General features: G+C 42.7%; 4 protein-coding genes across 6 annotated transcripts; 1 reads left to right on the top strand and 3 right to left on the bottom strand.

The window, feature by feature from the left end:
• Positions 1–55,730: 55,730 nt before the first annotated feature.
• On the bottom strand, positions 55,731–65,183 carry taf1b (TATA box binding protein (Tbp)-associated factor, RNA polymerase I, B). The gene is made up of 15 exons (XM_030722313.1): positions 65,054–65,183; positions 64,309–64,407; positions 62,149–62,233; positions 61,942–62,039; positions 61,775–61,867; positions 61,130–61,217; positions 60,849–61,008; positions 60,619–60,718; positions 60,369–60,516; positions 60,091–60,265; positions 59,968–60,002; positions 59,522–59,612; positions 59,135–59,205; positions 58,735–58,960; positions 55,731–56,890 (listed from the first exon to the last, which is right to left on the bottom strand). The coding sequence occupies exons 1-15, from the start codon at positions 65,069–65,071 to the stop codon at positions 56,641–56,643; spliced, it is 1,737 nt and encodes a 578-aa protein (XP_030578173.1). The 5' UTR covers positions 65,072–65,183; the 3' UTR covers positions 55,731–56,640.
• Positions 65,184–68,478: 3,295 nt separating this feature from the next.
• adam17b (ADAM metallopeptidase domain 17b) lies at positions 68,479–83,916 on the top strand. 3 transcript variants are annotated; one of them, XM_030722295.1, is made up of 18 exons: positions 68,479–68,819; positions 72,395–72,527; positions 72,616–72,749; positions 73,159–73,247; positions 73,329–73,509; positions 75,913–76,043; positions 76,133–76,219; positions 76,298–76,408; positions 78,084–78,225; positions 78,302–78,393; positions 78,582–78,731; positions 79,739–79,938; positions 80,013–80,116; positions 80,629–80,763; positions 81,116–81,246; positions 81,322–81,489; positions 81,588–81,644; positions 81,718–83,916. In XM_030722295.1, exons 1-18 carry the CDS (start codon positions 68,735–68,737, stop codon positions 82,090–82,092), a joined length of 2,505 nt encoding a protein of 834 aa, XP_030578155.1. In that variant the 5' UTR covers positions 68,479–68,734; the 3' UTR covers positions 82,093–83,916. The 3 variants fall into 3 exon arrangements, with proteins under 3 accessions (XP_030578155.1, XP_030578154.1, XP_030578156.1); XM_030722294.1 differs by having other exon boundaries at positions 78,081–78,225; positions 81,718–83,911; XM_030722296.1 differs by lacking the exon at positions 68,479–68,819 and adding an exon at positions 71,145–71,219 and having other exon boundaries at positions 78,081–78,225; positions 81,718–83,911.
• Positions 83,917–86,907: 2,991 nt separating this feature from the next.
• cpsf3 (cleavage and polyadenylation specific factor 3) lies at positions 86,908–95,338 on the bottom strand. Its single transcript, XM_030722306.1, has 18 exons — positions 95,156–95,338; positions 94,638–94,701; positions 94,455–94,552; positions 94,213–94,341; positions 93,737–93,914; positions 92,464–92,553; positions 91,773–91,923; positions 91,511–91,686; positions 91,231–91,389; positions 90,504–90,650; positions 90,026–90,178; positions 89,835–89,943; positions 89,615–89,713; positions 88,999–89,093; positions 88,447–88,534; positions 88,295–88,361; positions 87,953–88,049; positions 86,908–87,114 (listed from the first exon to the last, which is right to left on the bottom strand). Exons 1-18 carry the CDS (start codon positions 95,224–95,226, stop codon positions 87,025–87,027), a joined length of 2,061 nt encoding a protein of 686 aa, XP_030578166.1. The 5' UTR covers positions 95,227–95,338; the 3' UTR covers positions 86,908–87,024.
• A 2,074-nt stretch (positions 95,339–97,412) lies between these two features.
• asap2b (ArfGAP with SH3 domain, ankyrin repeat and PH domain 2b) lies at positions 97,413–117,862 on the bottom strand. Its single transcript, XM_030722290.1, has 28 exons — positions 117,449–117,862; positions 112,221–112,293; positions 110,655–110,809; positions 110,444–110,518; positions 109,191–109,240; positions 108,709–108,838; positions 108,092–108,177; positions 107,899–107,974; positions 107,702–107,788; positions 106,666–106,769; positions 106,294–106,363; positions 105,362–105,449; positions 105,225–105,273; positions 104,984–105,150; positions 103,700–103,833; positions 103,000–103,094; positions 102,726–102,915; positions 101,802–101,887; positions 101,575–101,690; positions 101,183–101,250; positions 100,994–101,101; positions 100,646–100,880; positions 100,408–100,506; positions 99,959–100,244; positions 99,818–99,876; positions 99,091–99,155; positions 98,814–98,933; positions 97,413–98,255 (listed from the first exon to the last, which is right to left on the bottom strand). Exons 1-28 carry the CDS (start codon positions 117,572–117,574, stop codon positions 98,181–98,183), a joined length of 3,072 nt encoding a protein of 1,023 aa, XP_030578150.1. The 5' UTR covers positions 117,575–117,862; the 3' UTR covers positions 97,413–98,180.
• Positions 117,863–122,471: the final 4,609 nt, after the last annotated feature.

Here is a 122,471-nt window from a genome sequence, read left to right on the forward strand (position 1 = left end):
AGCCATTGACCGTCCCACTTACTACCCGCCTGTACCCTGGAGAAGCCACTCCATGCATTTATGGACTCCCAAAGATCCACAAAGAAGGAGTCCCACTTCGACCCATTATCAGCAGTATAAACTCGGTCACCTACAACATTTCCAAACACCTCGCCACCATCTTATCACCGCTTGTTGGCATCACACCCCACCACATTGAAAACTCTACAGATTTTACTAACAAGGTCCAGAATCTTGTACTGGATCCAGATGAAACCATGGTGTCCTTTGATGTGGTTTCACTTTTCACTTGCATACCCACAACTGAGGCAGTGGAGACCGTCAGAAGACGACTACAGGAAGACGACTACAGGAAGACGATTCCTTACTGAACAGAACCAGCTTCACCCCAGATCAGATTTGTGCCCTTTTAGATCTCTGCCTTACCACAACATATTTTAAATACAATGATGGATTCTACAGACAGAAGCATGGATGTGCCATGGGCTCCCCAGTGTCTCCCATTGTAGCCAACCTTTACATGGAGGAAGTGGAAAGTAAAGCTCTTGGTTCTTTCAAAGGGAAGGCACCTAGCCACTGGTACAGATATGTAGATGACACCTGGGTCAAAATCAAAACCCGAGAAGTAGAAGCCTTCACTCGTCACATCAACTCAGTGGATAAATACATACGTTTTACCAGGGAGGACACCAGAGATAACAAGTTACCATTCCTGGACTGTGCGGTGCTTATCGAGGAAGATGGAAGCCTCAACATTGAAGTTTACCGGAAGCCCACACACACAGACCAGTATCTCCTCTTTGACTCCCACCACCCTCTGGAACACAAACTTGGGGTGATCAGGACCCTACAACACCGTGCGGAAAGTGTTCCCTCTAAGGCAGAAGGGAAGCATAAGGAACACACACACATTAAGAAAGCCCTCAAAACATGCGGTTACCCCAACTGGGCCTTCATCAAATCAGCTAAGATGCACAGGAATGAAGGCCAAACACAAACTACAGAGAATGGGAAGGACAAGAGGAACAACATTGTCATCCCATATGTGTCAGGCTTGTCAGAGAAACTCAGAAGAATTTTCTCCAAGCATGACATCTCAGTATACTTCAAACCAAGTCACACCCTAAGACAAAAACTGGTTCATCCCAAGGACAAACCCGCCAAACACAAGATCAGCGATGTAGTGTATGCTGTTCAGTGCAGTGAAGAGTGCTCGGACCTCTACATTGGTGAAACCAAACAGCCTCTTCACAAACGAATGGCACAACATAGAAGAGCCACCTCGACAGGACAAGATTCAGCAGTACATCTGCATCTGAAGGAAAAAGGGCACTCTTTTGAGGATGCCAATGTCCACATTTTGGACAGGGAAAACAGATGGTTTGAAAGAGGAGTGAAAGAAGCCATCTATGTCCACTGTGAACAACCATCATTGAACAGAGGAGGTGGATTACGTCACCAACTTTCCCCCGCTTACAGTGCTGTCCTGAGCTCCCTTCCCAGACGTCTCAACCCCCATTCACACCTTTGTTCCAGTGACCTCAATAGGCCACAGGAAACAATGGAGCGGAGTCCTAATTTGGTTTCAACTGAAACCACTGATTAAACATGACCCACGCCCCCTTCACACCTGGGCACATGTGTTCAAGCACATGATCAATAGAGGGTCATAACCACCTCCAGGGGACTACGCCCACAGGGGTTCAAATACCTGGGTCTCTCCACCATTTGGTTGAGAACTGAAGAAGCCTTTCGGATGAGAGGTGAAACGTCTTCAAGAAACAAAAAGAAGTCCAGTCGCCTTTTTCAAGCTCCAGAGACAGTGTGTTGGTAGAATTCTTCCTTTGTTGTGACACTTGTTAAAATTCTAAGACGTTTAGAATTGTCATTGTGTTAGTAGAATTTTTCCTTTGTTGTGAGAATTCTCAATGTGTTGATAGACTTTTTCCTTTGTTGTGACAATTCTTAATTTGATCTTTATTTAATACTAGCTTTGATATTATAACTCTCAGTGCACTGCTAGAATTAATACATTGTTCTTACAATTCTGATTATTATCTTTTAATACTTGCTTTGAGCTTAGAATTCTCAATGTGTTGGTAGAATTCTTCCTTTGTTGTGACAATTCTTAATTTCATCTTTCTTTAATACTAGCTTTGATTCAGGAGAAGAAGGCCATCACAGCCCTAAGCAAGGATCAAAACATCACCATACTGCCAGCCGACAAGGGGAGGTGCACGGTTGTGCTGAATTCATCGGATTACCACAACAAAATTACTACACTCCTCAGTGACAACAATACTTATGAGGTCTTGAGACGTGATCCCACAAGCAACTACAAGAAAAAAGTTGTTTGCTGCCTGCAACAACTTGAAAAGGAAAAAGCCATTGACCGTCCCACTTACTACCGCCTGTACCCTGGAGAAGCCACTCCATGCATTTATGGACTCCCAAAGATCCACAAAGAAGGAGTCCCACTTCGACCCATTATCAGCAGTATAAACTCGGTCACCTACAACATTTCCAAACACCTCGCCACCATCTTATCACCGCTTGTTGGCATCACACCCCACCACATTGAAAACTCTACAGATTTTACTAACAAGGTCCAGAATCTTGTACTGGATCCAGATGAAACCATGGTGTCCTTTGATGTGGTTTCACTTTTCACTTGCATACCCACAACTGAGGCAGTGGAGACCGTCAGAAGACGACTACAGGAAGACGATTCCTTACTGAACAGAACCAGCTTCACCCCAGATCAGATTTGTGCCCTTTTAGATCTCTGCCTTACCACAACATATTTTAAATACAATGATGGATTCTACAGACAGAAGCATGGATGTGCCATGGGCTCCCCAGTGTCTCCCATTGTAGCCAACCTTTACATGGAGGAAGTGGAAAGTAAAGCTCTTGGTTCTTTCAAAGGGAAGGCACCTAGCCACTGGTACAGATATGTAGATGACACCTGGGTCAAAATCAAAACCCGAGAAGTAGAAGCCTTCACTCGTCACATCAACTCAGTGGATAAATACATACGTTTTACCAGGGAGGACACCAGAGATAACAAGTTACCATTCCTGGACTGTGCAGTGCTTATCGAGGAAGATGGAAGCCTCAACATTGAAGTTTACCGGAAGCCCACACACACAGACCAGTATCTCCTCTTTGACTCCCACCACCCTCTGGAACACAAACTTGGGGTGATCAGGACCCTACAACACCGTGCGGAAAGTGTTCCCTCTAAGGCAGAAGGGAAGCATAAGGAACACACACACATTAAGAAAGCCCTCAAAACATGCGGTTACCCCAACTGGGCCTTCATCAAATCAGCTAAGATGCACAGGAATGAAGGCCAAACACAAACTACAGAGAATGGGAAGGACAAGAGGAACAACATTGTCATCCCATATGTGTCAGGCTTGTCAGAGAAACTCAGAAGAATTTTCTCCAAGCATGACATCTCAGTATACTTCAAACCAAGTCACACCCTAAGACAAAAACTGGTTCATCCCAAGGACAAACCCGCCAAACACAAGATCAGCGATGTAGAGTATGCTGTTCAGTGCAGTGAAGAATGCTCGGACCTCTACATTGGTGAAACCAAACAGCCTCTTCACAAACGAATGGCACAACATAGAAGAGCCACCTCGACAGGACAAGATTCAGCAGTACATCTGCATCTGAAGGAAAAAGGGCACTCTTTTGAGGATGCCAATGTCCACATTTTGGACAGGGAAAACAGATGGTTTGTAAGAGGAGTGAAAGAAGCCATCTATGTCCACTGTGAACAACCATCATTGAACAGAGGAGGTGGATTACGTCACCAACTTTCCCCCGCTTACAGTGCTGTCCTGAGCTCCCTTCCCAGACGTCTCAACCCCCATTCACACCTTTGTTCCAGTGACCTCAATAGGCCACAGGAAACAATGGAGCGGAGTCCTAATTTGGTTTCAACTGAAACCACTGATTAAACATGACCCACGCCCCCTTCACACCTGGGCACATGTGTTCAAGCACATGATCAATAGAGGGTCATAACCACCTCCAGGGGACTACGCCCACAGGGGTTCAAATACCTGGGTCTCTCCACCATTTGGTTGAGAACTGAAGAAGCCTTTCGGATGAGAGGTGAAACGTCTTCAAGAAACAAAAAGAAGTCCAGTCGCCTTTTTCAAGCTCCAGAGACAGTGTGTTGGTAGAATTCTTCCTTTGTTGTGACACTTGTTAAAATTCTAAGACGTTTAGAATTCTCAATGTGTTAGTAGAATTTTTCCTTTGTTGTGATAATTCTCAATGTGTTGATAGACTTTTTCCTTTGTTGTGACAATTCTTAATTTGATCTTTCTTTAATACTAGATTTGATATTAGAACTCTCAGTGCACTGCTAGAATTAATACATTGTTCTTACAATTCTGAATATTATCTTTTAATACTGGCTTTGAGCTTAGAATTCTCAGTGTGTTGGTAGAATTCTTCCTTTGTTGTGACAATTCTTAATTTCATCTTTCTTTAATACTAGCTTTGATTCAGGAGAAGAAGGCCATCACAGCCCTAAGCAAGGATCAAAACATCACCATACTGCCAGCCGACAAGGGGAGGTGCACGGTTGTGCTGAATTCATCGGATTACCACAACAAAATTACTACACTCCTCAGTGACAACAATACTTATGAGGTCTTGAGACGTGATCCCACAAGCAACTACAAGAAAAAAGTTGTTTGCTGCCTGCAACAACTTGAAAAGGAAAAAGCCATTGACCGTCCCACTTACTACCGCCTGTACCCTGGAGAAGCCACTCCATGCATTTATGGACTCCCAAAGATCCACAAAGAAGGAGTCCCACTTCGACCCATTATCAGCAGTATAAACTCGGTCACCTACAACATTTCCAAACACCTCGCCACCATCTTATCCCCGCTTGTTGGCATCACACCCCACCACATTGAAAACTCTACAGATTTTACTAACAAGGTCCAGAATCTTGTACTGGATCCAGATGAAACCATGGTGTCCTTTGATGTGGTTTCACTTTTCACTTGCATACCCACAACTGAGGCAGTGGAGACCGTCAGAAGACGACTACAGGAAGACGATTCCTTACTGAACAGAACCAGCTTCACCCCAGATCAGATTTGTGCCCTTTTAGATCTCTGCCTTACCACAACATATTTTAAATACAATGATGGATTCTACAGACAGAAGCATGGATGTGCCATGGGCTCCCCAGTGTCTCCCATTGTAGCCAACCTTTACATGGAGGAAGTGGAAAGTAAAGCTCTTGGTTCTTTCAAAGGGAAGGCACCTAGCCACTGGTACAGATATGTAGATGACACCTGGGTCAAAATCAAAACCCGAGAAGTAGAAGCCTTCACTCGTCACATCAACTCAGTGGATAAATACATACGTTTTACCAGGGAGGACACCAGAGATAACAAGTTACCATTCCTGGACTGTGCGGTGCTTATCGAGGAAGATGGAAGCCTCAACATTGAAGTTTACCGGAAGCCCACACACACAGACCAGTATCTCCTCTTTGACTCCCACCACCCTCTGGAACACAAACTTGGGGTGATCAGGACCCTACAACACCGTGCGGAAAGTGTTCCCTCTAAGGCAGAAGGGAAGCATAAGGAACACACACACATTAAGAAAGCCCTCAAAACATGCGGTTACCCCAACTGGGCCTTCATCAAATCAGCTAAGATGCACAGGAATGAAGGCCAAACACAAACTACAGAGAATGGGAAGGACAAGAGGAACAACATTGTCATCCCATATGTGTCAGGCTTGTCAGAGAAACTCAGAAGAATTTTCTCCAAGCATGACATCTCAGTATACTTCAAACCAAGTCACACCCTAAGACAAAAACTGGTTCATCCCAAGGACAAACCCGCCAAACACAAGATCAGCGATGTAGTGTATGCTGTTCAGTGCAGTGAAGAATGCTCGGACCTCTACATTGGTGAAACCAAACAGCCTCTTCACAAACGAATGGCACAACATAGAAGAGCCACCTCGACAGGACAAGATTCAGCAGTACATCTGCATCTGAAGGAAAAAGGGCACTCTTTTGAGGATGCCAATGTCCACATTTTGGACAGGGAAAACAGATGGTTTGAAAGAGGAGTGAAAGAAGCCATCTATGTCCACTGTGAAAAACCATCATTGAACAGAGGAGGTGGATTACGTCACCAACTTTCCCCCGCTTACAGTGCTGTCCTGAGCTCCCTTCCCAGACGTCTCAACCCCCATTCACACCTTTGTTCCAGTGACCTCAATAGGCCACAGGAAACAATGGAGCGGAGTCCTAATTTGGTTTCAACTGAAACCACTGATTAAACATGACCCACGCCCCCTTCACACCTGGGCACATGTGTTCAAGCACATGATCAATAGAGGGTCATAACCACCTCCAGGGGACTACGCCCACAGGGGTTCAAATACCTGGGTCTCTCCACCATTTGGTTGAGAACTGAAGAAGCCTTTCGGATGAGAGGTGAAACGTCTTCAAGAAACAAAAAGAAGTCCAGTCGCCTTTTTCAAGCTCCAGAGACAGTGTGTTGGTAGAATTCTTCCTTTGTTGTGACACTTGTTAAAATTCTAAGACGTTTAGAATTCTCAATGTGTTAGTAGAATTTTTCCTTTGTTGTGAGAATTCTCAATGTGTTGATAGACTTTTTCCTTTGTTGTGACAATTCTTAATTTGATCTTTCTTTAATACTAGTTTTGATATTAGAACTCTCAGTGCACTGCTAGAATTAATACATTGTTCTTACAATTCTGAATATAATCTTTTAATACTAGCTTTGAGCTTAGAATTCTGAATGTGTTGGTAGAATTCTTCCTTTGTTGTGACAATTCTTAATTTCATCTTTCTTTAATACTAGCTTTGATATTAGAATTCTCAGTGCACTGGTAGAATTAAGACATTGGTCTCACAATTCTGAATATGATCTTTGAATACTGGCTTTGAGCTTAGAATTCTCAGTGTGTTGGTAGAATTCTTCTTTTGTTGTGACAATTCTTAGAAGCTTAGAATTCTCAGTGTGTTGGTAGAATGCTTCCTTTGTTGTGACAATTCTTAGAATTCTTAGAAGCTTAGAATTCTCAGTGAGTTGGTAGAATTCTTCCTTTGTTGTGACAATTCTTAGAAGCTTAGAATTCTCAGTGAGTTGGTAGAATTCTTCCTTTGTTGTGACAATTCTTAGAAGCTTAGAATTCTCAATGTGTTGGTAGAATTCTTCCTGTGTTGTGATAATTCTTAGAATTCTTAGAAGGTTAGAATTCTCAATGTGTTTGTAAAATTCTTCCTTTGTTGTGACAATTCTTAGAAGCTTAGAATTCTCAGTGAGTTGGTAGAATTCTTCCTTTGTTGTGACAATTCTTAGAAGCTTAGAATTCTCAATGTGTTGGTAGAATTCTTCCTGTGTTGTGATAATTCTTAGAATTCTTAGAAGCTTAGAATTCTCAATGTGTTTGTAAAATTCTTCCATTGTTGTGACAATTCTTAGAATATTCTTAGAACCTTAGAATTCTCAATGTGTTGGTAGAATTCTTTCTTTGTTGTGAAAATTCTTAATTTGATCTTTCTTTAATACTAGCTTTGATATTAAAAGTCTCAGTGCACTGCTAGAATTAAGACATTGTTCTCACAATTCTGAATATGATCTTTGAATACTGGCTTTGAGTTTAGAATTCTCACTGTGTTGGTAGAATTCTTCCTTTGTTGTGACAATTGTTAAAATTCTAAGACGTTTAGAATTCTCATTGTGTTAGAATTTTTCCTTTGTTGTGAGAATTCTCAATGTGTTGATAGACTTTTTCCTTTGTTGTGACAATTCTTAATTTGATCTTTTTTTAATACTAGCTTTGATATTAGAACTCTCAGTGCACTGCTAGAATTAATACATTGTTCTCACAATTCTGAATGTAATCTTTAAATACTGGCTTTGAGCTTAGAATTCTCAATGTGTTGGTAGAATTCTTCCTTCCTGGGCTTGAATGGAGAGCCAGAGAGATTGCATTGGAAATACCCGCGCAGGATCTGAACAAAGATAACAGTATGGAAACCTTGTTTGTTTAACTGGATGCGGTATTTTTGAGAGAAGAAAAAGACCGAGCTTATGAAGCATACTCCCACTTTGACTCGATATCTAAAGACAGTACAATTGTCCATGGCGGACTTCATTATAGATTTTGAGCAACGTTACAATCGCATGAAGAAGTACAACATGGTGTTTCCTGACGCTGTGTTAGCGTTTAAACTTCTGGACGCAGCTTGTCTCGAGGAGAAAAGTAGGCAGCTTGCCCTGACGGCGTGTGCGGATTTGACATTTGCCTCCATGACGTCGGGATTGAAGCGGATTTTCGGGGGAAAAACTACTGGGGCAAGAAATGACACTGAAACTCAAGACACTGTTTATTTTTCAGAGCAAAAATCACAGGGCAAATTCAGAAGGAGCAACGGCTCTACACAGGGCGGACAGCAGCAGCCACAGCAGGGTACAAATCCCCTCGACAAATATGGTAAGCGAACAAAATGCGCCATTTGTCAGAGCACGTACCATTGGGCCAAAGACTGTCCGCATAGGAAGAATGAAGTAAAGCTGACACAAGATGCAAGTATGGAGGAGTGTAACATCACTTTGTTCACAAAGATAGAGACGGACTCTGAGATCTTCCTAACTGAGCACTGTAAACTGGTGGCGCTGTCACTTGGTGTTGGCTCTCACTGCGGTATTGTATCACTTCCTGTTCTTGTTTCGGAGCACAGTGTTTTGCTGTCTGTTAGCTGTTATATCTGTATAACTCGATTTATCTGAATAATAACATATTTTAGTGTAATCTTCACCTACTTTAAATAGCATACTCTTTGCTGAATCACCTGTATTCACATTACTCACTTTATTTGTTTTTAGAAATTCGCTAGCTTAGCTCAGCTAGTAGCTTAGCCCTTAGCCGACTCACTACCAGCATGGCTTCTTCTCCTGCACTTTCCTGCTCTGGCTGTCACATGTTTAGTTACTCCTCGGCCTCCTTTAGCAGTAACGGTACTTGTAATAAATGTAGTCTGTTTGTAGCTCTGGAGGCCAGGCTTTCTGAACTGGAGACTCGGCTCCGCACCCTGGAAAATCCTACATCTAGCCAGGCCCCTGTAGCGGGTGCGGCCCATGGTAGCTTAGCCGCCGTTAGCTCCCCCCAAGCAGATCCCGAGCAGCAGGGAAAACAGGCCAGCTGGGTGACGGTGAGGAGGAAGCGTAGTCCTAAGCAGAAGCCCCAGGTACACCACCAACCTGTTCACGTCTCTAACCGTTTTTCTCCACTCGGCGACACACCCGCCGAGGAACAAACTCTGGTTATTGGTGACTCTGTTTTGAGAAACGTGAAGCTAGAGACACCGGCGACCATAGTCAAATGTCTTCCAGGGGCCAGAGCAGGCGACATTCATGGAAATTTGAAACTGCTGGCTAAGGCTAATCGTAGATTTGGTAAGATCGTTATTCATGTCGGCAGTAATGACACCCGGTTACGCCAATCGGAGGTCACTAAAATTAATATTGACTCGGTGTGTAACTTTGCAAAAACGATGTCGGACTCTGTAGTTTTCTCTGGGCCCCTCCCCAATCAGACCAGGAGCGACATGTTTAGCCGCATGTTCTCCTTGAATCGCTGGCTGTCTGAGTGGTGTCCAAAAAATGACGTGGGCTTCTTAGATAATTGGCAAAGTTTCTGGGGAAAACCTGGTCTTGTTAGGAGAGACGGCATCCATCCCACTTTGGATGGAGCAGCTCTCATTTCTAGAAATCTGGCCAAATTTATTAACCCTCCTAAAAACTGACTACCCAGGGTTGAGACCAGGAAGCAGAGTTGCAGTCTTACACGCCTCTCTGCAGCTTCTCTCCTCCTGCCATCCCCCCAAAACCCCATCCCCATAGAGTCGGTGCCTGCTCCCAGACCACCAAACACCAAAGCTAAAATCAGCAAAAAGCTATTTAAGCATAAAAATTCAAAAACAATAAATAATAAAGCTTCATCAACTGCACCAAAAAATAAAACAATTAAATGTGGATTGTTAAACATTAGGTCTCTCTCTTCCAAGTCCCTATTAGTAAATGATTTAATAATTGATCAACGTATTGATTTATTCTGCCTTACAGAAACCTGGTTACAGCAGGATGAATATGTTAGTTTAAATGAATCAACACCTCCGAGTCACAGTAACTGTCAGAATGCTCGAAGCACAGGTCGAGGAGGAGGATTAGCTGCAATCTTCAATTCCAGCTTATTAATTAATCAAAGACCCAGACAAAGTTTTCATTCTTTTGAAAGCCTGACTCTTAGTCTTGTCCATCCTAATTGGGAAAATCAAAAAGCTGTTTTATTTGTTATTATCTATCGTCCACCTGGTCCTTACTCAGAGTTTCTGTCTGATTTCTCAGACTTTTTATCTGATTTAGTGCTCAGTTCAGATAAAATAATTATAGTGGGTGATTTTAACATCCATGTAGATGCTGAGATTGACAGCCTCAACACTGCATTTAATCTATTGTTAGATTCAATTGGCTTCTCTCAAAATGTAAAGGAGCCCACCCACCACTTTAATCATACTCTGGATCTTGTCCTAACATATGGCATAGAAACTGAAGACTTAACAGTATTCCCTGAAAGCCCCCTCCTGTCTGATCATTTCTTAGTAACATTTACATTTACTTTAATGGATTACACAGCAGTGGGGAATAAGTTTTATTACAGTAGAAGTCTTTCTGAAAGTGCTGTAACTAAGTTTAAGGATCTAATTCCTTCATTGTTATGCTCTTCAGTGCCATGTGCCAACACAGTACAGAGCAGCTACCTAAACTCTGCTCCCAGTGAGGTTGATTATCTCGTCAATAGTTTTACATCCTCACTGCGTATAACTTTGGATACTGTGGCTCCTCTGAAAAGGAAAGCTTCAAATCAGAAGTGCCTGACTCCGTGGTATAATTCACAAACGCACAGCTTAAAGCAGATAACCCGAAAGCTGGAGAGGGAATGGCGTCTCACTAAATTAGAAGATGCTCATTTAGCCTAGGAAAAAGAGTTTGTTGCTCTATAAAAAAGCCCTCCGTAAAGCTAGGACATCTTACTATTCATCATTAATTGAAGAAAATAAGAACAACCCCAGGTTTCTTTTCAGCACTGTAGCCAGGCTGACAAAGAGTCAGAGCTCTGTAGAGCCGAGTATTCCTTTCACTTTAACTAGTAGTGACTTCATGGATTTCTTTACAAATAAAATTTTAGACATTAGAGAAAAAATTATTCATAACCATCTCAAAGATTATTCTTCATGTTCGGCTGCTTTCAGCACTGCTGGTATTTGTTTAGACTCTTTGGCTCCAGTTGATCTTTCAGAGTTAACTTCAATAGTTACTTCCTCCAAACCAGCAACATGTTTGTTAGATCCCATTCCTACTAGACTGTTCAAAGAAGTCTTTCCAATTATTGATGCTTCAATCTTAAAAATGATCAATCAGTCTTTATTAGTTGGCTATGTACCACAGACCTTCAAGGTGGCTGTAATTAAACCTCTGCTTAAAAAGCCATCACTGACCCAGTTGTCTTAGCTAATTATAGGCCAATCTCCAACCTTCCTTTTCTCTCAAAGATTCTTGAAAGAGTAGTTGTAAAACAGCTAACTGATCATCTGCAGAGGAATGGTTTATTTGAAGAGTTTCAGTCCGGTTTCAGAATTCATCACAGTACAGAAACAGCATTAGTGAAGGTTACAAATGATCTTCTTAGAGCCTCTGACAGTGGACTCATCTCTGTTCTTGTCCTGTTGGACCTCAGTGCAGCTTTTGATACTGTTGACCATAACATTTTATTACAGAGATTAGAGCTTGCTATAGGTATTAAAGGTACTGCACTGCAGTGGTTTGAATCATATTTATCTCATAGACTCCAATTTGTTCATGTAAATGGGGAGTCTTCTTCACACACTAAGGTTAATTATGGAGTTCCACAGGGTTCTGTGCTAGGACCAATTTTATTTACATTATACATGCTTCCCTTAGGCAGTATTATTAGAAAGCACTGCATCAATTTTCATTGTTATGCAGATGATACTCAGCTTTACCTATCAGTGAAGCCAGATGACACACATCAATTAGTTAAACTGCAGGAATGTCTTAAAGATATTAAGGCCTGGATGACCTCTAATTTCCTGCTTCTAAATTCAGATAAAACTGAAATTCTTGTTCTCGGCCCCACAAATCTTAGAAACATGGTGTCTAACCAGATACTTACTCTGGATGGCATTACTTTGGCCTCCAGTAACACTGTGAGAAATCTTGGAGTCATTTTTGACCAGGATATGTCCTTCAATGCACATATTAAACAAATATGTAGGACCGCTTTTTTGCATTTGCGCAATATTTCTAAAATTAGAAACATCCTTTCTCAGAGTGATGCTGAAAAGCTCATTCATGCATTTATTACTTCTAGGCTGGATTATTGTAATTCATTATTATCAGGCTGTCCTAAAAGCTTCCTGAAAAGCCTTCAGCTGATCCAAAATGCTGCAGCTAGAGTACTGACAGGGACTAGAAAGAGAGAGCAGATTTCTCCCATATTGGCTTCTCTTCATTGGCTCCCTGTTAAATCTAGAATAGAATTTAAAATTCTTCTCCTCACATACAAGGTCTTGAATAATCAGGCACCATCTTATCTCAAAGACCTCATAGTACCATATCACCCCAATAGAGCACTTCGCTCTCAGACTGCTGGCTTACTTGTGGTTCCTAGGATACTTAAGAGTAGAATGGGAGGCAGAGCCTTCAGCTTTCAGGCACCTCTTCTGTGGAACCAGCTTCCAGCTTGGATTCGGGAGACAGACACCCTCTCTATTTTTAAGATTAGGCTTAAAACTTTCCTTTATGATGAAGCTTATAGTTAGGGCTGGATCAGGTGACCCTGAACCATCCCTTAGTTATGCTGCTATAGGCCTAGTCTGCTGGGGGGTTCACATAATGCACTGTTTCTCATTCACCTTATTTACTTTGTTTATACTCCACTCTGCATTTAATCATTAATTGATATTAATCTCTGGCTCTCTTCCACAGCATGTCTTTCTCTCCCCTCAGCCCAACCGGTCGCGGCAGATGACTGCCCCTCCCTGAGCCTGGTTCTGCTGGAGGTTTCTTCCTGTTAAAAGGGAGTTTTTCCTTTCCACTGTCGCCAAGTGCTGCTCATAGGGGGTCATTTTGACTGTTGGGTTTTCTCTGTATTATTGTAGGGTCTTTACCCACAATACAAAGCGCCTTGAGGCGACAGTTTGTTGTGATTTGGCGCTATATAAATAAAATTGAATTGAAATTGAATTGAATCACTGGGATCAGCGATCATTGATACTGCTTGCACACGTACTGTTTGTGGTGAAAAGTGACTGGACAGTTACATGAAAGACCTAAGCCAAAGCCAAATTAACAAACTGCTGCAGACAGAAGCTCCTAGCTGCAGACCTTTTAGATTTGGAGATGGTCAGGTGGTACACTATAACAGAAAAGTAAAACTTCCTGCCAAGATTGGGCAAACAAAGTGCCACATTGAAACTGAAGTGGTTTCAGCTAATATTCCCTTATTACTGAGCAAAAGGTCTCTAAAGATAGCAGAAACTGTTTTAGACATGAAGAATGACAGAGTTGTCATGTTCAAAAAACAAGTTCCACTTGAGCTCACTAGTTTGGGACACTATTGTGTGGATATTAGAGATGAAGATGCAAAAGTGGATGACAAAGAAAGTGAAATCCTTACTGTCACTGCAGAGATGTCTACAAAAGAGAAGCGTAAAGTTCTCCTGAAACTTCACAAGCAGTTTAGCCACGCCTCCGTAGACCGGCTGCAGCGACTCATTCATAGCTCTGGAAATACTGACAAAGACTGTCCAGTCCTCTTGCAGGAGATTATTCGTGACTGTGAGATATGTCAGAGGTACAGCAGGGCAAAGCCCAAACCTGCTGTTGGTTTGCCTCTGGCCTCAGAGTACAATGAGACGGTGTCAATGGATCTACACGAGTTGGAGGCTGGCATATGGTACCTGCACATCATCGACCATTTTACACGCTTCAGCGCTGGAAACATTGTGAGGACCAAGAAACCCTCCGAGATCGTCAACTCCTTCATTCACTCATGGATAAGTGTTCATGGTGCCCCCAAACGAATCTACACTGACAATGGTGGGGAATTCAACAATGAGGAAGTTAGAGACCTGGCAGAAAAATTCAACATTGAGACAAAGACTACAGCAGGCTACAGTCCCTGGAGCAATGGACTGTTAGAGAGACACAACATGACACTAACTGACATGCTCCTGAAGGTGAAAAAGGAAAATGGGTGTGGTTGGCAAACTGCTCTAGACTGGGCTCTTATGGCCAAAAACAGTATGGTCAATGTACATGGTTATAGTCCACATCAGCTTGTGTTTGGTCACAGTCCTAATCTACCTTCTGTTTTGGTTGATAAACCACCTGCTTTAGAGGATACTTCTATGAGCACTAGAGTAGGACAGCACCTAGCAGCATTACATGCGTCCAGAAGAGCTTTCACAGAGGTGGAATGCTCAAACAGAATAAGAAGAGCTTTGCGCAGGCAGCTAAGACCTACAGATGAAAAGTACGAGACGGGAGACAAGGTGTACTATAAGAGAGCAGATAGTACAGAGTGGAAGGGCCCTGGTGTAGTTATTGGTCAGGACGGAGTTGTGGTTTTTGTGAGACATGGTGGGATTCTTGTCCGAGTACATCAGTCCAGGCTAAACAAAATGAATACACAGGATGAGAATAAAACAGTCCTGCCCAGTGTTCCTGAAAAGGATGAAGTAAGTGAAAACATGGTTCACACTGAGGCGTCAGAGAGCTCAGATGATGAAATGAGTGTTAGTGGAGAACAACAAAATAATGGCAATACAAAAACAGAGGAGAGGAATGTCAGACAGACTAATGAGACACATACTGAAGAAGAGAGTAATACAACGAATACTCAGGGTCCTACAGAGGTCAGACTAAAAACAGGTGAAACAGTTACATTTACTATCAGAGATGATGGTACCAGACACACGGCCAGAGTTTTAGGCAGAGCAGGAAAAGCCAAGGGGCAATACAAAAACTGGTACAATGTACAGAGTCTTGAACCTGACGACAGTGAGGGACAAAAACGAGCGGTAGACATGTCACAGGTTGATGATCTTCACACTGTATCTGTAAATGCAGAAGCTGATGTACTCATTGCTAAAGACATTTCTTTTGATGCTGCTAAACAGCAAGAGATTGAGAGTTGGAAAAATAACAATGTTTATGAAGAGGTCATGGACAGAGGTCAAAAATGTATTTCAACTAGATGGGTCTGTACATTAAAAGAAACTACAGAAGGTATCATTCCTAAAGCCCGCCTTGTGGCGAGAGGTTTTGAAGAAATCAACATTACCGAGTTACAGAAAGACTCTCCCACATGTGCATCAGAGTCACTCAGGCTGCTGTTGGCAGTGATCTGTCAAAACAAGTGGAAAGTTCATTCTATGGATATTAAATCTGCCTTTTTACAAGGTATGGAACTCTCACGAGACATTTTCATTCGCCCCCCACCTGAGGTGGGCGCGGAGAATGTTGTGTGGAAGCTAAAGAAATGTGTATCCGGACTTGCAGATGCTTCCCTCTACTGGTACAACAGGGTCAAAGAACTCATGCTCAACACTGGTGGTAAAATGTCAAAAGTTGATCCTGCAGTGTTTTGCTGGCAGAATGAAGAGTCTGAGGTGACAGGAGTACTGGCGTGTCACGTAGATGATTTTCTTTGGGCGGGATCAAAGCACTTTGTAACTAATGTTCTCCTTGTACTTCAGTCTGCTTTTCATGTGGGCCGTGAAGAACATGAGAGTTTTTCTTATGTGGGAATGGACATTACTACTTTGGATGGTATAGTGCACGTGCATCAACACAGTTATATTGACAGCCTACAACCAGTTCATTTAAAAGCAGCACAGGCTGTGCAGAGAGATGCTCAATTAAATGAGACAGAGAGAGACCAGCTTAGGTCCAAAATAGGACAAATTTTGTGGGTTGCCAAACAGACGAGGCCAGATGTTATGTTTGACACTTGTAGCCTGGCATCTAACATTAAAAATGCCACTGTTCAGTCCATACATGAAGTAAACAAAGTGATTCGCAAACTTAAGTCAGAGACTGTCACGCTAAAGTTCCAACATTTGGGCAACAGTAGTGATTTGAGCTTAGTCGTGTTCAGTGATGCCTCTCTGAGTAATCTTCCAGATGGAGGTACACAGGGAGGGGCTTTATTTGCTCTCATTGGAAAGACAGGTAAAATTTCCCCTTTGTTTTGGCAGTCTAAAAAGATCATGCGTGTGGTAAGAAGTACACTCGCAGGAGAAACCCTTGCTATGTCAGATGGTATTGACAATGCGATATTCTTGGCCACGCTCTACTCTGAGCTCACCACTGGTAAAGCAGATCCCAACTCTATTCCGCTCATATGCGTTACAGATAACCATTCCTTGTAGGGCTGCATGATATTGGAAATTAGTGCGATATGCGATATTGAGGTCTAGTATTGCGATAACGATATTATCGCGATATTTTTTCTTTTTACCTAAAAATGCAATATACATGACCAATAAGAAAATAAAGAATCTATAAAATGTATATGGTAAATGGTAAATGGACTAGCTCTTATATAGCACTTTTCTACTCAGTCAGAGCACTCAAAGCGCTTACAAGCGCTTATACCAACAACAAATATGCATTTCAAATGTTGCATTTATTTAACATATAAACAAACATGTTCACATGTTTTGTTTTTTTCATGCAAAGCAATCACTTTCAAGTAAAAGTTGAACCAAACCTTAACCCACTTAGGGTTTGTACTTTGAAAAATAAAAAATTAAATCTCTAAACTTAAAGTGCCATTGAGAAGTATTTGTGCAACTACATTAAAAATGTCAACTTAAAAGTATTCAGGCCTTCACTGAGTGAAAATTACTTCAAACAACAAATAACAGGTTCAAACCTTAACAGTAAAAGTAAACTACTTCAAGTTTTTGTGCCAAGAACCTTAATCCATTTAGGGTTTGTGCTTTAAAAAAAATAAATAAATAAAATAAAAACTCTAAACTTAAATGTGCCATTGAGAAGTATTTGGAAGCTAGAGCTTTACAACAAAAAACTGAAAACAATCACTTGTTTTGTACCTGAAATATTAAAATCCGTTTATGTAAAATGTAAACTTAAAAGTATTCAGGCCTTCACTGAGTGAAAATTACTTCAAACAACAAATAACAGGTTCAAACCTTAACAGTAAAAGTAAACTACTTCAAGTTTTTGGCCAGGAAAACCAGCCTGTTGACATTGACAGGTTTTAAACAAGTGCGTTCACATGTGACAACATTACCCGATACACTAAAAAGTCTCTCTGAAGGTGAGCTACTTGCTGGTATACAGAGGTATTTTCGGGCCAATTTACTCAGCTGGGGGAAGTTCACCTGATGAACTTGCCACCAAGACAGAGGGTTAGCTTCACTGTCAATGGTGGGAGACACGAGGTAGCTGTTGAGTTCCACATCCACTGCATGTGATGATGATGTACTGGTTTTTGGAGCTGGGACACTCTTGAAAAAACTACCCAGGGATTTTTTGGACTGCTTTTGGATGTCTTCAGGTGGATCCACATTGTCATGCTGGCTTTGATCCTTAAAGATAAAAGTTTGAAATTATTAAATTGGAATATTATTAAATAATGTTTGAACAGATTACTGTGACACACTTTACCTTTGTTTCTTCAGCTTCTGAAATCACTCGGAGCTTGATTTCATGCAACTTTTCATTGCTGATGTAGTCTGCTTTAAACCGAGGATCCATAAGGCAGGCCATATCCAGCAATTCTTGGGTGGATGGATTGTCATATTTAGAGTTCAAATAGTCCAGTATCTTTTTCTTTATGGATTTAGTCAGATCACTGTCTTGTTCTTTTGCAGCGAGAATTGAGGTGTTGAAAATGTGAAGCACAGGTTTCACACATGAAATGCTCACATAGCTTTCACTTGAAAGGGCATCAGTGAAATCCTGTAGCGGCTGCAATGCCTGGTTTATGGATTCCAGAACATCTATGTCCTGCCAAGTTGGAACCAAATGTCTGGACTTCCTATCAGCTGACAGGACATCACTTAGGGCTCTTTGCTGCTCAAGAACTCTCTGAATCATCTGTTGTCTAGACCCCCATCTTGTGGGGCATTCGGTTATCAGCGCATGCTCTGGGAGGTTGTGTTCTCTTTGTGCTTTTGTCAGGGCAGTCTTCTCCTTCCAACTGTGGGAGAAGTGACCCACCAACCTCTTGCAAAGTCCAACAGCTCTTGTAATGTGATCATCACCTTTGACTGCATTTTCTGAAACAAATGACAGACAAAACAAGAAAAGCTTAATGCATTTTGTATAGACATCAATGCAACATTAATTCCAACTTGCAGTATATAAAAGATAAACATATTCATTTAAATGTTATAGTACATTAGGGCTATATGTCTTGAGAGTAATTTTTTATCTTTAACACTTACCAATTGCCAGATGCAGTCGATGGCCAAAGCACTGCACTCTGAACCAGTTGTTGACCTCAGCAGCCTTCACCACGTTCACTCCATTATCTGTTGTGATGGCCACTAGTTTGTGTTCGGGCAAGTTCCAGTTGTTCAAAACATCCCGCAGGGCAGCAGCAATGTTTTCACCAGTGTGTGTCTCGGGGAAGTATGCTACTTCTAGGCAGCGTGTAATGAGCTCAAATTTGCATGTCAAAAAGTGCACGGTAAAACTCATGTAAGGCTCAGTGGTTCGACTGGACCACAAGTCAGTAGTGCTAGCATAAAAATCCACTTCACTGAGCTCTGCCTTGACGGACTTCACACACTCGTCATACATCTCCGGAATAGCTACTTGGGAAAAATAAGTCCGAGATGGCACTTCGTATCTCTGGTCGAACTCTTTTGCCATCTCCAAAAATCCCTCTTTAGACACTGCATTAACAGAGAGTGTGCATTTTGCAATGTATCTTGTTATGGCTGCAGTTAAAGCTTTGTGTCGCTTCGAAGTTTTCTCATAAGGAGCGGCAGAAGCGAAACTATCATTTATATTAGTTTGTGAACTTGCCTTTCGTTTGCTTGACTTTACCGGAGTAGGCTGTGGGTTTTTAGATGTTAAATATACATTGTAAAGTTCCTTGTGGTTGTATTGAAGGTGGCTGTGGAGGTTTGTCGTGTTTCCCCTTGACGTAGCCACGATTTTTCGGCATGACTTGCAAAGAACTTGTGTCTGTGACTCGTCCTGTGTGGAAAAACCGAAGTAGTCCCAAATTCCGGAGGTGCAGTGTCTTTTAGGAACAAGTTGCTCTCTGTTTTCGTCTCGACTCGTCTCTTCAATTCCCGCCATGCTTGTTTTCCTTCTGTGTGTGTACGTGCTCCCTGCTCCGCTGAGAGCATGTGCTCGCGCTGGCCAATAGCGGAGCGGCACCTTCACATTTAAGGTCGCGCCGGATTGGTCAAAGTGCGGACATAAAGAAAGACATGATTTATACATTAAATAATTAGAAATTATCGCACATTTTTTAGATATGCCCTGACGATATTTTTTCGACATATCGTGCAGCCCTAATTCCTTGTTTGATGCACTTAGGTCTACAAAACAGGTCACTGAAAAGAGGCTCAGATTAGAAATCAGCAGCATCAAAGAACTCTTGCAAGCAAAAACAATCAAAGAGGTTTGCTGGTCAGAAGCTAAGTCACAGCTTGCTGACTGTTTGACGAAGAGAGGTGCTTCCCCACTTGTGCTTCTTAAGGCGCTGGATGAGGGTGTATGGGTACTGTGATGCTACATGCACAATGTAGTATGTACTTGGTTGCAGTTCGTGTTTACAATAATGTTAATCTGTTTATCAAAACAAACAAACAAAAAAATGTTACTGTGTTCAGATGCACTTTTGTCCTTGGTGACTGTTTTTAACCATCAAGGTGAACCTCTCATTTATTGTTTTCTATTTTTGTTTTAAAGAGAAAGGGAGATTGTTAACATCATTTGGGAGTTATTATGTTCTCGCGGGATTGTGTGGAGAGGGAGTCGCCCTGTTGTTTGGTGTGGGAAAAATGGCGGCACAAATAAATCTCTGTGAATATTAGACGTCGTGTTTTTGGAGTTTTCAACATCCACCTGCATGAGCACATGACATCAGAAGAGACACCACAACAGAGTGTTAGTGCTGCATAATTGATATTTTACAGGTGCATTAGTTGTTAAGATAGATTCCAGATGTCACACAGACCCTATTCACACAACATCTGAACAAAGAAGCAAAGTTCAGATTGTATTTACTTAATTAGGCAGTGTGCAGAGATGAGAAGGCTTGAATAAGATCAACAGCACTAAGCTGCAGGTTGCAGCACAACATAGTTATAATATTATTAAAGATGATTCATCTAAAAGAAACTGATGACATTTCAATGCCCCAGAGTTCATTCAGATCAACATCCAGATTCTCCTCCATTATTTAACTCTGGAAAATGACAGGATATATGTGTACAGACAGGAGCAGCAACAAGGAAGCAAAAACGAGATCATGGATGAGCTTAAGGTCAGGAAATATGAGGAGCTGCTGAATTTAAGTAAAATAAATAAATTTCATTTATGATCTTTTGCAGATCATACTTCAGTCTCAGCCTTCACAGATCAAACATGTCGTGTGATAAAGCATTCAGAAGATGGCCTGTCTCTCTCTCTCTCTCTTTCTCTCTGTCTCTCTCTCTATTTCTCTGTCTCTGTCTCTCTCTCTATCTCTCTCTCTCTCTCTCTCTCTCTCTATATATATATATATATATATATATATATATATATATTTTTTTTTTTTTTTTTTTTTTCAGATGTTCCAAGATTTGAATTTGAAGAATAGAAAGAATAGAAACAGGCTGCGCTAGCTTAAATTTACCTGCAGTCAGTGCTGGAAAGGGTCAGTAAAATCATCTGTATGCTTGGCCCAGCATAACATAAACTACCGAGACAGGTAACCAACCCACCTAAACTGTACTGGCGAAATAAATCCACAAGGGGCTTTTTAAACTTTTAAGCTCATGGCTTACATCTATGTTAGCTAATATGACGGTAGCTAATGTGCTATAAGCTAAGTCTGCTGCCACAATCTCACATTTCTGATTAAAATCAACAAATAAAGCAGTTATTTTAGTGATCTACCAGGACAATTTTACTGAACAGGTAACGCCATGAATTAAGCACGTTTAACAGAGTAGTTTACAGTTCTTACCGTAGAGAAGCGATGCCATCCACTCCCTGTCAGAGAACAGTCTGAAACTTTTGAAAATTAAAAAAAAAAAAAAGGGAGAAAACAGCGCGTTTGCTGAAGGGACTCTGCCGCTGTTTGGTTAGCTGCTGTCTGTGGGTAGCCGGGTACTGTCTAGACCAGGGGTGCCCACACTTTTTCAGCTTGCGAGCTACTTGAAAGATGACCAACCCAAAACGATCTACCCACAATAAAAATGCAAAACGCATATTTATTTTATATTATTTAAATTATTATTATTGCATATTTTGTGCTTTTAGGATAAAGTATATTGTAATTGAATTTAAATTTCATCTATAACACATATGAGTTTGTCTTGCATAACTGCATTAACCCACATTGCACAATTCAACTGTGTACATTCATTTTTGTTACCTTAGTCCACTGAGGAAAGTCAATGTCATAGTTTTTGTGGACAGTCCGAAAATGCTGCTCTACGTTTCCCTCCTTTGGAATAGCAATGGCGCTCTGACAGATGAGGCAAACGCACTTCAAATATGACATCGTGAGAAAAAAAAAATCCTCCTCCCATTCCATATGGAAGTGGTAAGTTTTGGGTTTCTTATTTGAACCGGCTACGGAACTCATTTTTATAGTCTTTCCTTTCTTCAGTTTTGTTTAAAACAAACTGGAGGCTAGCTTTGCGACACGGCAGCTTGTTAAAGTGGTTAAAGCAAATCTAGCATGGTTAAATGCACATGCGTAGGGTGCCGTGTGATCTATATTTTTTCCCCAACTTTACTGGGAGTTCCATGCGATCTACCTGCACTCCGCTTGCGATTGACCAGTAGATCATGATCGACGTATTGGCACCCCTGGTCTAGACGGACTTACTTGAGGAACAGCGTGGGACAGATCGCCTGACTTCATGGGGTCTACCCTTAAGTCTGTTGCTACAGTATCTGGGTATGAGCCAATAAAAAAATTATACTTTTGGAAAATGCCTGTGATTGGTTAAAGGATATTTTTAAGTGACGCCCATTTTGTTTTCTATAAAAAGGACCCATGCCTTTCTTTTTTAGGAGATTGAAGTGTGTGGTAAGTACTGTTTGTGTTCCTGTCATGAACAAAACTTTTTGTATGATTTTAATGTACTATTTGAGTGTTTAAAATGCAATTAAGTTGCCTTGTGCTTTGTTATTTCAAGAACATGGATAATTTGTCCCCCAGCAAATTTCCAACAACCAATGACCCTGAAGTCCAGGCTGTCAGGGACAAATTTCAACTGACCACTGTAAGTAATAACTGTACTGTTGTTTTTATTTGTACTGTAAATGTGTTTCTGTATTTTTGAAATTGTCATAGCTCAGAAGCTGTGATGCCTGTCAGCAGGGGCGAGGTTCACGAAGGGCTGGTGATCAGAATTTTGTTTTATCCAATTAAGCACAAGGCGGGCTGCTACCCTAGCTGCGCGGGCTGCTGTGTTTACTTGGGTAATCAGCTCTAATAGATAACTCTTAGGCCTCTTTCCCACCAACAGGGTTCCGGAGCCCGTGCCATAATTTGAACCATTAGGCGGGTTTTCCACCGCCGAAACACTCGGTGCTCAGCCGAAAAACGTGTTCAATTGCGGGGCGCAAGCTAGCTGGTCTGGAACCATGAACGTGTGCCGAAAGCGGCAGAGGGGCATGACTCATTGGGAATAGCACGGGTACTGGCACACGAAAGGGGTCCTCGACGGTGGGAAAGCAGCATGAGTGAATGACAGGAGCTGGCTCTTCACTGAGTGCAATTTTTTATGAGTAGGGGCTACAAGCACAACAGAGGTTTTTGATTCCCAAATATGTGGTTTGTTTTTTGTAAGCTGTTTGATAAAGTTTTGTTGACTGATTTTTATTTTTTGTTTTGTCATTACACGCACAAACACACACACAGTTGTTTTAATGCCGCTGAAAAACATAGTGGTTTGATAAAGTTGTCTTGCCCACTATCAGACCAACCATGATCGGATAAAACGCCTCCCCAAACCAAGCTACAGGACTGAATTTCAAACCCAGCCCGCCCCAGCCTGTCATTCATTTCAGTTATCATTTTCTTATTTGTCAACAATTTTGTTTTTGCAGTATGCATGTCTGGACCCAGACGTGACCAGGGAGGAGCTCTATAGAAAGTCCTGTGCCGTCCAGGCACAGGCTATCGAGCTCCTAATTCGCGACAGCAGGCTTAGGAGGGCAGTGGAGAGGAGGGCCTCCTTCCTAAAAGAAGAGCTGGAGAGAGAAAAAAAAAATGTAAAAAAGCCAAAGAAGAGCTTGAAGTGGTACAGGGAACAATGGCACTTTCTCGTGATGGTAAGTATTACTGCATATTTTGGTTGGCTGTGTAGATAGTAAAATAATGCACATTAGGTAAAAGGTCAGCGTGTCACTTTTTAATTCAGGCATATATAACAATATTGACTGGTTTTACAGGATATTTTTTCCTCATTGTCTATTTGTTCTGTAAAATGCATTGGTGCATCTGGGTGAATGTAAACAGAAAGTATAGCCATAGATTTCATAATACAAATATGGAGATTTTTCTGAAATTGGTTGTAATTTTTTTTTTTTTACAGGTTGAATATTTTAGTTTTCTGTAAATATTTGAGTAAATGGTGTGTTTTTACCATTGTACATAAAGGAGATTATTCATATGTTTTTCATACAGTTGATCTTAGATTTTAGGGGATTAGATCATTTGTGGCAATATGGTATCTTTAATTGCATCATCATTGAAAACTAAAGTCAGTATTTTTGTGTGTCAACAGATACCATTGAAGCAAGTACTCAAACTGAAGTACCTGAAGTGTAAGATTAAAAATAAAATGCATTTTCAAAATTTCAATCTTTGACTATCTGTTTTTCATATTGAGTGTATGTGTGCAATTGTTAAGTTGTTGGTAAGAAATTATTATTAAGAAAAAAACCCAGGAAGTTTCATTAGAGGCTGGCAGTATTTTGCAGATAAAAATGCTCAACTGTTATGAAGAAAAAATTGTTTTATAAGTTTGTAAAAGTCTTTAAAAATAAAGGGAGGTGGGCAAATAGAGTACAAAATAAGTGTCATGCCTAAAAAAATATCTAGAGCGGATGAAAAGTATGTGAAAGTCCCTTCCTTAAGAAAGAGGAAACAGCAGAGACCTGACACAGGGATGGCACAGAGATGCACCCGGACCTTCAGCTGATCCATCTACTGTTCACTGAATCCTTATATGAAATACTGTCAGTGGAACGGTGGCCATCAGGAAGCTATGCTTAATTAAGAGAAAGAACGACAAAAGTCTTAAATATGAAACATTTAAAAAATGTCTAAAATTTCCAGAAAGACTACACATATCACTGCATGAAAAGTGGGTTTTTCGACAGTTTCTTGTATGTAATATTGACGCGCGCCTTGAGCTTTAGGGCTCTCAGCAGGAGGCTTTGGCCAGAACAGTAAACTGTAGGGAAACTGCCGTGGACTCTTTGTGTCAGTGCTCCCTCAGCTCCCCCCTCTCCTCAGGTCTAGGGCAGGCTCTCATATGTAAAGGAGGTTTCTGTGAGTCATACAAATGCAAATCAAGTACTCACCAGTGGTCACCAATACACCAATAAGTTGTAACCAACATATTTTTATTTCTACAGTGAAACATTCAAACAAGACTAAACTCACAAGAAATCATTCTAATTTATAAATTTGAATTATCTAGTTGGAAATATATTTTTGGAAGTTTTCAGCTTTTGTCCCTTTTTCCAATAAGGCTGTGAGCTTCTGTCTGTGAGCTTCTGTCTGTGAGCTTCTGTCTGTGAGCTTCTGTCTGTGAGCCTTTGTCATGGAGTTTTTTGTGAACCCTAAACTTTAGTGGACTGAGGGAGATAAACAAAGGCTATATCTTGATTTTGGTGACACCACAAGCATTATTTTCATTGAAAAGCAAACTCAGTTTTCAGTCTAATTCACTGTAACTAAAAGTCTGTCACACCATCATCCTCTCCTGTGCAGTGGCTTCCCAGCTAGCATTGAACATTCAGACAACATCCCATGAACGCTGCTATAAACGTTCAGTGAATGTTCACATGCATTAATGACATTAAAGACTACCAAGGCAGATGGAATACGAAAATGTATAAACTTTTATTTTGCTATACATGGATGTACATAAGAGATATAAGCAAAACCTTCATGAGAAAAATGTAAACGTAAAAAGTAAATAAAAAAAAAAAAATAAGGAAAATTTTAATGCAACAGTCACCTTCTCAGTTGTCCTGCTTAAACAGACAGTTGATGTGTGAACAACACATCTTCCAGCTCATAGGGGGTCATTTTGACTGTTGGGTTTTCTCTGTATTATTGTAGGGTCTTTACCCACAATACAAAGCGCCTTGAGGGGACTGTTTGTTGTGATTTGCTGCTATATAAATAAAATTGAATTCACTTGAAATGAAATGAATTTAAATCCGTGTGGCAGCTTCCTCGCCTGTGATTGGACAATACAGATCACGTGCGGGATCACGCTGAAGGTCTGTAGGACCAATCAGTGCCTTCCTTCTCTTCCGTTCAAACTGAATGGCGGTTTTTGTCTATGCTGCTTTCCCGGTACGACAATGGAGGACGTCGTCTATATTTCAACACCCCAGAAGCTCCCGGTGAAAGCGGGCCTCTCTACCGGCCAGCCTCAACCAGCCCCGCTGCAGACGAGAAGACGCTGCTGGCTGCAGTGATGTGTTATCGACTCAGTTACTCAAGTTTGTACGAGCGCGACTGAAAGACAACATGGCTTCTATTGTGTAGAGACTCGATGCTCTAAACAAAGCCTCACCTACAGAAGGACTCGAGGAAAAGACGGCAGCACGATTCGAAAACTGCGGTAAGACTTGGTCGTTTCTAAAACAAAAATACTAAGAGTGGAGGAATGGTCACAGTAAGCTGACAGACGTATTGTGATTTGGTTTCTTATTTTTATTTCATCTTACAGGAAGCAGTTCGAGGCCTGCACAACTCTGAATCCAATAAAAGCCGGTATGATCCTCTGCAGAGGTAAGAATCAGAAACAAAGCAGCAGTATTCAATGTGTGGAGGAGAGAAGAACTTAAAATGTTTTTACTCTTATTTATTTTCACGTTTTTTTCCACAGACTGTTCGCCTCGCAACGCGAGTGGGTTTCTAATGCGTGGACAGTGATATAATTGTGTGTAAGTATCTTTTTTTGCCTGAATATTGTTTATGTATGCACTGTGTTTACACTGTGTTTATTTACAATGTACAAAAATGTTTTTCAGCTTCTTGAAAAACCTACAGACGGTTCGCTGCAGCTTCCGCTACAGTCAGCCTCACGGTCCGGAAAAGGCGGCAGCCATTAAAAACTCTGCCCGGTGTCGTGCAAGAAGGAAGCCGGTAAGACGTGTTGGATTGTTTTGTTGGTCCGCTGTATTTGTGTAGTTAGTTTGGAAATGCAGTTTTATTTTTGGAAAATATTACTTATTGTTTTTTTTAACTTTATATAAAATCTGGCTTCTTTTGAACAACCCAAAATGTCTATAAAAAGCAGTGGCGGCCGTGCATTTCACACCTAGGCCTTCAGTAGTGATCCGCCTGAATCACTCCGCCCTCAATAACTATTTTATGGCAATAAAAACATCTTTTTATGCAGAAATGCAGTAGAAAGAGCTGTTGCATCGCAGATTGAGAGCTCATGTAGCCAGAATAAAAGCATTTACCGAAGAAACAAACCCAAGGTGCACAAGTCTGCTTTTACTGCCGCTACAGCTGCGACACATATAAAAATGCATTGATAACAACCTCATAAAATTATTATTAAGAGAGAAACATTTTAGTCATCGTGACCCCGAAATGAAAGTTCCTGCTTGCCCCCCCCCCAAAAAAGCCAATCTAACAGTCTCTGTAAGATTTACCTATTATTCTTCACCTTTACGTCGTGGAGCTCCGCTTCCCTGCGCACTTGCTCGCTCAGCTGATCCGCTCTGGTGTCCCCGAATGTTTTGCTTGTAAGTGTCCGGCAGTGCTTTGGTGTCTCGTTGCTGCCTCGGTTAGGCAAGTCAAATTTACAAACCCAGTGTGGCTCCAAACACCATGTCGATCAGTGGCAAACAAGCACTCCCCGCAATACAATTTGCAGTGTTCCTCGGGGCCTGTGAGCCAGTGGTACCGCTCGTAATTAGTGGACTGAAAGTGGTGGACACATCCTTTTCCCGGTTGTGACAGGCTTGCTAGCTTTGGAGTTGCCCGACCTTTCTTAATGATGTCCAGCTTTTCTTGAAAAGTCCGTCTTGGATTTGACAATAAATCTGCAACTAAATCCATTTCTTCTCCTTCAGCCATTGTGGGTTGACAAAACAGCTATAAAATCAACACAACCATATTTTTGCTTGTGCAGCTGGCTACAGATGCAGCTTGCTAGCTCTGGCTAGTACACTGACTATCCAATCAAAGTGTATGAATATGCTGACGTTACCGTACGCCTGCTAGAGGGCCTCGGTGTTGCCAACTCATAATCTGATTGGTTGATCAAACTGTTTGATCGACACTTATTTTTGTACTACGGGGCCCACAGAACTGATTATGAAGGCCTCCAGGCAGATTTCTTTGACCCTGGCAACAAATGATGGCTGAAATGTGATTGGTTAAATGCTTTAATATGAAAATACACGTCTGGAAACAGCGCGACCACAGGAAAACCTGTGAAAGGAACCGTACAAACCATTTCGAATAATTTAACAAGTATTGATGGACAGGATATAATTAACATCAGTCTGTGATTCAGATATTTTTTAGGCCAGCAGAGAAGGCCTTGCAGGCCATGACGGCCCACCACTGCAGTGCAGGTGAAAATAATTAACATTGAATGTTTATAGTTTCAGCAGCTGTAACATTTTGGGACCTAAAGATAAAAAGTGTATAATCAGTTTAAAGGTGCCTCAAGGGTTAATGACCAAAATCACTGAAGTACTTTTATCAGTGTTAAATTTTTTCAAAGTACTTGTTCATTTGTCTTTTATTCACAGGATGCAGGAGTTGGTACTTTGTCACATAACCATTGTTTCTGATGACAAAGATGGGCTGATTAATTTTTTTTTTTGCATTCAGGGTCTTATCTGCTATGTGTGCATTCAAAGTCAAGAGACTCAAACTTTCAGTGTAGTTTCCTGATTTTTCACAATATTTCATATAGTTTCATAATGACTTAATGTGTGCTCTGTGTCAACAGCTGCTGGAGGCGAGGGCGAGTGACCTGGCAGTGAAGGAGGTTACCTTCTGGGACGGTGTCACCACTGACCTCATGTTGGATGAGGAGGATGGCGTCTCAGAGGGCGTGTCGGGCTGGATTAAGACCCCCAAGCTTCCCCAGCCAGGAGCTCAGTGACCTCTGAGCCAAACTGCAAGACAGACTAGAAGCTCACCCTAAATACAACACTGTGCACCATAAGTGTTTGTATGCTGGACCATGCTCTGAGAGAAAGCCACCACCACATGGCCCAGAAGTAGCAAAGCATTATATGTCATAATGTTTTTGTTTTCTTTATATATATAGATTATATGATGTGTGTGTGTGTGTGTGTGTGTGTGTGTGTGTGTGTGTGTGTGTGTGTGTGTGTGTGTGTGTATGCATATTGCTTTATAAATAAAACAAAAACAAATATTCAATATTGTTTCTCTTAATTGAATTCCTTTTAGTTGAGGTTATTAGCATGGCATGAATACAACATAACATACAAGGTATATCACAGAAATAATAATTAAAAATAATTTTTATTACTGGGTAATTATTTATTAGGGAGGGGCTTACCCAGGCCTGTCTTTATAAAGGCCAATGGGGGGACAGATCTACCAGCCAATCACATGTGAATACTGAATTGTGATGTCATTTTTATCATCCAATGACTGAGAAGCCACGTGGGTCTCTTGCCGCTGCTTCGGCTTGAGGCGCTGCTATTCATATGTAAAGTGGAGTCGTTAACACCTCGCGCCTGCCGGCTCCCCCCGTACCTCTCCCCCCCGCTGATTCTAGTGGTACGTAAACGACCATATCCGTCTCAGGCGAACGAATATGCGCTGCCCCGTATGCTGACGAAAGCTGACGATAACTAGGTGCGCCCGCGTCAGTATACGGGGACGGATATGCCTCTTTTTTCGTGCAGTGTATGCCTTTTCTTAAATAGAGTGTGTGAGACTAATTACAGTGTTAAATATGATGGATTGTACTGAAAGTCCCTTAGATGAAAAGGTTTAGGTAAGGATGTTTCAGTTTGTCAGATTTAAGATATTTGTTCAGTTTTAAATGCAGATTATTAAATATTACGTGAATATTAATATAATAAAATAACATTAATTAATATATCTGTCTCTGTGCTAGCCCTGAAACAGGCTAGCAATTTGTACAGGGTGGACCCTGCCTGTTGCGTCATGCCCTTTGACCCGTCTCTTTCCCTCATTACCCTGAATAGGAAAAGCAGAAGAGAATGGATGGATATTAACATTTAAACATTTTATTTATCATATATTTATTACTGATAAATAGTCATCAATCATACACATGTACTCACTTCTAATATACAACAACTTGTGATAAAAAAGAAAAAGAAGAGGGTAGAAGAAACAGAACAAAACAAAATTAAAAAAAGAAAAGGAATAAAAAGAAAAATAGTAAAAATAAATGATAAAAAATATGTGAAAATGAGGATTTTCTGATAAACACATTAAGTGTATTACTGACAGAATGTCTTAAGTGCCTTTTTGTTTTGTTCAAAGTCAGATTTAAAAATAAAGGAATGAGGTGTGCAACAGGCTGGTGACCTGTACAGGGTGTACCCTACGTCTTGCCCTATGTCAGCTGGGATAGGCTCCAGCTGCCATCATCACAATGGACATGTGTGGCAAATTTCATGAGTTTCTGACCTTTCCCGGGTTTTTTCAAGTACTTTGTGTTTCATGGCTAATCAGGAGATGATTGCCATCACTATGGCAATGTCTTTTTTTTTTTTTTTATCAGAGTGAGATACGGTGACAAAGTGTCTGCTTCCTTTAAAATGACATTAAAACGATAAAATTAACTTTTATAAACCGTAAAAGATTTTGCCTATGAATATTTTAGTCTAATTTACCTTTGTTCAATGCCAATTTTAAGTATTGAGAAATATATATTATATTTTTAAAACATGACATTTAAATCGGTTTCTGCTCTGTGCCAGTGTTTGCTGCCGTAGCTGGCAACATGTGATTGGTGGATTGGCGTCAGCCCATGCCCCTACACTTGTGATTGGTTCAATTGAAATTTTTGAACAGACATCCAATGTTATAAATATGGGTGTTGTCCTCCCGCTCCTTCCCTTTGCATTGCAAAGTTTCAGAGAGAGAGATTGTGCTCGTGCTTTTGCTCGTGTGCTTTTCCTCAGTATCTGCGACTTCGGAGTAGAGAGAGACTTTGGTGATGTTCAGACAGCGTCTGAGAGTGATTTTTTTACAGCTTGCAGCGCCTGACTTTGAGTAAGTTTGATCTTTTTATTTTTTTTCTATTGTTTAGTAATGGGTGAATCCAGGTCTGTGTTAGCAAAATGTATTTCAAGTTTTATTTTTCAAACAGCACTAAAAAATACAACTGAACGGAGGGAGCTATGCTTGTAATAGTGGCTTGTGAGAAACCCTGTGGTGCCTTTTTTCCCCTGCTAGTAGTAAAAACGTGTAGGGCTAGCTAGTTATAGCATGCTAATATCGCTAGTAGCATGTAGCAGGTGTGGTGTGTGTGTGTGTGTGTGTGTGTGTGTGTGTGTGTGTTTACAGTGGGGGACGCCAAAGCGATGCACGAAAATAATTTCTCTAGTCGACATTTTCTGTATTTAACAGAGGTGTAAATCATACATTAATTACAGAGGCATGGCGCTGATTAGGCGACCCTGCGCGCCTTTACACCCCCCCTCCCCAACACACACACACACACACACACACACAAACAAAAGGCGCTGCAGCGCGCCTTTTCGAGAACGCGGTTGATCGCGACTCTTTTCATTTGAATTGTGCTATCATTTGGTAGCTAAAGATAGAGGCGAAAAGCTCTCCGGGACAGAAAACGGAAGAGGGAGAAGAGTACAAATGTTGGGATGACAAAATCTTTTCAAAGTGGTTTAAATACAAAGAAATATGCAAGCCTGCATAATTCCTCGTTATTGATAAGTTTTAAAGTATTGTTCAAATCACTGATATACACACAGTCATTAGTTACAAGTTACCCAGTGTTTCAGTTGGCTTTTTTTCTTTTTTAACTATTTTTCTGCACTCCTACTGTTTCAGGGCTCATGCTCCCTGAGCACAGGCTGTCACAGACATGCTTGTTTAATATTTTTAATATTTTGTTTGTATGGATTTAGGCAGGTGTCAAAGGGTGTGTTAAAGGTCTGTCTGTCTTTCCATCTGGGTCTGTCTTGCTCCAGGGTTCGTACGGGTGCTGGAAATCCTTGAAAATGCTTGAATTTTAATGTTGTCCTTTCAAGGTTTGAAATGTGCTTGGATTTTGGATATGGTGCTTGAAAGTGCTTGAAAATGTAACTTTATTTCTTTCACAACAAATAACTCTGTTACTGAATAGGTGTCTTACGAGATGGATAAATAAAAATGAGTCGGAAAGTGTAAACTGAAAATTTCTCCGCCTCAGCCTGGCTTGCACATCTGCGCGTGACCTGTCAGTCTGTTTGTGACCCCGCCCCCCGAAGACGGGGGAGTTGAGTGTGCAAACATGCCGGGAGGTTGCCGTTTTAATGAGTCTTGGCTGGAAATTGACAAATACAAATTATGGCTAACAGAAGGACCACATCCACGAGTAGCCTCCTGCAAAATCTGCAAAAAGAATTTGCAACTTTTCACAATGGGGGAGTCTGCGCTGTCGAGTCACATGAAAGGTAAGTCCTAGTAGAATTTTCAAGTATGTACACGTTACACAGTAATGCTGATTCGTTTATGCCCGCTAGCTAGCGAACTCGTTGTGTGTGATGCACTGTGGCACCGCTAGTATAGCATGTTACTTGTGAGATGGTAATTTATGGGCTACTTGGTGAGCTTAGCCGACATTACTTAACAGTAACAGTAATGTTAGTTACAGTGATCCCTCGCTTATCACGGTTCCAGAGACCCCCACGATAGGTGAAAATCCGCGAAGTAGCGGTGTTATATTTAAGTTGTTAGAGACCAAAAAGAAGAATACTAGTATTACTTTATATTTTAATGCATTTTGAAATCTGCAGATTTTTTTTCAAGTATTAACTTGGTTCCTTAGGCAACACCTGGGGTTTTGCTACTGTAAATGGGTTGTGATAAGGAATACTATGGGCAATCTTTGTGCTAAGGAGGTTTTAACCTGTTAACTGGCAAGGGCCCGCCCTCGGGCCCTCTGTAGCGATTTCCGACTTTGAAGCCTCATAGCGTCACAGTAACGCTGCCGTTTGCCTTTACGATGCTTTTATATGACAGACTAGACCCTCAGAATTGGATTGACACCTCATTTGTCCAATCATGTTATGAAATGGGTTTTCCAGAGCCAATAATAACCAGACAGTGTCATGTGACTTTTCTGGACCTGCCCCCAAATCTTGTCCAATCGTTCTGATTGGTCGACTCTGACCCAAAATCCGAAACCACAGATGTATAGCCAATAAAATTCCTGACACGTGGGTATATGGCACTATGGGGTGGGTTTTCATATGAAACCATAAACTCCCTGCGTAACCAGTACGTCCTCCGTGCGTGAAACTGAGCAGGAAGTGAGAGTGTGTGTGCAGTCATGCGTAAACAGTGTTTACAAAGCTTTTTCTAGCCAACGGATTGTCGGAATGCATCAAAAACAGACTATATTTATTCAACGAAGTGACGAAATGACTCACGAGAGTGGATTATTGTTTATTAGAGGATTTAATCGCTGATTCGACCGGTTTTACGGAATCTCCCGAACGAACAGATGTACTTCAACGGCGAACCACGGTACGTGTTACGTTTTATTCTCAGCTCGTCGTCGTATTATATGCTGTTTAGATGTAATGAGGATGAGGAGGACAAAGGCTCAGAGCTTTTTTTGACCAGTTAAGTGTCTAAAGTTTTACAGAAAGCTTGATGCTTTGTGGTGGGCTTTGTGTACGTTTTGTTTGTGGAGGTGGGGGGGGCTGTAAGTTGTGTATCAGAGAAGGACTATTGGGAGGATTGTGGTTTTTTATTTTATGTGTATATGTAGTGTTTACATTTACTGTAACTTTTGATCAATACATAATTTATTTGTTTTGTGTGTGTGAAGGAATCACTGAAAATAGACTTGGGGGGGGGGGGGGGGGGGGTTGTGAATGAAGGCCTAACATTTTCCTTCTTTTACAAATTAGGGCAACCTCTGATTTAGGGGGTGGCTGTAGCTCAGTAGGTAGAGCAGGTCACCTACTGATCGGAAGGTCAGTGGTTCGATTCCTGGCTACTCCAGGCTACATGCCAATGTATCCTTGGGCAAGATACTTAACCACAAGTTGCTCTCCGACCGTTCCATCGGAGTGTGAATGTGTGTGGATGTTATATAATTAAAAAGCACTTAGCTTGGTTAACATGGAAGTGCTTGTGTGCATGGGTAAATGTAAAAAACGTGTTGTATAAGCGCTTTGAGTGCTCTGACTGAGTAGAAAAGCGCTATATAAGAACTAGTCCATTTACCATTTATATGTCTATAATTATAATTAATTTGTACTATCAGTAACTTTGTGTATATCAGAGGATTCCTCAGGGTAGTATCTTTGATTAGAGCCCTTATTGATGACTGTATGTTGAAGCATTGAGGAGTTACAGACATTTGAAGTTTGGATAACAAAGGCTGCTCACATGTGGCACTTGGCCATCTCCAAATGGCACAAGCAAGACCACACCTGAGATCAATACACAAAAACCTTTACAAAACAGTAGGTTTTCGTGCTATCTTGATAAAATTTGAAATACATGGTAAAAAGACTTGATTCTACAGCTTCATTATATTTTCCAATCCATACCTTCTACACTCAGTGTTTAATTAGATAAAAACTAACAGGAAAAATCCAGGCGAGGTAAAAATTGTCTAATTCTGTGTTCCAAACTTAATAGCTACATACTCATTACAGTTACAGCATTTTTGACTGCAGAAATGAAAAATATAGCTTGTCTTCTTTACAAAGAGATCAAGCTTTTGCATGTACTCCAAAGAGTTCAGGAACAGCAGCTGATTTAATTTGGGTATGCTTTTTCAGGCGTTTTTGGTGATCTTGGCGACGCCAGTTAAGATGTTAAACTCCTGTGTATTCAGTGGTTGAGTACAGGCCTATTTCTGCTAGCTACTCCCAAGCTTCTTGTTCATCTGATGTTTGACTTAAGCTGAGCAGCACAGTACTGACAGAAAACATAATAAATGTCTTTATCTAATAAAGGCTAGATAATACTTAAAGGCGATTTTCTTCTTGTTTTCACTTAAGTGTGTTATTAGGAGAAAGTAATGGTAATAAGGAGGGCTGATCCAAACGGACACAAAGAATGGTCACTTTAGGAGCTACTGATGCTCAAGTTCCTCGACATTTTCTCAAAACCTGTTTGTGGTGAGCATCTACATGTCAAACAACAGAAATGGCTTCAAGTTCACATTGAGGCCTGTGCGACTCAGTCAGCCACGAGCCAGGGATTGTTGCAATACAATGTGCAATGTATGCACTGCCCTCCACTCCAGTACACAAAAGTATATACATTTTCTCATATGAAGAATAAATTAAGGCCACTTGCTCATAAAGGAGGTGGACAGTACATTATAATTGTAAATAATATTACAGATAGATGAAATAAATAAATATAAGGTTGCTTGTGAATTGTCATTCTTCTGTGTTGAAGTGAGTTGTATGTAATGTAAATAATGTAAGTATGTAATTTGGTCAAAGTCTCTCCCAATTAGTGCTACTCTCCATGCCATGCCTGTACATCATGTTATTAGTAGAAAGAGATTCAACACTTTAAAGGTGATTATTTAGGACTTCAACAATAATACAGACAGCAAGATAGTTAAGCATCTTACTGATAGTTGTATTGAGAATGAACCTAACATTTCCCTCCTATTTTTGGTGCTCTATAGGAAAGAAGCATCAATATTTGATGAGAAGACTTATGAATCCAGGTCCTACAGTGGGGGATTTTTTCCAGTGGACAAACAACACCTCAAACAGCACAGCTATGTCCACATCAACACCCAACAGAGTGGAGAGTGACAGTGCTGTGGAAGCAGCCGGCGGAGTAGCAGCAGGAGTTGCCCCTCTACCACTCACAGAGTCCACTAATCCACATCAGACTACCACCAGGACCACAAGCACCATAACATCATTTGTTACCTCGAATTCAACATTAAAAGCAGAAATTTGCTGGGCAACAAAAGTTGTAACCAGCCACTATTCATACAAATCGTGTGAGAATGTAGGGGACGTTTTCAGAACCATGTTCTCTGACAGTGACATAGCAAAGCAGTTTACTGGAGGGGAGCGAAAAGTAGCGTATCTCACCACGTTTGGGATTGCTCCTCATTTTTCTTCCTTAATGAAAGCTAATGCCAAGAAAGAGTCTGAATATGTACTTCTTTTTGATGAAAGTCTGAATAGGCAAATGTCAGCTTGACATGCACATGAGATTCTGGAGTGATAACCAAGTAAACCTACGGTACCTGACATAATTTTTCATGGGCCACCACACTGCAGAACATATGTATGAGAAGATTGAAAAAGTGTGTTCTGATATAGGCTTCCAGAACTTGATTCAGCTGTCGATGGATGGCCCAAATGTGAATTGGAAGACCTTCTCACTGGCCCAGCAGAACATTGAACAACAAACAGGCAAAAAAAATGTTAAATATTGGAAGTTGTGGTTTGCATATACTACACAATGCCTTCAGGGCAGGGTGTGCATCCACAGACTGGGATCTGGGATCTCTGTCCAGCCTTAAATGGCTATTCAAGGATGTTCCAGCTCGTAGGGAAGACTATACGAAAGTGACTGGTTCCACATCCTTTCCACTTGATTTCTGTAATCATCGATGGCTAGAAAATATAGAAGTGGCTGAGCGTGCCCTTCAGATCTTGCCCTCTCTGCAAATGTACATCAGTGCTGCCAAAACTAAAACTGTAACAGAGCCAATTACAAAGTCTTTCAAAACTGCTCAAATGATTTTGCAAGATGAACTCTTCTCAGCAAAGCTCAACTTCTTTCTCATGGTGGCTAGGGAAATCACGCCATTTTTAAAGTTCTACCAGACTGACAAACCCATGCTGCCATTTATGTGCCGTGATCTCACACATACAATGAGAAGTTTAATGGAGAAGTTCATCAAGCCCAGTGTCATGAAGAATGCAACTACCCCTATAAAGCTTCTTCAAGTTGACTATGCTGATCCAGTCAACCACATGGATGTCACCAAACTAAGAGTTGGAGCCCTAGAGGAGCACATGAAGAAGAACTCAGAAGCTGAGAAGCCAAGGCTGGAATTCAGGCAGAACTGCAAGCTGTTTTTGCTGAAAATGGTCGCCAAGCTCTTTGAAAAGGCACCACTTAAGTATCGAGAAGCCTGTCAGTTTTGGATCCAAGGGTGCTCCTCGAGAGCAAAGATCTAAGTACCCGAAAACTCACCACTATTCTACGACTCCTTGTGGAAGCTGGCCGTATTGAAGAAAAATGCTGTGATGAAATTCTGAGGGAGTTTGGTCATTTTCATGACAACAGCATGATTTCGGCATCAGATTCTTTCAGGAACTTCAACCCACAAAGCGAAAGGTTGGATGAATTTTACCATGGACATTTATCCAACAAACCAGACTTTCACCACCTATGGAGGGTATTAAAACTCGTCTTAGTCCTCTCACATGGTCAAGCCTCTGTTGAAAGAGGTTTTCAGTTAACAAGGAGGTTATGGTTGAGAACCTTAAGGAGCATTCACTGATTGCTCAGCGGATCATTATTGACCATGTGAACCATATTGGAGGTTTGCTCAACATAGTGTACACAAAGGAGCTACTCCTGTCTGCAGCTGCTGCCAGGCAGAAGTATCACATCTATCGTGATGAACAAAAACGTCTAAAGCATGATGAACAAAAAGCACAGAAGAGGAAAGGACTCATGGATGAGATAACAGAGATGAAAGCCAAAAAGAAGAGAATGGAGGAGGATATGAGGGCTCTCCTAAAGTCTGCTGATCGGAATGCAGAAAAAGCTGAGTCGGAAGGAAAACTGTACTTCATCTCAAAATCCAATGGACTTCGAAGAGCTGCAAACAAAAAGGAAAAAGTCTGGAGGATTTGGAAAAACAGCTAACTGACAAACTCAAGGAACTGAAAGACACTTCTTAATAGGCCCCACCCTTTTTGGCTTTACTATGCAGTATTTTTTGTTGTCTGGTTCAGTTTTGTTTTTGAACATAAAGGGATAAATACCTCTGACAAGTTGATTTGTTCACATTTGCACATAATGTTCAGGTGAAATATGCATTTTGAGTTTATGCACTATATGTATGCAATAACTTTTTGCCTGTGCAGTATTTTGTTTTGTGGGGTTTTTTTGTTTACAGAAAGGAAAAAAGGACATTGAGATCAACCTAAGATTTAATTTGCACATGGTCTTACAGAGATAATGTGAAGTGAAATGTGTATTTTTGAGTTTATGCAATATATATATTCATATAAAGCTATTTTGTGCCCTACCAGGTTGCCCAGTATTTTTTGCACTATTGAGTCTTTAATTGCAGTCAAGTCAAGTTTATTTATATAGCACATTTAAAACAACAACGTTGACCAGAGTGCTGCACATTAAAGTGTATAACCCCAAGAACTCCACTTGGATCAGAAAGTCTGCACAAACACAACGTTAAAAGACAATAAATAAGCTAAAATAAATTTTAAAATGCCATAAAAAGCCATTGTCTTAAAGGAGGTAACACTGCAGCCAAATGCCAAGGAAAATAAATGTGTTTTTAGTAAAGATTTAAATGTATGTATCATCTGAGCTGTGCGTATATGGAGAAGTAGATTATTCCATAGTTTTCGTGCTGCTGCTGCAAAAGCTCGATCATCTCTCTGTTTCAGTGTAGTTTTAGGCCTCTTTAAGAGCAGCTGGTTAGAGGACCTCAAAGCTCTTCCAGGGGTGTGACTGTGAACAGCTAAGACAGATACAAAGGTGCCAGTTTAAGGCTTTAAAAGTAAGCAATAAAATCTTAAAATCGATTCTTAAATGGACAGGGAGCCAGGGAAGGGATGGCATGACCTGGGTAATGTGTTCATGCTTTTTTTTTTTTTTATACCAGTTAAAAGATGCGCTGCTGCATTCTGGACTACCTGTAGGTGGCACATAGTTGATTAATCTATGCCAAAGTACAGGGAATTACAGTAATCCAGGGGGAGAAGTGATAAAAGCATGAATAACTTTTTCCAGGTCCTGTTGCGGAAGATAAGATTTTACCTTAGCAATTACTCTGAGTTGATTAAAACAAATTTTAGTAACAGCACTTATTTGCTTATCCATTTTAAAACAGCTATCAAAAATAACACCCAGATTTTTTACAGCAGCATGACAGTGGAGAGCCAAATGACTCAGACTCTTATATTTCACATATTTATTTAAAGTGAAGTTATTTGTCAAGTGACTTATGGTGTAACACCATGTATTTAATGTGATGAAGAAATAGTGAAATAATTTTGAGTATGTTATATTTTTATAAATATATATCACAATGGTAATGTGCTGGAAAAACGTGAAAATTGGCCTTGAATGTGCTTGAAAAGTGCTTGAATAGGAACCTGGAAAAGGAGTATGAACCCTGTTGCTCGCTCTCTCCTTCTCAGACACATGCACAGTGTAATTGTATTTAATTTTTTGGCTGTACATTAATGGAATTATGCAGTGCTGTCAGTGTTTCTATTTAGCAATGCCCTGTTCAATGTTTTCCATCAAATACATATTTGAACAGAGGTGGATTTCTGCATTTTTTTTTTTTTTGTGCAAATTTCAGTTTCAGCTGCTGTGTAGTATTGTGTGTTTAACAGAAGATTCTGGAAACTCAGAGTTGTCACCTGACAGTTTCTCTTACCTGAGTTAGCTCTGACCAATTAATGTGTTAGAAATAGTGTTGGTTTATTATTGTTTGGTAAACTGATTTTGATGAAATATCACGTTTTAGCTTATCTTTTATTCATTTATCCTGACCTCTACACATGTCAGCCATTGTTAGTTAAAGGACCATTTTGTCACGATGAGGGGCTGTGTGTGGAGGGAAGGACCCAAGTGCAGGACATACGCAGACATAAAGTAAAACTTGTTTATTTGCCGGGATTCGAAAAATACAAAATACAAAAACCAGAAATCTCAACCAGGGCAAAAAACAAACGGAAGCCTGGGAGAAAACCCAAAACACACAGCTAGGGGGAGAACAATGACAACGACGCAACAACTAACAAAGGCAGACTAAGGGTTTAAATACACACAGGGGAATAAGGGCAAGTGGAAACAACAGGGGACGACAGGTGAACCAAATGAACCTAATAACAAAGGGGAAGCAAAACTAGATACAAAACACAGGGAACACGAGATTGTCAAAATAAAACAGGAAGTGACCTAACCAAAAACATGCTGACTTAACAGACTGACAAAGGGAGTGAGAACATGACCAACTAAACCAGACCTGGGACAAAGGAGAGACACTAAGAAACACAGAGAACTAAACCAAAGGGAACCTAAATACAAGAGGGTCATGACTTACACACACGGGAGTATAGGGAAAACCAGAACATGAAAAACCAAAACAGAAAACAAAGAAACTAAGATTCAAATACTAAACAATAACCAAAACTAGAAATAGAACAGAACTTCACAAATAGAAACCAAACCACTGGGCCACCAACCCAGGATCATGACACATTTAAAAGTGGGAAATCCAACAATTCTACCTGATATATTTTAGTTTCTGTATTTTATGGGAAACCTTACTTGGTTTGAGTGTGCCTTGCATCAGCACAGCCACCAGTACCATCTGACTAATGTTGTACTTGGTGGTACATACTACATTAATATCTATGCATGCATCCATATTTCTTTATACATTTCTTGTGGACATTTGAATGTAATTACAGGTTCATTTGGATACTCATTTCCAGTACGGTGGTTATCCGGAAATTCTCGATCAGTAATATAGTAATATGTATTAAATGAGTTTAGCTTTTATACTGCAGTCTTTAATCCTGCTCAGCAAAGTATAACATAATTTATTTCTCTACCTTTTTAATGTTCTGACAATAGTTTAATTGTGTGTTTGTCTTTCTGTTTGTGCTAAGAGAGCAAATCTTCAGATAGAAACAGCCTGCACCATCTTCAAGACTCCCCTTTGAGCTTCTTCTCCTAGGAGGTAGCAAGGTCAGTCTTTGTAGCATTCATAAATGAAAATGTTTCAGAATAATTTTTATATGAAAAATGTATCCTTGTGGGTTACTGCTATTGGGTTTTGCCAAATTGAATGCTTGTGTTTTTAATTTTAAAGTAGATGATGTAGTAGGCTTGAATTATTGGAATATGTCAGAGTTTGGAGCATCATTTTGAACCAGATTTCTGTCTGAGGCACCACCCGCTCCAACCCCGCCCACGGTGTCTCAGAAGAACCCGCCTGTCAGAAGGGTTGCACCAAAGCTGGTTGTGACAGGCCCCGATCCTCTGCCACGGCCACACCCTTCTGAGTGGACGGTTGTCAGAAGGGTGTGGGCAAAAACAGCTGAAGAATGCTCTGATAAAAGGATTCAGGGTTTCTGGTCTCAGAAAAACGCACATAACGAACAACCGCAGGTTGGGATCGTGTTCTTTTTGTGACTAAACCACATCTATTGTTCAACTGAATCGGCTTACATGATTTTTCATTTTTACTCAAAACACGATACTCTGATGCAAATGTGGCCAAACACATATCATCAAAAACACTATTTGGCCTGTTCTTGTACCAATCTACAATACCAGTCATCCACATATCCTCTGCTGCAAAATCCTCTGAAGTTGCCTTTTGTTTTAACACTTTTAAAGGCAAACTCATTTTAACTACATTGTCCCCTGTTGGCACAAACACAACCTTTCTAGAACATTCTTTCAAATGCATGTTTGTTAACCTGTACACAGCTTCCTGGGAAGAAACATCTCTGTTATGGAGGTAAACACTACCTAGTGATTTTAATGCCTCCCTGGCACTAACATTGCCGTCTTTATATGCCTCCCTCTGGGCATTACTTAACAACAATCCCATCTCTTTCTCAGATTTAGATAAATAAGAAATTATGTAAACACAACACGCATAAGCATCTATGACAAATTGGACTTCTAAGTTTGCATTGTAACATTTCAACAATGGCTTGCTGTATTGATTGATCCAAACCTCATTAACCTGCCTTTTCAACACAACATGTGTATTCCGACTAAAACGTGTATATGCTTCTTCAAAAGTGGACTGACTTATACCCAAGCTATGAAACAAATGCTCCACACTGTCAAAGCTCCTGCTCTCAACTGAAAGAGCCTCTTTAATGGATGTTAAAATATCACATGCCTGCTCTCTTTTCATTCTATTAGCTTTATCCTGAGCCTTACTCACACATTCACACTGTTGTAAATTAGCATTTGTATCATCTACCTGACCCTTGCACAGTTTACAAACTTGATCACTTTTCCTATGACATATAAATGTTCTCGCAGATGCAGGCCTGGGGAAATTAAAATGACAAACTGTGTTCTTCTTTTTACAAGTTTTGGAATGCCGCTTTGAATGCTGCTGTACAGATGTTACAGTCTCCAATAAAGCCTGATCTGAAGGTACATACTTATCAATAAACTGAATTACCTCTTCATCTGTATTTTTATCAATTTGTGGAGCATTCTCAATCCAAAATAGACAATGCACATGAGGTGAACCGCGCTGCTGAAACTCCACCCTGTAAAAGTAATCCTTAATTTTACCAATTGGGTGCAATGAAGACATCAGTACCTCCCTCAAAAAGCAATGCCACCTAAAGTCAAACATTCTCGCTGCAGTTACAGGATTGTGACGCAGCAAGTCACACCTGTCTGCCCACTCTAACTGCTCAACAGTTTCTGTTCTACCTTCCTGCTTCAAAATGCTATAAAGAAGATTAGTCCATCTCATATCAGCAGATGAAAATGAACAAAACCAGGTAGGGATACCGAGCTGACGAACACAAGCTAAGAGGTCACGCTGTGCTGCTGAAGCCTCCTAACTATGAAACATTTGAGCAGTTTTACAGTAACAGTTTTGTGAGATTTAGTGATGGGTGTCAGCATTCAATTAAGTCAGTTGTTGATGTGAATGAGACACAGCTTTCAGTTTTTTATCAGATTCGGCAGTGGTGTTTGGACAAGGTAATGGGAAAAAACCCAGATCCATTGCATGTATTTATTACAGGTGGTGCAGGAACAGGAAAAAGTCATTTAGTGAAAGCAATTCAGTATGAAGCAGTACGGTTATTGTCACCAATGTGTCACCATCCTGATATTATTTGTGTCTTATTAACTGCACCCACTGGCATTGCTGCATACAATTTACACGCATCAACAATCCACAACACATTTAGTATCGGGAAAGATGTGCGCTTGCCATACACGACTTTGGGAGAAGAAAAGTTGAATTGTTTGCGCACTAAATATTGTGATCTGCAGATCTTGATAATTGATGAAATCTCAATGGTAGATCAGAATTTAATGGCACATATTCACAGTAGACTAAGGCAAATTAAACATACTGGAGACTTTTCTCCTTTTGGAAATGTGAGTGTTATTGCTGTTGGAGACTTTTTTCAGTTGCCTCCAGTTAAAGGGAAGCCCCTTTATGCTGATGATGTTGGTATGAACTTGTGGTCTAGTCTATTTTCTGTTGTGGAGCTTCAGAAAATAGTGAGGCAGAGTGATGTGGAGTTTGCAGAATTATTGAACAGGATAAGAACGCATGTTAAAGGGGCTCCAATGTTAGAAACTGATATTGAAATGTTGAAACATTGTGAAACTGAAGTCAGCTCAGCTTTACACATATTCCCAACAAACAAACAAGTAAATGAGCATAATGTGCAGCAGTTGTTTAAGACATGTTCTGATTATGTTGAAATATTTGCTCAGGATTTTGTCAATAGTAAGAAATCAGGGAACCTGGTGCGAAAAACCGGTCATCATGAAAGAACATATAATACGTATTTAGATGAGAAGCTGCTCTTGGGGAAAGATGCCCGTGTAATGCTTTGTAAAAATGTGGATGTAATGGACAGTCTTGTTAATGGTGTGTGTGGTACTGTTACACATATAGTTTATTCTAGCAAAGATGAGAAGTTTCCTCAAATGGTATATGTAAAATTTGATGACAGATAGGTGCACAAAGGAGGAGAAACTGTGCGTATTCCCCAGCAGTTGCAGTAGGTTCTACAGGTATTGCACCAGAAGAGGAAAAGGTTACTAAAAAGGGTGGAATGTGGAGGCAATTTCCACTAAAACTTGCGTTGGCTTGTACAGTACATAAAGTACAAGGACTCACTGTTGATCAAGCTGTAGTGTGTCTTAAAAAAGTGTTTGCACCAGGACAGGCATATGTTGCGTTAACTCGTGTTAGAAGTTTGTCAGATTTGATCCTTCAGGACTTTGGTGAGAAGGCTGTATACTGTAAAGATGGTGTTCAGAATGCAGTACAAAGAATGCCCCCATTTTTGCGAGAAAATATGACTAACAGAAATATCCATTATTTCCGAGTTGTGTTAATCAATGTGCAGAATTTAAGCTTACATGTATCTGATTTGGCACTCTGCACACAGTATTTGCAGCCTAACTGTATTGCTGTTACAGAGACATGGATGTCTGTAGCTTCTTCATTAGAAACTGTAAAAATTGATGGTTATAGTTTTCAACATAATCCAAGAAGTATATCTTACAGTAGTGGTAATCCAGCGTTAGTAGAAATACAAAACCAACAGCATGGTGGAGTTGGCATGTATACTGTAGACAGTTTAACAGCCGAATTTATACATGCACCAGATGTCAATTTAGAATGTTTGGTTTGCAAATTTTCTGCACATAATATGCTAATAGCAGTTATTTATCGTCCACCGTCTTACACCATGGCTCTGTTTAAAAGTAACCTAGGAAAGTTACTTGATTGGCTTGATAAAGAAAGTGAGACAGTAGTTGTAATGGGAGATTTCAATGATAATATTCTGAAATCTTCAAGCATTTGCAAATTTGTAACAGACAAAGGATTCATTCAACATGTTAGACAGCCTACAACAGAGAAAGGCACATTAATAGATCATGTGTATGTTAAAACAATTCAATTCAATTCAATTTTTTTTTTTTATATAGCGCCAAATCACAAAACAAAACAACACATTATGATGTAGAAGCAACAGTTTTCCCAACATATTTTAGTGACCATGAGGGCATTGTTTGTTCGTTTATGTCTAGGACTCCTAGTGAAGTGATGTAGAGTTTAATTGTATTAGTTGATGGTTGTATTACTTTATTGTTGCATGTAGTGGAATAGTTACCAAACCCACAGGTATCATGTTTTTGAGATCAGAGTTTTTGTTTGTTTTTGGTATGTTCTTTATGTTGGTTTTTCAAGCAGCATAAAATGTTTAGCAAAATAGTCCATAAATTACAGGTTTTGAAAAGTTTAATAAACAGAAAATTATTATGTTAGACTGATTAAGCAAATAAACTGCATAAAAGCCATTTTGGTATTAAAATGGTTTCTTTTCCTGCATTTGCAACTACAATTATACATGAAGTTTTTATTAACATGGACATAGTCACCATGAACCATTAATTTGTGAATTTGAAAATTAACCTAGCCACCATGTGCACAGAAGGGTCATTATTACAGAGTCACCATATATCACACAGTGGCCTAGAGGCTCTCTCTTTTATGCCATCTGTGCATCCATATGTACAAAGTTAATCAGTCTGATTACCCCTCAGATGTACAAATTGTTTAAAATGATGTAAATTACAAATTTTTGATAAATAAAATGCAGAATGAGGGTATATAGAACAGTCACGCTCACATAGTGTTGCTAATGCAGGTTTTGCTTTATCCATTTAGCCTTAAAAAGCAAAAGGCACTGGTAATGGTACTCCTGGTTTACCGGGATGAGGTTCAATTCCCTGCGGTGTCCTTGCTTTCTGGCTTTAATAAATACAAACATGCCACACAGCAGGAACTCTCAATTTTTACACTACTGGAACATTGTCTGAAAGTCATCCTGATTCACATTTGAGGTGGATGTTGTAAACCAGGGCTTTTCAACTCCAGGCCTCAAGAGCCAGTGTCCTACAGGTTTTAGATGTGTCCCTGATCCAACACACCTGAATCAAATGGCTGAATTACCTCCTCAGTATGCAGTCAAGTTCTCCAGAGTCCCGTTAATGACGTCTATGTTTGACTCAGGTGTGTTGAAGCAGAGACACATCTAAAACCTGCAGGACAGGGGCTCTCCAGGCCTAGAATTGAAGAGCCCTGTTGTAAACCATCTAGGAGCAGTGTTTGTCTTCTCCTATTCCCACAAGGTGGTGCTGTAACTCAATGAATACTGACATGCACTTGTTTTTAGGCTAGTAATCTCATAGATCTGAAGTTTGTCAGTGGTGGAATTCCTTGTAGAAGGTGTGTTAAAACTATTTTGCACCCTCCATGTACAGCACTGATGAAATATCTAAATTCTTTCCAGTTGTATCATGTGTAAAAGCCTGAATGGTGTTTATTGTTGCAGAAATGAACTACTCACTTCCTCTGCCTAGTAGGTACATCCGGAGAATGGCTGCTTATGTTATGGTCAGAGGTGGGAAGTACCAGAGTACAAATACTTTGTAAGTGTGCTTAAGTAGCATTTCCAGGTATCTATATTTATTTTCCTGACGTTTTTCTTTTACTCCCTGTATTTTAACACAAATATTTGTACTTTCTTTTCTTTACAAAACAGACTCATTACTTTAGGTTTAAGAAGGATGTTTTTATTTCCAGACACCTTCAGACATCAAGCCAATCAGGGTAAAACAGAGGAATAATAACCCATAAAAAGAAATCGTATCGCTGTAGCCTGCAGTACCTGGGCTTATTGCATACAAATATATGAAATAGACAAAAACATATATGTCTTGGCTTTGTGACAGGCTGGGGTCTACCCTGCCTCTTACTCTGACAGCTGGGATAGGCTCCAGCCCCCTCGTGATGCTGAAGAGGATGGATGGATGTACTCAGTCTGGCCTACTGTAACCACTGAGTGCAAATGTCCATAACTTGTGGGCGTGGTACTTCAGCATCTAGCTAATGCTACTAAAGAGCAGTGAGTAAACACACAAACAGTGTGCAGTCTGCCACACAGTGACTCTGTATGTCAAAGATAGAGGTGCTGCGTTTCCTAGAATGAGAGAAATCTTCACTCAGATGGACAAAGATGTAAGAAAGAGGAGAAGAAAAGAAGTCAGTGACAAAGGGTTTTTTTTTTCCCATTTAGTGAAACATCCTGCAAAACAAATTGAATAACATAAATTCAGGATATTAGAGCAGCAGTAAAGGTCATCTGATCAGAGCCTGGACTCAAAGAAAAGCTGGTGTCAATCACAATAGAAATTATTGTCTTAATATTGTGTTAGATGTTCAGAAGTGAAGTCACATGAACTCCAAAGGCACCTCTTTCTCATCATGTTCCGGTTCATATTTCCTATAAAAGACAGCTCAAGGGACTGCTCCACTGAGCCATTTTGCACCATGACTCACTAAATGTAAAGGCTCCCATTCATGCAAATAAATGTTTCATTATTTTTTATTCTGAGTGCGGTGTGTGTTCCTGGACTTTGATAATTTTTCTAACATCTGCTCAAATCTTTATGAGCTGTTAGTTAAAATACAAGAACAAAAAATGTTGAAAATGCATCCAAAACTCAATTGTAAAACTGTAAATAGCTGACCTGTTTTTGGTATGCTTCTCACGATGTTACATAATTGTGAACATTTTCAGATACACAGATGAAACATAGTCTTTGCTGGGGTTTTTTTAGTGTTTGAATTTTAAGTATCCCTATTGAGACAATTCACCATATTTATTGATCCTGTCGATAAAACCCCAAAGTTAAAACTGAGTTATGTAGCTTTTGAGCTTTACAAATGTTTCAAAAAGCACTTCTGTTATGGTAAATCTGCATGACACAAGGGTGTGTTGTTAAAGGATAACTGACAATTTTCATAATTAATCATCATCAAGGTCTGATGATTTTTTTGGTCACAATGGCTTTTATTGACTGTTTAGAGTGACAGGAAAGTGGGAAGAGGACACGCAAGAGCGGCAGATCAGGACTCAAACCTGCGCTGCCTTCTTCTTGCCTTGTGGCATACATGATCACCTACCACTCTACCACTGAACCACCCCAGCACCTAAAATCTGATATTTTTTCAGACCACTTTTGAGGTGAATACAGTAAAACATGTCTGAGCAGTACATCAAACATGTAAAATGTAATATATTTTATGTTTCCAGTTAAAAGTAGGTGGACCTCCAACAAACTCTGTCTGTTGTGTCACTTGGTTACCAAATATCCCCCATACTCACTAGGTGGCATTGATAAGTGCCCACTAATTACGTCTTAATGATGTATGTAGTGTCTGCCTCATCAATGAGTTTAACACTCATTGGATGATGATTATAAGTCTACTGGTGATTTCCTGTCACCACTAGGAGGCGTTATGAGTGTGATACAAAGCTGGTAGTTAGGTGTGCCCTGACTCACTCACCCTCCCATTAAGCCCGTGAAGTTTGGGACAGATTGGACAATATATGTTAGAGATGTGACAATTTTGTGTTCTGTGGCATATGATTATAATCCCAAACAGCAACACCATTGGAGATTCTATGAAACCTTGAATAACTTTTGATGGGCTTCTTATGTAGATGATCTGGAGCCCTTTTGTTGTCACTGGATAAAATGCTATAGGAGAAGATGATTCAAACAGCAGGCATGAAAAAGGTGGAAAATGCTGCAAAAACAACACCTTAATTTGAAAATGTCTGGCTTCCTGTAGGGTTTTGGGTATGGGTCCAAGAGACTTTTTTGTACATCTTAGGACGTTAGATCAGCATGCACGATTTCAGATACACAGAGCAAGCACAGCCCAGGGCCTGATGTTTCTAATCTTTCTGAGCTTGAAATTGAAAAAACTCCAAATTCAGAGGGTTGCCACAGCAACACTGTTCAATATTCTACAAAACCATGAATAGCTTTTGATGGGCTACTTGTGTAGATAATCTGGAGCCAATTTGGTGTCAGTGGGTGAAATGCCCTAGGACGAGTTGATTCAAATAGCAGGCGTGGAAATCGCAAAAATTGACACCTTCAATTTAAAATGGCCAACTTCCTGTAGGGTTTGGGGTATGGGTCCAAGAGACTTCTTTGTACGTCTTACGATCTTACATGAGCCTCTACAATTTCAGAAATGTAGATAAAATGTAGCTCCGGGGCTATTCAAAAAACATGCTATTTTTTGATATTTCCAGGTGCCACTAGGTGGCGCTCTAATATTTATGGACTTTATGCATATCAATGTGTTCAGGGCAGGATGCTTATCACATGACTGAAGTTTGAGCCAGATTGGGCTAGATGGCTTTGAGTTACAGCCACTTATGTGTTCATGGCAAATCATTGAACTTTGCCGTCCCACCAGGGTCACGCCATTTGAAAACAGACTAAGTCCAACTTCTTAAGGCTTTCCAGGTGAAATTTGAGATGGTTCTGCTAAACCACCTTGGAGCTGGACCTCCAAGTGTAAAATATGACATTTCCTGTCCCCACTAGGTGGCGCTGCAACTGTTATTAAATATAGTCATATGTATGGGTTCAGGGGCGGATTCTCATCCTACTGAAGAAGTTTGATGCACATTGGATCATGCAGGTATGAATGAGAGCCAATCAAAATTTCATGGCAGGGGGGGCGCTGGTGAGCAAGATATGGTTTAAGACGCCTTTTCTAGGGCTCCTGCAAAACCCACAATATTTACATAAAAAACAGCATTAACTAAATCAAAACCAGGCGATAAACTGAAGAAGATACCATAAGGATACAAACAACTGGACAAATTGAAGAAAAACCAACTCGAATGGCAGAAAAACTACAAAAGTATAAGTACGGAAGCGACGCTAACGCTGCGCGGCCTGCTAGGAGTATGAGACAGCGGGCAACAGGCGACTTGGATCCACCGATATCTACTGGGACTGAAGCGCCAAACATGAGTATTGAAGAAATGAAAGCAGACATTTTATCCTCATTGAGAGGAGAAGTCGCCAAAGTGATAAGAGACGAACTCAAAGGTGCACTAGCGGAAGACTTTCAAGCTCTCAGATCTGAGCTACAGGCGGTACGCTCCGAAATTGCCAATAGTACGAAGGCTATACGAGCTGAGGTGGATACTATAAAAGCGGACATCCTAGACGTAAAGGGTGGTCTATCATTGTGGTCAGACGAGGTCACCTCACTACAGTCTACTGTAATAAGCCTGCAAAAAGAAATGTCAGCGCTCAAAGACAAATGTGAAGACATGGAGGGGAGAATGAGAAGGTCCAATATCCGCATCGCGGGCATTGAAGAGCACCCGGGCTCAAGCTCACCACAAGCTGTTGCAAAAGTCATCAGAGAAGTCCTACAGATGGACCGAGACATAAAAGTGGATCGCTCACACCGTACACTCACCATGAGAAGGCCGAGGGACCGGGAGACACCACGAGTTATAGTCGCTAAATTACACTATGAGGGGGACGCGGCGGAGATCCTGAGGAGGGCCCGAGAGAGAGCTCCGCTGACTTACAACGGGCACCGCGTCGCCTTCTTTCCCGACTACACGGCCAGTGTGGCCAAAGCAAGAGCCACTTTCACGGAGGTACGTAAGATGCTACGGAGCCGTAAAGGGATCCGCTACGGCCTCCTATACCCGGCCAGACTGCGAATTACATACCAGAATGAAGAAAAAGAGTTCCTCGACCCCAAAAAGGCCATGGAATACGTCCAGAACATTATTGTACCAACAGAAACGAACGAATAAAGGTACTGACCGCTAATATTAACATAATAATATCAGGAATTATCCCACTGTGTTAGCTAAGTCACACACAGCTCTCCTAGCAATTTTTCTGTTAAGATAAACCTATAGCCTGGAACAATATGTGCAAATATGCTGTTTTATTTTAGATTTTCTCTTCCCCTTGTATGGGGAGGTTGCAGGAGCCCGAACAGTACATTTTGAAGTCTACTTACATTGTTTACATTACATGTTATTGTTTCTCTCTCCTTCTCTCTTCTCTACACATATCTAAGCGCACCTTCTGTGCAGTCTCACTCCACCTTGGCTGTGCACTTTAACTGCTTATTTTAGCAGCTAGGGACCATGTCCCAACTACTTAAGCTTAGTGTTCACATGTTCTGTGTTCTTTTGGTTCTGACCCCACTGTCCCCCGGGGATCCTACGCGAACCATGTTTACAAGGTTCCTGTCTCTCTGTTACTATTTTGCATTAACACCTGTTTATATTTATCCTGCTGAGACTAAAAATGTTTGTTATAGTCAGCGAAATCTTGTTTTACTCCTCTCTGGTTGGTTCTGTCTATATTGTATAGCCATACTTCCTCAATACCACACAGATAACCCAGCGTCATGCACAAGGGGCCTACTATCATCCATGATATATTCTGATATGTCAAAACGTAACTCATATAGAGATAATGGGTGACCCACTGAAAATTGTAACTTATAATGTAAAAGGGCTCCACAACCCAGTCAAAAAGAAGAAAATATTGAATCAATTAAGGCAAATTAATTGTCATATAGCATTTCTGCAAGAAACCCATTTATCTGACACAGAACATGAAAAACTAAAAAAATCCTGGGCAGATAAATTTTCTACTCATCCCACCAGTCAGGGAAAAAGAAGGGTGTTGCCATACTCATGCACAAGCAGATAAACTTTACACAAACGTTGCTTCACAGAGATACAGAGGGGAGATACATACTAGTTAACGGAACAATTGATGGTATAGAAGTGTCATTTGTTAATGTGTATGCACCCAACATAGATGCTCCTGGATTTATTAAGTCGCTGTTTAACGTAATATTAAAATACAGCACCGGACTGTTGCTGCTGGGTGGGGATCTCAATTGTGTGTTGTCACAGATGATGGACCGACTGCCTGCGCCAAAAACTCCACTTTCTAGAATGAGTAAGATGCTCAAATGCCAAGCCATAGAGACAGGACTTGTAGATATATGGAGAAGTAAGTTTCCCAGAACAAAAGACTTTACTTTCTATTCAAGCAGGCATGGATCGTATTCAAGGATTGACTATTTCTTTACGCCAAAGCCAGAGCTACATAGAATAATAGATATAGAGATATTATCTATTACTATTTCTGACCATGCACCTGTGTTATTAAAATGGGACATAGGACATAGGCCAACAACTAAACAATGGAGGCTCAATACATCGCTGCTCAATGACGAAGCTTTCACTGCAATGGTTACAGAAGAGTTAAAGACATACTTGGAAACTAATATATCTGCAGAAACAACACCGTTGATAATATGGGATTGTGCTAAAGCATTTCTTCGGGGTCGCATTATTTCTTTCACATCGATGAGGAAAAAACAGAGGCATGCTAAACAACGAGACTTAGAGGACAAAATTAAAGAATTAGAATTTACACATAAACAACACCCTTCAGCCAACATCATGAAGGACTTAAATGCAACTCGCAGACAATTAAACAGTCTACTGTCAGATAAAGTGGAGGGCAACCTGAGATTCACTAAACAAAAATATTATGAATATGGCCAGAAGGCTAGCAGACTACTAGCATTTAGACTGAGAAAACAACAATCCTCTAACATTATTCATAAAATAAGATTCCAAGAAACTATTGCAACAAACCTGACAAAATAGCAGAATCCTTTGCAAATTTTTACAAATTACTATATAAGAACACTGATACTTGCCGTGACGACCAAGAACTTACAGAATTTTAAACAATATAAAGCTGAGCCAATTGACAGAAGCAGCAGCTCTAAAGTTAGACCAACCGATTGAGGAGTGGGAAGTCAAGCAGGTAATTAAATCACTTAAGAATAATAAAAGCCCAGGCCCAGATGGCTATGTCAATGAATTTTATAAAACTTTTATGGACCTTTTAGCTCCCCTACTATTAAAAGCATATCATCATGCTCTAGAATCCAAAACTATGGCACCATCTTGGTCTGAAGCCACCATAGTAGTAATTCATAAAGAGGGTAAGGACCCCACTGACTGCCAGTCCTATAGACCCATATCATTGCTGAATACAGATCTACGCATACTTACATCAATCCTAGCAACACGACTTAACAAATTTATCACCCAAATCATACACCCTGATCAGACGGGATTTATCACAGGGAGATATTATGCTGATAACCTAAGACGCTTACTAAATATAATAAATGTTCAAAAAGAAAGAAAGATTGAATCAGCAATCATATCCTTAGATGCCCAAAAGGCGTTTGACAGAGTGTCCTGGAAATATCTATTTCATACACTGAAACGCCTTGGATTTGGCCCACACTTTGTTGACTGGGTACAAACACTTTACTCTTCTCCACAGGCAGCGGTCAAGGTGAACGGCTATAGGTCTGACAGATTTCCATTAGAACGGGGGTGCAGACAGGGGTGCTCACTTTCACCCCTTCTGTTTGCCATTAGTATTGAACCATTCGCCCAACTCATCAGAGACGATGTTAATATTAAAGGTACAGTAATAAATAAGGAAGTACACAAAATCTCATTATATGCTGATGATATACTACTGTATTTAACAGAACCTCCATCAACAATTCCCCATTTAAAAGAAATCATTTCACAGTATGGATTCTACTCAGGCTACAAGGTAAATATAGAAAAAACAGAAGCTATGGATGTAAACTGCACAATTTCAGATACCACAAAATCACAGAGTGGATTTAAGTGGCCCAAGGATGGTATCAGATATCTGGGTATACATATACCTCCATCTTTATATGACCTCTATGAGACAAATTATGGCAAATTACTCCGAGTCATTAAAAAAGATCTGGAGCAATGGGCTACACTCCCTCTCTCTCTAGTAGGCCGTGCCGAAAGCATCCGTATGAATGTCTTACCAAGATTGCTTTATTTATTTCAGATGTTGCCAGTGGAAATTCCCAAATCTACCTTTGATAACTTAGACAAAATGATGTCTGCATTCATCTGGCAAAAAAAACGCCCTAGAATTAGACTAAAAACCTTGCAGTTATCTAAATCCAATGCGGGCCTTAAACTCCCAAATTTAAAATATTATTACTGGGCCGCACAACTTAAACCCCTATTAATTCAATTCAATTCAATTCAATTTTATTTATATAGCGCCAAATCACAACAAACTGTCGCCTCAAGGCACTTTGTATTGTGGGTAAAGACCCTACAATAATACAGAGAAAACCCAACAGTCAAAACGACCCCCTATGAGCAAGCACTTGGCGACAGTGGAAAGGAAAAACTCCCTTTTAACAGGAAGAAACCTCCAGCAGAACCAGGCTCAGGGAGGGGCAGTCATCTGCCGCGACCGGTTGGGCTGAGGGGAGAGAAAGACATGCTGTGGAAGAGAGCCAGAGATTAATATCAATTAATGATTAAATGCAGTGGAGTATAAACAAAGTAAATAAGGTGAATGAGAAACAGTGCATTATGTGAACCCCCCAGCAGACTAGGCCTATAGCAGCATAACTAAGGGATGGTTCAGGGTCACCTGATCCAGCCCTAACTATAAGCTTTATCATAAAGGAAAGTTTTAAGCCTAATCTTAAAAATAGAGAGGGTGTCTGTCTCCCGAATCCAAGCTGGAAGCTGGTTCCACAGAAGAGGCGCCTGAAAGCTGAAGGCTCTGCCTCCCATTCTACTCTTAAATATCCTAGGAACCACAAGTAAGCCAGCAGTCTGAGAGAGAAGTGCTCTGTTGGGGTGATATGGTACTATGAGGTCTTTGAGATAAGATGGTGCCTGATTATTCAAGACCTTGTATGTGAGGAGAAGAATTTTAAATTCTATTCTAGATTTAACAGGGAGCCAATGAAGAGAAGCCAATATGGGAGAAATCTGCTCTCTCTTTCTAGTCCCTGTCAGTACTCTAGCTGCAGCATTTTGGATCAGCTGAAGGCTATTCAGCTATTCTGTATCCATTAGTATGGATACAGAATAGTACAGACACGCGATGGCTTGAAATAGAGGAAAGTATGTGCTCAGAGCCTCTGCAAATATTACCCTTCTCAGATGTCCCTGCAAAAGAAATGTCAATCTGGACAAAAAACACTCTAAAACTTTGGAACAAAATACAGTTGGTTTTTAAGTTACCAAAACAGATTTCACTTTTAACAAATATAGGATTTATGAAGACTTTTATACCAAATAAATTAGACACTGGGTTCAGAAACTGGTCCAACTATGGACTATCTCATATTCATCAATTAATTGAAGAGGGAAATTTTAAAACCTTTGAGCAGGTGAAGAGTGAATTTGACCTCCCTAAGACAGACTTCTATAGATATTTACAACTTAGAACCTTTGTGACAACGCACAAAAATTGGACTAAATTCCATGGACCTGCACCTATAGAAAACTATTTAATGGACATACAAAGGGGAAAGGGAAACCATAAAGTAATTAGCAAACTGTATGATGTATTCCTGTCTATGAACATGCATGACTCCATAAACATAAAGCAGAAATGGGAGACTGAAATGAAGGAGACAATAGCAGAGGACACATGGGAGGAAATCTGTACGGGAGCACATTTGACCACAAACTCTAATACATGGAGAGAATTCAAATGGAAAGTAATAATCAGATTCTTCAGAACACCAGCAATAACTGGTAAAATGGGTCCAACACAACCCAGCTCATGCTGGAGAAATTGTGGGACACAGAGTGCTAACCATACTCATATCTTCTGGTCTTGTCCTAAATTAAGTTTATTCTGGGAGGAGATATTTGATGCTCTTAAAGCAATTTTTAGAAGAGATGTTCCAAAAAAACCCCTAGTGGCAATATTGGGAGAAATACCTGAGGGAATGAATAGGAAGGCTGACAGATATCTTCTAAATATATTGCTCACAGCAGCATTGAAATGCATAACCATTAGATGGCTAAAACCAGAGCCCCCCACATATAACATATGGATCCAAAAAGTTTGGGATATTTATTTAATGGAGGAAATCACATATTCTCTAAGGCTTCAAAAAACAAATTTTAATACACGGTGGAGCCCTGTCATGCCCCTACTAATACAGTAATATACCCAGAGGCCTGCCCCTTGCATGCACTGTACACTTTTGGAAAATACCATTGAGAACAAGAATGCATGACCCAACCTACCCCAGAGGAATTCAAAAAATTATCTTTTACTGTTGTTTTGTTTCTTCCTGCTCTGCTTTGTTTTTTATCTCTCGTCACTTTACCTTTATTATTGTATTGTGTTCATTGCCATAATCTTTGACAACTCTATTGTTACCTTGCCTTCCCTCGCCAATTTCTAACGTGGAATGTTTGCAACTGCAAGAGAAGAATGAAGCTATGGAACAATGTCATTATTTGTGGCTAAAAATAAATAAAAATTAAGTTTAAAAAAAAAAAAAAAATTTCATGGCAAATGATCAAAATTCAGGGGGGCATAATGACCCCGCCCCCTTGGCAAAAACTCACCATTTTTTAGATTTAGATTCCCCTGGGGGTGTAGATTAAACAAGCCAAATATGACCTTGATAACATCTAAAACCTCTGAGTTATTAGAAAAAGTCTGAGGTTTGCAAATTGCCAAATTTGCATAATGAATTCAAAATGGCGGACTTCCTGTTGGGTTTAGGGCATGGCTCCAAGAGGATTTTTTTTGTGCGTCCGGATATGATACATATTTGTATGAAGTTTCATACATATAAGTATAATACAGCGGTGGGGCTCCAGCCATTTTGGATGGCCCTTGCCGGAAACCATTAAAATACTTAAAATTTCACGCACACCTGATGCGCATGCCAAATTTCATTAGTTTTTGAATATGATAAAGCCCCCAAAAAGGCAATTCATTGCGGAAAAGAATAATAAAAAACGAAGCAATTACAATAGGGCCTTCGCACGTTTCTTGCTCGGGCCCTAAAAACACTAATAAGGCAGCAACAGCCAAAATGTCCCACAGCTACATCAAGATTTTTCCTCCAGATTCTCCACTTCTCTGCCCTGTCCTGGGTGAAGCTCTGCTCCCAGCCATGGTCCTCTTGCTCTTCCTTAAGCACAGTTTGGTGCCAAAGATCCTTCTCTCCACACTCAGCACCTCCTCGTACAGGTCGGAGGGCTTCACGTCGAGCATGAAGGAGAAGAGCTGCAGCAGCCAGACGAAGGAGCGTGGCAGCATCACCTCCACCTCTGAATAATGGCTGGCTCTGCACCTGCAGAGGAGGAGAAGTCAGGATTAGGATTTCAGTTTTTAAATTTGTCCTGGGAACAGTTTACCTTTGGAAAATTCAGTGTTACATCCTGTTAGATCTTTTTCCCTCCTGGTTCCACGTTCACAGGTTTGAGGTCACCAAGGAAATCTTATTCAGCAAATTTAATCAAATAAAATCAAAACATCAACAAGCTAAGAAGCAACGATTCTGTCGGTGCAGTGATGAAATCCAGCTGTTTGATCTGCAGACAGCTTCAGCTTGGACTGGTTTGAGGGGTCACTCCTTGTAAAGCATCCTTCATCACACACAGAGCACCGACTCAGTGCTCCATCTCACATTTTCACTTCACTTTGTTCATCGTCCTGTTGGAGCAAACTGGCTCCAGTCAGTGAGTACGTCATGGAGCTCTATGCCAAAGACCTCATCCAGTCCAAATGTCCCACCAAAGAACCCCAAACCATCACATTTCTCCACCATGCTGACAGGTAGCTTCCTCCATCTCCTCACTTGTTCTCAGAGGTTCTTCCTGACACCTCAGACCTTGATCCCTTTGTTAAGACGTCGCTGTCTGCAGTCCTTCTGTCACCACCCCAGTCTCAGGTATGGATTATTCTGGAGATGGTTAAAGCCTTAAGATGCCCCAAACAAAGAGCATTTCTCTTAAACTGATCAGAACATACCTGAAGTGAAGCTCTCGTGCGAAGGTTTGTACTAGGGCTGCAACGATTCCTCGAGTAACTTGATTATAAAAAAATCCTCAACGCAAATTTGTTGCTTTGATGCTTCATTTAAATTCTGCAGCTCAGGTGTGTCCAGGTAAGCCGAGCATTTCACCCACATTAGCAGCATTAAAGTTCTGAACAGATCGTCATCCCCCCCAATCACCCATCACCTGTTTGGTACAGAGGGGCGCCGTCAAAATAATTTTATGCTTTAATCGCTGATTAGCGACTAAAAATAGACCTGCAGTACAAACGTATTTAGGAGGGCGCGAGTGAATAAAAAAAAGCATTACAGCATTAAGCAGCCCCCCGTTTTCCAACAAAAACACTGATAACACAGCAGCAGCTGGTTTTACGTGCAGTCTGTCTGCACATGCGCAACAAGCCTAAAGAGGCGGAGCCGTTACTGAGACGGTGAGCTCAGGTGGAGCGAAAGCAGCTCTGTTTATTCCTGTAACCACCTTAAAACCTTTACTTTGAAACAGCTGGAGGTCCTTCAACAACCACCTGATCAGTAAGTGAAGAAAAGAGAACTTTGTAGCTGCTCCATCCACCCTGTTTGTTTCACACAGAGAAACATCTGCAGAAGTTAAAATATGCTGATGAACTGTTAAAATGAAAAATAATTTCTTATCCGATTACTAGATTAATCGATGGAATAATCGATAGACTACTCAAATACTAAAAAAAAAAAAATTGTTGCAGCCCTAGAGTGTACTACTCCCTTACTCCTCCACAATTATTCTTCTGGCCTGAAAAAGTGAAATATTTTACTGGATTAGTTCATAAGCGAGTCTGTGTCAGACTGATGTTCATGTTTTTCTCCTCTGTGAAAAGAGCAGTACACGTCAGTGTGAGATCCTCGGCTTTCTTTGCTTCAGTCATTTTCACACTGACTGTTTGAGGGAATTTTAACAGCATGAAAGTGTGTGACTGAACACTGAATTCACCGATGAGTAATTTAAACCGTTTCTGATCATTTCAATGTTTTCTTTTGAATTTAAAACATCAGCGACACATTCAGGCCGCGTCAAAGTGTGCCGGGCCTTCGCTCATTTCATCCACATGTGAGATCAGCCTCTTCACATCATAACCTGACACTGAAAGCTGCGACCGACTCACCGGCGGCAGTGTCTGAGCGCTGGGTGCCAGCACCTGCCATTCAAAGGAGTCAGCAAGTCGTCTTTCAGGGTCAGGACCCCGTCCAGCTTCATGTGGTGCAGATGGGGGCCGTCTGATCCCTCCTTGTCCCCCCAACAGAAACTGAAGCTCGATGGTCCCACTTCCTGGATGCCTGCCGGACAGGAAGTCAATTTCGCGAAACACAGGTGGACCTGCTCTGCGATTCCTGCACAATCAGAAAGAAAATGTCACGTCAGGATAGCTCCCACACGCTCCGGTTTCTTTCTTCTGAAGTACTTCATTTATTCCAACTTAAAAGGACAGGAAGCAGCACGGAGAAATGAATAACCTGGAAGTGACAGCTTACTTTCACAATAAGAAAGATCATTTAATTTCTTACTTTTCTTTTTAATCACCAAATATTTGTTTCTCCCGGTCAGGAAAATGGGTTTCTTTGCCTTCCACTGCCGCCTGGTGATGAAACATATCAGTGATAAAAACACTGAAACATAACCAGGTGCAGACAGACACCTTTGACCTTCAGCCTCCCTGCTGATTTAATCAGCGAGATCAGAGAAAGAAGTGGTCACAAATCACAAAGAAAAACAGGAGCAGCGATTCAGCAGCTTCAAATGTCTTCATGCTGCAGCTGCCAGAGAGTCAGAAACAAACAACTTACAGACTTCCTGTCTGCACAGACGCTGAAGACGGCACGCTTTAAATCAGGACTAAAACCCGATTCTACACAAAGATCACCTGACCTTAGGACGAGTCACTGATGTGTTACCTGGCGGTGTCCTGGTTTCTCCTCTGCTGAGCTCGAATCAGAGCAGCCTGCATCAGCTTGTACCATCTCCTCAGGTTAAACATGTCACCTGCTGAGCAGCAGAAACAAACAGTAAGCTGAGGCCACGCCCACAAGGGGTCAGAGTTCAAAAGAGCAGAACAGTTCTGAGAGCAGACAGGCTGTCATCTGTATACAGTCTTCTCAAAGATGCAGACAAACAGTTACTCATTGATTTTTGATTATGTAATCAAACAGCTAGTCTCATCTTCTAATCTCTGAGCAGACACCCCCGCCAGCTAACGTCCACCAATCAGTGACATCACCAAATGACAAAGGATCAGCTGACGGGTCTTCACATCAGGTCAGTCAGCTAACTTGACTTTAGTGAAGCCAAAGCGGAGACCAACACGCAACCATTTAAAGAAAGATCTGAACTGAACACTGACCTGAGCTGCTCTGCTGAACATCATTGGACAGATCCCTGAAAGACACAAACCAGCCTGAGTCACATGGAGCAGCACGCAGGGAGCCCCCCAGGAGACCATCTCACGGCGTGGAGGTGTACCTACCACTCTGTGTGGTCATCCAGGCCGAAGAACAGCTTCATGGTGATGATGATGAGGGCGGCTGCTTGCAAGTCATACTGCGGCAGAGCAGGGTGCGAATGCGGGTCAAACGTGTGGAGCGTTTCGTCTGCCATACCAGTGAGTTCCATCAGCCTGCAGACCCAGGGGTGGAGCTCATCTGACAGGACAAAGGTAAGCACAGGTAGACCTGGTTAGCATTTGCATGTAAAGGGTCTCCTGCAGTGGTCAATACCAGCGGACCACGACAGTGGTTCTGTTACCGGGCAGGTTGGCGTCGGTCAGGTACCGCAGGGTGAGCAGCGCCGGGTGCAGCAGAGTCTGCGGGCCAATTGGAGGAAAAGCAGGAAGCTGCAGGAACTGAACAAGAGTCTCGGTCTCCTTGCGAAGGGACCGATGAGACGGGACCGTCTACGGAAACCAGGTGAGAGCGAAGTCAGGAAGTCAGACAGGTAATAAACAAGACAGCAGCTAGAGGGATGCAGGCCGGCCCTGGACCTGCAGGTTTCTGACCTCGCTTCTGAAGAGGACGGCATCTCTCCCCGAGACCTTTATCTCTTCAGGAAGCTGTTCATGGGCATTCACGTACGGGACGTGACCCTCGTTCACCAGCCTGAGAAACAACACAACCACAACTTCAAGGACTTTCTAGACTTGATCCCACTGTAACATTGTACTTGAGCTGGGTGGTACAGACACTATATTTTTTTAATATATATTTCATATTCCTGTCCAGGTGTTACCTGAGCAGGTCGCTGAGTGTCAGCGCCTCACGGCTCCACACCAGAGCCAGGTAGATCAGAGCCAGCATCTTCTTCATGTTCAGCAGACTCTGGCTCCGCCTCTTCCTGGCCGACAGATAGGTGGAGGCTTCTGAGGAGCCTGATAAATCCCCGGAGCTCTCTGAGGGTTAAAAGAGTCGTTCAGGAAACCACGTCCGTCATTCATCACATGATCATTACTGTCTTACTAAACAGGTGTTTTTATAGGCACCGACTGTCACACCAAGGCCTCGCCGCCGTACCTGCGTTTGAGTTGGCGGTGCTCGGCGGGTTTGACTCGCCATCTGTGAACGACTCGACGGCACCCTCTGAGTCTGAGTCCACGGCTCCCTGAGGAGAGAGGAGACACGGCAGAGAGACAGGAGAAATCTGAAACCTTTAAACTGTTTCCTAACACTAAAAGATTGGTTTAGGTTAAAATACATAAAACTAATTAAAAATTAAATTAAAACATAAAATAAACTCAGTAAAACAGGAAAAAGTAAATTAAAAAAAAACTCAAAATTAATAAAATGTATAAAAATTATTAGAAAATACAATAAAATGCAAAATTGTTTGAAATACAAAAGAAAATAAAATTTATGAAGCAATTAAAAATGTAAAAACAAAATAAAATGATTAAATAGAAAAACAGTCCAATATAAAAGAAAATGAAACACAAGTTAAAAAGTTATATTTTAATTATTTATTTCCCAGAGGCGAGTTTAATATCAAAACAGGAACCAAAAATAGAAAAGAGAAAAATATCAAATGTACTAAAACGTATGAATTGAACACTATGAAATAAAAAATACATGGAATAAAAATCTGAAATGGAAAATGGTAAAAAGTAAAGAAAAAGCAGTTTTTAAGGGAGGGACCTCCACCGCAGCCTCGTGGTTACTCACCACTCTGAGCCTGTAGCTCATCACGGGGTCATGGGTGTACGCCTGGCGGCTCCTTTGCAGGTAACGCCTCCACAGCAGACTCAGCACGTCATCCTGAAACAGGGAAACCAGTGAGGCCTCTGATTGGACGCTCTGCGTGCGTGCAGGTTAACAGAGAGGAGGCGGACCTTAAAGTGAGGACGGACTCCTAGCCTGAGGAGAGCGTCGGCCTGGTTCTTCAGGATGAACTGGAACCCCTCGCAGATCATCCACACATGACCGCGCTCTGAGAAACAGCAGAAACCTCAGTTTAACAGGATGTGACATAGACGGCGCTCCAGCTTCACGTCATCCTTTTATTTTGGCGTCTAAAGAGGCGTTCCTCAGACACTGACCGGACTTCTTGGTTCGGAGTCCTCTGATGCTTGACACCCTGCTGGACACCCGCAAGAAGGACATGTCCACCACCTCCCTGGTCCTCTGAGGACATAGCCACATGTTAGACAAGAGGGAAAATGACAGGAGAACAACGATGTGTCGCTCACCGTTCCTCCTCCTCCTCCTCCTCGCTGCCACACGGTCGCCACACGGTCACGGAGCAGCATCCTAACGCCCGCTTATGAGTCTAATGCTCTCACTGAAGCTCTTTTGCATGTAAATATTGAACTCCAAACCCTAAACTTTGAACCCTCTCGGGTATAATCAACAGTTTTTCACTACTTTTGATTTTATCTTCATATTTCACCTTAAACACCGTTTGCCTTGTCTGGTGTCATTCTCTTCAGCACAACCTCACAGGTGTGAGTATAAAGTTATTTTTACATTTTGATATACAGTAATCCCTCGCTACTTCCCTTTTCGTGGCCTCGCAGGTTTTCAATCAATATTAGTGTAAAATATTTATTGCGGTATTTTCGCTGTTTCGCAGGTATTTGCGGTACTCGTTCTTCACATGCGTAGTACGTGTTGTACAGTAATGTATATATTTGGTGTATAAATGTGTGGGGAGGGTTTATAAAAACTTAAAATAGTGTATAACAACTAAAATAATGTATAAGTATTAAAATAAATATAGTGTCCTTACTTTGTGGATTTTCACTTATCGCAGGTGGTCCTGGAACGTAACACCCGCGATAAGTGAGGGATTACTGTACTGCATTAACACACTGGACCTGAAATCCCACAAAAACGTAAAATCTGAGTAGAAAAAAAAAGGTTGATTTTTTTTTTTTTACTGTGAAAAATCACAAATATGTTTAACAAACTATTTTTAAAACTTGAACTACAAACATAAGTTGTAATTTTCAAAAAATTATGCACATACTTAGCAAACAACCAATAGGGAAGAGGATGTCATGATATTTTTTGTGTGTTTTTTTTGCTCCTGCTACTGAAAATCCAGTTTTTACTGTTTTCTCCTGCACGAAATGCCAGGATAATATGTAGGCAAAGGCATGACGTAGATCAGTGGTTCCCAAAGTCAAGAAACCAGAAGATTCCACCCCTCCAACACACACACACACACACACACACACACACACACACACACACACACACACACACACACACACACACACACACACACACACACACACACACCTGTTAGTGCTGGCCTGTGAAAGTGACGCCTTTCTTTACTCTCATCAAAGTTCAAGAGAAAGTGATGCATTTCCTTGAAATGTGGCTCCAACTTCAGATCCAGTCACTGACTTCTTGTCCCTCCCCCATTCTGATAACAGCCTCAAACTCTCACAACCTGTGTGGCAAAAAAGCAACACTGTCCCCTGCTGACACCCAGCAGTACTGCACCTGCTCGGCATTGTGCTTTAAATGGGTTCAAGTTTTCAGACTGGCGCGATGATGTCATCGATCTGTGACAGTCACTCTGTGATTTTTATCTCGCTTAATTCACTGATGCACTGAATTAATCAGATTATTACAGGTTTGCTGCTGCGTGTTAACTGCACACACACAAGCTCACACCTACCCTTCTATTTGCTTTGATGTGTGTGTGTGTGTCGCAGCTACTCTGATCCATCTTAGGGCTCCTGCACACTTCGCCGTGGTCATGCGCACAGCCTACAGACAGCTTTGCAGGTGTTTCAGATTTGCACAGCATCGTTATGTGCTGCTGGGTTTTTGGAAGACGGCACGCAGCAAAGTGAAGCACGCTTGTGTAGTCGTATACCTGCACAAACAGACAAATCATGTACTGTAAACCAGCGATGAGGACACAGGTGGTGCCTTTCTGACTGCGTTATGTGAACGTCGGTGCTTGCACAGATGTTTCACAGCTGAAAATCACAGACAGGCTTCTGCTGTTTTATGTTAGCCCTGTTGCGTTGGTTTGTGTAGGCACTTTCCTACATAGAGACCACACAAATGTGCTCCACTTTCACTTCAGCTCTTTGTGTGTTAGAACACTGCTGTCTCTTAGGTCAGATGGAGGAGCAGGAGCCCACAGATGGTCCGACCACATACAGGCATCTGATCAGCCCCTTTACGGGCTGATCAGATGATGATGATGATGATGATGATGATGATGATGATCTTACCTCAATCACATTGTGGCAGGCCCTGCAGTAGAAGCGACCCTCATCTGAAATCCCCCAGTCCACCGCTGAACACTGAGCACAGGGCACCGTGTACTCAGCCTGAACACACACACACACACACACACACACACACACACACGTATTAATGTTCAGGTGTTTGTTTAAAATATTTCACTGAAAAAAAAGAATTTAAAAAGGTCCTGAACAGCAGGTGGATGTTTTGGTCTCCACGTGTTTATTAAGTTTATAACAAACAGACATGACGTCACCCTTAACAGCCAGCTCTCTAACAGCCTGTCAGAGCTTTTTATGGGAAATAAAAATAAACCTCCAGCTTCCACACTGAGCCAGAACACTCCAAACCGCATTAGGGAAGAAGCTATACATTTGTCACAAATTACTCCTAAGTATCGCTTTAACTTAAAGGCTGTTTTGAAACTGAGTAATTCGGCCGCTCAGCAACTTCCATTTGAAGTAAACCCCGTGCTAACGGATTTTAAATGAAGGGAACAGTTATTAAATATGTGCCGATGGCGCAATTAGCTGCTGCAGAGCCACATAAACCTGCTGAAACGTCTGAAGTTGAAGTTGGAGACTCAGTTTATTGGGAATCATCAGAAAACTCGAAAATTGTGAGCGGACCTGGTGTTTGCGCCTGAACAAGCTAACACCAGCGCTCGCTGTTAGCAGCGTAAAATGAGCCAAAGCCTTCCTGACAGCACCGGAAACGCGAAGCGGGACTCACCGTGTATTCGTCATCCATTCCGCAGCTTTAAAAATCTGCAGCTTGAAAGTGAAACTTTGGATTTTATCTGCTAACCCTTGTTAGCCCGGTTCACATGGCTGCTGTTTCTTCTTCCTGCTCAGTCCTAGCAGACTGAAGACCTCTCTGCTGCCACCACAGGCCGGAATATGAACTGCACCAGCACTCAGCAGCTTACCAACAATCAAACATCTTTGTAATTTAAGAAATTAATTTTTAAAAAATCACTTGATAAATATGACACTTATTGTTACTTCTCCTGAATTATTATCATTTTATTTTTTGTTGCTTTGTGTTCGTAAATCCTCTTCCTCCCCTTTCTCCGGATGGTGATGATGATGATGATGATAAAGAGTTCCTGATGTTCCTTCATTTTTTTCCCCAACTTTATTTATCAAAGTGGACTGTTTACAGAGGAAAATCAACATATAATAATTAGGGATGCACCGATCCGATATTCAGTATCGGTATCGGTCCGATCCAGGCCTAAATTACTGGATCAGATATCGGAAAGAAATAAAAAATGCAATCCGATCCGGTCCGACCCACATTAGCTGGATTGCAGTTCTCCGTCTTCTTCTTCTTGTGGGTTTGCGGTTGACCAAACCAGCTTAAAGCTGCATTACCGCCATCTACCGGAATGTAGTGGGATCAGGAAACAACCCCCTCAGTTCTCCGTCGCGACAGATTCCCTTTGACACTGATCGCTGACACGTTTTTCCGCCTCCACCGTGCTCTGCGTGTTTGTGCGTTGTGCTCGCTGTGCTGAGAACTTCAGCTGTTATTTTTTTCTCTGCTTCAGCTCCCGGACATACTGATAGCGAGCTAGTGATTGTCCGGTACCGGAAGGACCCCTTCCCCGTCAAAATATTTTTTATACTTTAATCCCTGATTAGTGACTAAATATAGACCTGCAGTAGAAACGTATTTAGGAGAATGCTTGTGAATATAAAGCATTACAAGATTGCGCTCACTTAGCCCCCTGTTTTTCAACATAAACACAGATGACGCAACAGCAGCAGTCAGCTGATTTACTGCAGTCTGTCTGCACAAAGAGGCGGAGCCGGTGAGCTCAGATGGAGCGGAAGAAAGTTTTCTCCCTGTAACCTCAACTAAACCTTTACTGGGAAACAGCTGGAGGTCCTTCATCAACCAGCTGATCAGTAAGTGAAGAAAAGAGAACTTTGCAGCTGCTCCATCCACCCTGTTTGTTTCACACAGGGAAAAAGTGCAGTACAGAAGTTAAAATATGAAGATGAACTGTTAATGTGAAAAAAGTATTTCTTATCCAGTTACTCGGGTAATTGGTGGTATAATTGATTGAATACTTGATTACTAAATTAAGCGATAGTTGCAGCCCTACTGAAATTTGCAACATGCCATAAGCCAATGCATCACCTTCGCATATAGGAACAACAGGATTCAGGTGATAGAGCGATTGTTGTAAGTAAGTAAAGTTTATTTATTTAGTGTTTTTCACAGACAGAAAGTCACAAAGTGCTGTACAATAATTAAAACACAATATAAAAAAACCCAAAAAAACCAGATAAAACACCGTGTTAAAAACATATTAACATTACCATATTAAAAGTCAACAGAAAGTCTGGTTAAACAGAAAGGTTTTCAACTATTTTTTAAGACTCCACAGAGTCGGCTAAAAGGAGCTGGAGTGGTAAACAGTTCCAGAGCTTTGGCACCACTGCCTGAAAAGCTCTGCCCCTCCCTGGTTCTTAGTCTCGTACGTGGGATAACTAAAAGAGTTTGATTTTGTTGTGTGTGAGACTGTTGACGTATGTAAAATGTATCCAGGTATTTGAAATCAATTTTTTTTTTGTTTTTTTTAAAAAAAGATCGGATTTGTATCGGTATCGGCAGATAAAATATCGGTAAAATATATCGTGCCATCCCTAATAATAATTCTGTATATAATGGTTAATAATAAACAGCCAAAAGCAATAAATGTATTAGCTAAGGGAAAGAGAAGGCAATGCTACGGGGATTAGGGGTTATAAGAATACAGTCAAAGCAGAACATTTCTCATTGGTTTTAAGTGTCTTTAAATGTCCGAATTTATTGTTTGACCTCATTATGAAAAGCAGTAAAGCATGGTTTCCTTCCAGAGTATTTGCTAGAACGACTGTGATGTTTTGACATTAATAGAAAATTTATCGAGTAGACAGAATTGGTTTTTGTATTTGTGCTTTTCAAAGAGGCCAAACGACACATTCTTCATGTTTGTATTAAAGCGGATTTGATGAGGTCAGAGGTTATAAATAGATGCCAGATGTCGCTATGATTCTCTTACACAAGCCGGACCACACACATACGCACGCGCACTGATTGATTGATTGGTTGATTGACTGATGTCACTGATCGTCCTCCGGCTGATGACCTGGTATCAATCACTGTCACGCGGGTTTTGTTCCGCGAGTTTCGCGAACTCGCAGTGTGTTTGACTCGCGGGCTGGTTAAGCTCGCGACAATACAAGCACAAACGGAAAACGGGTTTTCAAAATAAAGCTTTGGGATTAACGGGAGATTAAAATCACTTTCTTTGTAAATCATTTTTAATAGAATAGAATAGAATGCCTTTATTGTCATTATACAGGATGTACAATGAGAATGGAGGGCCACTCTTGTTCAGTGCCATGCAATAGAAAGTCAAACTTTCTAAAATATAAAATATAAAACTTCTAAAAATATACAGAAAATAAAACAGCATGCATAAAATATACAGAAAACAAAATGTATAAAAAATACAGAAAATGAGAATGTATAAAAAATATATACGTTGTAACAAATAAAATAAGTCAACAGAAGCTTTAATTATTCCATTATTAATAAAAGTACACAAGGACCACAAAACACAAAGTTAACACGTTAAAAAATTAACAATACTCTTTGATTGTTTGTGTTATTTATTTACGTTAAACTGAATTTTTACATTGAAATACAGATATTTATTTCATAAATAAATATTTTTAATTCCTGTAATTATTTCACTTGAGGATGGGAGAGAGCATGTAAACAGCAGAACATTCATGTTTAATTTGAGATTTACTTGTGATTTTAAAAACGTTTGATATGTATACACTCCTATGTATATGTATGTATACATGTTTATTTTTTATAATTGTATTTATCATTTATTTATCAATTTAATATTTTATTATATTTATTGCTTTAAAATAAGCTTTGATAGTTCTTATTTTACTTACAAAGTCATGATTACAGCCCTACACCTTCAGTTTATGTAACCTTTTATTCTCATCAAATTTTGCTGAGTTATTGGTTATTAATTGTCGAGCGTTTTTTTTTTCTCTCTCAGTATTGATTATTGATCAAATTTTAATTTTTATCCATAAAGTCCCAAGCTTTTACTATGAAGGCCTTTGGGCCTACTTCCGCCCTACCTCCTCGGCTCTCGGTAGCTTCACTCCCCGCTCTCGGTCTTCCTGGTTCGGCGGAGTGGGGGCGTTTTTTTTATGTCCGTTTCTAAACACAACAAAGAGTCGCGCGGAGGGGGATTTATTGAGGTCAGTCCGGAGATGAGCTTTAGAGCCGAGGTTCGGGCCTGAGTCGCGGGGGGAGACTTAAATCTGCTGCTCAGAGGCTGAAGCGAGCGGCGGAAGGTCTTCATTCAGTCTGTCCTCCGGGCTCAACATGCGGCTGCTTTTCACCTTTTTAGCTTCTTTCATCGCTCTAACAGGGGCCGCTGCCCCCCCGGACACGACGGGGCAGGACTTCAGTAAGTGTTTAAAGCTAATTTTATCATAAATGTCTTTCTCTGTGAGAGCTGCTGGGACGAGCCGAGGACCGCTGGAAAAGTTCATGTTTCAAGCAGATCTACGGAAGACCATTCATGCCAAACAATAAAAGTTAAAAATCATTGAAAAATCACAAATATTAAAACAAACATCTGAGTCAGGGTTAACAGTTAATCATTACGGCAATTTACTAAATTAAAATTAAGTCAAAGGAGATTAAATGTCAAAACTTTGACCACGAAAATGTAATTATAAGATAATAAATCACACTGCTGGTTAATGTGTTGCTCTTTACTGAATGATGAACTCAGGGTTTAAAAATCTCATGTTTTACTTTAGGGCAGCCTGACTGTGGCAGAAATCACCACAATGATCAGGATCGTTTAACCTTTAAAAATGCTGTGGATTTAATAAAGTTAAAGAGGATGAAACACTGCACGCAAGGAGGCTTGTTTACCCCACAGAGCTCTGCTCTAAAACCCATCACAGACTAACTCTGAGGCTTATGACGGAGTATTAGGGCCACATTTAGAAAAAAAAAAATCATGCATTTTGCGAATAAAAATTTCGAGAAAAAAGCCGAAATAGTATTGTGAGAATAAAGTCAAAATACTATTACGAGAAAAAAGTCAGTCATTTCGAGTCAAATAACAGCCACGGCTGCTATACCCTCTACAAAATGCCTTGAGTAGATGAAACAACTTGATCAGCTGTCTTAGGGGCTCTACACACGGGGAGCAACATCGCTCCCTCTCCATTCATGGAACTTCTGCAAAGCGATTGTGGCCTCATCACACAAGTTCCATAGGAAATGAATGGAGAGGGAGCGATGTCACTCCCCGTGTGGCGAGCGCCTTATTGTGACTTGTGATTCTGCAAATCCCCTCTGTACTGCATGAAGGTGCAATCACTGAAGTCCTTGCATCTGACCATTGCCAGTTTGTGTGGTTTTCCTTCTGAGCAGATGCAGCTTTCTGCACGTCTCATTACCATCCTCATAGTTATCACTACATTGTGTTTGTGTACTAAAAGATAAATAAATTCCTTGTTATAAACCGGATTCCAAAAAAGTTGGGACACTAAACAAATTGTGAATAAAAACTGAATGCAATGATGTGGAGGTGCCAACATCTAATATTTTATTCAGAATAGAACACAAATCACAGATCAAAAGTTTAAACAGAGAATGTATCATTTTAAGGGAAAAATATGTTGTTTCAAAATTACATGGCATCAACAAATCCCAAAAAAGTTGGGACAAGGCCATTTTTACCACCCCCCCCCCCCCCCCCCCCTTCTTCTTACAACACTCAGCAGACGTCTGGGGACAGAGGAGACCAGTTTCTCAAGTTTAGAAATAGGAATGCTCTCCCATTCATGTCTAATACTCTTTCATAGAGGCTAGATATAGGATGTAAGAGTTTAAAGTTCTTAGCACATGTGTTGCGCCATCTTGTGGCAGAATGTGACATCACTTGGCTGGTTGGTTAGTTGGTTGCTTGCCGCTTACAGAGTCACATTAGCTTATGTTAGCTAACCAGTGACAGAGCGGATATCATAAACATACGTAGATGCTGCATTGAGCGGGTTGGCCCATTGCTATGATATGTCAGTCCGTCCACCATATTGGATGTGATCTGCGCTATAAACTAATCCAAGTGAATGGGCTGAACTTCATGAAGTGGCTTTCTACAGAGTTCCCAGAGTTAATGCATCTCAGTCACACATGCGCTCCTGACAGGCACCAAAATAACGTAGCTTTCTCTGATCATTATAAATATTAAATACTCCCTCTTTGTTAGGGTGCAGCGTCAAACCAGCGTATGTATTTCTAATGTTTTAATGAGTGTTTGCAGCTGCCGATGTTTGTAACACTGTTACTGTGATGATAAATGTCTACAGTAACAGATCCTGACATGCAGATATAACATCTGCAGGTTTATGGATTTTAAAAAGTTTTTATATTCAGGGATATTATCAATTTAAATATGATCAAAATAAGACACTGCGATACACACTGATACACACTGATCATTTTCTGTTAGCAGTGAAACTAAAATTATAGATAGTATACTTTTATTGCATACAATAAAATTTATGGTTAAAGTAAAACAGAAAAGGGCTATTTGCAATTTTTGTAAAGTGCTTTATAAATTAAATGTATTATTATTATTATTATTATTATTATAGAAAAAGAAGCACAAATGGAAAAATAGAGTGATGAGCAGACAGCAGCAAAGAGAAGGTCTGGAAGATCAGTCAGTCTGTTTGTGTGGCAGCAAATCAGCAGAGAGATCAGGGACACGTACATGTCTGTGGTCGATAGCTCAGAGGAAACAGCACCCTGAGGAAGCACCATGTGCTGCCCCCTGGCTGCAGCAGTGAGTATACGTTAAACCAGGACATCCTGCCCTCTTTCACACCTGTTAGCAGGATGTTCGGGTTTGTGGAGCTTGTTAGAGCTCTGTGCTGTAAATGTCCACTTTAAAAAAGAAGAAATACACTTATTGTTTTAGTTTGAATGATTTCCTTGAATTTTAATCGTAATTCAGCTTAAAAATAAACAGTGACTGTGAGGAGAAGTGGAAGGAGTGAAGTTTGACTTCTAGAGAAGTAAAGGGATGGCAAAACCAGATAATTAATTTGTGATTAATCATTAAAAGCCAAAATTAAAATGTGATTCATGGTAGAAATTTATTACTGGGTCCAAATCATAACTTTTTAATCATTAGTTAAAGAAAGGAAGTGGATTTTTTTTGTTTTTAAAAGAAGAAAGAAGTTGATTTACAGAGACAGGAAAAACGGAAGGCTATACCTGCCAGCTCTTCCTTTTTTAACCTTCAGTCTTATTTTCATGTCAGAATAATGGTCAGGAAAAATATGTAATAATGATAAATAAATGATGTTTGGATGACATCATATCTCAGTCATTGCTTTCTTACCATGACATCACTGTTTGACAGGAAATGAGACAATAAAACATCCAAATGTTGAGTCCTAAAGTTTAATGTAGACTTCGTTATTTTATTGTTGCAAACTTTTTCTTTTTGGTGACAGAAAAACGTGTTTTATTATAAAGTCTGTGGTGTTTTCTGTGTTTATTAGTAACTGGTGTATTAAGTTTGGTCACATATAGGTGGCTGTAGCTCAGTAGGTAGAGCAGGTCACTTACTGATCGGAAGGTCAGCGGTTCGAATCCTGGCTACTCCAGGCTACATGCCAATGTATCCTTGGGCAAGATACTTAACCCTAAGTTGCTCTCCGACCGTTCTGTCGGAGTATGAATGCGTGTGAATGCTAGTTAATTAAAAAAGCACTTAGCTTAATTAATGATGGAAGTGCTTGTATGAATGGGAGTGCATGGGTGAATGCAAAAAGGTTGTATAAGCGCTTTGAGTGCTCTGATTGAGTAGAAAAGCGCTATATAAGAACTAGACCATTTACCATATAGTTTTAATGTTAAAATTGGGGCATGTTTTGGTGGGCGGTGGCAGAGCCATGGTTTTATTGCAGAGGATTTTATTTTAGATGCTAACTCTGCAGCGTCTCTCTGCAGCGTCTCTCAGGTCGATGCTGGAGGACTTCGACGTGCTGTCTCTCTCCAGCCTGCAGACGCACTCCGTCCGCCGCCGTGACATCCAGACGCAGACGCACGTGGAGAAATTGGTCAGCTTCAGCGCCCTGCAGAGGTCAGATGCTGCCGTCGGTGCAGATCAGTGTCATTTTTGAATCTTTGACCCCAGAAATCTGAACGCGTCCTCCTCCTGATGTGTGCAGGCACTTCAGACTCTACCTGAGGACCAATGACGGGCTCTTCACCAATGACTTCAGAGCCGTGGTCATCGGTGAGGACGGCCAAGAACAGAACTACCCGGTCAACATGCACAACTACTTCACCGGACACGTCATCGGTAAACTCAGAGAGATTTAAGGGGTCTTTATTGGGATTTTAGAGGTTCTCAGGGGGATTTCAGAGATCTTCATAGAGGTTCACAGGGACTTTGTAGAGGTTTTTGGAGTCCTTGTTGGGATTTTACTGACACAAAGGGGTTTGGAAATCCCCGCAGAGATTTAAGAGTTCCATTTGGAGGTTCCCTGTAAAACTTGCCGGGCACTTTAAGAGGTCTTTTTGAGGTTTCTTGTAGACGTTGGGCTGGGCCCAGAATATTTCACAGACACATATCAGTGCATCACAGCTAATTTGAAGGTGTATCTTAAACAGTCAGATGTTGCCAGTCCCAGCCCTGCAGAAAATGTGTGGTGAACTGACCAGGACAGTTTGGGGAACAGCAGATCGGTAACTGTGTTTTTGTCTTCTAGGAGAAGAAAACTCTCGTGTTCAGGCTCATATCGATGACCACGAGTTCTCCGCTCACATCCTGACCGATGAGGCTGAGTATAGCATCGAGGTGAGCATCTGAAAGTTTGTGGAACAAAGTAACGACCTGCTGTTGTGAACATCAGTTTAAATGTTCCTCTCCTCTGTTCAGCCACTGTGGAGGTTCACGGCGGCGCCCTCCGACGGTCGCCTCCTGATCTATCGCTCAGAGGACATCCGCAACATCAGCCGGCTGCAGCAGCCTTCTGTCTGCGGCTACGTGACCTCTGACCCCAACGACCTCCTCCCTGACAGTGTAAGAGCAGCCATTGTGGACGAAGAGGAGGAAGAAGGTGAGAATCAAGCATCAGTTAGCCCCTCACATCAGCACTTCACTGTGACTGTTTCCTCTTTGAGTGCAAAGCTCTCACTGACCTACAGCGACCACACCCCGAGCAACAGGAACTGCGATAACCTCAGAGACGCGAGAACTTCCTGTCGCCTCACAGCACGAATGCTCCTGTGAGGCGCTCCCACTGAAGCAGCTTCATCTGAGCACAGGGCAGAGCTAAGGAGGAGCTCTTCATGTGAAACTAAAATCAAACACCAGGGATGAAAACGAGCTGAACAAAGAGCTCTCCGTTATTAAAAATAAGTTTTTAATTATTAAAAAAAATCTGATTTTGTGTGGAAAACAAACTTTAAATCTTCAAAGGCTTTTAATGTGAAAAAGGAGTTTTCTAGAGTTGAAACAGCTAAGAAAAAACTGCTTTCACTGAAGAAAACTCGATTAGTAAAAGAATTGTTTGCTTTAAGGCTCTGAAGGCCTAAAAAAGGAGCTTTGATCTGTTTTAGGAGTGTTAAAATGAACTCCTGATGAGTGCAGAGAACATTTTTACTGAGGAGACAAAACACTGTTCAATGTAAAAAATTTAGTTTCATAAGTTAAAAGCTTTCAAAGTGGGAAAAAGAGGTTTGAAATGAATTTCTGATGTTAAAAATCAAGTTTTGATTAATAAAAAATAACATTGTCCAGCAGTAGTGTAAATGTTTAAAGGAGCATTCAGTATAAAGAACAAAAAGCATTTGAATAATAAGAAAATGCCAGTTATAATGGGTTTGGATTAGGGATGTTCCCGGCGACTAATTTATTTGTCGACTAAACAATTAGACTAACCGAGTAGTCTAAAACTAAGAAACACTCAGATATGAAATTAAATGTTATGCCTGTTTAATGGACAATGTCATAAACTGTCTAAAGAAGTACTTGTAACCATTAATTGCATTCTTTAATAATGAATCACACTTTAAATGCTGCTTAATGAACTGTGCGGCACTGAACATTGTGCGTTATGAACACTGCACGTTACACTCCGAACAACACAGAAAAAAATGAAAATCAGTTTGTTAAATATATGAAATCGCATTACTGCAAATGATGTTCAGGCATCACTGAATATGAGAAAATAATCTGAAAAACAAATAAATTGTCCCAGTGTTTTACCTGCGGTGCCGACAGAAGCAAAGACTGCTGGGACTTTTTCCCTCCTGGCTCCTCCCTCTTTGTGATCAGTTTGTTTCTCACTTTGTTCATTCCTTCACGTTCAGCAGTCGTCCTCCAGGAATTTGTGAGTCCTTATGTTGATGCTTTGATTATTATTCCTGATTGTTATTCTCTCACTGGTAAAGTCAAACTGCGCTGGAGTACCCAGACGTTCACAGGAGGACTCAGCAGTGCTGAACAGGCCAATCAGAATCATGTGGACCCGACGTGTATTTCTCAGAGCTGCAGGTCAGGTTAGGTTACTGTGTAGGTTCAGAGCGGTCTCCATAGCCACCTTATATCTGCTGGGTTTATCAAGATGACACTTAATTGCAAAAGTGCTCCGAGGTTTTCGGAGGTGTCCGTTCCCGCTGCTCTAACAGCGAACGGCTGATCTTTGGTTTGTCTCAGTGTTTCATTTGTTCCTGATCAAATCGGTTTGGCTGAGATTAAAGTTAAGCTTCATAACAGGATAGTTTTATTAGAGAGCTGTCAGTATATTTGGAAATAAATCATTCGCTCATCTTCATTCTTGATATTGAAATGTGCTGTGCTTGTTTTAACAGCTTAAATAAACCACATAAAGGGAGCAAACATTCAGGCTTCAGCTTTTCCATAGCTGTCACACTGTCATGGTTGCTAGGCGACAGGAGCTACACTGATGTAATTTAGACACACACACACACATACAGACACACACACAGACACACACGCGCTACCAGCTAAAAATGCTTGAGCGGAAAAAGTGATGTCATTCCAGAAGGCTTTAAATAAACGAAGGTCATTTTATCTTTTAGTTGGTTTTAGTTTGTAAACACAGTTTCAGTTAGTTTTCGTTTTTTCCTTCTATTTACTGTTGTTATTTATTTCAGTTAATGAAAATGTTTCTTAAATTTCAGTTTTCTTTATTTCGTTCGCTTCCATTAACGATAATAACCTTGGTAAAAACACATGATGAACTATGTTAAACCATGAACGATGTGGTGGATGTTGAATGGTGTGAAAATGAATTTTATTGTGAAAAGTTCGTAATTGGGATGAGGTGAATGAGCTCAGTGAGACTTCCTGCCGCGGCGTGACTGTAAAAATGGAGTTAAAGGAGTTTTGGCGGAGGAGCTGGCGATCTCCGTCAGAGGGAGACCGACAGTGACCTCAGCGCCCTGACCTCCCTCGGGGAGGCGCGTCTGACGCGTTTCTGTCGTTTCCCGCTCAGATTCCGCGTTCAGAGGGAAACGTCACGTCCCCGACCACAGGAAGAACACCTGTCCTCTGCTGCTGGTGGCCGACCATCGTTTCTTCAAGCACATGGGCCGCGGAGAGGAGAGCACTACCCTCAACTACCTGGTCAGTCTGTGCACCTTTCCCTCCATCACCTCCACCTGCTCCATCCAATCACCCTAATACCACCCCCCCTCCCCCCGACTGCGTTTCAGATCGAGTTGATCGACCGCGTCGACGACATCTACAGAAACACATCGTGGGATGAAGACTTCAGCGGGTACGGCGTTCAGATCCAGCAGGTGAGCGCGCTCTGTTCCACTTCCTGTTTGTGTTTAATCTCGTAAGCTGAGATTCTAATGTGATGTTCCTGCTGTTAGATCATCATCGAGAAGAATCCGACATCTGTAGAGCCTGGAAAAACTCACTTCAACATGAAGGGAAGTCCGGTGAAGGGCAGAGACGTGTGGGACGTCAAGAGGCTGCTGGAGGTAACAGACAGGAAGCTGGCGCTGTCACGCCGGCCGCTGGTGGTGTTGATTTTAGTGGGTGTTTGAGTTTTGTCTGATTCATCTGCTCAAAGGTCTGTAAACACGTCAGCAGCTAATGTCAGTGTGAGAAAAGAGAAAAAGACCGACTGTGGCGTCAGAGGGAAGAACATGCCACGATGTTGAAATGGAGACAAAAAGAACAAAAAGAGAAGTAAATGCTTAAAAAACTAAACTTAGTAAGGTATTAGAAATCACATTTTATGTTTAAAAATGTTTATTCAGCATTAGAAGACGAGCTCAAAGGATCTTGAAAATAAGACCCTTTAATGTAAAAATCCAAAGCTTTTAATGTGGATACTAGGGCTGCATAAAATGATTATTTTAGTAATTGAGTATTCTATCGATTATTCCATCGATTAATCGAGTAATCGGATAAGAAATACTTTTTTTTTATTAACAGTTTATCTGCATATTTTAACTTCCGTACTGCAGTTTTTCGCCATGTGAACAAACAGCGGTGGATGGAGCAGCTACAAAGTTCTCTTTTCTTCACCTTAACACTTGCTGATCAGGTGCTTGATGAAGGACCTCCAGCTGTTTCCCAGTAAAGATTTTAATGGTGGTTACTAAAAGAAAAAGCTGCTGATTTGGACGCTGGAAAAACGTTTCCTTCTGCACTACTTGAGCTCACGTCTCTATAACAGCTTCGTCTCTTTGCGCTTGCGCAGTTAAAACCGCTGCCTGCTATGAGTGTTCTGAAAAACTAGTGGCTGCGGGAGCCATGGCGCATGTGTGAGTAATGGTGTAATGCTTTGTATTCACAAGCATTCTCAAAAATTCTACTGCAGGTCTATATTTAGTCATTAATAAGGGATTAAAGTATAAAAAATATTTTGAAGGAGCCCCTCGGTCCTGGGGGGCGGGCCTTCCGTTACTGAACCATCGCTAGTGCTAATGGCCCGCGCTCGCTAGCAAACCAGTTCTGGTAGCTACAGCTGAAGTAAAGACAAAAATAGCAGCTGAAATTCTCAGCGAGCACAACACACACACACACACAGAGAGCAGTGGAGGCGTGGAAATGCATGTCAGCGACAGTTGCCACCCGTCCCGTAAAGTACGGAACACGGCATGTTACGGAGCCGTATTCCACGGAGTCCCGTAACATACGGGGTTCTGTATTTTACGAGACAGGTGGCAACTCTAGATGATCCACTCTGTGTTAAAGGAAATCCATCACAGAGGCAGAGAGCTTTTTCAAATCTGTGTGTGTGTGTGTGTGTGTGTGTGTGTGTGTGTGTGTGTGTGTGTGTGTGTGTGTGTGTGTGTGTGTGTGTGTGTGTGTGTGTGTGTGTTTCACACTCCAGTCCAGTAGGTGGCGGTAATGCAGTTCTATGTTGGTTTGCCAGCCACCAATAGACCCACAAAAAGATGACGGAGCACTAATGCTGCTAATGCTAGTGAGGAGCGCAGCGTACACCGAGACAGCTGAGCGCTGCAGAGTTTAAACGAAGCATCGACACAGTAAATTTGTGTTGATAAATTTTTAGAATCGATTTAATCGAGTTAATCGATTAATCGTTGCAGCCCTAGTGGATACTGAGGCGCAGGTTGGTGTGATGTGGGCTCGGTTGGCCCGGCTCGCTCACGGCTCTGTTCATCGGTCTTCTTGCAGCAGTTCAGCGTGGACATCGCGGGGAAAGCCTCCAACGTCTGCCTCGCTCACCTCTTCACCTATCAGGACTTTGATGAGGGCACGCTGGGCCTGGCCTACGTTGCCCCCTCCAAACTCGACATCGCTGGAGGTCTCTGCTCCAAAGGTGAGTCCTGCTGCTCCGCCCTGCAGGTCGTTTTGTCTGGATCAGTCACTCACACTGTGGTTCCTTCACTCTGCAGCTTGTCCTTCAACTCTAAATGAACAAGGAGTGATCTACCTGAACACTGGCCTCACCAGCACCAAGAACTACGGCAAGACCATCCTGACCAAGGTGGGCTCATCAGAGAATAAAGGTGACGTTCTGATTGGTTAGTGTCAGTGGGTAATGCCTGTTCCTTTAAATGTCTGCGAGTGTGTGTGAAACAGGAAGTGACTGTGGAGGTTTGTCAGCTGCTGACACAGGACACCCCCTCACCCCTCCTACTTAGAAATAACGATGGTGGCGGTTTCCCATTACAGGAAGCAGACCTGGTGACGACCCACGAGCTCGGCCATAACTTCGGAGCGGAGCACGACCCAGACAAGCCGGACTGCGCCCCCCGAGAAGACCAGGGCGGGAAATACGTCATGTACCCCATCGCCGTGAGCGGAGACCACATCAACAACAAGGTGCTGCAGCGAGGTCACATCACGACCTCTGCTGACCCCTAGCATGCAGATGTACTGTCAGACACTTACAGCAAGCCTCCCATCAGCAGCATGGCAGAGTGATGGAGTCAGCTGCCTTAGATCTTAAATGCTTTTATTTTAATCATGTCCTGGATTCAGACCCAGCAGAAGCAGCTTTGGCTTCAGTGAAATCATTTCCTGTCCTGTCACTCTGACCCAAACTCAGTGAAGCAGCTTAGCAGCCTCTGATCGTCTCCTCCCTGTGTCTTCTCGAGGTTTATTCTAACATTGAACCTGCAGGAGATCCAGATGTTCTCATGAACAGTTACAGTGAGTCAGTCTGAGGCGTGCATTCACCGTCTAAGTCACAGCATGAGCCGATCTCCACTCCTCTGCCCACATTTTACTTTCCTGATCTTCCTTCTAATGTGACAGCTGAGGAGCTCTGAGATGATGCTCTGTCAGGATCATCTCAGCAGCTGTTTGTAGGGGTCTAAACTATGAGCTGTAACTATTTAAACAGACTCGGATGCAGGTCTTACATCCGTATGACTGATTTTTTTTGCTGGGTAGAAACACGTAACCCCAATCAGATTATGGTGCGTACCGCTGGATGAGGAAGGGATGGTAGAAACCCCAGGAGCTGGTTTCATTTTCCCCCAACCTTCACAAAAGTTATTCGTTAATAACTGTTTATCAGTGGGACCAGTTTCTGGGAAACTTGGTGTAAAATTGACACCAGTGTGTGGGTCTCACAGAGAGGGAACTCCAGACGTGCACCAACAACCGACACTCTCGAGTCTTTAGACATGCAGAGTGTTAAAGTAGGATCTGTGAAGGAGAATTTGCTTCTTGAAATGTTCTTCACATCATCCAGATTTAATGTTTAATGGTGGGATTATCAGCCTGTTTCAGCACTGTCTCTGACGTGCTCACAGTGTTTTCTGTAGCGTCTCTGTGTCGCTTTCAGACACTCTTTCAGACGAACTGCCTCTCGTGTGTTTCAGATGTTCTCAAACTGCAGTAAGCGCTCCATAGTGAAGCGTCTGAGGTCCAAGGCTCTGTCCTGCTTCAGAGAGAGGAACATCAACGTGTGCGGGAACTCCCGGGTGGAGCAGGGCGAGGAGTGCGACCCGGGGCTGCTGCACATCAACTCGGACCCCTGCTGTACACCCGCCTGCAAGCTGAAGCCCGGAGCTCAGTGCAGGTCAGTTACACCTGACAGGTGAGGCATTTGTCCCACCACAGCGCTCTCAGCTCATCCTTGGTGTCTGTGTTTAGTGACAGGAACAGCGCCTGTTGCAGGAAGTGCAGGTTCGAGACCAAAGGGGAGGTCTGTCAGGAGCCCATCAACGCCACCTGTAAAGGGCGCTCACGCTGCACAGGTGAGCTCTCTGCACTACATGACTTTTATTGTTTTACAGCCTTGTATTGGTGCGCTATGAGCCTTTCTTCCACTAGTGTGGATTATTAAGTGCTTTATTTTAGAGAATATATGAGAATATGCTGGAAAGTTTTAACATGGGAGTCTATGGGGACTGACTCACCGTGGCGCCTCCGCAGGATGCCAGAGGAACTGCAGGTTCAGTGTTTCCAGAGGTCCCCATGGATTAAATCATTCTCCTGGAAAAATGATCAGGAACAGTGATTGGGCTCTGGTTTCACTGAATCTGAATCCTTTATATTCTCTTGTACTGTGTGTAGTATTTAATTTTCTTATTTTAGCCAGAACAGTAACAGCTTCTTCTACTCATACATGTTTTTTAACTGGTAGGAGACAAACCAGAGAGTGAGATTTAATTTAAAAAATGGCTGCAGGTGGAAACTCATCTGTGATCTAAAAATAAACAATAAATCAGAGTGTAGTAAAAAAAAAAAAACTTGTTTGTGTTGACAGGAAACGGCAGCGAGTGTCCTCCTCCTGAAAACGCTCCAGACGCAACAGTGTGTTTGGACAGCGGCAAGTGTCTGGATGGGGAGTGTATTCCCTTCTGTCAGGCCGTCCTGAAGCTGCAGCCCTGCGCCTGTAATGGTGCGACACGCTTACTTCCAGCTGGTCTTTGTTTACACACAGTTTAAACTTTGTAAATAAATAACAAATAAATAAAAATGTATGGGATCTAGACAAGAGCCCTGAGGAACACCGCTAGTAATACAGAGTTTCACAGTTCTTAATACAGTTTTGCATCATATGCACTGATTTACTGACAAGTTTTTGGATGAAGTACCTTTAAAGAACTCAACAGGCTGCAGGGAATTAGAGTTATAATTACTTGTGTCACACTTCCCTGCTTTAAACCTGCTGTTATTTCTACTGGAGGGTCTTTCAGTCTGTCTCATGGCTGCAGTTGAAGCATTCATTTCCCCTCCTTTGTTCCTCCCAGAAACTAATGCTTCCTGTAAAGTCTGCTGTCGGAACAGCTCCGGCGTCTGCACCCCGTATCAGAACAAATCAGGTGACTTCCTGTTCCTGAGGAAGGGCAAACCCTGCACTGTGGGCTTCTGCGATGGAGCGGTGAGAGTGTCACTAAACCTTTAGAGCTTTTACGATGAGGATAGCAGGAAGTGATAACTGTTCCTGTGTCTGCAGGGGAAGTGCATGAAGCAGGTGCAGGACGTGGTGGAGCGTCTGTGGGACTTCATCGACAAGCTGGATATCAACACATTCGGGAAGTTTCTGGCTGATAACATCGTGGGCTCGGTGGTGGCGTTCTCGCTGCTCTTCTGGGTTCCTTTCAGCATCCTGGTCCACTGCATGGTGAGAAGCAGTGTCTCTGATTCTGAGTCTGTGGAGGAGCTGCAGAGTGTTTGGAGGGCCTTTAAAGTCTGACTTCTGTCACTCTTCGTCTGTTTCAGGACAGGAAGCTCGACAAGCAGTATGAGCAGACCACCAAGTCGCTCCTCTTCCCGAGTGTGAGTACAAACATCTGAGAAAATAAACGTTTCAAAGCTCTGACATGTTCTGACGTGAATGCTGTTTTCCCAGAATGCCGAGCTCCTGAGCAGCCTGGATTCGGCGTCTGTTCGAATCTTCAAATCTCCGACCTTCCCCTCTGGCCCCCTTCGCTTTCATCCCAGCAGCCCTGAACAGACCAGCGCTCCTGTGGCCTCTGGCGCTGACCCAGCTCGCAGCCCGCCTCCTCTGGACAGCCCCCGCATGGCCACTATCCATGAGGACCCCAGCTCTGACTCCCATCTGGATGAAGCATCCCTTGAGGAGGCATTCGGGCGTCCAGTGGGGGCGGGGGCAACTCGGCGCTCCTTTGAGGACCTGACGGAGAAGACGAGCCGCAGTGAGAAGGCAAAGGTGTTCAGGCTGCAGAGGCAGCATCAGATCAACAGCAAGGAGACGCAGTGCTGAGGCAGCGAGGGCCTCCACCTTCATCCTTTTTCTGCCTTCAGCTGCCATCATGTTTTTGTCCCTCTTCAGGATCCATCCCTGACCACAGATACAAGCATCAGACTTTCATTTTAAAAGCAATCAAGAGCAGTGACTGTTTCCGAGATTTCCCAGATTTTAGGAAAGAGCATCTCCACTCTGATCCAGAGGCAAACATCTCAGCAGCTGCCCGGGGGAACCGGCCTCTCACCTCAGACCCTCAGCCATGTAAAAAACTGATAAAATTACGCGCAACACAAAATACAGTAAAATTATAAAAAATATACAGTCCAAATCTTTAGATAATGTCGTCAAATTCAGCTTTGATTTGTGTTGTCATATGCTGTCAGAGAACAAAACCTCCATATTACAGCATAAATAAAGCTGTAACCTGAATAAAAATGAAAGTGAATGAAACAGAAACAACTCTGACAAAGCTGCAGGTCCAAAAACTGAAGCCAGTGTCAAAGTGCCTTAAACCTGCAGCTATGACCAGCAGGGGGCGACTCCTCAAGCTTTAAAAAAGTCTAAATGAGCCTCATCTCACCTGCAAACACCTCAGGAAGCACCCTCCTGATGTGGTCAGGACTGTCCTGCCAGAGTCATGGGGGGGGGGTTGGGGGCGGGGCTGCCGTATGAGGGTCCCGGCGGCTGCGTCGATCTTTTATATCCGTTCATTTTGCTTCTTGTCATTTCGCACTTTAAAGTCTTCCTGGAATCACACCAGCTGTTTGTCTTCCACTTAAACGTCCCGTCCTGTCAGTGAAGAAGCTCAGCGGTACTGGGACTCAAACCTGCCAGTGTTAGTGCCTTGCTCAACATGCTGAGCTGCTCTAAATACATAAACCTGAAACATTTTATCCTCCTGTGACGCCTGTTGGACTGTTTGGAGCCGCATTTTAATAATTAAAATTGAGCTGATTAAACAGTTTCTTTGAAGGTTTTGATAGAAATTTAAATTTTAACAGTTTTTAAAGCAAAAGCACTTCGAAACACAGATTCAGGATCAGAAAAATCTGTTTCTTGCTCTCTGAATATTTTCCTCTGGGATAAATTCTACTGTTTTATAAACCAAATAAAGTTTAAAGTTTGCCTCTGAGGGTTTTTCAAAATGTAACGTCCAGAAGACTAAAAAAAGAAAAATGCCAAAATAAAAATGAAATATAACTACAGAGTGTATCATTAAAAATTTATTTTTTAAAATTATTTCTAGTTTTCTAAAGAGGAGCAAGACTTTTGCTTCTACAAAAATATGAAATACATTTAAAGTCAGGTTCAAACACCAAAGTCAGCTGTGTTCCAAAAAGCTTTAAACCAATCTTTATTTAAAAACAGGTGTTTTGTGTTCTTGTTTAAATATTTTTGATGGTTTTAGCAGAGAGCTCCACGGCCATTCTTCTGTGGTATTCTGATGCCAGTGTTTTTAATGTCGCGCGTTCGTCTATGCAGACGACGCTCTGCTGTATTTACCTGTCCTTTACTGTCACATGACTGGTGATTTAATGTCTCATTTTATGTCAGCTTTTGGATTAAAAAAATAAAGATGTTTCTGAGACTCTGTGTTTGTGTGCTGCACCCCACCGGGTCAATGGGTCACCAGGAAATAGTTACTCATGTTTGATCATTCTGACCCATGATGCAAAAGAAACCTGCTGTTGAAGTGAATATAAAATAATGTGCAATTTAAGTGTAGGTTATCAGAGTATAACACTAAACATCATGAGTTTTTTTTTTCTTAAGAGCTGCTCAAGTGAGCATTAAAAGCTTGCGGTGGGGTGGCTCAGCGGGTGAGCAGGCAGCCATGGATGCTGCATGGCTGCAGGTGGCCCAGGATTGTGTCCAACCTGTAGCCCTTTGTTGCGTGTCTTCCCTGTATCACTACACTATCTAATAAAGGCCAAAAAAATAAATAAATTACTCGAGAAGCATGAAGAAATATTCAAGTTTGTTTCCATGTGCAACTATGAAGGTATTGATTGATCTTTATTTCAGACATATAAACAACAAACCAATATATACACATACTGGCATAAACGTATCATGAAATAGATACTTTAACATATTTCACTTTTAAAATGGAGTTGAGTAAAATGTATATTTTTTAGGCTATAAGTCCAGTTTTTCAAAAGGCGGTTCACAACAAACCTACTTTAACCCTCAGACACGGTGTTATAAATTTGCTGTTGCCAGAATGGCAATGACCAAGTCGTAGTGCATTACTCAAGGCCCTGTGTTATGTCATGTTATAGTGTAGTACGGTAGTTAACTTTTTAATGATTATTACAGCGTTCCACTGGTGGAACGGTGTTCACGACAGCGCCAGTAGCTGAGTCTTTATCAATGCTGTGTGGAGATGAACCGTATTGTTTTGCACCAGCAGTTGTAAAATATCTTGGTATAATTCCATGTACAATACAGGAATATTCTAATTATATTTGTTAAGGGAGTGTTGAGGAACGATACAACACCGCATAGCTCGAGCACTCGAATGCTGAGATGTAGGTTTTATTGCATTAATCAAGCCAACGTTACCCCCTACCGGGCATAACAGGATATAGCTGGAAAGCTACCTCTACGATATCAAAATAGGTTAAGCCCGACACAGGCTACAGAAGGTCTAATTAAAATAAAATAAATAAAAAATTTTCGGGAAAAATATTAAACCCTAATCCCTACCCCATGTTCAACCCTGTACCAGTGTACTATGTTCACCATCACCCCCACTTCCCTTCAGCACGAGTATACACTAACCGCACAAAAACAGAAAAGGAAAAAAACCTTATGTGTAAATATATCCATCGTTCCATCCATTCTCTTCCGCTTATCTGGGGCCAGGTTGTGGGGGCAGCAGCCTAAGCAGAGAACACCAGGCTTCCCTCTCCCCAGCCACCTCCTCCAGCTCATCCGGAGGGACCCCAAGGCGTTCCCAGCCGAGAGATATAATCTCCCCAGCATACTCTGGGTCTACCCCGGGGCCTGCTCCTGGTGGGACATGCCCGGAACACACACACATATATATTCAGTTAAAAAAAAAAAAAAAATATATATATATATATATATATATACACCCCTCACATGTCTGCATATATTTAAGTATATCTTTTCATGGGACAACACTGACAAAATGACACTTTGACACAATGAAAAGTAGTCTGTGTGCAGCTTATATAACAGTCTTCATGCAGAGCAACAATTCATCTTTAAGATCCTCACAGAGTTCTTTGCCATGTTGGAACTTTCAGTGACCAGTATGAGAGAGTGTGAGAGCTGTACTACAAAACTGAACACACCTGCTCCCTGTGCACACCTGAGACCTAGTAACACTAATGAGTCACATGACATTTTGGAGGGGAAATGACAAGCAGTGCTCAATTTGGACATTTACAGGTGTAGTCTCTTAGGGGTGTACTCACTGTTGTTGCTGCTGGTTTAGACATTAATGGCTGTATATTGAGTTATTTTGAGGGAAGAATAAATTTACACTGTTATATACAGCCATCAAGTTTGACTTTCCCCTCAGACTGCAGTCCTTCTCTGTCAAAAAACACCCTCTGTACATTTCCTGACAGCATGTCTGGCTTTATTCATAATTTGTGCAGTACTATCTTTTTTGAGGTCCATGACCTTCAAAAACAGAATGTTAGTGAGGTCTCTAAATCCTGCTTGATTATTGATCCGAACTGCTCTGTATTGAAGTTTACACGATGGTTGAAGTTTTGTCCGTGTTGCTCCAGACTTCCACACAGTCCTCTGGGTAAAGCGATATAAGTGAGCAGTAACATAGGCGGGGTGATTTGTAATGCTGAGGATGTTTTGCTTTACTCAGTACAGAGACGCTTCCTGACAGTTTAGTTTGGAAATGTTTTGTTATCTATTGTCACACCTGGAAATTCTGTATTGAAGACTTGTTCTGTTTCAACATTATTTATCAACAGTTTTACTCCAGCATCCTTTCTAATATTTCCGATGATGAATTTAGTTTTGTTTAAATGATAACTTGTTTCTATCAAACCATGTTTTCAATGGATTCATTTCTTGTGTGAATTCTCTCCGCCACAAACATTTGTATCATGACCGCTCCTCTAATACCACAGTGCTGCAGTTTATCAATATTACAGGATTGTGTCAATGAAAACTCCAACTGCACATCATCTTTGTATTATTAGTGATATTTTCAATGAATTCTATTAATGCCATAGATGTTGATCTGTAACCATACTGACTGTTAATATTTTATCAATGAATTTGTCAAATCTGTTGATGAAAACTTTTACAGTATTTTGGAGAATTGTGACAGTAGAGAAACAGACCTGTAAGGGTGTCTCTAATGGATCATTTCTTAGATCAGGTCATTTGTTTGACTGTATTCAGAATAACAGAAATGGAGAACGCAGTTATCTGACCAATAACGTGGCTGCTGCACTTAATCGTACTAACAGACCGTCCAAGAAGGCGGAGCTCCAGTTTGCTGAGAGAAGTTCCAGGATGTTATCTGCAGGTTACGGCGTGCTGATTAGCAGGTATCTGTGTTTTAGCTGATGTCACCACTTTGGCCAAATACACTAAATACTTCTGGAAACAAAATGTCACGGCCACTGTGTCCATTTTTTAAGTACAGTCTGAGGGTGTAGCTGTGAAGCTACAACCAACACCTGCAGTTTGCTAAAGAGTACTGTGGTGGAGATGGTGCTTTATGTGCCTGGATGAGTGGATTAATGTGTTTCTGACTGAAATAAACCTGATGGACCTTTTAGAGGTTTTAGAGGCTTTGATGGTCGAACCATGGAAACATCAGACTGAGAAACTCAACAAAAGTTTATTTTACACATAAAAAAGAAACATTTTTATAGGAAATCAGTACAAAAGTATCTCCTGGAATCACAGAAACATCCTCCATGACATCACTGCGGCCCATCAGAAGGCAGGGCTGAGGGCGTCGTACAGCCGGTGGACGGCGACTTCGATCATCTCCCTCAGAGTCTCATCCTCAGCACACGACACCGACTGTAATGCACACAGGTCAGATAAAGGGTATTATTACAGAACCTGTGTGTGTGTGTGTGTGTGTTGTAATAAAGAGTAACTTATTTTATTTTCTACTGACAGACAGAAAAACGCTTTTATAATGACTCACAGCTGGAGAGAGAAAAATGCTCAGCTCAGCCACTGGAGGAAAAACAGCTCGCGCGATGAGGAAAATCTGAAATTCATTCATTCACAGCCCGAGTGCCGGAAACACTTTCGAATGGACGACAACTGCACAGGTCACCTGGTGGGAGGCAACCTGTCTCCAAACAGTTGTAGTCCAACTTGCACGGCTCGGTGAAGGTTTGCAAATCATCTAATTAAGAAACAAAGACTATCTGCAACAGGGGACTCAACGCAGCAGGCTGTGTTCTGGTTATATTCCTGTCCAAAGCACCTGTGTTTGCAGCGTCGTCGGCGTCCTGCAGGAACTCGGACAGTATAGATCTGTGAGGCTTGGCTGGACTCTGAATCTAAGTTAACAGATTTTTTACTGATTTATCAGTTAATCGCTGTATTATTACAGATTACATGTAATTGCCAACTTCCCATCTTGTTGCACCAAAGTTACTGAAGTTGGTGAATGACCTGCTCCCCATTTATAAAGCAAGCATTTCAAAGGCACCAAAATCGCAACTTCATTACACAGTCGCAATAATTTTGGTTGTAACGTGCTCTCAGGCCACCGTTTCCCTAGTGTGACTGCAGCTAACGGGTCACGTCTGGGTGGCTGCGTCTCGTGTTTACAGTCTATAACTTTTAAATTTCATGTTGTTTTCTGTCAGGCAGTCTGGCTCCGCCCACTTCTCATACTCACTCTGGTCTCGGGGTCGACGGATGCTGTGACGCCGTCCACGGTCACGCTGAGGTTTTTACCATCTCTGAAATTCACGCAGTCATTCCCGAACATGTCGCTGCAACATAACAAGTTATTCTTCCACCTGAAAACTTTTATTTTGAAAATCACTGCAGAAACTTCCCTCCTTCGTCCCTGAACTGAAAAACTACAGCACAGATTTTACTGCAGCAGAAACAAATGAAAAGCTTCAGATAATAAATTTATTATTATTACTTCTCTCTGAGGGTGCTCACTCTGCCCAGCTGGCACATACAGAGATAAAAATCAAACGCCCTTTGTGTGCGTGTGTTGATGACTCACTGCAGCATGAGGGCGAGCCGCTCCACGAACACATCCACGTCGAAGGTTTCCTTCCTCCCCTCCACGACTGAAACACACAAACACACAGACGTTAAAGATTCTGCATGGTCCTCGAACGTCCCACTGCGGGCTGCCGTGATGTGTTTACTGACACTTCTGGGCGCTGGGGTTGGACTGGACCTCGAGGATGACGGTGGTGATGGCGTCGGCGTACATGTCATTGAGTGGGTTGGCGATCCACTGAGGAGGAAAAACAGGAAAGGATTCACCGACTATTACTGACCGCAGCCTGAAGGGGAACACGTGGACACGCTTTCAGCTCAACGATGGTGACGCAGAACAGAAATTACTGTAATAACCATAATTATTTATTTTTTTAATTGATCAATTAACCTATGGGCCTTAACATAAAAAAAACCCTTAAATTTATGATGAAGAAAAAAGACAAAATCGGAAACTTTTCAAACGTGAGAACACAACAACTTATCTTTAAGAAAGAATCATCTTTCAGTCAATCAGTTCATCTTTGTAAGTCTATTTAAATCTGAACATTTTCACTTTTTGTGTTTCAGTCGAGCAGCTGATTGAAGCAGCAAAGGCTGAAACTGAAGCTGCGTTCATGAACAACAAAAGCTGCAGGAAATCGCAGTGCCTCTGTTCACCTGGGCTACAGTATACTGTGTGTGTGTGTGTGTGTGCCTGACCTCCAGCAGCACCATGCTGGCCTCATGAACCATCGTGATGCTCTTAAAGATCCTCACGGTGATTTTCTCGGTTCCCTCCACTTGCTCGACGTCACCTGAGAAACACAAACTGCACGTTAAACACAAAGAGCGACGGAGCGGACTGCGGCGAGCTTGTTTACTGCTCTGTGCTGATGGAGGCTGCAGATCAGGACTGTTCTCTACAAACGACCCGATGGAGGTGAGAAACCCTGACACTGACATTTACAACATTTAAACCACAAAATTATAATAAACTCAAGTCTGACGTGCAGAAAATCAAAAACATTTTCAGTTTATCGTCACGCAGGACAAAAGTATCAAATCTTCACGTTTAGAAGCTCCAAGCTGCAAATGTTTTCACCTTTACAAGAGGCTGAAATGATCACAGAGGGATGAAAATACTCATACTGAACCCAATGCAATGCAATGTGAACATCACACATTTAGCAATGTGCTTCAGTAATCCATCGGTCCAGCACTCTGGTGGCTGTGAAGCTAAAATGTTGAAGATCAGGAGCGTGAGAGCACCTTCAGGTGATGAGAGGAGTCTGAAGTTTATTCTGGATGAACTGTGTGAGGCGTCCTGGTTTCTTACCTGCGAGGTTTCTCAGCTGGCTGACCAGCAGTGAGATGGGTCCGGTGTACGGGATGGCCTGAGTCTGGGTCACGGTGCCCATAGACAGATCTGTGTAGTCTGCACAGACAGAGCAGAAAGAGTCAGGAAACAACCGGGGAACCTGAACGCACTACAGTTATGTTCAGGGACCAGAGTCAGACTGGAATAATTAAGTACAGATCAACACTCGATTACTGACTGGAGAGGTCGGAGGGCGCCAGGATGTGATAGTTGAAGTTTCTTTTGACGAGGATCCCGGAGACCCTCTGACCCTGAATGCACTTCTTGTCAGCAAGCGAGCCCATCACCTACAGCAGAGCATGCTGGGAGTTAAGGTGGCAGAAGGTGAAAGAAATCACATTAAAAGCTGCAGACAGTGTTCAGGTGGACCTTTGCTAGCTTCTCTCCTCTGAAGTTGAGCGTGACGGCCTCGGTGTTCCTTGGGTTGTGCACCTCGATGTGGACCTCATCGTTGTCCTCGTACTCGCGGATCAGAGCCGCCTTCAGACGCGCCATCTCGTTCTGCTCGCCGTGGACCAGAATCTGCAGACCCGAGATCAGCATCTTTAAACTAAATTCACTGTTATTCATGAACTCAAACTGAGCTTTGTGCACAGTGTGAATCCGCAGAGCAACAAAGAAAAACTTAAGTTCAGGATTAAAGCTCTGTGTGACGCTCCCACAGCGCTCAGATGTCCGACAATCATGAAGAATCATCACTGCTCTGCTGCTACAGTTCTTAAAACTTTTTACACTTTTTCCTCTGTCTTCATTCTGTGTATGGATACATGGAAGAATGGTGGGAAATGCTTTAGAACACACTTGTTGTCTTCTGTCTGATGTGGCTGTGTGGGTGTAATCTGATTACCACATGAGGAGGTTTGAGGGCTCTGATGAACTCGCTGGTCTGCTGGTAGTCTGTGTGAGCAGAGAAGGAGATGTAGTCCACCGACATCTTCAGAGGAAGCTTCTGACCCGACATGGTGGTGATCTCATCGGGCTCCGTCATGATGTGCTGACAAACGCAGACAAACGCTTCAATTACACCTCGTTTAACGCTCGGCAGGAAGAAATCAGGAGCGGAGCAACGTTCGCCCGACTCGGCTCCGCGGCGTCCTAAAACTTTATTTAACATTAATGTTCTGGTGTCAGGTGGTTTAAAAAAAAAAAAAACTTCCCACAGAGACCTGACATCTGCGACTCATGGTTCAATGAAAGTTACAAGTGCTGTAATTTTCACTCTGACCTGATGGTGGCCCTGTTGCCTCACTATCAATGCCTAAACCCTGACACAGGGGCGCCTGCTTGGTTTACTGTCAGGTCTAATATGTTTTGATTATAGCAGCTCTGCAGATGAAGCCCAGCTGCCTCCACTGCTGGAAACACAAAGGGAAATCTGATATCCCAGAAACATTTTCAGCTTCCAAGACCTCAGAAACTCTCCTGGCCTTCATCTGTGCAGAGGAACCGTGACTCCAGGAGCCAACTGAGGCTCTAAAATCAGAAGCACGGCTGATTTGGGACGGTTCTCCCACTCTACAGGTGGCATAACATATGGCGTGCTCTGGTGGGTTCTCGGTCTGAGGTGGCCTCACCTTGGCGAGCGTCCCCTCAACGCAGTAGCCGGCGATGATGACGCCGTTCCTGCGGTCAGTGCACCAGCTCTCAAACAGCTCTCTGGACAGGCCGCTCTGCATCATACCAGGAGACGCCATCACCACACTGGGACCGATGTCATCAAAGTGGTCCATGCTCTGAAACACACACACACACACACACACACACACACACACACACACACACACACACACGGTGATGTAAAAATACAGATCACAATATCAGCTGACTGACGACCTACAGAGAGCACTGGCTGACCTTCAGGTTGCTGATGTGCTTGAAGACGAAGGGGTTGTTGATGTTGATGGCCTTGCGGATTTTGTCATTCATGGCGTTGATGTAGGTCTGGTACACGGCCATGCACTTCCTGGCCAGAGACGAGGCGTAGTAGATGGGGATGTCGTGGAGCTCCGGGTGGTTCTGCCAGTACTCGTCTGGTTCAAAGAAACGAGCAGAACAAAGTTCACAAAAGGTCCAAACGGGCTGAGAGGGAGGAGAAACTGTCAGACCTTGATCTCACCAAGGATGAGCAGCAGCTCCTGAGCTCGACCCAGGGCGAAGACGGGGATCAGACAGCGGCCCTCGCGGTTCACAATGTCGTGGACGGTGTTACAGAAGCGAGCCTCCCTCTCCTCCCGCTTCTCGTGGATGTGGGTCCCATAGGTCGACTCCTGCAGACAGAGTGTAAGACTTTACTGAGCGTGCTCGAGTCGCTGCTTCATCGTGTCACAGTAGGCTTAGAGGTGACAGATGTTCCTCGTTAATCTTGGGCTGTTCAGCCTCTACACATCATGTTTCACATACTTAGGTTACACCTCATTCAGGTCTCCAAGATTCTGATTCAGATAACCTGCATCACAGAAACAGTGTCTTTACTCTGTTTTCCTTATTTCCTGTCACATGCTTCCTGTTCCTGAGGTGGATGTTTCTAATAATGAGCTCAGTGCATGTTTAATCCCTGTGAGCTCAGGCTGCTCTGAACACTCAGTTTATCTATTGTTTTTTACTCTTGGCTCTAGATGATGTCATTAAGAAGCTCTGTGAAGCAGCCAATCAGAAGAACGTCAGCTTAAATTAGGGAGAGGCTAAAAGAGGATGAACTGAGAGGCTGCCTGAAGGCCCGGGATCAGATAAAGAAGGATTATTTTGGATCATGTAAAGCTGCTGATTTCAGATTTCAGCCTTAAAACGTCTCACAGAGTCACACTCACTGTGATGAGGATGTCCGGCTTCACGCTCGGGATCTCTGCTGCCATCAGATGTCTGTCCTCCTGACGGGAGAAGTCACCTGTGTACAACAACTGCACACACACACACACGCACACACAGGCACACACACGCACACACACACACACACACACACACGCACATCAAACACAGGTAATAACAGATGTCTGAAATCATTAAATCTCTGCTGTGAAACAAAAAGCTGATTTTTACTTTTACCATCAGCTGGTTTCTCAGATGTTTTTGGACCACTTCAGAATAAAACTACTAAAATATAAAAGTTGTAATTTCATCAAATGTGAATCTGTGGTTTTATATTTACAGCCTCACGCTGGACCTCAATCACAAAAAGTGCAAGCGATAAAGGAGTGTGAGGAGACGGTGCAGCATTCCTCTGGAGATAACAAGGTTTTACAGAAAGTGTTTGAGGACTTTCCTGCAATAACCAAGGTGGGCAGAAGGAGCAGGAGGAGGAGGAGGAGGAGGAGGAGGAGTAGCAGCTGATCAGAAGAGAAACTGCCTGCAATTATTGGCTGTCCATGTGGAGGACACTATGAAGGAATGAGGGTGTAAGTTTATATGTTTCTGTTCTGTGTTTGTTTGGGAGAAACAGCAAAGTTATGAAGCTTCATTATTATCAGTGTATTCTTTACAATTTGTTTAATTTCTTGTTGGTATTTATTTAATTCGAGGACATGTTTCTGGGTTGTCAATGATTTGGAAAGATGTGAAGAATGACCGGAGTGAATTTATTCCATTTAAAGATGTGTTTTCTAAGACAGCCTCACCTTCAGCTCTGAGACGATACAGACACTCGGCTAAGGAAGCAGACGAGCCACAGATGTGTGAGTGAAACATCTGTATATGATGTTTGTGAATGAGGCTCGCTGTCCCTGTGTTCACAGGAGGTTATTTCATCTTTATTTCTTGACTTCTTAATGAGCTTCAGTGTTTTGAGATGTGACAGAGCGGGACACAAAGGTCCAGGAACTCTGCAGAACATGCAGTGATTGAGGCTTTAAACAGGTGCTCAGAGGGGAGCTTAAACAAACTGCATGTCCATAAAAACGCTCTGAAATCACAGAACTGAGACGCTCCTTCTAACAGCTGTCTGTAGCTGCTCTCTTTTTCTGAGTAAAGCCAAATGGATTTAGCTCCTAAAAATACTTCATACACACATTTACGAGGACAGATCTGAACACCCACAGAGGCACAAACATACAGGACAGAAAGCGTGAAGGTGTACCGTGGACTGACCTTGACGCCGGCGATCTCGATCATGAACATGGCGGCTCCGAGGACGTGCCCGGCATGGTAACACCAGAACTTGATGCCGGCCACTTCCTTCACCTCGTGGAAGTTGATGGTTTCAATCTTCTCCATGCTGTCCTCCAGGTCAGTCTCAGTGTACAGCATGTCATCCGCTGAGATGTTACTGCAGACACGATAGCATGCAGTCAGCGTACCGCACGTTACCCCGAGCAGCCGCAGTAAACCCGTTTCTCATCAGTTTCCATTCAAAGATAAGAAAATGAGTCCAGGAACCAAAACCAATCATCAGCTGTGAGGCTGCAGCCAACAGTTCTCCTGTTTAAAGTGCACCATTCTGATCATCTCTAATGCCATATTTGGTTGTCCTACAGCAGCTTTGCATGAGTCACATGCATTGACACTGACCTTTGCTCTTGTTTGGGTTTCAAACCCGAGCAAAGCCTCTGTCCCGTGAGCCTCACCTGACTTTGACGTAGTCGGACAGCAGCCAGCGGTAGATGGCTTTGGTGGCGTGTGTCATGAAGGTCCGGCCTTTAAAGCTGGTCTTCTGCAGGAACCAGGGCAGAGCGCCACAGTGATCCAGGTGGAAGCTGCAGGACAGAGGAGGAGTCAGGACAAACATCTGCAGTACATCCTCTGATTTATCATCGTCATCATGCTGCAGGCAGTCATGTGAACTCTCAGAAGGCTGTGATGAACTCACTGGCTGATGAGCAGCAGGTCAATCTCAGCCGGGTCGATCAGGTCGATGTAGGGCAGAGCGTCCATCCCCTCCAGACCAGGATGGATCCCACAGTCCAGCTACAGCCCCCACACACAGACAGATGTTTTACACACCGAAGCTTCACGTTCACAGCTGGAAGGCTCATCTTCACACATATCTTACCATGATCTTTCTTCCTTTGAACTCCAGGATGATGCAGGACCGTCCGACCTCCTGACCAGCTCCCCTGCGTAGAAACACACCGAGACCATCAGCTTCACCTCATCCCAGCATCCACCTGCTCCACATTTCATCTGACAGCTCAACTCCAACTGACCACGGCTAATAACATCCAACACACATTCACACTCACTTTAAACCAAACTCTGTTCAAAAATCACTCAATTTTAATTTAATTTAATTTGTATATTTGAAAGCGCAAAAAGCTGACGGAATTTGGGTCACGTGACTAAATCGGTTGCATTGAGACTTCACTGTAATCAGTCCTGAGCTGTCACAGCGGATCGCAGTCAGTTCAAAGTGCCGTTAAATGACCCCGAATCAAAGCGCCGCCCCGGCTGCATCCGCTGAGCGCTGCCTGCGCCTATTTGACGCGTTTTCTGCTTCAAACGCCAGAAAAACCTGAATGAGCGATTTTCTGAACGGAGTTCTGCGCGCAGCAGGTCCGGCTGGAAACTCACAGCGGGCGGATCAGCAGCTGGTCGCTCTCCTCCGCGGGAACCGGCATGTCGGGTTTACGTTTAGTCGCCATGTTGTTTACTTCCACATAACGATAAACAAACAAACAAACTCTGTCATCACTCCGTCAATCAGCCGCCTGCGAACAACGGTGGAACCGCAAGGTTCACTAATACGTAACTTCCGGCCCCTGATGAAATCTCTCCGTGTAACACAATTGGTCTTAACTTTCTGTTCCGCCGTAGCCCGCGCCTGATTCATGTGACCTCATCATTTACATTAATTTTTTTGCTCCAAGTCTTTTTATTGAGTGTATATGAGAAGATATTACAAACATAAGCATAAACATCAACATAATCAGAACATACAATCCCCCTGCTCCAGTGGAGCCCCATCCCCCCAAGTAAACTAAAATGAACATATGATTGAAATTAACATAATAAAAGAAACACACACACACACACACACACACAAACTCCGGCTATTAGATTCAAATTGACCGTGGTGCAGGGTCAGTCATCTCGATGTAGTCAGCATTGGTGATATCTAATTTCTCTATATTACCTAAAAGAGGTCTCCATATGTCATAGAATTTTTGAGCACATCACAGGATAAGCCAACGCTAGATGACTGGATGGATATAACATTTAACTTATATAAAATGGAAAAAATAACAGCTTCTCTCAACCATAAGACCGAGTAATTCAATTTCAGTTGGCAAAGCTGGGTAGACTACGCAAAATCTAGAAGACCCGATTTCATTTTTAGAAATCAAGCTTGACATGGCCTCCTGACAGTCTACTCTCCGACAATAAATAAACTCAAATAGTATTAAATAAGTTTGCTTCTTAATTGTGTATTTCACTTATTTACATACTTTTTAAATTTTATTTAGGTATTTTTTATTTTTTATTATTTTTATTTATTTATTTTCTTTCTTTCTTTCATAAATTATTTTCTCTTTCTTTCCTCATTCCATTAACATTGGGCTTCTCCCCCGGGAAATAGAGTTATAACAGTTCTATGTTAATATGTTGCACAGAAATTTCTATGTTACTTTTTTAAGTACTGAACGTAACACTTTGACACTGTGAATATATGCTCTGTAAAACCTTTTTCCCAGAAAACTAATAAAAAGTATAATTACAAAAAAAAAAAAAGAATTTTTGAGCACACCCTCTTGTAGAGTACCGGATCTTCTCTGGGTGGTGAAGAAGATCGTTGATCCAGGTCTTAAAGGTTGGGGGGAGTTCCTCTTTCCACTTAAAGAGTATTTGCCGTCTAGCTATAAGGGTTGCAAAGGCTATCATGGGCCTTTACATTAATTTAACCAAAACTAAGTTAATAATTTCCTTAATTATCGCGGGTCGTGCGGAGCCTCGGCCCTGAAATCTTTCAGATTCTCACCGGATGACAGCTCCTAAAGCTTTTTTACAGATGAATCTGAGCTGTGAGACGCTGTGGCTGAGGCCAGGTGTCTGAAAACCACGGGGGTCTCCACCTTTAAGCTCTTCTGCTGCTCCTCTGGTGCGTCATCGGTCTGCTGCTCTCTTCATCTCCTCCTCCTCCTCTGCTCTCTCCTGCCCGGCTGAAACAATAATTTACCTTTAACTTTATTTAAAAAGGGCCCATGTACAATATTAACATAAATGTTGACATCTGATGCATTATACTAGAGTTAGCTTAAAGCTAATTTACATCTGCAGTCCCTTGGCAGGTTACATAAAAAAAAAAAAAAAAAAAAAAAAAAAAAAAATCACATAAAAAACATGCCCAAAGCCACAACCACACATATATACAAAATAAATAAATAAAAATCTGTGTTTACAAGTCTGAATCTTTCAACAAATATTCCAGTCTGATGATAGAGTATTCCACTATCACACCATCCAGATCTCTCATTTCTGATGTGAGGATTCAGTCTTTTTCTCCTTTCTGACTCCACTGAGCTGCAGAATAACTGTTTTCACTCACTTCAGTTTGATTTATTTGCCAGTGAATGTCTTTGAACTCGTGAAAACTTTCTGACTTCTTCCCCGAGTCACAGAAACACAAAAACCGAAGCAATAAAATGTCTGAAAACAACATTTATGCCCCTGAGAAAACCTGCAGGCACTGAGTGAGTCTTCATCTGCAAAAAGGAAAGAAATTAAAGTGATGAAATGAAGGAGACAAAGAAAAAAGCTGTAAATAAAGGACAGAGTGTTTTCCGGAGGAAGACAAAAGAAAGCAACACAGGAAACTCTCACAGGTGCATTTATGATGTTTTTAATAAACTGAAAATATGTTAAAATTTAAAGGACATTTAGATTTTCTCCTCAGATTAAATGTCTGATCTTAACATTAAAATAATAAAAATCATTTCATCCTGAGGCCATTACAAACAGAAACTGTGGCGCCACCAGCTGGACCCCAGCAGCACAGCAGGAGCGTGCATCATATCAGGCCAAAAGTATGTGGACGCTGTTCTGGGTCTGTGGTCCGGTGGAGATGAAGTCCTTTCAGTTATTTCTTTGAATGAATATTTTCATGTGTAACAGGAAGTAGAAAAACACAGAGCAGTCGTGCAGTCAGAGGCGGTTTGTTCATGTTTTCTGAAGGCAGTGAAGGATTTTCAGCATGCAGGTTAGCCTTCAGGGAACCTTCTGTAGTTCCTGCTCTCTGCCTGTAGAGGCACTGCACAGAGAGCTCTGCTGCATGTAAACATCACTGAGGCGCGCACACACACAGTCCACATACTTTTGGTCAGATCTGCTCTCATCTGAAGCTCTGGTCCTGTTTTTTTTGGCCGCTGCATGTTTTTAAGGACATTTTGGACACTTTGCACACAGATTTTTAGTCTTTAGAAACTTTAAAGTTCAGAGATTGAACAAGGACATGAGTGAAGATGGAAAGCCGGAGGTGTCCTGCAGGGCTCAGCGTTTGATATCAGGGGCGATGGATGTTTCTGGGTCTCAGAGTCTCCTCAGGTCCACGGGAGGTCCTGATGTTTCCCCTCAGTCTGTCGGTGAAGAGCATGGAGGCGAATCACTCTGAGAGGAAGTGAACAAAGGTGCGAGGAAACGCTCCCTGCCTGGTCGGCTCTCCTTCGATGTGCCCAATCTGAAACACAGACGGGGTTAGAACAACGAGTCAGGATCATTCTTCATGTGGGTTTGGATCTGAATCGAGCACAGTGGAAATGTGGAGGGAAGCAGATCTAACGCCCGTTTGTTGCTTCACTCAGTTCTCCTGCAGGTGGAGCTAGCTGTCAAACTGCAGCAGGAGTTATGTTAGTGATAACTTTATTAATCTCTGAATGTACCTTTGTTCTCCGTCTGTCTCAGCAGCTTCAAACTTGGCCGGACGAAACAAGTATGTTAAGAGCAGTTTTGATATTTTGGCTAAATGCTGCCTGATCTCCCCAAACGCCGCTGAGCTCAAAATAATGCTGTGAAGCCCGATGTTCTTATTAAACAAGGTTTCAAATAACGACGGGAATGTATGATAAAAATAATCGCCGTGAGCTCAGACTGCAGTCAGCAGGCTTCCAGAGGTTGGCCAATCAGAAGAGAGGCCAGACAGGTGCTGGGATAAATGTTCGAGTACCTTTTCTGTCAATCCTTTGGTTCAAAAGGTCGCAGTGATGATGCGTTTCCTGCTGGAGGTTTTTTCACTCACCCACCACTCGCCGTCCTCCTCGCCGTCCACCACGATCGTCTCTCCCTCAGAGAACGTCAGCTCATCTGGATTATCGGCATTACAGTTGTAGATGGCCCTCACCCTCTGAGGCTTCTGCTTCTGCACACACACACACACACACACACACACACACACACACACACACACACACACGCATTTATAGACTGAAATGAGCAACAACTAAAAACTCAGGTTCATGGTCCTACAGCTGTGTCTGACTGCAGAAACAAATGAGGCGGTGTGTTTGAGGACTTACAGAAAAGGCAGTTCTGGGTTTGGGGGGTGGAGGAGATGGATTTGGGGGGGATACGGCCTGACGACCTGCCAAAAAACAAACAACAACAAAAAATCCATTACACAGCTTCAGAATAAAGAAACAGTTCTGTTTCACGTCTGTAACTTCATGTGTGTTTGATAAGATTACACCCAACCAGTAACATCCAGAGCTGGAAAAATGAAACAACACTGGAGCTGCAGTTCCTCTGGTGTCCAGCAGTGAGCCAGGCCCCATAGACTCCCATGTTAAAACTTTCCAGCAGAAATAAACATGTTTACAGCTGATACAGAAACTGCTTTTGTCTCTGTGGGTAATTTCCCCTTCATAACAGCTGTACAGGGGGTTTCTATAAGATTAGATTAGATAAAACTTTATTAATCCCTTTAGGAAGATTCTGTCAGAGAAATTAAAGTTACAGTAGCAGCTTTTACAGGTAACAAAAATAGGCACACAAGCATAGCAGAGATCACAATAAAAACATATGAATAAATAATAAAACAGACAGGTTTTTATGTTGTAATGTGGTCAGGCTCAGGCTGCTGCTTCTCTCCTCCCTCTCTTTCTGCTCTTTCATTGATCAGCATTCAGCTGTCGAACAGAAACTGATGCTCATCAAATTCTGGAAGGAGTGATTCAGGAAACAACAATGTGCGTGTGTGTGTGTGTGTGTGTGTGTGTGCGCACATTCGTGCATGCGTGTGAGTACCTTGTTTGTCTGCTTGAGTCCTGCCTGCAGGTCTCTCAGGAGGAGGAATCTTCACTGATCTGAAATCAGTAAAAACAACATTAAACTCATTGGGCTCCAGTTATTCCCATCAAACAAACAGCGGATCATTCCAGTACGTACGCAGGAGGAGACATGGGGGCTTTGGATCCTGGTGGTCCTCTGGCCTGGTGGCTGGGTGGGAGGAGAGGAACTTTATGGCGGGGTGGTGATGGAGGTGGGATGCAGGGCGGTGCTGGGACTGGAGACACCGGGCTGGCTGAGGAGAATCCTGCTGGTTGGGGAGGCAGAGGAGCGAGGGGGATGTTCTTGGCTGAGGTGGCTTTGGTCTCCAACGTGCCAGTTCTCCTGCTGGGTGCAAGAGGAGGAAGAGGAGGAGGAGGAGGTGGTGGTGGTGGTGCAGGGAGCACTGGGAGAGGAGGAAAGAACAAGAGTCAAGAAAGGCCTGAGCAGCGACTGCAGGCGCCACCTCCACTCAGTCCCCTGCAGACAGATTTAAAACTACTGGAAAAACATCAAAGAGAGAAACAAGTGAGCTCATCCAGTGTGGATCTGACAGGAAGTCCACCCACCGTACACAAAGGAGTTCCTCTCAGGGGTCTGAGGGTTGGGAGGGTCGGAGGACGACCGCTGTCTGCCTACTGATTCCACGGTGGGTCCTTTATTGATACCTGATCATGAACAGAATCAGATCTGCTTAGTTTAATTTCCTGGAGTTTCAAAGAATCAGAGAGCTGATCTCAGCCCAAGCCCGAGCTCACATGAAGGCGGGGCCCCCAGATATAAAAACAAACCCCGATGCCCTCTGACCTCTGCTTGGCCCTCTGGGAGGCAGCGGGGGTGTCTGGCCCAGCGGCGGCAGGTTCATGTCCAGCATGGTGCCGTAGGTCTCGTTGCTGATGATGGTGCTGGGGATCGCAGGCCTCTGTTTGTCCCGTGCCAGGAAGGCGGCGTCCCGCGCTAACGCCGCCAGGTTGGGCTGCCTGAGTCCGCTGCCGGGTACGAAGCAGCTGACCGGACGCTCCTCCCGCCGCTGTGGGATGGGCTGCAGGACACATAGAAAACACACCAAAAACACACACAAAAAACCCCACATGGTTACACATCCCAAATGCCAACGTGAAGTTTATCACAGGATGTCACAGAAAACCAGCCGACCTTGTCCTCCATCTCATCATCACTCTCGTCCAGGTCTTCGTTTTGGAGACGCCACTCGTACTCGACATGAACGTGGACGTTGAACTTTCCGGTCTGAGCCTGAGTCAGCTGGGACACAAAAAGATCAATCAGACTTCATAGCTTTGCTTTCTAGGAGTGGCTCTGATCTGCAGTGCTGTGGATTCTCACCAGCTCTTCACACTCTTTGTGCCGCAGACGTTTGGCGATGTCCAGCGGCGTTTCTCCAGCTTCGTTGGCTGTGGAGATAAATTCAGTCCTTCAAACAGACATCGTGTTTTCTGTGAATGATGTCAGCGCAAAGAAAAATCTTTGATCATACGACAATAATACTCCACATTAATACAGTTTTTTTTATTGATGCCACACTAAAAACCTGTGATACATGTATGACACTGATCTCTGAATAGAGGCTGCTGTAGAGCCTATTAGAAATAAATCAGTACTGATTATCAGTGTTCCCCTGCATGCAAGCTGATGCTGAATGAACACATAATTGAGTTTGAATGTCCAGATCAGCTCCTGCTGCTCTGTGACGGCGGTGTGGTCAAAGTCGCTCTTACTGATGGACACTGAAGCTTTCCCCCTCAGCAGCAGTTTGAGACACTCGCTGTTGTTCGTCAGGCAGCAGTAATGCAGCGCCGTGCTTCCTTTGGTCGTCTGCTTATCCAGGTTCCCGCTGAAACACACACCCCGTCATTACCACACGTGTCAGACCACACACACACACGTGCACACACACACACTTGGAGGGCAGGTGTTTAACCTCACAGTCACTGCACAGTGTTACCTGTTTTGGGCGAGGAAGTCAACGATGTGGAGCGAGTTTCTGTCGACCATTCGGACCGCCAGGTGGAGCACCGTCTCTCCGGGTTCCTGACACAAACACGCACACAGACATTCAGTCTATAGAGCAATAAACACACACCTGACACACACAGCTGGAGCATAAACTAGAAAAAAAAGGACTCAAAGAAAAAAATGAGAAAAAAGAGTCAAACAAAAAGAGGCACAACTGAGCTGCAAAACACTATCCAGGACGACTGCAGAGAGATGAGAAGGAGGACAGACACAAACAAACACAAAGACACAAAACCACAAAAAGACAAAACTGACTGGAATCAGTCATAAGTGAGCACAAAGAGTGAAAATGTCCAGAAAGTAACAGAAAAGCATTTTCCCCTGCAGGACCGTCTCTCAGGGCCTCGCGGTGTTTCCAGGTCCTACAATGATTTTGCCCCTATGAAGTTGTAGCACTTGCTGAGAGGTCAGGAACTTTCAGCAGTGCTGAGCATTCACTTTAAAGAGGCGCTGTTCGGCTCACTTCCAGACCGATATTATTATACTTTAAAACCCACTTCCACAAACATCCCTGTTGACATGGAGGTTCTTAATACAAACTGTAAACCCACTAAAAAACAGAATTTGGCATTCTTGTTTAGAAGCATCTATCACTTAAGGACAGATGTTAAACATTTGAGCCAAAAAAGTAAAATATGATCACTTTAGGGACACTTTTGTGTCTCTTTGTGTCTCCAGCTGAGACACAAAGAGACACAAATACAGACACATCTGCGTGTCTGCTCGTCTGCTCGTCTGTGCATCTGAGTGTCTGCATGTCTCTGTGTCTTGTTTAGAGTGCTGGTTTGGTCTGGCTCCTCTGCAGGGGGACCCTTTAAACTCATATTACGGATTAGTGATGCAGAAGTCGTACATGTTCGTTGGGTTGTGGGATGGTCTCCATCAGGTCCACCCCCTCAGCGTAGACCTGGATGAGGGACAGGATGTCTCGGTTTCTGACAGCCTCGTACAGAGCCTGCAGCCTGGACTCAGCATTAGCGCACTTCCGCTGGGCGAAGCGCTTCTCGGTGTACTTTGCTGTGATGTAGTCCTTCCTCATCTGCCTGCAAACCAGACAGGGAACAAGTCACTACGACATCCTTACATCCTCCTGCAGTTCAGATTCACCTCTTCCCGCTGGCACCTACATGTCACTGGTCGGCGTTGGTTTCATTACTTCCTGTGCTGACAGATCTGCCTCCATGATCTCGTTGAAGCTGGCGTTTCCCACGTTATTTGCCAACTAAAACAGAACAAAAACACAGCATGAACTCTGGTTTGGTCACGGCTGTGGCTCCTGAGATGAAACACGTCCTCACACTTCCTGATTCCACACATACTCGGAGTGTGTGTGACCAACCTGAAACACACTCGTGGATTCAGGTGATCTAAAAAAGGTCAGAATGTGTTACATTTAAAACAAACTAAAAACAAAATGTGTGAACTTGTTTCTCATTAAATAAACTGGATCATTTCTGGATTGCATTTGTTTTATTTCTGCCACATTAACACACTTTACTTCCCTTCACTGCTTCTTTAGAAATGAATGTAATGAGATCATGAGATAATGAGCTACAGCTCCACATTCAGAGAAGCACTTAAAATAAATAAGCAGATGCAATATTGCAGGAAGTGAAGCTTTCATCTGAGTGTTTTCTTACTTTTGGAACCTTTTACACTTTATTCTCTGAAATATTTTGATTTTATTCTCAAGTTCAACATATTAGAGTCATAAATTTTTTTAACTCAAAGAGCAGAGAAATGAGTAAACACAAACTGGCAGACGGCGACCTCTGACCTGCCACTCTTATTTCTGTTACTTTTGTGGGGACAGTGAAGTGGACTCACCAGCAGCTCGGAGGTTCCCAGGACGTCCAGGTCCAGACTCTGGATCCTGGAGTAGTGGACCCCCATCTCCCTGTGGATCCCCGAACACTCGATACAGATCAGCACCCCGAGGTTGGTGGACAGCCAGGAGGGATCTGCAGAGGGTGGGTGGGGGTCACAGAAACAACAGGTGGTATTTAGTAGGTGCCTTCACACCTCAAATGCTTCTATGTGATGTTTAATATTCACGACTAATGAAGCAACAATGTGAAAGTGATGAATGAATAATCTGCTGGAGCTTTTCATACAGGAGCTCTGAGACATTTCTGGGATGTTTTCCAGCTCCTCACATGCAGCGGTGAGCAGGAAACAGCGTGACCAGAATCAGTCATCTCACAGGAGGAGGTTCAGGTTAAAGTTCATTTCTATCTGGATATTTGTGATCTCACTTCATGTGGGAGACAGTGTTACTGATGCTCAGAGCCTGAAACTCAGAAAAGAACCATGTCACAGGTTCGGGTTCAATCCTGAGACGAACAAATAACTATTTTATTTGTATTTGATTTTTTTTGTGTGTTTTCTGGTGTCATTTGATAGTCTCACTGTTCAAACTGTCACTGTGACGTGTTGATTCTCATGAGGCTAACATGTTCTCACTTCTGTAAAACATGACAGGAAGTAAAAATGCTGTGAAGTCGCACATAAAGTGTTCACAGTGCTCAGATCGTCAGAGCAGAAACGGCTTTGAAGTAAAACACTGAGCAACAAACGGCTTCTGGGAAACAGACCGACTGCAAAGTTACACAAAACCACAACAAATGACACAAAAAACCAGGAAGAAAGTACTAAATGACACTAAACAACTACAAAAAACTGCAGAAAGCCTCAGAAGGGTCCAGCAGAGGGTCTGCAGGGTTAGACGAAGCTGATTGAGAACAAAGGGTTTCATGCCGTCACAGGCTCTCACTGTGAGGCTGCGCAGAAGTGAGTCAGGCTCTAAAATGAAAATAAAACTGATTACAGATCAGATTAAACTAGACTGTAGACTTCCTGCTGCGCTGAAACCTGTCCGACCACGACGAGGAGCCAATCAGTGTCCTCAGAAAGTTCACATACTAGTTCTACAAGTACTGGGTTCAAACAGTTGTACTGAGTGGTTACTCTTCATATCATGTACTTCCTTTTTCCTTTTAATGACTAAATTGTGTATAAATACAGGCAGAAAAACCAGGAAACGCACCACAGCCACTGATTGATCACAGTTTCAAACGTGACCTAACCTGAAGATATTTAAACAAATCTGACCTGCAGCTCCACAGTCGCAGCAGCTGTCGTTGCCACTCATCTTCTTCACCTCTCCTACGATGGATTTGGTCAGCTCCTGGACGATGTTGTTCTCGCCCTCGTCCTGGTCTCCTTTGAATGCCTTGTTCAGCGCCTCCTCCTTGCTGTTCTGCAGCACTGACACCCAGCTGAAACACACCAGACCGTCAGTGCTCACAGCAACACCGACCCAGCAGCTGAGGCCACGCCGGCTCATACTTACATCTGACACTCGGCCTCGTCCTCGGCCTGGAAGTGATAAGTTCGGTCGTCTAGGGGTTGGTCACAGACAGGAAGGAGTTTAGACTTCATACACAAACACAAGCAGGAGTATGGGAGTAGGCCGAGTCTGCGGCTTACGTGAGAACAGGTCGAAGCTCTTCTTCTCATCAGGGTTCCTCTTCACCTGGCAGGTGAGCAGGTTGAGCTTGGCTGGCGGTGTATTAGGCTGCAAGACAACAAGCAGGGAGACAGTGAGACATCAGCAGGAGGACACTGACCTGCCTGAACCTCACAGGGATGGAGTCTCATTAAAAAGCAAACATTCAATCTCTTTCACTGTAGACATTCATGGTCTCCAGAGGTTGAGCCCCTGTGAATTTTAGTGCAGCAGCTGAAGGTGCTGTCAGTTGCCTGTAATTCTGGAGGAGCAACAAAGGGAGCGACAGGGTTTGAGAGCTGGAGCTATTCCCACGATCATCATGAGGATGATGTTTGGACAATAAGATGAATGAGGTCAGTGAGCAGATTAACAGATGGAGCACTGTTAATGGAGTCTGCAGTACTTTAGGACTGTGGAGTGACTGTGGTGGCTGTGAGTCTAAGCTTCACATCCACCTTAAACAGAGTTGATAAGATGTGCTTTTTTTTTTTTGGTTTGAAAATGTGTGACAAAAAAATTTGCTTTCAAGAAATTGAAGAGGAGTCAAACAGCAGAATGTGTGCAGCGAAATATTTAAGAAGCATTAGAAACCATCCCCCTGGCGGCTGTCTGGGATCAGTGTCACATTTTACATCATGCTCATCCTTTTCCCACCCTTCTCTCTTTAATCCTTTTCCTTCGCCTCATCTCTCTCTTCTGCTACTGCTTGCTCTGTCCTGATTGGACGTTTGACTCTTCAAACTTCAAAATAAAATACAGAAGGCAGAAACTAAACTAAAAAAATATGTACTATTCAACCTGAGCTAACATAGATGATGAACCCATGAGGAGATTACTGATTGGGCATGCAAGGCAGGCAGGAGGGCAGAGCTTGTCACGCAGGAGGTCCGATGGGAGAAGAGGATCTTACCGTGCCGTGACAGATGGTCAGGAAGCCGTTCCTTACAGAGCACTTCCTCTTCTGCCACACCTTCCTCAGCCTGAGGAGGAGACACACAAATCACTCAAAAAGAGTTTCTAATGTTAAAGAATGGACCTTCTGACTCAAACACAGCAGCTGCAGCAACCCGGCGTGCAGAGGAGGGACATTAGCTGCAGACACCAGAACAGCTCCCGTAAAGGTGGACATTTTAATACAGGAGTCTATGGGGACTGACTCACTGCTGGCGCCTCCAGTGGACACCAGACGAACTGCAGCTTTTAGTGTTGCTGACTACATTTTCAGTCCCGGTTGCCTCTCGTGCATTTCCCCGTGGGACTCTGGGACACTGCGTTCACTCACCCTTCGCTTTTCTTGTAGAGGACCCCGGAGCGCTCGTTGCCGTGGGCTTTGTCACCCTGCAGCTGATGGAGGCTGTAACCTGCACTCTGCTTTGCCTGGGCGTCCTGAGATACCAGAATCATAACGTATTAAATAAGAACAACATTTTACGAGACCATCAGCACGAAAACTGTAAAATTACACAAATAGTCATGCAGGGTGAACAAAAGCGTAGAGAATCTAAAATCTGTGTTGCATGTTGGATTGCTGAGAGCAGCCTCTGTCTGACTGACAGCTTTCTGCTTGTTTCTTAACCAGGTTCATCAACTTGACATTTTCCAGTAATCAGGTGAGCCTGTCAGACGTTACCTGGTAGAATTTCTTCCTTCCTAATGAGACCATCAGTTTAGTTGAGGTTGTGCTTGTATAGACCCAACAGACAGACTCACACTAATCTACAATGCAGCAAAACTGCTCAGCTCAGCAAAGAGAAACAACGTTTCATCATTAAAACACAAAGGTTCTGTCACATCACTGTGGAGGAATTTGGTCCACTCTCCTTCAGCCCCCCCCCCCAGCCTTCAGCAGACTGAGGTCTGGACTCTGAGGGCCGTCGCAGCAGCTTCATTCTGGCTGCTGTGCTTGGATCATTGTCCTGTTGGTGACCCAGTTTGGTCCCAGCTTCAGCTGTGGGACAGATGGCCTCATGTGCCTCTAGAATACTTTGGTCTACAGAGGAGTTCATGGTCCACTCAGTGAGTGCAGGGAGCCCAGATCCTCCGCCCTCCTCCACTGAGCTGACAGCTGCTCTGAGGTGTTTGTGTTGCTGTGCATGATGGACAAACATCTGCACTTTGGTCTCTTCAAAGTCCTGATTCACTGCACAAAACATGAGCTTAAGAGTCAGATTAACCGGCCAAACTTCAACCCTCCTCATGTTTCCAGGTTTTGTATTCTGTCTCTGCCACTGGTCAAACATGCGTTTTGGACATTACGGCATGAATGACAGTAGTTTTCCTACAATGATGCCTGGATTCATCATCTGTTGGTTCATCACCTCTTTCTGATCAGACTGCAGTGCTGCCTTCAGGGTGTCTCGGAGCTGAGCGAGCTGCTTCCTCTCTCCATCCTGAGTCTGTTTGATCTGAAGAGGAAGAGAAAGTCTAAATTTAATCTCTCTGAAGCATCACACAGCTCCCGTCACGCTGCCCTCGGCCTGATTCAGCTTGAATGTTCGTGTCTGTCGGTTCTCACCGCCGTCAGGTCTGTGGACAGTTTCTCTACGGTCGGCTTCAGACTCTCTGCAGCTTTCAGGCCATCCTGAAAAAAACTGAGCAGAAACAAATACTAATCAATAACAAAATGAATTTCTTTGTCTCTAAATGATGCTGTTCTTTTAAAGATGATACTTTTACATGGACACAAAGCCCTTTCGGCAGCAACATACTTGCACTGAGCGTGGTAAAACTTGATGAGGTTCTGGAGGAAGTCAACTCCTTTCTTCACTTTGATCTCGTTCACTTTGAGCAGATACTGCAGAGACAAAGCAGAGAAAAAAACAATGGATCCACATTTACAGCTGAGCAGCGATGATTCCCGGAGGACACTGAGGTGTTCCCAAACAGCTGAGAGATATGACCTCTCCGGCGTGTCCTGGCTCTGCCTCCCTCTCTCCCTAATACTTCATCTAGGAGGTAAGTAGGCATCCTGGTCAGACTCCAAGGGAGAGGCCGGCCACCCTTCGGAGGAAGCTCATATTCTGTCATCACTCAGAGCTCATGGCCGTAGGCGAAGGTAGGAAGGCAGCTCAGCCAGCTTCTTCTTCATGCTCTTATCAACAGATCTCACCCTCCCCTCTTTCCCCACTCATGAATAAAACACCACAATACCACGAGAACCATCGCCAAAGACTTGGAGGTGCTGGTTCTCATCCCAGCTGTAAGCAGCTCCCGTCTGAGCTGAAGATCTTCACAGTTCAACTCTTGGTCCAGACCCCAGACCCCAGAGGACAGAGGTTATTTGTTAACGCTGTGGTCACCTGTGTGACCTCTGACCTCACCTCACCTCACACATCTGCAGCTGGAACATTCGTCTCTCCTTCTCCATCTCCTCGGCAATTTCGCCTCCGCTGAACTCTGTGCGAATCATCCCGTGCAACTTGGCATTCTCCTTTTTCTCCTTCTCGATCTTCGCTCTGCAAAGGTCAAAGGTCAGCTTAAAACCTCAACACAAATACCTGCGTGTCTGCAGTGTACAGGTCAAATTTAATGTTTGGTAGTAATTTATAACAACAAGGCAAAATAAGAAAGATTTCAGTCAGGTGTCATCTCCAGTCTGAGATTATATATATATATATAGAGAGATGAAATGACCTCATTATCTTTGATCTTTTGCTTCTTTTGGGAAAAAAGCACAAAAACAAAACAACATGAACACAATAAATAAATGTTTGAACTAGAGTTTCAGTCAGTCTGCTGAGACCGGTGAAATGCTTCAGGTGATCTCGTGTCTGTGACAGTGAGTGGAGAACGAGACGTTCTGCTTACAGTTTGGTCTCGTAATCCTTCCAGGACTTATCAAACGGCTTCTTCAGATCCTGCATGAAAAACAGAGACGTCACAGTCAGTCAGTCACTCATACACACACACACACACACACACACACACACACACACACACACACACACACACACACACACAGTGGACTTTGTCTTTGGGAATATCTCAGATGATAAGGTGAGTGTGACTTATTTTTGATGAAAAGCCAAACTGGATGATTTGGAGGAGTTCGTGTGTGAAGGAGAGTGATGTTGTTCTAAAGATGAACTAAAATCCAAACACACAGACTCATGAATATTTCTGCTGGGATGAATTCAGCTCAGCTCTCTTTGTAGAGATCTAAATGCTGACGTGTGTCAACTAAAACTAAAAACACACACTTTTCACACTATGGAAAATGTGGCGACATCACTTCCTGGACGTGTTCCCGTTTGAGTCTGCAGGTGAAATCTGTTTAGCTCCGCCCTCAGGTTGTTAAATACACTCGATGTGTTATATAAAATCGACGGTCGTTGGAGGGTCGAGGCCTAATTCAGCTGTTTGCTCCTTTATGCCCTGAGGCTCGAGGCCGCTGCACGCGTGCAGTTTAAAATCAGGAAGGCTTTCAGTCGCTGAGCCTTCGGAGACGTTTTACTGCCACGATGTGATGAAACACGCCCAGAACGAACCTCCTATGTTACAGTTTTCTCTCATGATACTATTCTCCTCTGCCTTTCTTTCAGACTCGGGTTACAGCCTGCAGGAGGACGCCGCCGCCATAAACAGGAAGTGATACCCGCCATGCTGCAGACCAAAAACATCTGTCCATAAATAAAACGTTCTAGTTTCAGTTTTGTTGTGCTTGGCACTGCAGGGCCACCATACGTGACACAGTAGGTGAATAATCTCTTCTCTGTGGCTCAGTGTGAGCGTAGAGCCACAGTAATAAATGTTTGATGACAGGAAACTGCTGCTCGGGTAAAAACATATTTAAACTCTGCAGCACGCAGGAAACTAATGAGCTTTCCTTTCTTATCTGGTCGGAAACATGCATTAACACATATCTGGTAAATATGACGCCTGTTTAATGTGATGACTGCAAACACACGAGCCAGCACCCCTCTGACATTACAGACACAATGCTGCCAAAATGACTCCATGATGCACGAAATCTACAGTACTGAAAGTATTCATGTCCGTAACAGGAAGTAAATGAAGTGAAAGCTGCGTCTGCGGCAGGAGGAAGAGCGTGAAAGACCAACCCCCTTCACTCCTTTCAGGTCTCCTTTCAGCAGGCTGTCCAGAGGGAACGTGATGATGTTGTTCATGTTCTGCAGCTGCAAACAGGAAGTTACAGCAGAAGCTGAGTCAGACGCACTAAACAAACCAAACTTTCTACATTTAACACAATAAACGCTCTTTCACCCTTTGTTAAAGAACTCGCAGTGTTTGAGGCTGAATTTGGTTCCTCACCATGTTCTTGAAGAGTGCTGACAGCTCTCTGGTGAAAACAACAAACTTGGTGAAGGCGGAGCCGATGTCGCCGTCATCCTTGTCACCCCTGGTCAGGTAGTTTTCCCCGAACTTCTGCATGGACTGAACGTACTGCTCCTCGTTTTCCACATGAGCTACAACACAGAAAACACTTTAAGCACTCAGATCATCTCATTCATCTGTTGCACGAGCTGGACCAGAGTGATACACGTTTGGACATATTTGATACATTTTTGGCCCCAACAGGCTGAAAATGTGCCTCAGAACATTCAATATGATCTCCTTTAAAGGCTTTGTTAGGCACAGATGATTCTCCCTAACTTCCTGCTGTCTACAGAGTTCAGCACTGATGATCAAATATCAATAACTGATCAGGAAAAAATGATGAAAATGTGTCAAAACAAAAACTTCACACTCAACCACGCATGTCAAAACCTCAGACAACGACTGTGTGACCTCTGAGAAAGAAAAGAAAAAAGTAACAAAAAAGAATAAATTAATCTGAATATAAAAGTAACAAAGAACCCCAAAACATAATAACAATAAAAACTAAAGAAAATCATAAAAGAAACAGAAGAGACAGGAAAAAAGAAAAAAGTAAGACAGCAGCAAAATGAATAAATAAAAATATGAAACTAAATATTAAGAAAAACTAAACTTTTATAAATAAGTCTAAATAATTCAGATTACAGTAAAATGTAAACCACCAAAATGTAATTTTTATTTTAATTTTAAAATGAATACTATTATTAGAAAAAATAAAATAAAATGGTAATAAAAGGTAACAAAATATTCTAAATAAGTTTTGAATAATTCTTTTTTCAAAAGAATGAAAAATTTAAAAAGAAAAATAAAAGAAGGAAAACTGTTGTGAAATTAAAACAATAAAAAATCTAAATAATAGAAAAAACAGGAAACTTTTATTTTGCAGTTAAAATGATTTTTTTTTAAATAATTTTCAGCTGTAAATAATTCTGATGATTTGTGTGTCAGACGTGTGTGTGCAGCTTTGTGTAGCGTTCCTCTCGAGCTCAGACTCTGAATCTATGAGGTTAGACAGCCTAAACCTCCACTTGATGCAAACACGAATGAAGGGAAATATTTCGGTCTCTAAGACTAAACATGCACAGCGAGCGGCCACGTGCTGCTGTCCACATACTTTTGGTCATGTAGTGCATTAACAGTTCTCTTTGGGAGCTGTGAAGCTGCTCAATGATGTGTTTCCTGTCACAGTTTTTGCAGAAGTGCTGAATAACGTTCAGACGTTTTGTGTCTGCTGAGCCTCTGCGGGAAGTGTGGATGTGGGCGTCTCCCTCGGCATGCTGGGACAGGAGGAAGCACGACAGGAATGTTTGGAGGTGAGACTCCACCGGCCTGAGCACAGACCCATCAGCAGCCTGTGGCTGCTGATGAGCTGAACGCACACACTCACCTGAATGCAGATGAAACCAGAGAAACTGTGTGTGTTTATTTTGGTAGTGACAGTCTGAGTGAGGCTCTGCGTTTTTATTTTGGGACAGACTGACACGAAACTGCATCTCTCACCCAGACCAGACGAGTTGATGGCCTTCACCGACTTCTTGATCTTGTGGAGAACCGATCGGTCCAAGTCCAGAGCCTGAGGAGGACAAACAACACACAGGTCAGCAGCTCTAATCTGAGCCATGGAAGGAGAGGTTTATACACAGCATGAAGTGTGCACTGCTGCTCAGGTGCTCTTCTCTCTGTCAGCCTCCACACCCAGAGCAGAAGTATGTGGACGCACTGCAGCGTACACTGCAAGCACAGTTACATCAGGATGAACAGACTGAATAAAGTGTTGCAGCTCTTAAAAACAACAGGAGCAATAACCCTGCCCTCCTTTTTCAGCACTCACAGGAAGACTGTGTTATTCAGTCTTCTGAAGCAGATCTGCTCACTTCCAGCTTTTTATTTCTACTCGAGCAGCTTTGCATCTGCACATTTCATCATCATCGTTCTCTCGATATTTCCGCAGCTCTTCATCCTCATCTGAAACAAGCTGTTTTAGCGCCTGTCTCTTTAAGGCCCCGCTCCCTAAATACCTGCTTTCTTCTGATTGGCCATCTTCCAGAAGCCTGCTGAGTGCTCAGAGGCTGTTCTGCCTGAACTTGCGGTGAGCATCAGAAACATGAAGGAAAGCAGCCAACATCACCTGTGCCCCGATGATAAGAACTCTCTAAAATATCAAAATCCTTATTTATTCCCGCAGGGCATTTCTTTTTCAGGAAGAAGACGATGATTCAAATGTCTGGTTCTGAAGAAACTACCAGTTTGGATGATCACTGCTTTCAATGACTGGTGATTCCACTAAAAGCTTCTTGGAGCAAAATAAAACTAATTCTGTCCTCATCTTCTTGTTTTCCAAAGCGTGCAGTGGTCTGATCAGCTGTGGAGAGGTCGCAGAGCAGGGCCAACAATGTGACGAGAAGCTGATGTCCTTAAACATAAGCTTGACAGGCCGGATTAACCCGGTCATACATGGGTCCTCCGCTCTGACCTTCACGCTCCTGAAGCTGATCGGACTCTCCTGCTGTTCCTGTTCCCCTCCTCACCTGCACCCAGCAGTCTGATGCAGCTTCTGCAACAAATAGTCCCTAAAATAGGAGAGCTGCTTCTGTGACACTTCAGCACTGCGGTGCATTTGATCAACGCAATCAGTGCCAGCGGCTGCGTGGCACCCGACACAGCCGCGCCCAGTGTATTCACAGGATTATGGTTACACTTTACATGGAAGATTTTACCTGTTTGACATACCCAGAGGGAAATCTTAAACTGGAAAGTCCACATGTCTGTCGGACAGATGATCTGAAAGGCAACATCTTCTAGTTGGAGCGGCCCAGCCAGCTTCATGTATGAAGCACTTTAAAAACAGCAGGAGACTGAAGCCTGTTCAGCTGGTGGCTGTGGGAGGAGGCAGACCTGTGCCTTTGGATGGGAAAAAGTCTTTTTAAAGTCTTCTGCTCTACAGGAGAACATCCGAGCTTTCTGATTGGAGTAGCTGTCTGTTAGAGCGATAAGAAGCCATACTAACAGCCAATCAGGAGCTGCCTCCTCCGGCCTCTCAGGACCCTAATTTTTAATGCTCCCCACAGCACACTGCAGCACACGGACAGTCCTTTGGTCCCTGTAGTCCTGTGAGGCACAGAGACTAAAGGGACTGCAGTCTGAGCCTTTTCCATAGTCTGCTTAGACCACAGGTGTCCAGTCACATGACCTTCAGGTGTTTCCCCCCTGACCTCAGCTGTCAGGTTCACCTGAGCGTCTGCAGCTCTGAGTCACAGCTCAGTGAGTGAGAAACGTTTGACTGTGTGAGCACAGGTGTTAGACTCACAGCAGCTGCTCTTTAACTCAGCCAGCAACACAACTACAACACAACAATGTGCTCAGAATAACTACAGATACCACAAAGTTTTACAAAACCCACCATGGTGGGTTTCTGATGGTCTGACAGCACTGAGGTCCTAACGGCTGATGAGCAGTCACGTTCTTCCTGTTTGATTCACCAAAGCACTTCCTGAGACACGAGCTGCTCCTCTGCTGACGGACAGAAAACTGATGTTCATCCAGGATGAATGAATAACTGCAGACACACACACACACACACACACACACACACACACACACACACACACACACACACACACACACACACACACACACACACACACACACACACACACACACACACACACACACACACAGGTTCCTGAGGACAGCGCTAAAATCTTGGTACTAACAGCCACATTCATATTGTGGTATCCTTCCCCAGCCACAGGCTCTCATTATGTCTCTAATAAAGGTGTCGAAAGAGCGCAGAGAGGTCGGAAAGGTTTAATTTAGTAACTTGGTCCTATGAATGTGCACCACAAGGATCATGTGACCTGGACGGCAAAGATCACTTCCTCTGATCTGTGACTGAGCACGTTTCACCGTGAGCGCCTTCATGTCACCCATGGTCTCTGACCGCGAGTCCACGTGTGTTGGCCATCATCACCACACTTACCATGCAGGTCTCTGGAGGCAGGTGAGACTGCCACTGCCCCAGGCTCTCTCTGCCCCGCCTCCACCTGCAGACATGTGGGGGGTGCAGGCCGGCAGGGGCACCGGTTTGACTTGTGAGACGGGCTTCCAGCAGCGTGGGCCTAAAACTGTCTGCAGGATGACCCTGCGCCCCCACCACCCCCACACGCTTCTTACATGCAAGGAAACATCCTGTAAAAAGAGGATCTCAGCCGCTCAGTAAAAACATCCTATCTGCTAATTTAATGAATAATCCTGTTAAATGACTGAGAGCTCTGATTGGGATTGAGCAGCTCTGATGTGGAGCTGTTAAAGCGTGATGTTTGGTTCATCCCCACTCACAGAGAGGTTTCGTGCCTGCAGGCGGAGGCATGAACCAAAGCGTGGATTTGGAGAAGTGTGATCAGCACAGTTTTAGTGTTTCGCTGCCCTAAGGCATTATAAACCTGCATGAGCTTTTCTCTTATCTTCTGTGTTAAGCACACTGAGTTTGCATGTAATGAAATGTGCTATATCAATAAAGTTGTGACAGAAAACAGAACATTTCTAACAGCCTGAGACTCTTCCTGTTTTTAGGGTTTCTTCAGTTTGCAGTGATCGCAGCATCTGGAAAGGCTGCAGATGGCTCCTGCGGATGCTGCTTTTATTTCTCCAACTTTGACTGAATGAGCTGACTTCAGGCCAGTGACTCTGTAAAGGACTCAGCTGCTTCTTTCAGCAGAACCTTTTGTGCTGATTTCATGTGTTTACTGTAATTACTCTAACGTCTGAAGATGAGGGAGCCGCTCATGATTTATTGGCAGGTTTAAATCCTCACATCACTGCAGACGAGTTGAGACTCAACAGAGATAAGCTTTAAACCTGAAGAGAGGAGCTGTGAGTGACTGAAGAGGACAGAGGGACAGAGACAAAGGATGAGGGAAAGAAAGAAAACAGAGAAAGAGGGAGAACGGAGAGGACAACAACCATCAGAGGCAGCAGGAGGACCGAGGTGAGCTGGATCGTGCTAGGACTCGATCAGAGGAGCGAGGCTCCGCCATCGCCTCGGGTCTACTGGGTGGGAACGTCCCAGCTGCAGCAGGAGGGGGAGGACATGATGTGCAGACCTCACGTCAGGTTTTCAATTGTGTTTTAAAGTATTTGCTGCAAGGATGCAGATTTCTTCACATTTAGAGGAACCAGCGTTCAGCTCTGAGCGTAATCCAGCTGTTCCCCAACAGCAGATGGCCATCATTGATAGTCAGAAACCAGTTACTGTCCCTTTACACCAGCACAATCACACACAAACTCTCAGTAAAACTGCAAGAATCAGACAGCAGAAAACTTTCAAAGAAAGAGGGAACCAGGCAAAAGTCCCTCCATCACATGCTCATGATCAACTCCCTACAAACTCCAGGTTTGCTCTTTGTGCTGAGCCTTAATGACCTCTGTGACACACCGTTTATCCATCAGCCTGGAAACCGCTGAAAAAAGGGACTGCTTCTACTCTGAGCACTGAGCACTTTATGCAACACCCCCCCACCCCACGTAAACTCACTCCTCTAGGGGGCGGTGGTCAGTTTTTCAGGGCTTCTGTGTCACTGTTGGATATCAAGACCTCTTGTAACTGGGAACACAGTGTGTATGGATTTATGCTAATTTAATGCCTCCAATGGAACAAAATGAAATATGTAATAAGCTCTAATTATATCTGGTTTGCTGACAGTGACAGTCCATTAGCCTCTGCAAAGAGATCAGTTAAAACACAGCGAGCAGCCTGAGGCCAGGGCACGGCTCAGCAGTGCGATCACTGATGGCTCAGCTCTTACTGCTCTGAGATCAGCTGGGCAGCTAAATGAGCACTTTGTGATTTGTGACCTCAGCAGATACGTATTCCTTTGCTGTGAGGCAGAGGAGTCAGAGGCAGTGTTTCAGGAGGGCAGGTGTTCACAGAGAAGAGTCACGGAGCAGACAAACACGTTTTCACACATCTGGGAACTCACAAAGCGGTTTTGCTCATTCCACCTTAAAGTTTCATGAATATTATTAAAGCCTCTGTAGACACTGACAGCTAACAGTGCTGCTCAGGCCTTTTATTTCTGTTCTGATATTTAATGATCACATAAATATATTTTGAGGTATTTTTTCCTTACAGCAGCAACCTTCCCCTCACGATCAGCTGTTCAATCGCACAGCGAGACGGAAGAGAGAGAAAAAAGGCCACAAAGAAACAACACGCTGAAAATACTGACAACAAAAGACACACAGCCGTGCGGTGTGAGGGCAGGACGGGGTCCTGCAGGGAAACCCTTCAGCCCCAGCTCAATCTCCCACCTACAACCTTTGACCTTTAACTGCTGCTTCCCCTTCTCTTCACTTTAGAAATATGCTTCATCATCATGATGTTACAAAAAGAAAATAAAAAAAAGAAGCAGTGAAGCGATGAAATCTTACAAAATATCAACAGAAGGAAGTGTTTCTCCCAGTTCCTCTTTCTTTTGCTGGGAAATGTTATGAAACGGAGGCAGAAATTACCCTTCATTTCAAACTCACTACAGAACCAGTGAAAAGCTCAAAATCCGCCCTTAAATTTACCGCTTGAATCCCAGAAAGGAACTCAAATCACCGGAAGTTCAGGAAACGTGGAGCCAAATGGACTTTCCGGGTTTACCGAGGTGTTTACCACCGTATTTAACTATTATTAACGCCAGCTTCCGCCCTGCCTGTGTGTGTGTCTGTGTGTGTTTTCTCACCTCCTCCAGAGCTGCCACCGCATTCCTGCAGTGGGTCATCCGGGTGGTAAAGCTGGAGGTGGTGGGAGCCTTGTAGTCGTCATTAGTCTCCTCGATAAACTCTGTGACGCTGATCAGCTCCGGCATGATGAGCTCCAACAGACACAAACTGTCCCAATGCGCAAAAATCCCGACAAGTTACCCGCAGTGAACGCGCAGCCGCAGGTGGAGCAGCCACACCTGGACGGCTCAAAGTACCCCGGACCGCCGCAAACAGCCACCAAAGATCCTCTGCTGGTTCCGGGACGCGCTGCTGCTCATAGTCACAGGCTGAAGAAATAAAGTCTGATGTCCATGTTTGTTCCGCAGCAGAAATCACCGACAGCACCGACACGGTCCTCGACCCTGCGGCTGCTGCTTCACCTGAGCAGGAAACGCACGGAGCTGGGCGGAGACAGAGAGGGAGAGAGGAGCGCTCACTGCTGCTGTTTCCGCGAACCGCACGCGCACACGCACGCACGCGCGCGCACACACACACACTGAACATCTGTATTGTAGAAACGGGCAGAGTGTGTCAGTGAGGCATGTTCACGGTCCTGTTTGAACCTCTGCAGTTTGTTTCAGTCACTCTGTAACGTCTCAGAGACGCTCACCAGTCTTAGAAACCCTTCCTTCCAAAACAGGCTCTGATATGAAGTCCAAAATGTGATTCATTTTCTGAAGGTGTCCCGATGTGAGCTGATGTGTTTAATCAGGTTACGTCACCAAACAGAGACACAAACGAGTCCTGATGTCACACTCCTTCCGCACTGAAGAGGCAATTATGTCTACATGTGTGCTGACTCTGGAATATTAAATAAGAATATTGGAAAGCTGAAGAGAAGGGCTGCGAGTCTGAATGCATTATATTCCAGTACACTTTGAACTATTTAGTACATCAGATGTACTCTGTGTACTGTACAGTACACTCCAGTACACTAAAGAGAAAGCACAAGTATAAATACAAGTATAAGATAGGGTGAAGTGTAATTTTTTAAAAGTATTTTCACAATACTTTGACAGTACAAGTACTTTAAGTGAGAACCAAAAGTTTTTACTTTCTTCTCATCAATATAGAGTCATGTCCATTTTATTAGGTACACCTTATAGTACCAGGTTGGACCCCCTTCTGTCCTCAGAGCTGCTTTAATTCTTCATGGCTCAGATTCAACAAGCTGCTGCAATTCTGCTACATTCCTCACAGACTTTGGTCCACGTTACCATGACAGCGTCACACAGCTGCTGCAGATGTGTCGGCTGCATCCATGATGCGAATCTCCCGTTCCTCCACATCCCAAAGGTGCTCTGTAGGACTGAGATCTGTGACTGTGGAGGCTCACTGTGATGTTCAAGAAGCCAGTCTGAGATGATCTGAGCTCTGTGACCTGGTGTGTTATCCTGCTGGAAGGAGCCATCAGGAGATGGTACACAGAGGGATGGACGTGGTAAGCAAAAACACTCAGGTAGGCTGGGGGGTTTAGACGATGCTCAGCTGGTACAGAGGGGCCCAAAGTGTGCCAAGACACCATCACACCAGCTGCAGCCTGAACTGTAGATCCAAGACAGGAAGGATTCTGACCCTACATCTGAATGTATCTGCACAGACTGAGACCAGGCAGCGTTTTTCAGGCTTCTCTTGTCCAGTTTTGGTGAGTCTGTGTGAACTGTGCCTGTAGCTGACAGGAGGGGCACCTGGTGTGGTCTTCTGCTGCTATTGTGTGTTCAGAGATGCTCTTCTGCATACCTTGGTTGTAACAAGTGGTTATTTGAGTTACTGTTGCCTTGCTGTCAGTGAAGTATTTTCACCTAGACAGCTGCAGCTCACTGGATATTTCCTCTGTTTCAGACCTTCTCTGTAAACCCCACAGAAATGCTTTGTGAGAAACAGCCGAGCAGATCCACTTTCTGAAACACTCAGACCACGTCCAGAGTCACTTAAACCACCTTCATTCTGGTGTTCAGTTTGACCTTCAGCAGGTCGCCCTGACCATGAAGTTGCTGCCATGTGATTGGCTAATTAGATATTTGTTTTAACATGCAGTTGAACCGGTGTTCCTAACAAAGTGGCTAATGAGTGTAAATGTGTGTGTGTGTGTGTGTGTATGCGTGTAAGCCTCACACATACTGTTTCAGACTAAGAGATCTTTATTTGAGCGCTCGGTCAGCTGGCACTATCTAGTGGACAGAAAGTAGCGCTCCATCATCTGATGTGTGCTTTCTCTGACTGGGTTTCAGGTGCTGGTAAGACCTCCCTACCTGAGCATCAGTGCGTGTCCACAAAGAGAGCTTCCAAGAGACAACACTGATACACTTCCACCCATCAGCCTCACCTGGTGAGCACTGGTGGGCAGTCTGCATCACAGAAGACAGGCATGGATATTTTTACTGTCTCCTAAAAACCCTTTCACTATTTTGTATTCAGAAAAAGAAGTTCAGCTTTTCTGTTCCAGATGTTTTTTATTTCATATACATGAGTGCTTATAATGTACAGAACTATTCAATGCATGTCATAGATATGATTTTGCTTGTGTTCAGCTTGGATACTATTACACCACACATTAAATAAATAAATACAATGTAGGAACTTAATTCATGGAGTTTGGTATGCTTATTGACATGTGTAAATAGAAGAAAAACATTCAGTAGTAAAAAGAAAAAATGCATAAAAATAACCATTCATCAGTAATGAGTTACGTCTGACATCACAAACGAATCAAACACTTCAGCAGTAATGAGAAAAACATTGATTATATCACCATAAAAAAGGGGGAAACCACTTTATTTACAGCATGTATGAACTCAAAAATCCACCCAGTCATCGGGACCTCACTTTCATTTGTATGTGTGTTAAACCAACTTTCTGAGTGCGTCATTAAACCTGCTGCTTTTAGTCTTCTCACAGACGTTCAAACTAGATATGTCATGATCTGCTGCGGCTGGCAGGAGTGAGGACCTCAAAGCAGACACCAAGAAACGAGAATGAACTCAAAAACACAGCTTTAATGCTGGAGACAGGGTAGCGGACAGACAACGGAGCAAACTCACACTAACTGACCGACTGACTGAAGACAGCAGGACAAGCACAGAAGACAAACACTGACACACAGACAATATAAACACACTAGGTAACGAGGGGATAAGGAACACCTGGGAGAGAGACACAGGAAGGAAAGCTAAACACACAACACTAGAACTTGGACAGCACCAAAATAAGACAGGAACTACATGAATGAACAAAACCCAATACAAACTGGAAAACATAACAAGGACTCAATGAAAACAGAAACCAAAAGAACTAAACACAAAATACTGGGCACACGGCCCAGGATCATGACAAGGTAGGTGCAGCACTTCAACCATAGCCCTGTCCAGCTCCGCTGCTCCACCTTTCTGATGCTCCCTGTAATCTGCTGTAGATAAACTTCACCCGCGGCTCTCAGACTGCTTATGAATGAGCTGCTGCTCCTAATAAGCAGCAGAAACCACCAGTTTGATTGATGGTTCTTCTCTTTTACAAAACTTAACCTTTGAATAGAATAGAATAGAACAGAATAGAATAGAACAGCTTTATTGTGATTATATGTCACATATAATGAAATTACAGGTGCTTCTCCCATTGTGCAGCAATATAAGTATAAAAGTCTAAAGAAACAGAATAAGATACATAAAACAGTTTGTTCACATCTGCTTAAGTTTTCCTTACACAGCTAAATATCAAATAAATAAATATATTGATCAAGAATAGGAGTATGGATGTATATGAGTGATAGATGTGTGTTGGATATTAGTAGCAGCAGTTTGTCAGGTACTGCACAGAGTTGTAAACATTATTATTACACAGTTATAAACATTGAGGTGGTGATGGACACACTGACAGGGTAAATGTCGAGTTCAGCGGGTGTTTCATGTTCTAATGGTGTGAGAGTAGAAATGGTTTCACACACTCTCGATGGTGGATCGGTGGAAGCTCACCAGCAGCCTCTGATCCAGTTTGTTCTTCCTGAGGACCCTCAGTAAGTGTAAGCTCTGCTGGGCCTTCACCATCACATTTCTCACAATTTACTGTAAATAAACTTACACCTTTTCTCATCAGCAACTGCCTGTGTGTCCTCTCCTTCCTCGGGATGTGACAAGCACACGTGAAGGGGTGGTGGTGGTGTCAGGCTTCAGGTGGTTGTGGTGTGGGCGTGGGGTGTTCCTGGTTTCTTCGTAGGCTGGGTGGCTGGGTTTCCTCCTCTGCAGGGCGGAGCTGGAGGTGATTTCCGCAGCGACCATCACACCTGGTGCTCATCAGCAATTCCTCCAGTTTTTAAGGACCAGCTCGAGCCTCCTGTCTCCGCCAGAGTGTTAACGTTTCAGTAGGGTAACTAGCCTCCACTCGTGACATTTTGGAGTGGTTTCGAGTTTTGTATGCCTTTTTTGGGAACTTGTTCGTCATGCATTTCCTGCATTCTCGCTTCAGGTTTTTGCTTGCTTCATGGATTCACCAGCCCTCAGCCTGCCTGCCTCCCCTCTGACTCATTCTGGAACACCACCGCTTCCTCAAAGACTCAATTGCAGTGAACTCTGAATAAGCCATTATATCATCATTTCCCTCCCCAGTGCTAGTTGTAAAATATCCCTTCCTCTTCCCGTACACTAATCACTCTCCCTCTGCTTAGACATCACTCACCTGCCAGTCACCGCCCTGGTAGCCACCTGTGAGCTGCCCGTGAAGTACCTGTGTTCACCTTGTTTTGCTAAAAGTGTTTTCAGTAGCTATTTGAGTTTGTGAGCTTAGTGGATTAATAAAAGATATTTGTTAAGCTGTCTACCGTGTCTACTTCTGGGTCCTCCCTGTTTACCTTCTGGCGTGACAGATGGTGGTGCAGGTCCAGCAGATTTTAATGAGAAAGTCCAGGATGAATCTATTGAAGGCTGATCTAAAGTCTATGAGCAGTCTGACACAGGTCCCAGGCTTTTCCAGGTCACTCAGTGCTTACTGGAAGGCATCATCGTTGGAGCG

Source organism: Archocentrus centrarchus, chromosome 24 (genome assembly GCF_007364275.1).
Source record: "Archocentrus centrarchus isolate MPI-CPG fArcCen1 chromosome 24, fArcCen1, whole genome shotgun sequence".
NCBI classification, from domain to species: Eukaryota; Metazoa; Chordata; class Actinopteri; order Cichliformes; family Cichlidae; genus Archocentrus; species Archocentrus centrarchus.

Excerpts from the sequence above, each read along its gene's own strand:
- asap2b (XM_030722290.1), bottom strand. The coding sequence starts at position 117,574 with ATGCCGGAGCTGATCAGCGTCACAGAGTTTATCGAGGAGACTAATGAC. Across the intron at positions 106,364-106,665 it reads CTCTACAAGAAAAGCGAAGG|GCTGAGGAAGGTGTGGCAGA; the intron begins GTGAGTGAACGC and ends TCTCCTCCTCAG. Across the intron at positions 100,245-100,407 it reads GAGGAACTCCTTTGTGTACG|TGCTCCCTGCACCACCACCA; the intron begins GTGGGTGGACTT and ends CTCCTCTCCCAG.
- taf1b (XM_030722313.1), bottom strand. Across the intron at positions 62,234-64,308 it reads CCTGCCACAATGTGATTGAG|AGGACCAGGGAGGTGGTGGA; the intron begins GTAAGATCATCA and ends CTATGTCCTCAG. Across the intron at positions 61,218-61,774 it reads TGAGCTACAGGCTCAGAGTG|GGAGCCGTGGACTCAGACTC; the intron begins GTGAGTAACCAC and ends CTCTCTCCTCAG.
- cpsf3 (XM_030722306.1), bottom strand. The coding sequence starts at position 95,226 with ATGGCGACTAAACGTAAACCCGACATGCCGGTTCCCGCGGAGGAGAGC. Across the intron at positions 94,553-94,637 it reads TCAAAGGAAGAAAGATCATG|CTGGACTGTGGGATCCATCC; the intron begins GTAAGATATGTG and ends TGGGGGCTGTAG. Across the intron at positions 91,390-91,510 it reads AGCACATCAGCAACCTGAAG|AGCATGGACCACTTTGATGA; the intron begins GTCAGCCAGTGC and ends TGTGTGTTTCAG.
- adam17b (XM_030722294.1), top strand. The coding sequence starts at position 68,735 with ATGCGGCTGCTTTTCACCTTTTTAGCTTCTTTCATCGCTCTAACAGGG. Across the intron at positions 73,510-75,912 it reads GGACGAAGAGGAGGAAGAAG|ATTCCGCGTTCAGAGGGAAA; the intron begins GTGAGAATCAAG and ends TTTCCCGCTCAG. Across the intron at positions 81,645-81,717 it reads AGTCGCTCCTCTTCCCGAGT|AATGCCGAGCTCCTGAGCAG; the intron begins GTGAGTACAAAC and ends CTGTTTTCCCAG.